Raw genomic sequence first — 144,179 nt, 5'->3', positions numbered from 1 at the left:
CCTTCCCTCCCTTCATGCACCCATTTCACACCCTCCCGTCATCAACAAAACCTTCACAGTTTCTTGATGATGAGATTGACCCTCATCCAGTGAAAGTTTCTGATCATTCGAGGGAATCCCTCCTTGAGCAGATCAAAACTCCCTCCCTCGTGTACACGCTGCCGGTCAGCATATTTGTATCCTTTCATACTGACTGTATATCGGAATAGTTACCTGATGACTGTGAGAGAATAGTGATTTAAAAGATTGTGGTCTGCCATTGCTGGTTTATGCGAAAATGCTGTGTCCACAAGAGACAGGTAAAAGCGGTTATTCAAGGTGTTCTATGATAATAAAGAAATAAAAGACATAATAAAAGATGTGATGAGGAATTCAGGAAGCATGTGGCAGTTATGCTAGCAAACTGACCAAGTTCATTTTATGCCAAGTGAAGAAGAACGCTGTGTGGATGGAGGTAAAATTCTATATTTTATGGAAATGCGTCCATCCTGCCTGCTGCCACAAATCAGCCAGTGTGTGCCAGTACCGTAGCGTTCATCACTTCACACATCCTGGCAAGAACTGCAATTGACTACCTAGGCCTTCCTGTTGCCACGAACTAACCAGTGTGTAACAGAATAGTTTCATTCGCCACCTCATGCATCCTGGCAAAAAGCTGACGATCAGTTAGATGTATTATACGAATATGCAGGATACAGGCAAGCTCCAACACAGTCTGCACAGGTTCTTTCAAATCCAAGCTGTTCTAAGCTGTGTGCTACTGTCCCGTCCAGCTCTTCCCCGTCCCATTCATTTTCCTGACTCCAGCCACCATGATTAATATCATCATAATGATAATTATCAGTATCATAACTATCATAATAATTGTCCGTTCTGTCTACCTAAATTTTCCTAGCTACCTTTTGAACTGCTTTCTCCCTGCGTCTTCGGCTTCTCTCCCTCTGGCCACCTTAGTGACTCGCTCCCTCGCCCTACACCGAGCAACAACTGCACCAGATCTATTGATCCTCCACAGCCTGACTCTCTTTGATCCTTCTTCGGTCAGAATAAAAATCCAACACTTTCATATCACCACAACGGCACCAAGGGTCTGATGCCTTTATAAATGAAGCCTTTGATTTTAGGACAGAGGCGTACAATTCAGTGGAGTACATAACCACTGTAACACTACAGCGAACACACCAAGGACATCACAGCCACTGAATCTGATTCAGCAAGAAAGTGGAATATGATGTTAAACAACTACCACCAGGAACCGTTGTGTATCCCAGCTTTATACGGTAATGAATATACTGTTACTGTGCTGCCAATATTTACCAAAAATACCCTAATTTGTTGTCCATTTCGGATTAATTGTTTACAGGCTTCTTTACTACACACAGTGATTTCACTGATGACTGTGGTTTCCCGTACAAATATATTTTTTTTAACGACGTTATATGAGTTGAACTAGATTACTGTGGATTAGGCTGTCAATTTGTGCTACACTTTGTTAATGAGGCTGGACGGACGAAATCAGTCTGGACTGAAATGGTTAAGTTAGTCTCGGTCAAGTTAGGATTGGGTAGGACAGTGTGTGCTGGATTACATTACAACTGTGGGCTAGTTTAGGTTATAACTGGCTTAGGTTAGGCTATGAGTGTGGGTTTAGTTAGCAAATGACTGGATTAGGTTAGATTATGAGTGTGGGTTTGGTTAGCAAAGGATTGGGGTAGGTTAAGTTGAGAGCGAGGGCTTGGTTACCAAATGACTGGGTTTGATTAGGCTATGCGTGTGGGTCTAGTTATCAAATGACTGGGTTAGTTTAGGTTATGTAGCTTTGGCTAGCCAATGAATGGGTTAAGTTAGGTTATGGGCTTGGTTAGCAATGAACTGGATTAAGTAAGGGTATGACTGTGGGGTTGGTTAGAAAATGACTGGGTAAAGTTAGGGAATGTCTTTGGGTTAATCAGGTTTTTGTGTGGGGTGGGATTGATTAATTTGATATGACTCCTGGATCGAGTCGAGTCGAGTTGAGTCAGAGAGAGAGAGAGAGAGAGAGAGAGAGAGAGAGAACATACAAGTCAGGGTCAGTACTGAAACCACTGGTAAAGCTACTGGCTGGGTTTTCCATAACCAATCAACGCCCTTTTGTGATAAATAATGATTCCTAATTACCACTAGTTAATATGGTCAGCGTTATGAAATGACCAGGCAGGTGTGTAGCACATTACTTCAACTGATAATTGTAACAAAATACTGACTCTACCAGTTTAGAGAGACAATCAAAGGTTATTTCCCAATGGTTAATGCAAGTCGGCAATATTTTCATGTCAAATGTGAATAAATACCCGGTATGTCTTCATGGTATTCGTAAGCCTATAGTGGACCTGGTGCAAAACACTACGGCTACCGACTGAATCTTTAGTATCACCGAAGGACGCACACATCCAACAGAATCATGTGACTATCTATCTATCTATTGCCAGACGCCTCAATCCCGTTTGGGGTGGCCACAAACAAATCGCCTCCAAGTCGCCCTGTCCCCCGCCATTTCACTGCCCTGTTCCCAACTCACACACCCCTCTCTCATATACCTCTCCACCCCATCCCTCCATCTCATCCTCGGCCTCTCCCTCCCTCTTCCCTCCTCCACCTCACTCACATACACTCTCTTCGTCAGTCTTTCACCCTCCATCCTCTCCACATGGCCAAACTACCTCAGTGTGTTCCTCATAACGCTTCCTATCACATCCACATCCACACCACAACGCTCCTTTATATCCTCATTCGTCAGCCTGTCTCTCCAAGTGACTCCACAGGCTCCTCTTAAATAACTCATATCCACTGCTCTCACTCTTGACTTGTGAACTTCCAACAGTGTCCAAGCTTCACTTCCGTACGTTAGAGTTGGTATCACAATACTGTCATGTAGTAACTTTTTCACTTCCATGCTCACTTCCCTGTTTCTTATCGCTGCTTTCAAGGAACCAGCAACCTTTCTTCCCTGCTGTACCCTTTCAAGCACTTCACCCTCCAAACCTCCATCCTTACTCATCACACTACCCAAATACTTAAACGTACTCACATTTTCCAATTCCTCACCATCCAACCTCGCTGTACATTCACTAACTTCACCTCTCTCAAAGACCATCACTTTACTCTTCCCTACATTCACCTTTAGGTTCCGTTTCTTACACACTCTCTCAAACTCATCCACCAAGCCTTGCAGCTCCCCTTCGTCTCCACTCAACAACACAGTATCATCTGCAAACAACAGTACAGGGAGTTTCCAAACACTATCCTCTCTCACCAGGGCCACTCCAACATCCACTACCCTACCTTGTACCTCTTTTATTACCCCATCCATGTACAGACCCCCCCTTTGGCGGGGGGGACACAACCTGGCCGCACTATGGGGTGGTGCTACTACTCTGCGGCCGGGTTGTGTTAGGAAGAATACTGCCACCGTATTCCCTGCGTGTCGTAAAAGGCGACTAAAAGGGGCGGGGTGAGGGGACTAGGGACCCCCTCCTCTGTTTTTTAGTTCCTAAAAAGAGACAGGCCAGAGAAAGGGACGGGGGATGGAGTTATCCCCGTACCCTGAAGATTGGGTCTATGAATGTGCGTGGATGTAGTACAATTGAGGCTAAAAGGGAGGAGATTGGGAGAATATTTGTGAGAAGAAAGTTGGATGTGTTAGCTTTGAGTGAAACGAAGATGAAAGGGAAGGGGGAATCTATGTTTGGAAGTGTGAATGGAAGATTGTCAGGTGTTGATAGAGGAAGGGCAAGAGAAGGTGTGGCCTTGTTAGTGAGTCCGGAAGTACAGCAGTGTGTGATTGAATGGAAGGAGGTGTCATCGAGACTGATGTGGGTGAAAGCGAAATTTGAACGTGAGTTGTGGGTGTTTGTGAGTGCATATGGGCCTGGTAGTGAAAGGGATGAACAAGAGAGGGAGTCTTTCTGGAATGATGTTGATGAGTGTCTGCAGAGTTTTGGAGCGAATGTGAATGTGGTAATGATGGGAGATCTGAATGCTAGAGTGGGAAATGTAGCAGTTGAAGGCGTAGTTGGTATGCATGGTGTGCCTGGAAGAAATGAAAATGGGGAACGAATGATAGCGATGTGTGTTGAGAGAGAGATGGTGATTGGGAATACGCTGTTTGAGAAGAAAGATATTTATAAGTATACATGGGTGAGACAGGAGGGTGGAAGGGTTGTTGATAGAGCCTTGATGGACTATGTGGTTGTGTCTAGGAATGTAATAGGAAGATTGTTGGATGTGAGAGTTCTGAGAGGGGAGGGTGGAGGTATGTCTGACCACTACCTGGTGGAGGGAAAGTTAAGAGTAGGTAAGAGATGGGTGAGAGCTAGGAGGGTTAGGTGTGGCAGGGAGGTTTTGAAAGTGAGTTGGATAAAAGAGAGAAAAAGATAGAGTATCAGGAGAAATTGAAAGATGAGTGGAACGCAGTGAAAGATCGGGAAAATGGCAGCGTGGAGGAGGAATGGCAGTTGTTTAAGAGTGCTGTGGTGGGGCATGCAGAAGAGGTGTGTGGTGTGAGACGTGTGGGTGGTGGTGTAAGAAAAGGAAGTGAATGGTGGTGCGAGGAAGTTAGTATGGCTGTGGCTGAGAAGAGACGTGCATATGAAGTGTGGCTGCAGAGGAAGGATGAGATGTCATATGAAAGGTATAAGGAAAAGAGGAATAGAGCGAGAAGGGCTGTGCGTGATGCTAAAGTGGCAGCAGATGAGAGGTGGGGTAGGCGGCTGACAGAGAATTTTCAACAGAATAAGAAAATGTTTTGGAAGGAGGTGAAAAGGGTGCGAAAGGGAGAGTCTGGGAAGGAAGAACGAGTAAAAGCAGAGGATGGAAGGATGTTAATTGAGATGGATGCAGTAAGGAAGAGATGGGCAGAGTATTTTGAAAGATTGTTAAATGTAGAGGAGGAAAGGGTGGCTGAGATTGTGGCAGATAGAAGGGTGCAAGGAATAAATGTGTTGGGAGAGTTGAATGATTCTTTGATCACGAAGGAGGAAGTGGAGAAGGCAGTAAAGGAGATGAAAACAGGGAAAGCTGCAGGTATGGATGGGTGTGCTGTGGAATGCCTGAAGGGTGGTGGAGTGACTATTGTTGACTGGTTAGTAAGATTATTGAATGTGTGCTTTGAGAAAGGTATGGTGCCAATTGACTGGGCAAGTGCTTGTGTGGTCCCGTTGTATAAAGGCAAGGGTGATAAGTATGAATGTACTAGCTTTAGGGGTATAAGTCTGTTGAGTGTTGTAGGTAAAGTGTATGGTAGAGTGTTAATTATGAGAGTTAGAGAGGGTACAGAGGGAGTGATTAGTGATGAGCAGTGTGGCTTTAGGAGAGGGAGGGGATGCGTTGATCAGGTGTTTGCTGTGAGACAAGTGTGTGAAAAGTATTTAGCGAAAGGCAAGGATGTGTTTTGGGCATTTATGGATTTAGAGAAAGCGTATGATAGAATTGATAGGGAGGCTTTGTGGACTGTTTTAAGATTGTATGGACTTGATGGTAGGTTACTAAAAGGGGTGAAAAGTTTTTATGTAAATAGTAGAGCGTGTGTAAGAGTGGGAAATGCTGTGAGTGATTGGTTTCCTGTGAGAGTGGGGCTGCGACAGGGATGTGTGATGTCGCCTTGGTTGTTTAATATTTACATGGATGGTGTTGTAAGGGAGGTGAATGCAAGAGTTTTAGGTGGTCTGAGTCTGGTAAATGTTGATGGAGGAGAGTGGAATCTGAAGCAGCTGCTGTTTGCAGATGATACTGCACTGGTGACTGATTCAGAGGAGAAATTGAGACAGTTGGTAGAGGAGTTTGGAAGGGTGTGTGAAAGGAGGAAATTGAAAGTAAATGAGAATAAGAGTAAAGTGATGAAGTGTACGAGGTTGATAGATGGTAAGGGGGATGAATATAGTTTTGAATGGTGAGTTGCTTGAGGAGGTAGATTGTTTTAAATATCTAGGGTCACATGTTGCTGTGGATGGAAGAATAGATGCAGAAGTGAAGTTTAGAATAAATGAAGTAGGAAAGGTGCTGGGAGGAATGAAAAAGTGTTTAAATGTCGTTCGCTTAGAATGGATGTAAAGAGAAGGCTGTATGAGGGTGTTGTGGTACCGACTGCGTTATATGGGGCTGAAACATGGAATATGGGTGTAGCAGAGAGGAAAAGTTTGAATGTAATGGAGATGAGATGTCTGAGGAGTATGTGTGGAGTGACGCGTATGGATCGAGTGCGAAATGATGAAGTGCGAAGGAGAACTGGAGTTGTTCGGGAGATGGCTGGTAGAGTTGAGCAGAGGGTGTTGCAATGGTTTCGGCATATGGAGAGAAAGGATAATGAGCGATTGGTGAAAAAGATAACTAGATCTGATGTGAGAGGTGTAAGACTGAGAGGAAGACCACGAATAGGATGGATGGACAGTGTGAAGAGAGCGCTGGATGCGAGAGGGATGTCTGTTGAGCAAGGAAGAGTGGCTGTGCGTGACAGAAATAAATGGAGAGAAATTGTGAATGAATAAGTGATGACGCAGCCCTGAGGGGATATTCTCCCGCATTTGGTCTGATCAGCTAGTCAGGTCAGGTGCGGGTAAGGGGATGGGTCTGTTATGATGTGGCAGGGGTAAACCAGTTCTGCTGTCGGGCCCTGCTGTGGATGTCACTGCTTGCATTGCGCAGTTGACCCTTGTGCGGTGTGATGCGGTGAAGATCTGTCCGTTCTCCCCTTTGGGGCTAAGATGCGAATGAATGTGTTTGAATGGATGAGTAAATGGAGAGTGAGTCGTCCTGTCTCGGCTACCTCCCTTTCCTTGGGGGAAGCAGCCTAGGTATATAGATAGATAGATAGATGTACAGATTGAACAACCATGGAGACATGACACATCCCTGTTTCAAACCAACTTTCAAAGAGAAAAATTCACTTAGTTCACCATCCACACGCACTGCAGCCTTCGCACCATCGTACATACTCTTCACAGCATTCAACAACTTCCCATCTACTCCATATATTCTTAACACTTTCCACAATCCTTGTCTATCCACCCTGTCATATGCTTTCTCCAAATCCATGAAAGCCGCATACAACTTCTTTCCCTTCTCTAGAAACTTTTCCACTAAAGTTCTAAGAATGAATATCTGATCTACACAACCTCTTCCCTTCCTAAAGCCTCCCTGTTCTTCTCCAACTAATTTCTCTGTTCTTTCTCTAACTCTGTCTATAAGTATCCTACCATACACTTTTCCTATTATACTAAGAAGACAAATGCCCCTATGATTACCACACACTTCTTTTTCCCCTTTTCCTTTGTACAAGGGAATAATTATACCTGACTTCCAATCCTCCGGGACTCTACCTTCCTCCCAGGCCAATCTGCACATCTTCCACATCCATTCTACTACTATCTCTCCCCCATGCTTCAGCATTTCACCACACACTCCATCAATTCCTGGGGCTTTCCCCGATTTAACTTTCTTCATTGCTTCCACAACTTCTATCCTACTGATTTCTTCCTGTCTTCTCACCTCCCTCCTTTTCCCAGCCATTCCCCAGCCACTTATACTCGCATTACTTCCATCCTCTACGTTCAACAATTCCTTAAAGTGTTCTCTCCATATGCTCACTTTTTCTCCCTTCTCCACTAGTAATCTACCATTTTTATCTTTCACTCCCCTGCTAACTTCACTTCCACCCTGTCTTACTCTTTTCACTTCTCTCCAGAACATTTTCTTACAGTCCCTCCACTTTACACTCAAATTCCTTCCAAATTCCTCATCCACTCTCTTCTTACTCTCTCTTACTAATCTTTTCATCTCTCTCTTCCTTTCCACATATAACTCTCTCTTCCGCCTCTCAACTTCTTCCACGCCCCTATTTCTCATCCATTCATTGTATGCTTTCTTCTTTTGTGCCACAGCCTGTTTCACCTCTTCAGTCCACCACGCTGTTCCTTGCACCCCCCTCCGTCTTCTCTTCCTTCCACACACCACATCACATGCTGCACATATTTCTTCTGTAAATATCTTACACATACCTTCCACGTCTCCCATCTGCTCCAATTCATATTTGCCCAATCGTTCCTCCACTTCTCTCTTATACTATGCCTTTTTCTCATCCTCTTGTAACCTTTCCACTCTCCTTGCAACTACTCCTTCCTCTCGTCTTTCCCTTCTTCTATTCCTCCATCTTACTTGCATCCTAATTCTGGCCACCACCAAGTAGTGGTCAGAAAGTCCACTCCCCCAACCTCTATACACTCTTGCATCCTTTACACATCTTCGCATCCTTTCATCCACACACACATAATCAATCATTGCCTTCCTTTCATTCAGTTCACCACCCACCCTTCTCATCACTCGCCATGTATACCTGTGGATCATTTTATGCCTGAAGAGGGTATTGGCTATCACCAACCCCCTCCCAGCACAAATGTCCACTAACGCACTCCCATTCTCATCTATCTCAGCAGGCACACCCCACTCACCAACTATTCCATCCACCTTCACATTACCAACTTTACCATTCATATCACCAATCAAAAACACTCTCTCATTCCTTCCAAACTTTTCCATGCACACTTCCACATTTGTCCAGAACTCTTCTCTCACTCTTCTAGCACGATCTTGCGTTGGCGCATACACACACACAATCGCCCACATTTGTATTCCAACTTTCAACTTTACCCACACAATCCTTGACCCAACTGATCCATACTGTCTTATGCTCTTCTTCCATCTTTTACTCACAACTATACACACTCCTTCCTTTGCTCTCTCATTCTCATCTACTCCTGCACATATACCCCATCCATACTCCCATTCTTTCACACTTTCTCCTCTCCATTTTGTTTCAGTTATTCCACATACATCCACTTTCGCATCCTCAAGCACCTGGACAATCTCTCTCTCTTTCACCTCATCATTCGCTCCTCTTACATTCCATGTACTCATTACCAAGTCCTTTGTCCGGTCCTGGGTCGTCATCGTTTGGTCAGTCCTTGTCCGAGGCTTCTTGTTTGTTTTTTTAGTTAGTTGTTTTCCAGGGAGGGGCACTAACCCTCCGCCAACCCTTTTAGTCGCCTTTTACGACAAGCAGGGATACTGGGGGAGTATTCTTGAAAACCCCCCTACCCCCAGGGGCAGCTAAAAAAATCCTAAGTTTCTTTTTTTGAAAGACTGCTAATATATTTTCACATTTATCTGGAACTATACAAGTCCTCGCAAGGAAAAAATGCAGGAAAATAACTCTATGTCAAGTAACCTCGTTCACATGTAACTGTAGTTCCAAATTAAAAATCCTCACTCATCCCAATACCCGACACTTTTTCAAAGTGAAAGAGAATATTGTATTTCCCGTTTCAAACCAGTTACCGTGTAGATTAAAAAAAAAAAAAAAAAAAAAAGGAAACGGGGATGTCTGGGACTGGGTGAGCATATAATTTTACTTTGCCATGTAAGTCCTGAAGATGTTACTGATATACATAAAATTATAACCCTATATTCTGAGGGAAAAAAAAAAAATCCAAAATAAAGTACATAACCTTAAATTACACTCTGCATGATCATAATGTAGAGACCCTTGTACACTTACTGTGTTAACTCCTCACCCTAACACATCACAAACTCGAGAGTAACAGGGTAATTAGGCCTATAATATCCATGACATCATCTGGCGTTAACTAGAATTAAATCCCTTAGGACATCCAAGTAATTTGTATGTTAAACTCCAATACTGTACTCCTTTTCACTCCTTCCACCCATAAAAGGACTATGTTTCATCTCTAAGTTGCCTTTAACGATTGCCTCCTCTTCTATACCGCGTCTCTCTCTCTCTCTCTCTCTCTCTCTCTCTCTCTCTCTCTGCCACTCATCTTGCCACTCAGGATACCCTCCACACAACAGGTACCGTGCTCTCCTCTCCTCTCTTATTCCCTACTCGTGACCCCTCTATTCAGCCCTTCTCATCCTCACACCCATCACACCTCCTCACCCTCACACGCACTACCACCATCCCACCACTCCCTCACCACTCACTCCTTCACAGTCACTGTCACCCTTTTCACCCTTGCTGCTACCTTCCTTCACCTTTCTCACCCTCACTATTAACCCCCTCTTACCAACAGTCACATGAACTCGCACCCCCCCCCACCCTTATACTCGCTGCTGCCTCCCCACCCTCACTGTCCTCCTCACCCTCTCTGAACTTTATACTCACTGGCACCCCCGTCACCCTCACCCTCACTGTAACCCCCTCACCCCATCTTACCTTCACACTCGACCAGTCTCGGCAAGCTTTAAACATCATCACCATCACCCGCACCACCACAATTCCACACCAGGCTTCACCCTCTCTGGGTAGTAACCCCAGGAATCGGATGGAAGTTTCTTCCATAAACATGGTATTCGCGTGAGAAATTTGGGAATTTTAAAATTTGGTGTGATATGATGTAATAATGGAGGAATTCAACAGCAGATCTGAGATGTGATGGATCTCAGACAAGATACTGCATTCCTGGGTATAATAATTCAGAGGCAGCATTACAACCCAAGTGCTGTAGTAACTTAAAAATTATCTGCTGACGACGGAAACTAATGACTACCTCAGTAAAGCATACTACTCGATCATGTTGGTTATTTCATACATGCTGTTTACGTCCATTCCATAGAGAGAGAGAGAGAGAGAGAGAGAGAGAGAGAGAGAGAGAGAGAGAGAGAGAGAGAGAGAGAGAAAACCGGCTTCATAATTTCTTTGGTCGACTTCAAGGGGACTGTGATATCCCATCTACTGAAAACACCGACAACACTTTGACGCTTGACAATCCTGATGTTATACTGTTTGCTTCAATATTTAGTCATTTTGTGCCAGGAGTCAATCTGAACTTCTTAACATTTTTGTAATGATAATCCCAATAGAGTTCCGTCATTATACCAAGTCACCAGAAGTACTAATTTATATTCTTTACTCTGCGAGTCTAAGACCACGCAGAAGCAGCAAACACACAAGAAAGACTGACAACTTCTCCAAACGAATGCAGAAAGGCATCCATGTAAAAATCTTCAGCATTGCAAGAGGCTAATATCCACCTCCCACTTAGTAATAGCTGAATCTACGGATTCGTGTCGCCACATTTCACTAAATGTACAGTAGGACGGAGGACCTGCCTGGATACAAAAAACGTTACTCAACTCCTCTCCACCTCGACACAGGAGGATATCGAGCTGCAGTGTAGGTGTCCTGTGGTCCACTGGGTTCACGTAGAAATATGCCTGGGGTTACAACTATTACCGCTGTTACCAAGTACTGCATTGTACCGTATTGACTTTTGATTCTATGAAACTCCTTATAAGGCCTAAATCCAAAAAATGAAAAGGTGTCTGGGAATATTTGTCCAAGGAACGTTTGTAGCAAGTTTCATGTAAACTGGCGAATAAATGAAGGAATAGCACAACACTGAAAACTGAAACAAAGAAACTGAGGAAATACAGTTTGGTCCCCATGTTAATGTGGACACCATAATAATAATACTAATGGAGTTTGCAGGGCAGCCTTTTATAATGGTGGCTGATTTTACGAAATCCATCGGGAGCTGAGTTACTATCAAGTAATAACACAACACTACACAGTTGCATCAAAACATCCCATCGAGGCAAGTTTGGTTCATTCGTGCTATTTTAGGCTCATTTGGGGCCAGTTACGTCCAGTTAGGTAATGTCCAATTAAATTAAATCCAGTTCATTTAGGACGCTTCAATCCATGCCGGTCAGGCAATGGTGTGGCTTCACATTACCTCCTACGCACTGACATCCACACCGCATATAACACTAAACAAAATGTAGGGTGGTGGAGATGCCTGCCTGTGTGGCTGAACCATCCGACAACATTTGTAAAAACACGGCATAAAATTAGTGTTGTGACAGATCGTGTTGGCGGCTCTTTTGACACACCAGACCAACTTTACGAAAAAGAAACCGACAGACGGGGACGCAAACTTTCAACTGAAGGAGAAAGTCTATTTTTAATCAAACTTTTTGGCTTCTAAGGGAGTAATTTAAAAAAATATCGGTATACAATCAGAATTTCCGAAAATCTGATATCAAACGAGAACTACAGAACCAGCTAAGCATTAAAGGAAGGGAGTGTGTGGGTGAGCGACAAGAGTGAGACTGAGTCTGGGCCTAACAGCTGTACCGACTGCCAAGGTCTGAGGGCTGTTCTGTCATTACCCACAGTTTACCTCTGCAGAAAAAATACACACTACGGGTCAAGAGGAGGAGCAAGCTTACCAATACCTGTGCAAGACAGATGCTGAGAGAGAGAGAGAGAGAGAGAGAGAGAGAGAGAGAGAGAGAGAGAGAGAGAGAGAGAGAGAGAGAGAGACGCAGGTAAAGAACAAATAATAAGTAAAAGCACAAAAGGACAAAAATAAATTCCCGGTGGCGGGTTGTGAGGTGAGGAGGAGGAGGAAAGAAGACGGTAAAATAAAAGGAACATTATCTAGCGTACCCATACCTGTCAGTCGATTAGGGTCTATCTAACTTTCAACACAAAGCGCCATCATTACAGAGAGAAAGTCTACCTATTTGTTTATCTATATATCTACAGTATGACACGAACACTGTAAAGGTTGGCCTCGACAAAGGGAATCCAGGCATATACTTTGGGATACATGCACGATACATTCATCTGAACACCGCAATACAAAAGAAAGCTTCCAGGGAGTAGTATTTAGTGGAGAGAGGTGGGCCTTTTCAGAGATAGTTACAGTAGTATTCCTGCCATACCGTATATTTATAACACTTTCCGATGTCCTTTCTTGTCCCCCTAGTCATGCGTTTTGTTCAAAATAATTAATGGTACCTTAAATGCAATACGGAACACCATCTTCTCTAATATTTTACAGTTATGGTCATTCTCTCTTCTTTCTCTCCATATCCCAGACACACATTTTACATTATCTTTCCTTGCGGTCCAACACAGCTCAGATATACGGAACTACTTACATTTCCACCTTCCTCCTCACAGGACCTCCTTCCCGCCTCGCCACCCTCTCTCTTCTTTCCGCTACCTGCTCCCATCCCTCCTCCTCTCTACTTTCCCACCTCGTCCTCTGCCTGTCTCCGTCAATACACTACACCACACGCACCGCAGCATCTCCGCCAATAAAACGATTATCCCATCAACCTCTTCTAAACCAGTTATGTTCTAAACTAACATAACTCACATCACAACTAAACTGCACCACTTGACGACCTGTACACCAACTCTTCACCACAAAACAACCACTGTACCACAACCACCAGCACCATTACACCACACCTGTAATCGATACAGCTCCATCCTTCTCTCGTGCCCCTTCATTGCATCTTAGCCTAAGCATCAGGTTAACCTATAAGCCTTAACTACTTTACCCTTCCACTGTCATGCTGTGGCAATAACGGTTTAATATTAAAATATTATTAAACCAGAAAGCACTCAGAAAGCACATACCTCCGCCAATGCCACTGCAGGATCCGGATCCGGATCCTCCCCCAAATGAAATTACTTCTTTCTTGGTCCATGGCCCATTCTTCCATAAATTTTCATTGAAATTCATTGAGAGCTTTTGGAGATATCATGTGGACAAACTAACAAACAAACAGACTAACATAAGTGAACACATAATCTCCTCCAACTCGTTGGCCGGGATAATAATATTCTGCTAGTACGAAATTTAGTGAAGGGAAAGGAGAACTAAAAAAAAAAAAAAAAAGTCAAAGTCACAAGGGAAAACAAAAGGAGTAAAATGAAAGCCTTACAACGTGAGTGTTGTTGGTCCCTGTGAGGCCATTTGTTGGAGCAGGTTATCACCATCATTATCTTATCAGAGTAAAGAATAACGACAGTAAATCACGAAGGTGTGCCCGTTAACCAGTACCATGGGGTGAAAAGAGGGAGGTAAGGAGGGCGTAAAAAATGGGAGAGAAGGAAAATAGGCCTGTCTGAAGGATGATGGTGAGTTGATGGAGCGACAGGCAAAGTGAGGCCTGAGAACAGCATATGATGATAAATGTGGGGAAGAGGGCCCAGCGGGGGGTGGATTGGAGGTGGGAAGCAGGGGAAAGGGAAAGGGTGGAAAGGAAGGGGAAGGAGACGGAATGAAGGACCAGGGGAGGGGGAAAGTGTGGAAAGGAAGAGGAGGGAGAGGGACGGAAAGGTCAGAGGAGAGAGACATTAAGAAGAAACACACATATGACGGAGTGAACTTGAGAGTATTCATAATGTGTGTGTGTGTGTGTGTGTGTGTGTGTGTGTGTGTGTGTGTGTGTGTGTGTGTGTGTGTGTGTGTGTGTGTGTGTGTGTGTGTGTGTGTGTGAGAGAGAGAGAGAGAGAGAGAGAGAGAGAGAGAGAGAGAGAGAAAGATGCATTTTTGAGGCTGAGGTTTATTTAATGTTCTTTAAACATCCGGCAGAAGCAAAAGATTTATCAATAAAAAAAAAGGTTCCTCCTGACCTGATGATCTTTTAGCTGAGAAAAAAGCGGATTATTACACCTTCGTTATGATGATCGATACATGCGCGCTCACACACACACACACACACACACACACACACACACACACACACACACACACACACACACACACACACACACTGACACACACACACTGACACACACACACACACACACACACTGACACACACACACACACACACACACACTGACACAAACACATCCTCTCTCTCTTTCTCTCTCTATCCCTATCTATTTATCTATCTCTATATCTATCAATCCACAGAGGACATGATCTGGTAGACGAGGGAGGCCTTATCACCTAGTAAGGCTCTCTCTCTCTCTCTCTCTCTCCACAAAGGATATGGTGTGGTAGGTGTGGGGGCTTATGATATCACCTGGTAAAGTTTGTCTAACTGTGACAACGAATCACTGGTGCCTGTCTCAAAACACTACACACTCCTGTCATAAACCGTCCAGTCATATATTGTAACACTTCCTAATCAGAACACAGGCAGTCCAAGTACTTACCAGCAATCACACACCCAGCCACTATCCCATCACCCATTACAAGGAGTTTTCCCACCGACCACACACGGCCACTCATCCATCATCCACATACACTTTCTCCCACCACCTATACCTACACCCAACCACTACACCATCACTCATACCCAGGTATTATCCCGTACTACACTATCACTTATACCCAGGCACTATCCCACCGCCCACATCCAGCCTCACATATCCTTGCCCATTCCCACCCACCATACACACCCAAACCCAGCCTCTACCCACCACCTATATCAAAACATAGCTCCTCCCCCACCAACAATAAACATAGCCAGCCCCTCACCCACATCTAATCATAGCTCCTCCCCCACCAACTTTCCCTCCTCAACTCTTGCCTTACAGACCTCTCACTCCCAACATTCTTTCCTTACACAACCTCTCACTCTTACCTTATATCTACTTTCACTTCTTCCGCTCTTGTCTTCCACACCCTCTCGCTCCCTCGACTCTTGCCATACAACCCCACTCACTCACTCCATTCTAGCCTTACATCCGCCCCTCATTCCCTCCACTCTTGCCTTACACCCCCTCTCACTCCCTCCACTCTTGCCTTACACCCCCTTTCACTCCCTCCACTCTTGCCTTATACCCCCTCTCACTCCCTCCACTCTTGCCTTAAATCCCCAGTCACTCTCTCCACCCTTGCCTTGCACCCCCTCTCACTCCCTCCACTCATTCTTTACATTCCCTCTCCCTCCCTCCACTCTTGCCTTACTTCCCCTCACATTCCCTACACTCCTGCTTCCCGTCACCCCACCCCTCCAAAGTATCCTCACCTGCACCCCGGACAGTCAGCTGGGGTTGTACACAAAGCTATGACATCCCCACCAACTACGAGAAACAGTAAAAACAAGGGCAAAACCACCATTCCTCCAGTGTGGGTAAATGAGCCTGGCAGATTTAGAGGCGGTGCTATGTTGCCAGCTAGAACCAGTGACGCGGTGAGGCTACCATAGGAGGATTTTTCACCCGGGGGGGGGGGGGATGAAGACTAGTAAGACGCTGGTGAACGGGAAACTGCCTGAGGTATAGTACACCTTATTTTGCTTTTAAACTGTTTCAGGAAAGTGTTTACCCTCACCCTTGTCGTACTATCATGCAGGAGCAGTACAGCAACTTCTCTAAGTTTACAGGTAGGGTATGAAAGACTTTAGATTTCATTCTTGGACAGGTAACTTTGTTCTAATATCATAATACTGTCCCCCGGAAGTAAGTGATATTGTATTTTGCGTGATCTACAAAACACGACATTTTCTGTTGTTATCTGTAAGTGTAGGTGCATGTGATGAGGGAAAAAAAAAATGTGTTTTGCCTTTGGTGTGCTGTCTAAATGTTTGCTATACTTTTTATCGATAAGTTTGCCATAAACTTCTAATGAGACTAGCAGAAAGTTGGATGCCTGGGAGCAGAAAAAAAATAAAGGCGATTATCTGACATGTTTAGTTGCCTCTCAGTGCACAGCAATCAGCGTTTCATCTTACTGAATCGTCTTATAACACAGTATAAAGATACAGCTACTGTACATGTGACTATACAGTTCACACATGGACAACTATCGACTCTGTTCATTTTCTTTTAACCCACTGTAGTGCTCAGCACTGGGTTGTTTTTATATACACTGGTGCTATAATTATTGTTAGAAGTATTCCCACAGTATTGATCGAGATCACACACGAAAACACAAAAGCACCACCAAGTGTCCACTATTCAAGGACGTTACGTTCACACCATCCATCTGTGGGATACAAACACTGACTCTGGCAACGTTGAAGCACAGTCCTGACAAAATCACACTTCATGTAGCGTTCAGTCTCCTCCAGTGCCACCCAGCTTGGTCTCGTCATTTGCTCAGCATGCTCAAGAATTACAGTTCGCGTCGGAGGGATTCCTGCTGCATGACGAACACCCCACCTCCTTTTCTAAGTTCCTGAATCACCTTAGACTGCCTTCCTTACAATTTCTGTATCACCTTTCTCCCCTCATCACACCATTTTCTCTCATATATTAATGTATTTTTCCCTCCTTGTTCGACCATTCCACGTGGTCCCGCCTCCTATATTGAATCCTCTCTAACTGAATAAGAATGGTGTTCCCAGCTGCCGGAAGCTTTGGAGAAAAGGCGAGGGGGAAAGTTGGAGGAGGGGAAGAAGGAAATAAGGGAGAAAGTTTGGGGGTAACTGAGGCAGACATGAAAAATCATACACTAAAAGAACGGGTAAATTACAGGCACAGGCGAGCATAACATATATGTACTACTACTGTCCTGATTAGTGTAAATAAAAGAATTGGGTTACAATGATGACGACAAAGACGTCGATGACGACGTATTAGCGGAGCGTAAAGCTGAAATAATGTAAGTAAAATGTTTGTAATTCTGCTAAATAATACTTAGCAGGACGGGGAAAAGTTCTCCTCACGACATCACTATGGGAAGCTGTGACGTTCACGACTAGGGTGGTTTAGAATAACAAAAAGTTTTAAATTTGTAGGTGATGGTATTTTTTTCCATTCTTTGGTCTAATAGAAAGCCGGTGACATCATTTTTAATATTAAATTTCGTCCTGGGGTTCCTCATCGAGCTAAAAAATTGTGATGCTAATTTTTTTGTGATTTTAGCTTACTGTGTTAATTTTTATTCAGACCCCTTCAACCTGCATCTCATTTTGTTCGTCTTGATGAGAAAATGAGGAGTATAGGAATTTGCGGGCTCTGGCCATTGGTTCCTTCTTTCTTGCATTAAAAAAAATCACATAAATCATAAACGTTTATTTGCACACTCAGCCAAAACAGCTGCAGACTCGTCAATGTCAGAGGTTGACCTGGATCTTAAAGTTGGTTTAGCTGGAGTGCTTTTCTTGAAGTTTTTAAAGTTTTTGCGGTGGTCTTCAACTGCCTGCAGCAGCCACTGTAGATTACCGTCGTTTTTCGCTATTGTCAGCGAAATCCTGTATCATAGCGATACCACGTTCTGCCACGTCATTGGTGACTTTCAGTTCTGCGACAAATGTTCTAAATCGGTTGTACTCACTGCAGTCATCCCGTTCCTTGGCAGGTTTGTCCACCCATGTAGGAGCGATAATTAAAAGTCTGAAGACCAGCCACGAGGTCTTATCAACGATGTCCACCAGCTTTGTGCTTAAGTCAACAAAAGTTGCTGATTGGTCATTGTAATCATCAGGTTCTGGAATGGAGGACAATTTTTGTGCAATTTTTCTTTTTTCCTCTTCACTTGCCCTCTTACTACACAACGGTCTCTGGTTTCATATACGGTAACATGTGTGCTGACGGAGGATAGTTATGGCTGTTTCTGCCACTTCCTGGTCAACAGCTCTGTATCTGAGGAGATGCTGTTAGAGACGTAGGTCATTGACCGGAGCATCTGCAGTGACTGGAGCTCTGAGACAGGACTGCACATACACTAGACTGGTAAATTGTACAATTTACTAGACTGCAATACCAAGGGTCATCCCCAACAGGGGCGCTCACACCACTAGTCCATTGCCTATATTCACAGCGAATGCTTTCCTGCACAATGCCCACATTTCCAGCATATCCCCCACGTTTTATGTTTACCGAACCCATTTCTTTATCCCTCCCATCTGCCGATTTCATTATGAGACACAGGTCACGCGGATGAAGAAAGCGATTGTTGATGGGAAATACCTGTGTCTACTTATGCTACAGCAGAGAGACACTGATGGCAATATTAGGTACAGCAACAGCTCAAACGTAATAAGTAACGAAGAGTTGTTCAAGCATAACAGCACAGGCTAAATAAAAACTTACATTCGATGAAACCACACCACACTGCCTCATCCACACCACTGCCTTTCCTCACAACATGATGAATTACCCGTACTTCCCGTGTCATAGGACGCCCCTTGACATTGGACGCTTCCCCAAATAGACAAGGCAATATCCAGAAAAAAATAGGAGGGAAATAATCAATGAACATCAGTAAAGACGAATCACGAATCCACTACTACGTTTACAACCTTCATACTCTTGCTACTTATTATCTATGAACATATTTAGTCATTCTTCCAATGTACTGAGCTATTGTCCACTTCATTACCTGGTATTGTAATAGCACAGCCACAGCAAACTATAATACAGATAATAAAAAAAAGTATGTTTAAACACACGCTTACCATGTCAGCTTACTTTGTTGTGTGGACTGTGGAGATTCCAAATCATCGGAGTTTTCGTCACCCACTGACCACTGAATTATTCCAAGATGATGGTAAGTCGAGCACACATATTAAAAGAAGTCATCTTTTATTCATATAAGAAAACTTAAAGAGTGTCATATGACTATTCTCGCTTCCCGCTTGACAGTTGTTTGACCGTCGTCTGCTGAGCTGATCCACACAACAACAACAACGAAACCGACTTTAACCAACCCAAAAGTAAACAAACAACCGAGTAACACGACCATACAGAGCTTTTCCGCGGTTTTCTGAATATTTTATGGTATTGTGTGTGTATTGTGATACCAACTCTAACGTACAGAAGTGAAGCTTGGACGTTGTTGGAAGGACACAAGTCAAGAGTGAGAGCAGTGGAAATGAGTTATTTAAGAGGAGCCTGTGGAGTCACATGGAGAGACAGGCTGACGAATGAGGATATAAAGGAGCGTTGTGGTGTTGATGTGGATGTGATAGGAAGCGTTATGAGAAACACACTGAGGTGGTTTGGCCATGTGGAGAGGATGGAGGGTGAAAGACTGACGAAGAGAGTGTATGTGAGTGAGGTGGAGGGGGGAAGAGGGAGGGGGAGGCCGAGGATGAGATGGAGGGATGGGGTGGAGAGGTATATGAGAGAGAGGGGTGTGAGTTGGGAGAAGGGCAGTGAAATGACGGGGGACAGGGCGATTTGGAGGCGATTTGTTTGTGGCCACCCCAAACGGGATTGAAGCGTCTGGCAATAGATAGATAGATAGTGTGTGTGTGTGTGTGTGTGTGTGTGTGTGTGTGTATATATATATATATATATATATATATATATATATATATATATATATATATATATATATATATATAGATAGATAGATAGATAGATAGATAGATAGATATAGATATAGATATATATATACAACGTATGGTAAGTTGTACACTTGTATTTGAACAAATTCTCAAACAATATCCCCACCTAAAGCTCGAATATCTTTGTGTGCTGCTGCAGCCCCGTGTCTTTGGACACTGGGTGATTTTTAAGGTAATTTTTGTGGGGGAAAAAATGCGTCCTATGGCATGGGAAGTACGGTAACCCCTTCTCTACTAAGACGTCACATTAAATTTTATTCTACCCACCGCTGGACCAGTTTACCTCACTGGTAGAGTTCAGTAATCACTTCACTACCACAGGGCTCTCGCAAGCTCAACAAAATCGTCTGGCAGCAACAAGAATAAATATGAACGAGTCTTATGGGTGACCCAATATGGTTCCGGGTAAAAGAGTTTCAGCGTTTTGGAAAGTGAGCGTTGGGATGGAGGGGCAAGAGAGCTACTTTTAAATTGATGTTTCGACATGGAACTCCGCACGACACAGTAATTTAAGAGGTGGTAGTATGATTTTCATTTCAGTACAAACTGTACTTCAGTAATTCATATGTTCACGCCGTTGGAAATCACCCAGTAGGTGATGTAAAACTGCTTCACATAACAATTGGACTGGAGGGAGAGAAAGAAGGACGAGAGAGCAATTTCATAACAATCTTTAGTGGGAATTGGGCATCTCCACATGTCAGGATTTTATGGTGGCTGATCCTAACAACTGTATTCAGGTGAGAGATCCCATCACCCGAAGATGATATGGATGTAGTGGGTTAAAAAAAAAAAAAAAATAGGAAAACAAGAATGACGAGATGCTGGCGCAATCTAACGTTCCCAGATGGCCTGGAAGGTGGGCAGTCAAGAGTGAAAACCTTGGAAGCTGCTTAATAAAATCCTGAACAATAACAAAAATAATATTAAACAATCTGTGGTATGTACACCTGTCTGCATCCCAGCCCTGTATCACACATGCTGCCCACGGATACTGCATAAAAACACTAGTTATAGCAAAGCCATGATCTTTCCCAGACCCACACTTGTCATTAATATAATAATTACTTCCACCTCCACTCTGCCTTCATCAAACAGTTCCCTCTCTATCTTATATTCACTCCAACAAACTTAGTCCCTCACCCTCCCGTGTACCCACTTCCTTCCCTCCTTTCCATCACATATCTCTACCTTCCTCCACTGTACCTACCCTCTCTACCCCTTCCTTTCCTACCTTAACCCCTTCTATGCGAGATCTCCCCTGAGCTGAATAATATTTTATGATGGCACTAAGAATAAAACACACACACACACACACACACACACACACACACACACACACACACACACACACACACATTATCGCGATGACAGGGTTCATGTTGTCTTTAACACCATTTATAGGAGAGTTTTCTCCTAAACTGAAGACGGTCGGTAAGCAATAACAAATATAAAGACCAGGGACACTGTAGTACAGAATGGGGTCATGGAAATGGTCTTCAGTCGCTTCTCTACCAGGAGGCTCCCAAGATGAATAAACTCATCGAGCATAAGTAAGTATAACACACAAGACACCATGTTGTGGATAGATTAACGCCAACAGTGGCCACTACGTTCTATACAGAGAACAGATATACACTTGGCGGAAGCTTAAACGGTGGAGATCAAAGGGCTCCAAAAATTAACGCTGCCAGTTACAACATCAGATTCTACTCTGCTCCCTGGTCCCCTTCAACACACACACCTCTTTAATATTCACCTGTCACGCTATGCTCAGGCAGGGGAAAATTATTGCCCAAGAATTCCTGCCCTCTTGCTGCTCCTCCACCTTTCTTCAAACTCAATGCTCAATCTGGGGAAAGGCAATTCTCCAGGTTTACACTGACTCCTTCTCTACACACACACACACACACACACACACACACACCGCTCGCTGGTGCAGTGGTAACGCTCTCGCTTGCCAACTGGCGGACGGGAGTTCGCGCCTCGCTCAGGTTGCGAAAAGTTTCACTGACGAAGTGGGTGGTTACTGTCCCCCTTGAGCAAGGGGACGGGTGTGTGCGTGTGTGAAGGTCACAGCCTTGCCCTTAGATCGGACTATATGAGCTCTCAGCTCCCTTCCGGGAGAGTAAAAGCTGACGATCACGACCATCAAGTGATCCTGACCGACCCGGTGAATTACACACACAGGAGCGAGAGAGAAATCCTTTCTTAACCCTTATATGCATAACCAAACCTGATCTTGCACATGCTACACCTTGACAATTATCCAGTTTCTTTCCTGTCATCTTTACTTCACATACTGCCTTTACATCATTAATTCCTCTCCTGAAACTATTTAGGTCTGCAAATACTGTTATCTTTCATATATTATTCACACTTTCTTACATTTCACATAGTAACTTTTGCTGGCTAGGTCTTATTGGGTCATGGACTATGGCGAGACCCAACTTACACGCTCACCTGAATTATGTAAGAAAAGAACTGGATCCTGACCCCACTCCACACCTTCTGTTGAGTAGGAGTTACGAGACTACCTGTGCAAAATGTGCTGACCGATGGATTCACCACATCCCTATACTGTAACACATATTCGTATATTCAGTAACATCAGAACAAAAAGCATGAAATTCTAAGAAAGTACAGAAAGTGCAGGGAAGGGAATTGTGAGGTACAACTACCACAGCTGATTCCATGCACAACACAAACAAATCTCGTTCAGTTATCGGTCCAATCTGGCAAAAAGATTTCACTTCAGGAAACAGAAAACCACATAAAAGCAAAACGTCTAATTAGCCTATCTGTTGCCGCAGCCTTCACCCCCAGCTAAGACCTGACCCTCCACTTTCTTTCATGCTTCTTTCCCCAGCGAGAGGAAGCGGCCGGGAAGAGAAAAAGAGTTGGATGTGAAAATAAGGAGGAGCCGGGGTAAAGAAAAAAAAAAGGGGGGGGGAAGGTGGACGACCCATGAAGCTCTGGTCTCCTCGTCTCCGTTTCAGCAGAGATACAACCTTTCGTAGTGAGAGAAGTCAACGATGCCGATGAGGATTATGATGATGGGTTCCAGCAAAGAAAAAGAAACAGGCGAAAAATGGAAAGATACAGAAAGTGAGGAACCAAAGCAAAAAATTTTATGAGAGTACTGAGAAAGGCTGAAGGAGATAAGAATGGTAGGAAAGGTTCTCTGAGGCTTTAACTAATGGCAAAGAGAAAATAAATGAGACAAGAAATACGGTCAAAGAGAATGGAGGTGAGAGAACGAAGAGAACTGTGAGTCTGGATGACCACTGACTGATTAATGATAATACATCTGGTGGTGGAGCAACAAATATCAATGCCAGTGAACTATATGGCATAAATACAAATACACAAGAGATGACTTTGAAGAAAAGCCACCGTAATAGAGGAAGTGTCATCCAATGACAATGACTTTGGAGAAAAGCCACCATAACAGAGGAAGTGTCATCCAATGACAATGATTTTGGAGAAAAGCCACTGTAACAGAGGAAGTGTCATCCAATGACAATGACTTTGAAGAAAAGCCACCATAACAGAGGAAGTGTCATCCAATGACAATGACTTTGCAGAAAAGCCACCGTAACAGAGGAAGTGTCATCCAATGACAATGCCGCCATCTAGCGCATCGAAGAGAGTACGACACGTCTCACTGCCAGATACCTGACGTGACAGCGTTGAAACTCATCTCTACAAAGAAGCCAAAAGCTCCAACAGCTGACGACAAGTATGTGTGGCCCATCAGGAGGTATATACCAGTTTCACAGTTTCCAGGGTAAATAAACAGTTGCTATTTCATTTCCAGCATGATATAATACACACACACACACACACACACACACACACACACATTCTTTTGTACAGAAATTACATCGACGATATTTTCATGAATTAATATACTAAGAAATAAATAACATTCCTAGGTGGAAATGGTGGAATGGGAGAGGGAAGACTAGGAGAAGCGAGAGGCGGGGAATGAATCAATGAATGTGAGAGGAAGAGGGTGGGAGAGAGGGAGGGAAAGAGGGATGAGGGAAACAATTCTATGGAGATCTGCACACACACACACACACACACACACACACACACACACACACACACACACACACACACACCTATACCTGAAAACATTGTGTTATGATTGGGCCGGACATTGTGAGAGTGAAGCAGATACAGCGAAGGTGAGGCAAGGTGGAATGAGGGTGAGGCAACAAGGGTATGGGGGTGAGGGAGGAGTGGTATGAGGGTATGGGGGGAGTGGTATGAGGGTATGAGAGGGGTGGTATGAGGGTGAGATGGGGTGGCATGAGGGTGAGGCAAGGATGGTGTGTGTGTGAGGCAGGGGTGGTATAAGGGTGAGGCAGGAGTGGTATAAGTGTGAAGAAGGGGTGGGGAGAGAGATGGATCCGAGGAAAACTAACATCGATAAAGTACTGGATGAATTTACAATACATCAGCAGCAACTACCATGTACAAAGAGGCACTGTCGGTCAGAAACTCATGAGCTACAACCTGCAAACCTCAAGTCATACAGCAATTTAGTCATCTGCTTCTAAACTGGTGTCAGTACAAGTAGGCAGACAAGTGTCTAGTGTTACCAGTAAGAATGACACAGTACAACTTATGCAGTGGGTCACAAACAATTCATCTCGTCAGTATAATGCTATGATTTTCTGTTATACATTATCTAAGTTCCAACACAGCGCACACTTTTACCAGGTGTTATTTTTTAAGGTAAAACCCGCACTAAATACGTAACCGCCTGGGGTAACAGGATAAAGATTTAGATTACACTGCCATGATGACACCTGCCACGTTAAAGGTTTACTTTTATCATCACACTTGCCGCACTGCCGCAATGCTCATCGACCCTCCTGTGGTCCAACTGATGCTCGTACTGCTGACCCCTCTTTCCCCACTTAACACCCCCACATCATGTATAACTTTCTCTCCCTCCCAAACTCACACAACCCGACCCGCTCACTCACCTACCCAATGAGAGCCCCTGATATCTGTTAAGGCGGTAGCCGTGACTTACAGTGGCATAAAGCTGACCTGCTCAAGACTCTGGCACCAGCAGACACCAACGAAGTCACTTCTTTACCATTCTCACTTCCACTTACCCTAGACCTCATCCACACTAACCTTCTGCCTTCTCACACCGAATATAAGAGTAATGTATTCACGTACTACGAGTATACACATTCCTGCTACCTTGTTTTCCAATCCTATCTCCATCCAACCCTCAGCTAACACTCCCTCTTCGACCTCCATCTCTTTAGTATCCTCCTCCTACCTTGTCTTCCACCTTTACCTCCGTCTGTATGGCACATAATTGATACCCAACTGAAATTTAATATACTATCCCACAAGTGTCAACATTCACCTCCACCAGAGGAATTCCAGGCTACCACACAGACTAACCCAGATAAATCTGCAGTTTCTCAAGTTGTCAAGCCAAAATCACACTTTCCTCCCAGACTAAACAGATGGAGGCCCATCCCACAATAAGTGCCACCCAGCAAGAAAGGTCCTGTTGCCAAGAGGAGTAGACTGTAGCACCAGTCGAGCAGGGCAGTACTCCCGAGGTGGATGGAAAGCTAATGACAGGGAGTGCTGGAGCTCCCGTTTCATCAGCCCTCAGGACTAGTTCCTGACCATCCCCCTTTGCTGAACTTTTTCAGTGTCTCAGTTACACAGAGAGTAGGCCAGCATGCTCTCCAGTACAAATTTCTCTAACTATCTTCACCAAACTTCATGCACAGTACACACTACACTTCCTATTCAAAATTCACCAAAAATGGCGTCAATTCACCCAGCCTCGGAGTCCCCAGGGGGGGGACCATAAATTCCCCCGCCATCTGCCCCTCTCCCGGTGACGACTCGAGGTGCCTGGAACCACTGTCTGACTCTCTTCTTCTTCATTTGTGCAACATTCACGGCCTTTCATCTAACTTTCGCTCTGTTGAGCACCACCTCTCCTCCTCTAAACCTCACCTTCTTTTTCTAACGGAGACTCAGCTGTCTGAGGCAACTGACAGCAAACCCTTTTCTGTATCCTCCTACTTTCTCTATACTCATTTCAAAGCCAAAGGTGGCTGTTGTGTATACATACGCAACGACTTATCTTGCTCTCGTGTTCCTGAACTTGATTCTTCTGAATTCTCCACACTCTGGCTTCGGCTTTCCTGTCATTCTCTGACTAAATATATCTGTGCTGTTTACTTATCCCCTAATTCTACTGACTATCAAAAATTCTTCGACTATCTTACTTCTACGATGGAACACATTCTGTCCATTTCTCCTTTCTCTGAAATCTCCATTCTTGGGGATTTCAATGTTCACCACCACCTTTGGCTCTCCTCTCCTTTCACGGATCCACCTGGTGAACAAGCCTACATCTTTTCTATCCTTAATGACCTAGAGCAGCTTGTACAGCACCCTACCCGTGTCCCTGACCGCCTTGGAGAGAGCTCCAACATACTCGACCTCTTCCTGACAACTAATCCTTCTGCTTACTCTGTTAATCTTTTCTCTCCGTTGGGCTCCTCCGATCACAACCTTATTACCTTAACCTGTCCTATCATTCTGGTACGGCCTGTGGACCCTCCAGGGAAACGTCGTCTGTGGCATTTTGGAGCCGCGGACTGGGAGGCCCTTAGGCAGTACTTCTTTGATTTTCCCTGGAATGATTATTGCTTCCATGGCCGTGAGCCATCTGAGTGTGCCTTGCGCATTACGGAGGTTATTCTCTCGGGCATGGAAGCATACATTCCTTTCTCATATCCTTTAACTAACGCAAGAAAGCCTTGGTTTAATCACGCTTGTTCTAATGCTGTCCGCAACAAGGAGAAGGCCTACAAAAGGTACCGGAGCCAACCCATCCCTGAATCACATAATCTTTACGTTTCTGCCCGGAATCGTGCTAAGTCTGTTCTTCGCTCTACTAAAAATAATTTCATCCATACTAAATGCTCTCAACTCTCCAACTCGAATTCTTCCCGCTCCTTCTGGCACCTTGCCAAAAATCTTTCTAACAACTTTACCTCATCATCCTTCCCTCCTCTTTTCTACTCTGATGGTTCTGTAGCTATTTCTTCTACTGATAAAGCAGATCTCTTCGCACAGACTTTCTCCTCCAATTCCACCTTAAATGATTCCGGTGCTGTTCCTCCATCACTTCCCCCCTCTGACTTCCTCATGGCTGACATTAAAATATCTTCAGTTGATGTATTTTCTGCCATCACTGGCCTCAGTACTAACAAGGCATATGGGCCTGATGGGGTCCCTCCTGTTGTTCTCAAGAACTGTGCTTCTGTGCTTACACCCTGCCTAGGCAAACTATTTCGCCTTTGTCTGTCAACTTGTACCTTTCCTTCTTGCTGGAAGTTTGCTCTCATTCAGCCAGTCCCAAAGAAGGGTGACCACTCCCAACCCTCCAACTATCGTCCAATTGCTTTAACGTCCTGTATTTCAAAAGTTTTCGAGTCAATTCTTAATAGAAAAATTTTAAGGCATCTTTCCTATCACAACCTTCTTTCCGATCGTCAGTATGGGTTCCATCAGGGACGCTCCACTGGCGATCTTCTCACCTACCTTTCAGACTCCTGGTCATCCTCCTTTCGGGACTTTGGCAAAAGCTTTGCCATTGCACTTGACATCTCAAAGGCTTTCGATCGAGTCTGGCATAAATCTTTAATTTCCAAGCTGCCCTCCTACGGTTTCTATCCTTCTATCTGTGCCTTCATCGCTAGCTTCCTTTCTGGTCATTCTATAGCCGCTGTTGTAGACGGCCATCGTTCTTCTCCTAGATCTATCAACAGTGGTGTTCCTCAGGGCTCTATCCTATCACCAACTCTCTTCCTTTTATTCATCAATGATCTTCTAAGCTGTACATCTAACCCTATCCACTCATACGCTGATGACTCCACCCTTCACCTTTCCATTCGGTTCCCGCAACGCCTGTCATAAAGACTTTGTAGTTACTTGTAGAGAAGTATATTTTAGACTTGTGGTCGAGCGGCTTTTATATCTTGTAGTAGCTTCCCCACCAGATGTCATGTAGTGACGGGAGAGGTAAAGAATAGTATGGGACTATTTTTATTTGTCTTGGAAATATTAAACCAGGTCTCTCACATGGAAAGAGTATAAGTCCCGGGTAGCTACCTCCCTGTCTCGCTATCTCTCTCTCTCTCTGTTCTAAGGCTAATCTCCGTCTCGCCCTCTCTCTAGGGTCGCTTGTCTCCTTCTAAACTCTCTTTCCTAAAATCTGGTGTAGCAGGGGTGTGTCACGTATGTTCCTCATGGTTACCAGATCTTTGTTCATGAGAGGACTGCTGACAGCTAACTGCATCATCTCCTTACTGGCCGCTGTCGTCAGCTTTCCTCAGTGTTAAGAGTGTGTAAGCATGTTTAGCACTGCTCGATTCTCGCAGACACAACACCTTCTCATCATTTGACTTCCTGCTTCTATCTGTCTCTCTATCTATCTATTTATCTATCTATCTATTATGTAGTCCTACATTTGCTCGGCCGCGCGAAAATGGCGTACCATCGACATTTAATAGTTATAACATATTAATACATAATACATACACATTATAATGAACTTATAAGCTAATTAAGTGAAATACATAATATTGTAAAGTAACATAATTGTATGAATATTGTATACATATATTATTCATAGTAAATAGTGATTATTCAGTAATATTACATTTTAAATAAGTTGTATACATATTTGAATAAATGCATTAAAGTAAATTATTTAACTGTAATACAGTATGTACTTGGGATATTATAGTGAAATGCATACATGCAAGAATAAAAATAGTTTAAAATTAAGATTATTGTAATAGTTATTAATATTTCATTCAAAGATAATGGTACTGGTCTGTCATATATGGGTCATTCTTCTTTGTACTATTATTATTATTTTATTTTTTTATTTTTTTTTTATATATATAATTAATACTATATACAAAATATATACACTTCATTCAGGGTGGTTAACTGTGATGTTAACTCTCCCCCCACTAAATAATGACTCCAAATTAGCAATTCTTGCATGCATTCTGTGCACTGCGAACAGCATGTAAGGATGTGCGGCACTTTCGCTCAATCGTTGACTCACTTGCGAAAGTGACAGTGTCTCGTCTCTTGGAGACCATGATGAGTTCGGTGTCTGTGTTGATGTTGATGATGACCAAAGTGTTGTTGTTCCTATAGGGGAAGGGGTGTATTTGGTATACTGTGAACAGGTCTTCCGTGATGAATGGTACATGAACTATCACTGATGTTGGTGTTAGTGTTGCTTCTAAGTACGGGTAATATTGCATAAATTCCCTACTGCGGAACAATGGCTTCAATTTATGTTTATGTATGCCTTGACTAACTATCTGACGTAGCTCATGAACTGGGAGTAAATCATTTGTGATCTTGCCATCACCAGCATTCGAAATTCCTTGCATAAGTGCCCTGAAATGATCTCTAGTGTTCTCTAATTGTAGTAGAATCGTGTCAATATGTTCTGTGATGATGGAGAAGTGCTGGAAAAGAGTAACGTTTCCCTCTAATTCATTTATTTTATCTACACTCTCGAGAGCTACGTTTTCTGCTTGTTTCAGATTTTTCACAATTGTCTTCATTGCTGAGTTCTGTCCTGTGATGAATTTATCTTGGTATGTTAGTACCTGAGCTATCTTATTAAATTTGTTGTTTATTTCTTTAAGGTCATCCTCTGTAGCCAATCCAAAGATGTTCCCAAGAACTGCGCCGCCCAGATCGAACAAACCGCGCTTTTGACGAGTACGTGTGATATTGTTCCTGTCGCTCAGTACCTCCGTTCCATAAGATGGGAGATCTTGGATCATGATGAGCATAGTTGACTTCGCCTGTTCTAGTTTCCATTTCGCTAACTTCACCATTTCATCCACTTCCTTGGTGTTATGTGCTTGTGAAACATAATTCCCTATCTTGAAGTCCAGAGTTCGCATCGGCGTCGCAAGTCTTTCTAGATAAGTAGGTAAGTCATACAAATAATCTAGACTTATTTCAGTACTCATGACGTCCTTGACGATTGTAGTCGTGGCCGTTGGAGCTATGAGGCATCCTTGTCGTACTATATGCTTGGGGTCTAGGTGCGCATATACTCTTACTATGTATAGGAGAATCCATAGCATAAGTCCCTTCATCGTAACCTACCGAAAAAAAAAAATCTATTAATTTCCTCTAAAGCTGTGGTTGATGATAGTGATGATGTGCGTTACGGTTGGCTGTTATTTCATTTATAGAAGGAGTTTAAATCGATATTTAATTCTCGTAAATGATGTACTGTAGATTTCATTGGAATAGTTGCACCTATGTTCGATTGTTTGGTATATGACCTTAATTTCTTTTTGTAATCATTGTTGTGTTCTTGCTTGGTTTCTTGAGGTACGTTCACCTGTTCGGTTGTATCCGAGGCTGAATAATTATGTGATAATTCCCTTGAAACTCGTTTTAAATGGTCAATATGAACTTGTTTCTCCTCGCCACTTGAAAGTGACTTAATTAAAACTTTGTTTGCTTTTATGTTAATTACTCTGTATGGGCCCTCAAATTTAGGGGATAATTTATTGTCTCTCGTATGAATGACTCCGTAAACAATGTCTCCTAAGCTGATAGGTGAATCTTTTGCCTTCTTGTTAAATGCCTCCGTCATTTCTTCCTTGGACATCGTTAATTGTTTTTTCACTCTTTTGTGAATGTCCTGGAATTCACGTAAACGGAGTTTAGAGTAATCATCGTAATTGTATATAGGCATGCTGTCACCTTCTAGGAGCTCATATGGTAATTTTTCATCTGTGCCATATATAATGAAATGTGGTGTGTCACCAATGGATTTATTTATAGACCCATTAATGGAGGCCTCTACTCTGGGAATCCAATCATCCCAGCTTGCATAATTTTCACTGAGAATGTGTCGTAGCACATCTAATACCTTTTATTTTGTCTCTCTACCAACCCATTCGATGCTGGGTGATAGGCCAAAACGTTAACCTTTTTGATGTTGTATTGTTTACATATTTCTTGTAAGATCTCAGAATTAAATTCTCCTCCATTATCACTTATTAATACCTATGGGGTAGTAAAGCGACATATTACATTATCTGTTATTGCCTTTGCTACTGTCTCTGCTGTCTTATCTTTAATTGGAGCTAAAATGACATAACGGGAAAAATGATCCGTTGCTACGAATAAGTATAGGTTATTATTGTATGATAATGGCATCTTGAGTAAATCAACAGCGACAACGTCCCATGGTTGATGTGGTACTGGGTAATTACCCATCGGTGCAGGTGCGATTGGGTATCCTTTGTGTTCTGCACAGGATTCGCATCTGTCTATATGATTGTTAATATCTCTTCGTAATGAAGGCCAGTAATATAATAGCTGGGCTTGGTTGAATGTCTTATCCTTTCCAGGGTGTCCTGCATGTGGGCTGTCGTGTATCATTCGTAATACTTGGGGTATCATGTCATTAGGTACTACCAACTGGTTAGTATTTCTTTGGCGTTTTGGTTGTTTAGAGTTAATTTTGTATAATGTATTATTGACCATTGTGAATTGTTCAAGTGGGACATGAAGTTTGGGTAATTGTATGTCATCTCCATTTTCTAACTTGTATATTACTTTTGACCATACTGGGTCAAGTCTTTGTGCCTTTGCGATATCCTCGTGGTTTGGGATATTTCCTTTGAGATCTAACGCCGCGACCTGAATTGTGTTCGGGTTCCTAGATAATGCGTCAGCTACTATATTCATTTTACCTTGTATATAATGAATTTGTACATTGTAGTTTTCAATGGTACCGACTGCATTATATGGGGCTGAAACATGGAATATGGGTGTAGCAGAGAGGAAAAGTTTGAATGTAATGGAGATGAGATGTCTGAGGAGTATGTGTGGAGTGACGCGTATGGATCGAGTGCGAAATGATGAAGTGCGAAGGAGAACTGGAGTTGTTCGGGAGATGGCTGGTAGAGTTGAGCAGAGGGTGTTGCAATGGTTTGGGCATATGGAGAGAATGGATAATAAGCGATTGGTGAAAAAGATAACTAGATCTGATGTGAGAGGTGTAAGACTGAGAGGAAGACCACGAATAGGATGGATGGACAGTGTGAAGAGAGCGCTGGATGCGAGACGGATGTCTGTTGAGCAAGGAAGAGTGGCTGTGCGTGACAGAAATAAATGGAGAGAAATTGTGAATGAATAAGTGATGACGCAGCCCTGAGGGGATATTCTCCCGCATTTGGTCTGATCAGCTAGTCAGGTCAGGTGCGGGTAAGGGGATGGGTCTGTTATGATGTGGCAGGGGTAAACCAGTTCTGCTGTCGGGCCCTGCTGTGGATGTCACTGCTTGCATTGCGCAGTTGACCCTTGTGCGGTGTGATGCGGTGAGGATCTGTCCGTTCTCCCCTTTGGGGCTCAGATGCGAATGAATGTGTTTGAATGGATGAGTAAATGGAGAGTGAGTCGTCCTGTCTCGGCTACCTCCCTTTCCTTGGGGGAAGCAGCCTAGGTATATAGATAGATAGAGATAGATAGATAGTTTTCAACTGTACATTTCCATCTTGCTCTCCTCCCAGAAAGGAGTTTTTCTTTAAACATACCCACCAGTGGTTTATGGTCGGTGAATAAGTGGATTTCGTAACCATATACCAAATCTCGAAACTTTTGTAATGCAAAAATCACTGCAAGTGCCTCTAAGTCTGTAGTGCTATAATTTTTCTCCGCACCTCTTGTTTGTCTGCTGGTAAATGCAATTGGTTGATTCTTTCCTCTTTTATCTTCCTGCATCAGTACAGCCCCTAATCCTTTAACTGATGCGTCTGTACAAATAAGAAATGATTTCGTGTAATTCGGATATGCTAAACAAGGTGCATTTGTTAGTTTAATTTTTAGATTGTTAAATGCCCTTTTTTGTTCTTCTTCCCATTGGAATACAGCATCTTTTTTGAGTAGTTGGAATAGAGGGAAGGCAATATGAGAGAACTGTGGTACGAAGGACCTATAGTACCCAGCCAGACCTAAAAATTGTCTAACTTCGTCAGTCGTAGTGGGTTCAGGAAAATCTCTCACTGCCTGTATTTTGTCATCAGTGGTGTGAATACCATCAGAACTTAATTTGTGGCCTAAGAAATTTATTTCCTTAAAGCAAAATTTGCATTTAGAAAGTTTAATTTTTAATCCAGCATCACTAAGCTTTTGTAAGAGTAAGTCTAATTTCCTGAGATGATCCTTAATAGTCTTCGTTGCGATAATAATATCGTCAAGATAAACAAATATTCCTTGTCCTAAAATTCCGGACAATACGTAATTCATAAGACGCTGGAACGTACCGGGGGCTGTCCTCAGTCCCATTGGCATTCTTGTATATTGATAATGGCCTCTGTTTGTTGAAAAGGCAGTGTATTTACGTGACTCCTGAGATACCGGAATCTGATAGTATCCGTTTAGGAGATCGATGGTCGAGAATATATTATTCTCAGGACCAATATTCTGTAGAACATCACTTAGCAATGGCATGGGAAATCTGTCTGGTATAGTGTGATTATTTAGTTTACGGTAATCTACTACCGCACGCATTTCTCCATTTCTCTTGGGCACAAAGAAAAGGGGAGCGTTCCACGGAGAAACTGAAGGCTCAATAATTCCAAGCTTTAACATTTCATCGACATACTGATTTGCAAGTGTACGTTGGGAGTGTGGTATGCGATAAGCTGGTACGAAAATTGGTGGTGTTTCTGGGTGCACATTAATCATGTGATTAATCAAGTTAGTACACCCTAATTGTTCTCCGGGCAATGCTACCGTGTCCCTGTGTGTTTCCAGCAGGGTTAACAAATCATTTTCTTCGTCAAATTCACCTGAGTGAATTAAATTCTCTTTTATTCTTTCTCTATCCGTAGATTTTATCTCACTTGTTACTCTACCAATATTTATTTCCTTCACAGGGGCGAAACATTTTTCAATATTAACTATGCAAGTTCCCTTCTTCAACTGAACTTCCCCATTCATGTGATTAATAATGAATATCTGAGTTAGCCCTTCGTCGTTCGTATGACATAATGCGTTTTCTACTGACAATCCCTTTACTTTACATAATTCTTCTAAGACAAGAACAGTACTATTCCGTAATTTGCTCTTTATGGTAACCTTCATGTATGAATTAAGTGGTATAACCAAATCATTAGTGAGATGGGCTGGAAAAATTGATAAATCAGTACTGTTATCTGGGTCACTAATTCTGGAGGATGGGGTTGCTGGTGTAAGTAGATTTATACACTCATCTGTTTGTGTATGTTTGTTTAAGCCTTTAATATTACCAATTCTTTTTGGCTCTATTCTACCAATCGGTGAGGGCTCTGAAAGTATTTCCTCTATGAATTCATTATCAAAGTCTATTCCATTCATTTGTGGGAGTATAGTTATGTTCTCAGTTCTCATGGATCTTAAGCCCAGTAACATATGAGCTTTAATTGCTAAGTTTTCAACGATATAGAACAATGCAGAGAATGGTCTTGTAGTTTCTGTGAAACTGAGATTTAATCTTATCATACCTTTCACTGTAATCTCTTGTCCATCTACTGTGTATAATTCTAAATCAGCTTCATCCAGAAAAGTTACTTTCTTTTTATTTTTAAGAATTCTGTTTAGTTCTTCATGTGTTATTAAGTTCACTGGAGAGCCTGTATCTAAAAATAAGGAAACGTTTTGAGCCTCACATACAGCTGGTATCAAGATACACTCATTTCCCAACATGCCTCCTATGTGAAGTTTAACCTTGTTCTTCTTTACGTTTGTTCGTTTTTTGTCATGACTTGGTCTTCCCCCGATTTGAACATAGACACAATTTTCTCTACTGTTTTGCAATCACTAGTCCAGTGCCCTTGGTATCTATGATGCCTACAGTAAGGACCAAATCCTTGTGTCTTTTGATTATCCTCTTTTGCCTTGATAAAGCATTCATACCTTGTTTTTCCTGGTTTTGCACAGTAATGACACAGAATGGACCTATCCCTTGACTGTGACCTACGAGGTGATTTCCCATAAGAAGTGTTGTTTATGGCGCGAGACCTGCTCGGGCTGCGCGAAAACTTATGAAACTGCCTGTAGGAAGGTGTGTGGGAACGAGGTCTAGGCGTCTTTGTTTGTTTGGGCTGCCTCATTTCTGGTCGCGATCGATTTTGTTCTATGTTTGGGGTCGGTGTAGATGTTTTCACAGCTGATACTGTCTCAGGTACCCTGATTCTACCAGAATGTGCATGTGTGTCGACCACACCTGCTTTACTGCACTGCATCTCTACCTCGTTCATTAAGTCTAGTAAGCACATTCCTGGGGTGTACGCGATCGTTTTGGCGATCTTAAGGGTTCTATCAGGTAATTTACACAAGGCAGCTACATAACCAATGATGTCCACAACGAGGTCTGGGGACATCTTTCCATCATCTGTTATCCACTTAGAATTCTCCAGAGTAGCTAATAGGGTTCTCTTGATTGTGGAGACATCAGCAGTTATTTCACTGAGCACATGGTTTGTAGTGTGCTCCCTTACAAGATCTACAATTTTATATAATTCTGGAATTATACCTGGCAAGAAGTTCATATCTCCAGAAAATTTCTTCAGAGATTCAGTTTTAAATTCATCATATGTCCTAGCACGATGTAGCTTATCGGAGCGCAATAAATTGCTTGCTGGACATCTTTCCTGGCTTATGCAAGATGAAAAAATAGCAATTTTCTCTTGTTCATCTAGTATGTGGCGCTTGATGAACATTTGTTCACACTGACTGATTAATGAAATGACATCAATGCGATCTTTGTCTGTGCCAGAGAATTTTGGGGCAGTCTTATCCTCGTGATACACAAAAACGTGAGGTGTGGTTTTTAGATCAGCAGTATTTGTTTTTTGATTCATATTTAATGATTGCCCTGTTAATTCAACTTGTACGAGTTTATCGTTATGTGAGGGAATGGTGGAATATGTATGACCGGACCGGTGAACCCTGTTAAGTATATTGGCATACGTATGCAAGGCAGCTGCAAAGTCGTCACTCTCTATGTCTGAAGGGGTTTCCCACTCATCATCCGAAACTCCCGTATTTGTTTCTTTATCTATAACGTGTGGTGAGGGTTGTACAATGGGTGGTCTGTCTCTTAATTGTGAGTCTGATGTTGTGGCAATTTGTGTGTCATCTGGTATTAACGTGGGTGGTGGCGAAAATATTCCTGTCATTAAGATATGATGTTATGAAATACGCCTCTTGTTTATTTATGTCCTAGCAAACTAGATGAGTAAATAAGTTGAATATAGCTAATTTTAGCACTGAGAAGAAATGAGCAAGTATAATTTTACCCACTTGATACAGATTGTAGAGGTGTGTCGATACAAAAGTCGATCTCGGAAGAAAATACAGGTTTGATTGAAGATCTCTTGATAATTCTAGTGGTGTGTTGATGGACGATATTACTCAGGAAACTCCATGGCCTGGTATTTGTAGTGGTTAACGGCTGTCCCAGGGAAACCTCAGCATAGAACGTCGAATTTCCAACTTAACTGTGAAAATAAGTGAATATGAGTAGGAGCTATGTGAATAATGAGTAATGAGTAGTGGGTGAGAAGTGCCTGGTGTCAGTCACACGTTGCTTGGCATGGCAGACTCGCGTTGTGATGTCATCTCAGCACATGGTGACGTCGGCTTCCCACACTGGTAGCTGTGGTGAGTGAATGAGTAGCGATGAGTAACTTGAGTGAAGACGAGTGAGTAAGATGAGTTGTGAGTCGTGTCTCACTCTTCGTTTGTTTGTTCCGTTTTTCTATGTGGATGTTTTCTCGGTCCTTTTCTCTAGTGATTTACTCGTTATGGGATGAAGACTGCCGCTACTTGTAGGTGCGTGTAGAAGATTATACAGACGACGTAGAGTTGTTAATTGTAGTTGATTGTAGATGGCTGTAGTTGATTGTAGATGGCTGTAGACTTTGTAGACTATTTGCACTGTAGGCTGTATTTTGTAGGATTCAATGTAGAACTTAAGCTAATCTTGTAGTCTCGGTTGCTTTTGTAGAAATTTGCTTTTAATTCGGAGACGATGTCCGCAGATTTGCTGGTTTGTCGTTAAGCTACTTGCAAGGCGTCGAGTGATCTCTTGACCTCCGCATCAGCGTAATGATCTGGGAGACGGAGGGGGCTGGATGGAGAGAATACTGTCAGGAGCTGATGTTGTTGGTTGTTTTCAATCTTGATATTTTGTAGGAATTTAATGTTGATTCGTAGACGAGGTTCGTATACGTTTGCTGCTACCAAATGTCATAAAGACTTTGTAGTTACTTGTAGAGAAGTATATTTTAGACTTGTGGTCGAGCGGCTTTTATATCTTGTAGTAGCTTCCCCACCAGATGTCATGTAGTGACGGGAGAGGTAAAGAATAGTATGGGACTATTTTTATTTGTCTTGGAAATAATAAAACAAGGCCTCTCACATGGAAAGAGTATAAGTCCCGGGTAGCTACCTCCCTGTCTCGCTATCTCTCTCTCTCTGTTCTAAGGCTAATCTCCGTCTCGACCTCTCTCTAGGGTCGCTTGTCTCCTTCTAAACTCTCTTTCCTAAAATCTGGTGTAGCAGGGGTGTGTCACGTATGTTCCTCATGGTTACCAGATCTTTGTTCACGAGAGGACTGCTGACAGCTAACTGCATCATCTCCTTACTGGCCGCTGTCGTCAGCTTTCCTCAGTGTTAAGAGTGTGTAAGCATGTTTAGCACTGCTCGATTCTCGCAGACACAACACCTTCTCATCATTTGACTTCCTGCTTCTATCTGTCTCTCTATCTATCTATTTATCTATCTATCTATTATGTAGTCCTACACGCCCATCTCAACAGTTACTTCAACAAACAAGGGATGAGGCTATGGCACACCTAATGTCTGACTTGGCTCATATCTCTGACTGGGGTAAAAATAATATGGTTGTCTTTAATGCATCTAAGACTCAGTTCTTACACCTATCAACCTGACAAAATCTTCCACAGGTATACCCACTAATGTTTAATAATATTCAGCTTAATCCTGCATCATCCTTGAACATGCTTGGGGTTTCATTTACTTGGGACTTATCTTGGAAAGATCATATTACATCTCTTGTAAAATCTGCTTCCAAGAGATTGGGTGTGCTAAGCCGACTCAGCTCTTCCTTTACTCCTGCACAATTGTTGACTCTATACAGGGGTTTTATCCGCCCCTGTGTGGAGTACAACTCTCATGTGTGGGGAGGCTCCCCACATACAGCTCTTCTCAATAGGGTGGAGTCAAAGGCTTTTCGTCTCATTAACTCTCCTCCTCTTACTGACTCCCTTCAACCTCTGTCTCTTCGCCGCACTGTTGCATCTTTATCTCTTTTCTATCGCTACTTTAATGGTCACTGCTCCTCTGAACTGTCTGGTTGCATTCCTCCACCTCTACGACGGGCGCGTAGCACCCGTCTGGCAGCAAACTCTCATCCCTTTTCTGTCCAACTCTCTAATGCAAGAGTTAACCGTTACTCCCAGTCTTTCATTTATGCAACAGGTCAGCTCTGGAACTGTCTCCCTCTGTCTGTATTTCCTGCTGCCTATGATCTCCAGTCTTTCAAACGTAGTGTGTCCAGGCATCTCAAAATGATCGGATCTTGAATTTGGCTCTCTATTGTATTTTGTTTTTCTCTTGGAGGGAACTGTTACTGCGGGCTCATGGCCTTTGGTTCCTTCTTCCTCGCATAAAAAAAAACAAAAAAATGATACTTTATAACGGAGTTGACCAGTTGTATACAGATAAGACTGGAGGTTGTAGGCAGAAGGAGAGAGTGGCTGCAGGAAGCTGTGGTAAAGGTGATCAGTTGTATGTGGTACTATGCAGTAAGGTATCTGAATGATTAAAAACAGCTGACCCTGGTATGGAGGAGAGATGTTGTGCAGTGGATTGAAAAAAAATGTGTTGCCGTATCTGTCGTGATACAAATGGTTATTTCGAGTACATGTTCACCGAAAACTGATGAATGGACGCCAAAGAAAGTCTTGAAAGAAGAGAAAGAAGAGGAAAAGGAATAATGAAAAGGGTAGGAGCTACTTGTATTAATGCAGCAAAAGGACGCCTCTGTCACAACCTTTCCTTGTTGGGGAAAGGGAAGGGACAGCGGGGGATTTGAACCAACCCCATACTCATGGGTCGACTTGGTGATTCGGTCACTTTAATGCTGGCCCCAGATTTGGAGAACGTTCTCATGGAGGATTCAAGCAACAGCGACTGGCAGTGAGTTTGTGAGGTGGACACTCACAAGCCAACACCAGTCCGCAACAATCAGATAAACAACCCTACACCTCTCAAGTGTTGTAATGGTTTTCCGTGATGAGCTACCTTGACAGGCAGCTGTCAGTCACAACACCAGAGCGACACAGCTAGGAGCAAGACAGACCTGAGCGAACAGGTCTCACTGCATCAGATATATCTAATATACTATAGCAGTAGCCGTGTGTGTGTGTGTGTGTGTGTGTGTGTGTGTGTGTGTGTGTGTGTGTGTGTGTATTCTGGGCAGCCAGAACTACACATTCAAATCGCACCAAAATTGGCACAAAAATCGCAAAAAAATCGCTGACACGATTGAAAAACTTTTACTATATTTAATGAGCGATCAAAGTTTGACCAAAAAACTCCGCTCTCAGTGTAAGTGCGTGAAATTAGGGTTGCGATCACAGTAGAGTTTTTGATAGCTTTATATAAACATGACTCGGATTACCTGAAATGATCGCAACGCGTGCGCGAAGCGTGTGGAAACGAGTAAGAAGCACGAGGAAATGAATGCAAAGCATGAGAAAGAGAGCGCGCAGTGCGACAGCCCTCCGCAGGAGCAAGTGTGAGGGGCCTGAAGGGCCCACGAGCACTTATACTGTACTATGAAACGTAGAAATATACTGAGAGTCATGTTTAAACCGCAACGGATATCCTTTTCATTCAGAACATGCGAACCAGACAAAAAGAGGACAATCATAATTACTTGGTAGGCTAGCCATCTGTACTAGTAGGATGTGAGGAGCAAAGTTCACTGCCTATCTGTTGCTGTCATCCTACAGTCACAGTCACCCTACTCTCACAGTCACACTACTGTCTCACTCTCACCCTACAATCACGCTCATTCCATGGTAAAACTGTCACCCCACTATCATAGTCATCCTACTGTCAAAATGTCACCCTGCTATCACTGACCCTCTTATCACCCCATTAACCTGTCATAATGTTACCCTAGTGCCACACTGTCACCCTTTCAATGAGTCACACTAACTGATAAAACTGTCACCCCACTATCACAGTCATCCTACTGTCACACTGTGACGCTACTATCACTGATCCTCTTATCACTCCATTATCCTGTCATACTGTTACCCTAGTGCCACACTGTCACCCTATCAATGAGTCACACCAACTTTATCGTCATACTCACCCTAAAGTAACTCTGCCACCCGCCAATCACAATGTCCCCTTAGTCATGTCGTCACCGTACTGTCACACTGTTACCCTACCGTCACCTCGCTGTCTCACTCATCCTGCTGTCACACCGTCATCCTACTGTCACTGTCATCCTACTGTTTCATCGTCACCCAGCAGACAAAATGTCACCGTATAAACTTGCTCCATTGCACTTCCCTCCCATCCCGTGTTCCTAAATCAAGCCAGATATTCCCCTACTGGTCAAACCGGCTGGGGACTACAGGTCTTCGCGGTTCCGTCAGTCCGTCAGTACGTCCGTCAGTCCATCTGCAATTTTGTGCCCGCCCTGTAACTTCCACATACATGGACAGATTTTCATATAACTTCACACAACTGTTCCTTATACCATGACGGTTTGTAGCGTGCAACAACCAGCCACCTACTCCCAAAATCAAGGTCATACTTGGGGCTTAAACAAGGTCGGGCGCTGTCATATGTATTGCTATCATACCCACATTGTTTACACAGTACATATGTATGGTTATCATCCGGTACGGGACTTTGTATTGCATGGCAATACCGGGCGCTGTCATACGTATTGCTATCATACCCACATTGTTGACACAGTAAATATGTATGGTTATTGTCCGGTAGGGAACTTTGTATTGCATGGCAATACTTCATTACCTTGTTTATTCTTCCTCTCATTCTGTCTCCTTCCCTCACTGCCTTTTCTGTCACATTTCTTCCGCCTCTTCCCTTCTATACTTCACCACCACCATTCCTTGTTCCTCAAAGTCCATCATTCCACGGTAGTGTCACCTCCTACAATCTAACACTGTCAGAATGAGAATGATCATGCTAACTGCTGGAGGATTTAAGGGTCGCTGCGGAAAGGTGGGAGGGGAGGAAACATGGAGAGGGAAGGAGGGAGAGAAGGAGGGGGAAGAAAACATGGAGAGGGACGAAGTAGGAAAGAAGGGAGAGAAAAAGAGGAACGCACGAGAGAAGGAGGGAAGGACAGAGGAGGAGGAAAGAAGTGTGACAAGGAGACAGGAGGAGGAGGACTAAGGAAGGGAGACGAGGAGAGGAAAGGACGAGGAAGGGGAGGGGAACAAGGAAAGGGAAGGAGAAGAAGAGATGGAGACAAGGAAGAGGAAGGAGAGTAGAAATGAGACAAGGAGAGCGAAGGGGGATAGAAAAAAATAAAAAAAAAACATGGAGAGGAAAGGAGTAGAGAGAAGTGAGACAACCAGAAGAATGGAGGAGAGAAAGGAAAAAAAAAGAGAGAAAAGGAGGAAAGGATAAAGAAGGGAAGGAAAGAAAAGGAGTAGAATAAAAGGGAAAGAAGGAGAGGAAAGGAGGGGAGATGATGGGAGACAAGGAGCGGGAGCAAGGAAAGGAGGGAGACAAGGAGTTGGAGAGAAGGAAGGAGGGAGACAAGGAGAGGGAGGGAAAGAAGGAGAGAGGCAGGGAAAGAGGGAGACAAGGAGAGGGAGGGAAGGAAGGAGGGAAAAAAGGAGAAAGGGGGAGAGAAGGAAGGAGAGAGACAAGGAGAGGGAGGGAAGGAAGCAGGGAAACAAGGAGAGGGAGGGAAGGAAGGAGGAAGACAAGGAGAGGGAGGGGAGGAAGGAGAGAGGGAGGGAAGGAAGGAGGGAGGCAGTAAGTGGGCAGGAGGAGGAAGGCTGGGGAATTACTGGACAAAGATAACCAAGAAACGTTCAACGGGGTTAGGGGAAGATTACAAGTACAAACACTGGCCCTACCAGTTACAATATTTCTGTGACTGTGGTTGTGGTGAGAAACCCAATGGAAGCAGAGATGACACGTGGGACACGACAACCCCTGATGGTGTTGTTCATCCTCATACAATAACCTCTCACACGACCACCACCAGAAGGACCGTCACAATATGCAATAACTAGAGGTCAAGAAATCATAGGTTCCTTCATTCAGTGCTAACAGTATTAAACAGGCAATATCAACGTAGGATACTGTGGATTTTGACCAGGATATAAGGAAGATCAATAAACATCTAGAATAACCAGACTTACAACAGATAAGTGGACACTTCAACAAATACTTGCAGTTATAAGTGTTCTTTACGGACGAAAGTAAGTCAAATATAGAGGAAATTTATATGGGTAGATGTGAAGTTCCAGGAGAAGCAGCAGCCTGATTGAGTGTGGGTGGTGACAAATGTACACCGCGCTATTGACGGGGGGTGTACAACGCAAGAGATTTTATTGCATTCTACAGGGAGACAAATGGAAGAGGGAGGGCGGCAAGGATATTGTGGGGGGACTGGAAGAAAGAGGGGCCATCTTCGTAGAAAAGAGAGAAAAGAGGTAGACATAAGAGAAGATAGGAACAAGGAGAAGGCAGAGAGGCAGAGATCAAAGGAGCAGTGGAAGAGTAGGGGATGATGTGTGACTGACAGGGAAGGAGGCACGGAGTGACAGAGCCAGCAAGACCAGAGATGTAGTAAAAGAAATAGGAAGATCAATGAAAACTAAAATGGGGTGGCAGACCAAAACAGCAGCGAGAAGGAGGCTATGTCAGTGTAGTAGCTAGTGACCAGTGTGGAAAGTAAGGCAAAATGTGTGTGGAGACTATCTCTGACAACGTAGAAGTCTTATGCTGTGCTAAATCGTCTGTGTTGAACCTATATATATTTCTGTACATCTGTAGCAATGATAGGGTTAAATTTACGAAGGATTTTTCTTTTTCTCTAATTGTTTGGTACAGCGCCTTGTACTAAGAACAATATGGAATAGGGGGACATTAACCCGCCGCGTGCCAGTGGAGTTTTAAAATGGTCTAACATAATTCTGCGGCCAATGCCAGTGCTATTTTAAAACGGTTTAAAATAAAAAACATCATTGTGACTGCACTTCGCAAAATTCGCTGGTAAAAACTGGCAGGCATGTAAGGAAACTGTTCCTCTACCATCCCCCAGGCTGTCAAGGCCATTCACTCACTCACTCCCCCCCTCACGCTCGCTCTGCCTCACTCTGCATGTGTGCCTCACCTGGTGCTGTACATAGTGAAGGCATTTTGTAATTATTTTCATGTAAGTGTAAGTTGTAAATATTTTCTTGTAAGTGAAAGGACTATATAGTGAAGTCATGTTGTAAATACCTTCTTGTAAGTGCCAGGACTGTACATAATGAAGTCAGGTTGTACCTATCTGCAAGTAAGTGTAAGATAATGCATTTACGGTGAGAAAGACACGCAAATTCTGATAGATGCTGAAGTAATAAGTAATCAGAAAAGTGTACTGAACATTTTATACCTTCCCAGCATACCATGCATAGAAAACGGCCTTCTCTCACGTACGTGGTGAGCGTGAGAGAGCGACTATACCTGTACACGAATATGCAGGACTCAATAAAACTCATTTCCGAGCCTCGGTGAGCATTTTAATGGCGAAATTCCTTGTTTCCACATCAAAATCTATAATTTTAGCCAAAAAAAAAAAAAAAAAAAAAGGTCGAAAAATGGCCGGCACTGGGGTGACCCATAGGACTAAAAATAGCCGGTACGCGGCGGGTTAAGGAAAGAAGTTTAAATTACCATTGTTCAGAGATGTAACACCAGTATTTAAGGGGGGGGGGGAAACTACCTGGACACAATTAATTTACTGTAAGTCCCAAGCAAGGCAATGAATGATAACAGGCAGTTTGCAATCTAGGTAAAACATTCCAAGTATAGGTCAACAAGCTCTAACAGTTTACATTTTACTGTAGGTAAAACACTGAAAATGTAACAGATACGACAGTCTCTGGCAGTTTGCATTTTAGGTAAACAATGTAATGGTATTCGTGTCCACAAGCCCTCCTGTTACAAGCTGTGTGGCATCTACAGCTACACAGACTCCGTTATCACAGCACAGCCAGCCACCAGATTAGCATTCCGTGCGGAGAACAACAGTGAAAAACTACAATTGCCTTTTTTCAAACGCAAATTCGCTTAGGAATTATACAGCATGGTTTCTTCTATGCCTGGATATAGAAAACTGTGTGTGTGAGTCAGTGTGGCTGTGTAAGTGTGGCTATGCAAGTGGGTTTTCTGTGTTGTAGCGGTGATAGTACTGAGTGCACCAGCAAGGAAAGCTCACTACACACCAGTAATTTCTTAGAGTGAATGGGGGTCCAATCCCTACTACACTGCTAGGAATCACCCTTACCATAATGAAAGTGGAAGTATCTTGGGGAATGGAGAGTTACTGTTACTTCTTTGTGTGTGTGTGTGTGTGTGTGTGTGTGTGTGTGTGTGTGTGTGTGTGTGTCTTTTGCATACTGGTAGACATTCACCCAGGCCAAGTGCCAGTCAAGGTGGGGCCTCTGAGGGCCACCCAGAACTAAAGGAGGCGGCCCCCATAGAAGACAACACCATTTTTTCGTTTTTTACCTAAGAATATGAAAATTTATACAGCAGTAAACCTTCTGCCAGGCCACCGATTGGCCAGGATGGAACCCACGGGGTTCGTCACTCCCCTGTAACCTACTTCATCCCCTTTATGATACTGCATGGATGGGTGTGGCTGTTTTTCAGTTCCGCATAGTCTGTTATTTGGGCACAAAAAACAAATAATTAAGTTTCATTGATCTGAAATATTTGAAATCCAAATCGATTTAGCTAGGTTAAAAATTATCAATACTCATCAACCTTGGTACGATGGCGCTCTCTCTGTTTTATTTCTGCTGCCGTCTGACGCCTTTATTCATAAGCTGCCTCTCGTGTTGGAGTTGATCATGATTAAATTTAACGCTTTTAGCTCCGTAAGTCTGTTGAATAAAGTCGTCCGGAGATCGCAAGAACAAAATATATACCACAGCACAACAAAACTATCCTAATCTCCACATGTGCCATCTACACAGTGGAATAGATGTCATCCATTTTGAAACTCTTACTATGCGGTATTTCAGAATGACTGATAACCATTGGTAGTTTTTATACACCTGCCATATACTCAGCATTAAAGTACTGTCACTTAACAAATAATACGATGCAACCTGAAGAGGACCGAAGTGAGAAATAACTAAAATGTTTCGTACGTTTGGCAAAGAAGTACTGTACAACACGCCAGAAAATTCTAGAAGCAGAGACGTCATTGCCAATACCAGTTCTTTATTTAAATGTCTTTAAAGCACGAACACCAAGCAATCTACTATGAACACAAGAAAATCAATTAAGTCTTCATATGTACTGGGCAGTGACATCCAAATGAATGATTTGTGAAATGAAAATCGAAAAACATAGGTCACACATTTTAACGAAAATAAATCATGTGGTGATAATTACAAACGGAAAATAGTGACATGATACTGACTGAATTAAATTTCCGCAACACTGACCTCAAGATAGAAGATGGCTGGGTCCTGTAAACACCTGCTCAGGTAATTTCGTTGTAATTTCTTTATTTCTCTCATCTCGTACATCCTCCTCACACCTGTAGTTCTCTGGGCCATCATGATAACAAACCAATTACAGCGTCCTGACTCCAGGTGGGTGAAGGTCGGGGAGAGATAAACGAATATTTTATGAAAAACACTGTCACTACCACAACCTCAACTCGACTGACACTCGCGAGAAGGGAGGGAGGAAAGCAGAGCACCATGGATAATCATGTGACAGCTGAGGGTGCACTTATACTTTGCCAAAGAAACGAAAACAAACACTGCCGAACGAGTATTCACGAACGTTCATGAGAGTATTCATTCATGTTCTGGGACCTCCGTAGCTGATGAAGGCTTCAATCCCCCCCCCCCCCCAATCATTCTCGTACCAGAATTTTTGTCTAGGTAGTTACAAGTGATGGATTTCTCATCCCTGGGCTCTAGACGGACTTGTATCAAAGCTCTGATGCAAGTCCGTCCAGGTTTGAATCTGCTCTACAGATCTACTTTAAACATTACTAATTCTACTAAGGCTGTGCACACTTTATAACACTAGCAATAGAACAGTAATATAATAATAATAATAATAATAATAATAATATTATTATTATTATTATTATTATCAACGAACGAATCTTTACCTTTGTTGTTGTCACCAATAAAACACTGTTTTCTCTCTGGTGCCTCACGAAGTGGCGCACGTCTTCCTTTCCAGCTCATTCAGTTGAATGAAGCAGCTTCGTTGTTGGTTCTACATGGAGTTGTTGGGGCAGTTTGGTACGGGTGACACATCACCGCCAAGACAGTGCACAACAGGCTATCTTTTTACCAATTTATGTGCACAATGAACACATACATTTAACCATACATACGCTATATATATATATATATATATATATATATATATATATATATATATATATATATATATATATATATATACACACACACACTCGCCTGTCCGCATTCTCTCCGCATGCTCTCTCTCTCTCTCTCTCTCTCTCTCTCTCTCTCTCTCTCTCTCTCTCGTGGGACAGCGAGGGTACAGAACAGGAAAATGGATCACTCATAATTGACGGTGTTTCATTTTAACCGCGGTAGATTAATGACAACAATTTTTTATCATCAACATATGTTTTTGGTCGGTAAAACTAGCATAATGGATCATCTGACCATGGATCGTAGTGATTATTTTCCATCATTAATGACAGCGTTTATAACCCCTACAATCCAGTGCAGTTTTCTGATTTTCATTACTGTTTTCTTCAAACGATTTTATTTAGCTTAGGAGAGAGAAAGAGCAGACCACAGGATTGGATTACCGGAACCCCTTTACCAGAAACAGCCAACGATAACTGTACCTAACGGAACCGCACCGAACTGTATCTCCAGAAAACTATGAACTGGAACTCACTGGATTTCCCTTTTTAGATTCCATATTCAGTGAATGTGATGATATAGTTGGTGTGACCGACGTTGTGAGGCACGTAAGAACTGAAGGAAGTGTGGGACGAATAACAGTGGGTACGAGGGAGAACTGAGGTACAGTGGAATGGAATGGAGGTATAAAGAGGTGAAAAATAAAAAGGAACTAAGACGAAGACAGGAGAAGAAAATGGGAGGCAGCCATCGAGGCGCCATTCGAGTTGTAGAAAAGGAGGGAAGGGATGAGAAGGCAGCAGACCCCAGTGAAAAGGAGGAAGCATGGGTGAACACACACTGAGAGGGACATGAGGAAGAAGTGAGGCTGGCAAAGCGCACGAGACAAAAGGCAGAAGACAAAAGGCAGAGGAAACAAAAGAATGTTTGTTGAAAATGTTGAACTTAGTCGTATAATGAATCATTATTACTTTCACTGAGAACACCCACAACACAGCTCCACCAATATACACCACCACATTTGTGTTGGGGACGCAGTATTAAAAATCTTCTGAAGCATTAAAAAATATCTCTTACTGGAATAATCAGACGCTCTTGTCCAACGCTGTACTGTACCAACGGGCTAGTTACTGGACCAGAGGAAGTTAATTGTTACGTAAACAATAAAAATCATACTCACACATGTCCAGTGCAAATCCATTACTGGTATCTACTTAGATCTTACCTGTAACAGAGGAAAACACATACGTTAGTTTATACACGTTTATAATGACAGGTTAAAATTATGAAAAAAAGGAAAAGGAAAGGACACGTGGAAGATATTTCTAGGCGAGGCCGAAAAATCAACAGAATATGGAAAAAATAATATGTTGCGGAGCAAAATGTTAACACCGACGAAAATATTACATACCTTACAGTAACACAGAGATAAGCGATGCAGACACGAGCATGAAGGACGACAAATACTTGAAAGCTAAATGTTGACAACTCCCTGTACAACTCCCTGTACTGTTGTTTGCAGATGATACTGTGTTGTTGAGTGAAGACGAAGGGGAGCTGCAAGGCTTGGTGGATGAGTTTGAGAGAGTGTGTAAGAAACGGAATCTAAAGGTGAATGTAGGGAAGAGTAAAGTGATGGTCTTTGAGAGAGGTGAAGTTAGTGAATGTATAGCGAGGTTGGATGGTGAGGAATTTGAAAATGTGAGTACGTTTCAGTACTTGGGTTGTGTGATGAGTAAGGATGGAGGTTTGGAGGGTGAAGTGCTTGAAAGGGTACAGCAGGGAAGAAAGGTTGCTGGTTCTTTGAAAGCAGTGATAAGAAACAGGGAAGTGAGCATGGAAGTGAAAAAGTTACTACATGACAGTATTGTGATACCAACTCTAACGTACGGAAGTGAAGCTTGGACATTGTTGGAAAGACACAAGTCAAGAGTGAGAGCAGTGGAAATGAGTTATTTAAGAGGAGCCTGTGGATTCACGTGGAGAGACAGGCTGACGAATAAGGATATAAAGGAGCGTTGTGGTGTTGATGTGGATGTGATAGGAAGCATTATGAGGAACACACTGAGGTGGTTTGGCCATGTGGAGAGGATGGAGGGTGAAAGACTGACGAAGAGAGTGTATGTGAGTGAGGTGGAGGGGGGGAAGAGGGAGGGGGAGGCCGAGGATGAGATGGAGGGATGGGGTGGAGAGGTATATGAGAGAGGGGGGTGTGAGTTGGGAGCAGGGCAGTGAAATGGCGGGGGACAGGACGATGTGAAGGCGATTTGTTTGTGGCCACCCCAAACGGGATTGAGGCGTCTGGCAATAGATAGATAGATAGATAAATGTTGACAATGACTGATGGCATAACAAACATGACAATAACAAGGAGAACAGCGATGGAGGCACCTATGGAAGGAAAGAAGGGCAAAGAAGCACTTGAAAGGCTGATGGCTAATAATAAAGCCACCTTTGTTAAGCTCATAGAATACTAAATTGGAGGATAAGAGTATGAGTGAACTAAGGCGACAGCAGGATGTGCAGAGAAGCTGTAACGAGTCGTGTGTGCCACAATGAATACTGTGGGAACTCACTGAGGAGACCAAAGATGACACTTGAGACAGAACACTGGGATAACACTTGAGACAGAACACTGGGATAACACTTGAGATAGAACACTGGGATAACGCTTGAGATGGAGCACAGGGATAAAACTTGAGGTGTGGCACAGACAGAACACTTGACATGAGCACAGGGATAACACTTGAGATGAGCACAGGGATAACACTTAAGATGGTGCACAGGGATAACACTTGAGGTGTGGCACAGAGATAACACTTGAGATGAGCACAGGGATAACACTTGCAATGCAGCACAGGGATAACACTTGAGATGGAGTACAGGGATAACACTTGCGATGCAGCACAGGGATAACACTTGAGATGGAGTACAGGGATAACACTTGAGAAGGAACCCAAGGATGACACTGACAAAGAAAGAAAGAGAAAAGCTGACTGATACGAAAACTCTCAAACCTCGTTCAACCCCCCTCTCAGTACGACATATATCCCTTGATCTCTTCATCTGACAAATGATTTGGTGGTTACGAAAATATAATACTACACGTCATCATACATAACATGGTTAAATTATTCCGTGCTGTATTGTGGCATCACGTTTTGACAATATTAACTACTGCTTTACGGCTATTGGAGAAGATTAATTTACAATAACAGTGAGTAAACATGAATCAACATGCCCTTGCCTTTTGGTACTAGGTGGGTGTCTGCATCAGTCTGTGTCTGAACTAGTTTGTATGTGGGCCACTTCAGGACCCGACTTTCTCGGTGGAAAAGTGATAACCAGAATTATTAACCCTTTCCCATTCTGGCCACGTTCGAATCGGTTGGGAGTGTCAATAGTAAAAGCAGTACATGTAAAAGTCTTGTGCTGGGTTACTTCTGAGTCAGCCTGGGTGTCATCGGTGTGAAGCAACAAGCAGTTAAGCAGTTTTGTCAGTTCAAAGTGGTAAATGACGTGGTCGAGAGAGACATTAAAATGATGAATGATTTTGCTAATGTTATCATCACAGATCCATCACAACGTGCCAACCTTCTCCAGGCTGTGGAAATGCACCGAAAACACTTTGAAATTTATAAATGGAAACCCTTAATAAACAATTTTACATGCCACCTACCTATTGTTACATTATGGAGAGAAAATGTCAGATTTACACATATTCCAGTAATTATTTGATAATAATAGTTATAATATTAATATTTATGTTTGAATATATTTGAATCTTTACATTATCCAGAAGAAAATTCTGTGGACTTTACATTGGTATCCTTTGTAATGTCTTTGGCTGAATATTAAGGGAAATATGGCCAAAACTGCTAGTCCATCTAGTATGAAAAATGCGATTTTCATGATTTTCGGGTACCAAAACTTCACAGCCTTTGAGGCAGGCTTTACCTTCAGCTGAGAAGAAAATGGTTGCGATATGGCTTCTTCAGGTCAAAAACACTGGCAATTGGTGCAGTAGGCTATAACGTTTACAAAAAAAATATTTTCTGAACAGGTCTAAACACACACACACACACACACACACACACACACACACACACACACACATTTTTTTTTTTATGTGTCCGACTCTGGGCAAAGGCTTCAGGGCCTATATCTCGGGGGCAGTAGCCTATCCCAAGGCCCAGTAGTCCTCCTACACCTCCACATGTCACCACTTCGGCACTAACACCCACCGTCCATATTGAATACATGCTAGGGCTGTCTCATACAAGACTGGTGTATTGGTATTAGCGGGGATATTTTTACGACATGGCGGGTCTTCTGGTAGATCAGTAAAGTCTGATATTTATGAAATTCAAATCCTTAAACTGTTCCCTGCCCCAGCAGGAATTGAACCCGGGTCCTTTAGGATTGCAGACCAACTCTCTACCGAGTGTGGGGGGAGGGAGGAGTGGAAGGGACTGAAGACAGGAGGTAATAGCACCAGAGGAGAAAAATCACTACAGAGGATGACGAACCGACTGACGGCCCGAGGGGCGAAAGCTAAAAATTGAACATTAATTGTGTATGAGAGAATGCATAAAAGGAAGTAGATGCTATTCCTCGATGGTGATGGTGGGTCTTCGTATGTAGGCTTAGGATGACAGTCATAGATAAAGAAGCAAAAAATGAGATGAGTGAGCGAGTAGAAGTGGGTAATATTTTGCATAATAGCTACTGGAATCCCGTCATAAGAGTGTCAGGTAAAACTGTCCAGTGTTCAGCACAACCTGATAACCATGATTTACCAGCAAAGTGTCATGGGGCAGGGTGTCGAGTGGGAGGGTGGGAATTTGTGCACCAACTATGAGAAGCTGTGCATAAAGAGAGACAATTAGGATACCTAAGTAAAGCAAAACAATTAGAGTCAGATGATGACTGACTGATGCCAATACCCAAGCGTGTTTGGTTGTGTTTGCAACCTGTAAGTCAGTACTGCAATATAATGTAGCTACGGTTAGACGAAGGAAGAACAGGCTCAACAGACGACCGCAGTGTTGGTATGATGTTCAACATTTTGTAAACAAATATATAAAAAATAAACACATGTTATGGACAGTCAGCATTATATTTACTACAGTTAGGTCTTCTCCAATTTATTCTTGCTGCCGCCAAACACTTATTCAGCTGAGGGGATACATCTTGCAGTAAACTGCATCTAACCCCTGGAATTAACAAAGTCTCCCCGACGCAAAACAAAACTGCCTGATGGTATCACGAATTTGATATAAAAGACGTCATCATCTTCAGGAAATAAAAGATGAGCGAGAAAAAAATTGAGAAATAATGTAGAAATGGACGACTGTGATATTAATAACACTTTGCCTTTAAGGTAAAATATAATCATATGCAGAAAAGAGTTCGGCGATGAAAGCAAGTCAAATATGCAACGAAGGATAATTTTTAAAAATCACCCGAAGAAAGATGTAGGGCAACTTTCTGCCAGACGGCCTCCCACAAAAACTTGAGGATGGAAGCATTTGAAAGGGGATGACAAGAGCTATTAGAAAGAACTGTTGAAAGTTGTGGATGAAAGAAGATGCTCCAGGAGTTGTAACAAAAAGTAAGAAAGTAAATGGAGGAACTTGAAATGTCACCTGGGAAGCCACACATACAGTTTATACTTTGGACACAATAATGAAGATATCAATGAGACGAAAGGAATGTTGAAACTAACGTGGTTATGTAGATACCATACCACTGGCGATGGAAAGACAAATAGATATATCTCTAAAATTTATTATGAATCTCTCGGCAAATGAGGAAATTTTTGCCTGTAAGTACACAGGATGAGGAGCAAGACTGATTGCTTTGAAGACATGACTCGACGAAAACTTCCGTAGATTCTGTCTATCTATCTATTGCCAGACGCCTCAATCCCATTTGGGGTGGCCACAAACAAATCGCCTCCAAGTCGCCCTGTCCCCCGCCATTTCACTGCCCTGCTCCCAACTCACACACCCCTCTCTCATATACCTCTCCACCCCATCCCTCCATCTCATCCTCGGCCTCCCCCTCCCTCTTCCCCCCTCCACCTCACTCACATACACTCTCTTCGTCAGTCTTTCACCCTCCATCCTCTCCATATGGCCAAACCACCTCAGTGTGTTCCTCATAACGCTTCCTATCACATCCACATCGCTCCTTTATATCCTCATTCGTCAGCCTGTCTCTCCATGTGACTCCACAGGCTCCTCTTAAATAACTCATTTCCACTGCTCTCACTCTTGACTTGTGTCCTTCCAACAACGTCCAAGCTTCACTTCCATACATTAGAGCTGGTATCACAATACTGTCATGTAGTAACTTTTTCACTTCCATGCTCACTTCCCTGTTTTTTATCACTGCTTTCAAAGAACCAGCAACCTTTCTTCCCTGCTGTACCCTTTCAAGCACTTCACCCTCCAAACCTCCATCCTTACTCATCACACTACCCAAGTACTTAAACGTACTCACATTTTCCAATTCCTCACCATCCAACCTCGTTGTACATTCACTGACTTCAACTCTCTCAAAGACCATCACTTTACTCTTCCCTACATTCACATTTAGATTCCGTTTCTTACACACTCTCCCAAACTCATCCACCAAGCCTTGCAGCTCCCCTTCGTCTTCACTCAACAACACAGTATCATCTGCAAACAACAGTACAGGGAGTTTCCAAACACTATTCTCTCTCACCAGGGCCACTCCAACATCCACTACCCTACCTTGTACCTCTTTTATTACCCCATCCATGTACAGATTGAACAACCATGGAGACATGACACATCCATGTTTCAACCCAACTTTCAAAGAGAAAAATTCACTTAGTTCACCATACACACGCACTGCAGCCTTCGCACCATCGTACATACTCTTCACAGCATTCAACAACTTCCCATCTACTCCATATATCCTTAACACTTTCCACAATCTTTGTCTATCCACCCTGTCATATGCTTTCTCCAAATCCATGAAAGCCACATACAACTTCTTTCCCTTCTCTAGAAACTTTTCCACTAAAGATCTAAGAATGAACATCTGATCTACACAACCTCTTCCCTTCCTAAAGCCTCCCTGTTCTTCTCCAACTAATTTCTCTGTTCTTTCTCTAACTCTGTCAATAAGTATCCTACCATACACTTTTCCTATTATACTAAGAAGACAAATGCCGCTATGATTACCACACACTTCTTTTTCCCCTTTTCCTTTGTACAAGGAAATAATTATACCTGACTTCCAATCCTCCGGGACTCTACCTTCCTCCCAGGCCAATCTGCACATCTTCCACATCCATTCTACTACTATCTCTCCCCCATGCTTCAGCATTTCACCACACACTCCATCAATTCCTGGGGCTTTCCCCGATTTAACTTTCTTCATTGCTTCCATAACTTCTATCCTACTGATTTCTTCCTGTCTTCTCACCTCCCTCCTTCTCCCAGCCATTCCCCAGCCACTTATACTCACATTACTTCCATCCTCTATGTTCAACAGTTCCTTAAAGTGTTCTCTCCATCTGCTCACTTTTTCTCCCTTCTCCACTAGTAATCTACCATTTTTATCTTTCACTCCCCTGCTAACTTCACTTCCACCCTGTCTTACTCTTTTCACCTCTTTCCAGAACATTTTCTTACAGTCCCTCCACTTTACACTCAAATTCCTTCCAAATTCCTCATCCACTGTCTTCTTACTCTCTCTTACTAATCTTTTCACCTCTCTCTTTCTTTCTACATATAACTCTCTCTTCCGCCTCTCAACTTCTTCCACGCCCCTATTTCTCATTCATTCATTGTATGCTTTCTTCTTTTGTGCCACAGCCTGTCTCACCTCTTCAGTCCACCACGCTGTTCCTTGCACCCCCCTCCGTCTTCTCTTCCTTCCACACACCACATCACATGCTGCACATTTTTCTTCTGTAAATATCCTACACACACCTTCCACGTCTCCCATCTGCTCCAATTCATATTTGCCCAATCGTTCCTCCACTTCTCTCTTATACTCTGCCTTTTTCTCATCCTCTTCTAACCTTTCCACTCTCCTTGCAATTACTCTTTCCTCTCGTCTTTCCTTTCTTCTATTCCTCCATCTTACCTGAATCCTAATTCTGGCCACCACCAAGTAGTGGTCAGAAAGTCCACTCCCCCAACCTCTATAAGCTCTTGCATCCATTATACATCTTCGCATCCTATCATCCACACACACATAATCAGTCATTGCCTTCCCTTCATTCAGTTCACCACACACCCTTCTCATCACTCGCCATGTATACCTGTGGATCATTTTATGCCTGAAGAGGGTATTGGCTATCACCAACCCCCTCCCAGCACAAATGTCCACTAACACACTCCCATTCTCATCTACCTCAGCAGGCACACCCCACTCACCAACTATTCCATCCACCTTCACATTCCCAACTTTACCATTCATATCACCTATCAAAAACACTCTCTCATTCCTTCCAAACTTTTCCATGCACACTTCTACATTTGTCCAGAACTCTTCTCTCACTCTTCTAACACGATCTTGCTTTGGCGCATACACACAAGAGCATTATTTCTTTTGTTTCCGAAAATGCACTTTTGGAGGGATGGTGAATCACTACAACCTGTCAGTACCTATAGCCGAGGTAAAACAACCCAGACCAGCAGGCTTTGTTAGTAATGACAATGATGATGACGTCGACACCAGGCCGAAGCCAAGTTTTAAAATCGTGTAAAATGAATAATAAGCAAAGTAACGAATCAAAGTGAAGTTGCGGTAGGTGGAATAACGATTTGAATTCCACCACACAACAGGAAGCTTGTAAAATGGGTAAGAAATTTAACAGGTAATGAGAGGTAGAAGGGATAAGGGAAGATGAGGGAAGTGAATAAGGTGAGAGTGTGAGGAGAAAAAAGTAGGCTACATGGAAATGGTGAAACTGTAAAGCAGGAAAAAAAAAAAAAGATGAAATGTAGGTATGGATTTTACTCTTAGGAAGGATTATTGAGAACAGAATCTTGAGTGGAGAAAATGATGATAAGCGGTCGAAAATGAAGCTCTGTGGAGGTAATGGTTGGGGGGTAAAGGGACAGGGGAGGGAATGGGTGTAGGTAGTGAGGAGGGAGAGAAAGGGAATTACACATCTCCACCACCACCCAGACCGCCACAATCCAATACCAATCATCTCCATCTCAGGGCTTGAATATAGAACTCTGACGGATATTTCTTAAATAAATATAGCATACTGCTTAAGAATTCAGGGGAAATTCAAATCCTGCAGCCAGGAGACAAATTACGACAATAACTGAGAAAAAAAAAAATGCAACGAAGGGCAGCGTGATCCAAGGAGAAGTGGTTGATGCTGTGAAGGCCTTTATACAGAATAAAGGAGTGAGTACACGGGCTGTAAAACGATTGCATAAAGATGTGTGTGAGGCTTTAAAATGGCATGGTATAAAAATATGAAGAAAGAAAGCATTATTAATCGGTCTGTCAAGAAATCCATGATGGTTGTGTAAGATGGAGAGGATGCGAAATAAGAATAAAAAATGGCTCGTGGATGAGTGTAAAGGCAGGAAGACAAGAGGGGTGACGGTGAAGGGGCGAGGGTGGAGGGGTGGGCAGACAGAAAGGGAAGAAGGAGCAATTTAATGAAAACGTGAAGCTGCAAATGGGCGACGAATGCGGACTGAGCCCTGGAGTTTAAAGGGTTAATGCTGGCTGACAACTAAAAAAGTAACTTCAAGTGAAGGAGACCCAAACAGCCATAGAGCAGGAAAAATTGGGGAGATGAACACCAGAAGGTTGGAATTTGGAGGAAGGCAAGGGAGAAGAGAGACACTGGTTTTAAGATCTGGAAAAATGCATTCTGGGTGGATAGCCTTTACAGTAAAAGTGAGGGAGACGAGAGAGCTAGAGGCAGATGTGTAATCATTGGTCAAAAGATACTGGACTACCAAGAGAATTATGCGTGCAAACTGTGGTGATTGTTGAAGAAAGTGAGAGAATATGGCATTTTGGGAAATGGAATGGTTTCTGAATTATGGAGCTGCTGAGAGGGTATATAATGGATGGACAGGAATTTCACATAAGTCTGGGTGATACTGCTACAGTGAAGGGATAATGAAAGCTTTATACGACCCCTCCAATTCATCTATCTATCTATCTATCTATCTATAGCCCGACGCCCTAATCCCGCAAAGGGTGGCCGCAGACAAAACGCCTCCAAGTCACTCTGTCACCCACCATTTGACTACCCTCCCCCCAACTCACCCCCCCCTCCCTCATATACCTCTCAACTCCATCCCTCCACCTCATCCTCGGTCTACCCCTACCTCTCCCTCCCTCCACCTCACCTACATACACCCTCTCAGTCAGTCTTTCATTCATAAGCCTTTAATAAGCTCCCAAAATTGCGAGAATGCTGCAAAAATAGGGAACAGTTATAAGAAGTTCTCGTGTTGATGGGGTTTACACCACCTGGATGATAATGCTTTCTTCCAACTCAGTGCTCCACGATCACTTCACTCACCATATACACTCTCACCAACACATCAACTTCACTGATGCCCTCATCTTTTTCTCCATATCCTCTGGGGGACACCTGTTGTCCAGGAGGGAAAACATACTGGTATATGTAATAAAACCTGGTCACTGTGTGAACGCCTCCTGTTGGACTTTGACTCTATGGCTGTAGGGGTGACAATAACGGTATGAAAACCGAACACTTGAGAGACAGTATGAGAGGGGGTATGAATCTCTCACAGGTGACGAGGTTTGTTGATCTTGTAATGGTACCAGGGACGTAGGTCGATTTCCTTCCCTTAGATGTTCTGAACTATCCTCGGGTCTCTGTGCCATACAGGAGGTATTATGGGATTTGATTACATTAAAAAGATGAAATGTCACATTCCTCAATTCCCTTTATTAGAGCATATAATCTTTTCTTCTCTGTGTCAGTATAAAAGGAAAATGCCTCCTGTTGCAGTTTTCCTTCCTTTTCCTTCCTGCTACATTCCTCCCCACTCTATCCCCCCAGCGCCCCTTCTTCTTTCCCTTCCCCCGTGCTGGACGTGGCAAATCAAAAAGGATATATTTCAACTTCCCTCGGTCCCTCTCGACCATATAAAGGAATTCTGGTCACGAAATTCCAAATGTTTTTTTTTTCGCACTAGTTGGGAAATATGTTCAACTACAAATTACTTCAGAGCAAAACAAACAGCAACAACCACAACCACTAGTTTCATGCCCTGACCAGTAAACTTGTCCTCTGTAAGAAAATCTCCCAAGTTATTGAATGTCTTGACCAAAAATCCCGTCCATTACCATTACCTGATAGCAATGGCGAAAGAAAAGCAGTGGAAGGGGTGTAATGTCCTAGAGTATGTCATTTGTACAGAGATGAATGCTTAGAAAATATCTGAAAGAAAAGGAAGGCATTGGATATTGATTAGGTAGGCTAAATGAAGAAATGATAAGATCTGGTGAAGAGACTGCAATAAACCACTAAAGCATTACAGTCGAACGACGTCTTTCTATATTTAATACTTTCTACCTCAACGTTCTTCAACCACGGAACAACCCTCGTTATTATAAACTAAAAGTTGGAGAGGGACAATGGTGGAGGGAGATGAGACAGGGATAACAGTAGGGGATGCAGTGGTGAGGGCAGGTTGAAGATAATGGAGAAAAAAAAAAAAAAAAAAGAGGGAAAGAAGCAGCGTGGAAAGAGCAGCTAAAAAATGAGAAGGAATGTTTAGAGGCAGTGGTGTAGGTTAGTGGGGGAAGTAACAACTACTTATAACAGCGAGATATAAATTTATGACCTGTGTGATGACACAGTGTTCTGGAATATAGAAATGTCAGTATGAATGTGGATAGTAACATGACCCTGTGCGACTGAACAAGTCCAGAACTGTACAAGGATGCTGTTCTAACATCAGATACTACTCTTTTACTGTACCAAGCCTGTACAATCAACTAATTTCTATTACACAAATACATATTGTCTGTGAATTTGAGAAGCAGTTGGCATCATTCCTCTTGGCAAAGGTGAGGTAGCTGAGAAAGGTAGAAGTAGGGCGGAAGTTACAACCTTTAAGTGACAGGTGATGAAATCCAAATGCCAGCGTGGTCTGAACTGAAAGTGTAAACAAGTACATGGCAGTGAATTGCGAGAGGAAGAATGAGTACGGAAAGATGAAGATCGAGGAGATGGAAGTGCAGGATATAAGGTGATGGGGAGGGGGGGGGGAGGAAGACTGCTGGCAGTCGTCAAGGAACCTTCGGGAAAATGCAGAGAGGATGAGAAAGCTGTATCCTGAAGTGAGAGGCAAGATAATTAGGGCAAGAAACTATTACGATGGACCTGTGAGGAAATGAGTGACTAAATGAAAGGCTGAAGAGAAAGAGATACGGTATTACGGAGTGGAGTGAAACGATGTGAGCAAATGTCAAAGAGTGAAGCGATGAAAATGTGTTGTTGGGGAGGGAGGGGCTGAGGCAAGGAGGTACAGGAGTGATAGGACGTGGAAGGTGATGCTTGATTAAGTTACCTGTTGGGGAAAAACCGTGAGATGGTTATATAGCAGGAGACGGTAATATAGGAGACCGGACACCAATCGTAGTGATGGAGAGCAGTGAGGATAATGTGAATTATGTGAGGAAGATGCGAGGACAAGGAGGACTATGAAGAGGAAGTGGAAGATGATCAAGTGTTTGCATATGGAATTAGGAAAGACGGAGAGGCATAGGGGAGAGGTATAGGCAAGGGACAGAAAGGGGAGGAAATAAAAGGCAAGAAAAGGGGGAAAAGGTGAGAGGCGGGGAAAAAAATGAAAGAAAATGGATGAAGGATATGTTGAAGGCAAGAGAAGAAAAGAGGATGTCAGACAGTCTGGTGGGCAGGAGTGCGAGAGGGACGGAAAAAGGCAGAAAATTGAAGAAGCAGAAGAAGTGAGAGAGCCAAAAAGGGGTACTGGGTATAGAAATAATAATTATGGGGAAGAAAGGGGTAGAATCCAGGCAAGGGATGCAAGAGGAAAGAGAAATGGGTGAAAAAGAAAGAACAAGAAGTGGGAGAGGGAAGTGCCCCTAAGGCTCCTTGACAAATTGGTCACTTTATATCGTCTGCAGTCTCACACCACAGCCTCTGACCAACACTCACACCACAGCTTCTTAACAGACTCACACCAATGCTCTTAACACACTCACACCACAGCCTCTTAACTCACTCACACCACAGTCTCTTAACTCACTCAACCACAGCCTCTTAACTCACTCACACCACAGCCTCTTAACAGACTCCCACCACAGCCTCTCAACACACTCACACCACAGCCTCTTAACACACTCACACCACAGCCTCTTAACACACTCACACCACAGCCTCTTAACACACTCACACCACAGCCTCTTAACACACTCACACCACAGCCTCTTAACTCACTCACACCACAGCCTCTTAACAGACTCACACCACAGCCTCTTAACACACTCACACCACAGCCTCTTAACACACTCACACCACAGCCTCTTAACTCACTCACACCACAGCCTGTTAACAGGCTCACATCACAGCCTGTTAACAGACTCACACCACAGCCTCTAACAAACTCACACCACAGCCTCTAACAAACTCACACCACAGCCTCTAACAAACTCACACCACAGCCTCTTACCAGACTCAGAGAAGACTTGTAGTGGTATCACACAGGTCACTCGAGGTCAAAGGTGCTCAACAAAATACTGTAATAAAAGAAGGCAGTTGAAGGTTGGCTGGACATAATATGAAGATGCAGTAGAGAAGCGTAGCATTAGTGGTTTAACACTAAAAATATGCAAAGATCAGTACACCACTAGAGTATTTTAATTAGGAAGATAACAACCGTCGTTTTGACAAGAAAAATAAAAAATCTTAATTACAATGTACCGAAAATATTACTACCGCACCAATATGGGTAACAGCCCACACTCCTCCACAAGAACATCAGGGAAAAAGCTGCATTAGCGTCAAAGATCAAAATTGTATGATCTGGAAAAGTATCTTCGGTTATTAAAAAGTTGAGTCGGGGGAAAAAAAAAAATCCAGAAGTTTCTTCATTAATGGTAGCACTGGTGGTGCTCACGTGGAAACACTTAAATGAAACTTGGAACGGGATACGGATTATCAAAGGGCTCACAATAATTACTAAAAGTTACATGTAGAACTTAAGCTTGTGTTTTTCATCACGCTGATCGGTCGAATGGACTGCGTACAACTTCTACTCCCTCAGGTCCCGGTCACAGAGGCGCCACGGTGACAGTACCAAGTGTGATGTTGTCGTGAATCAACCACATCTATATTTGTGTGGCTACCATGGCAACGCACCCTTTATCCTGCCAGTAATGGTGGAATTATTCATGTGAAATTTTTGATGTGTAAAAGGATCAAGGAGAACATGGCGTGGGTGGCTTGACGAGTGTAGTTAGTGAAGTGACTGAGGGCGGTGGGTGATGCTGGGCTACAACATGGCGTGGGTGGCTTGACCAGTGTAGTTAGTGAGGTGACTGAGGGCGGTGGGTGATGCTGGGCTACAACATGGTGTGGGTGGCTTGACCAGTGTAGTTAGTGAGGTGACTGAGGGCGGTGGGTGATGCTGGGCTACAACATGGCGTGGGTGGCTTGACCAGTGTAGTTAGTGAGGTGACTGAGGGCGGTGGGTGATGCTGGGCTACAACATGGCGTGGGTGGCTTGACCAGTGTAGTTAGTGAGATGACTGAGGGCGGTGGGTGATGCTGGGCTACAACATGGCGTGGGTGGCTTGACCAGTGTAGTTAGTGAGGTGACTGAGGGCGGGGGGGTGATGTTGGGGTACAACATGGCGTAGTATAATGCAGACGATGGATGCTTAGGTCTACTGACGTGTGAGTGTCCAGTACTCTTTCTTCACGTGCCCCGCTGGTAGCTCGTACCACCTTCACTACCAGAGGTCTAACCTAACCTGAAGAAAATCGCCTGACTTTAGCCAGAATGGAGACTAAAGGTGATAGGGAATGGACTGAGAATGGACAAAAATCAGTATGAACAAGAATGTAGGAAAACAGAAGGTGTATTAGATATGAGAAAATAGCGGTGGCAACAGTGCAAGAATTAATGAGAGATATGAAGAAAATACAGACGGAGAGCGGTATCGGGGCAACAAAATGAAGGAAGTTTGGGAAGAAGGCTCAGTGGGGCACTGATGAAAGAGAAGAGGCAGGTGAATTAAGAGACGGAGGACAAGGACATAAGAAGCAGGAGAGGGAAGGAAATTGTGGGGCAAAGGTGGAAAAAAGATATGGAAAGTGATATGAGAGGGAGCTAAGGGGCGAGAAAGGGAGGGGCGCGCATGGACTTGGGTCGAGTCCACATAAATGTTTGTTGGTATCATTGTAACCACTCAAACCTGCCCACGTCCTGTGGGGCCACTTGTACAGGTTACGGTGATGCAAAACTCTCGCCCACACCCTTCCGCAAAACAAACAATTGGTGTAGACATAGCATTAGAAGGAGGACTGAATGCAGGGATGGGAAAGGTGTAGGTGTGTTTAAATATGAGTGTGGATGCAAATAAGTTTGCATGTGGGAAATGGATGTGGAACGTATTTCATTATTGTGATTAACAAGTTATCAACCATCATGTCAACATGGCCGGTACTTATAGGTCAGTGAATAAAGTCCTCATGAACCATTAACGATATCAACGTTACGTTGGATATGGTTCAAGTATGTTCCAGGCAACCTTACCCCTCCAGTATTCTCTCTCTCTCTCTCTCTCTCTCTCTCTCTCTCTCTCTCTCTTTCTCTCTCTCTCTCTCAGGGAATATCTTTATTATCGGCCGCCTTTAGAAGGCGGAGCGATAATGTTTTTGCCTACGTGTGTGTGTGTGTGTGTGTGTGTGTGTGTGTGTGTGTGTGTGTGTGTGTGTGTGTGTGTGTGTGTGTGTGTGTGTGTGTGTGTGTGTGTGTGTGTGTGTGTGTGTGTTTCCATTATATCACATGAACGGCTTAAGCTATCAACACGAAACCATCAAGGTATCAAGATATTGCTAAAATCTTGGCCAAGTTCGAAAATGGGCACTCGGGGTAAAGGTCCAGGTCACCAAAATGACTGCCAAAGGTCAGCTAGTTATCACTCGCCTTTAACACCATTATATCTCATGAATGGCTAGAGTAGAGCTATCAACATGAAACCTTCAGGATAAAAAGATATGGCCAAAATCTTGGACTTGGCCAACAGCATATTCTGGCAGGCGATTAGCACTGGGCTTCCGAATGCTCATCTTTCATTCTTCCTGTGATCATTGCTCTATTCTGCCCTCATCCATCCCTGGGAATAAACTGAAAGGGAGAGAAGAGGGTCAGAGAGGGAAATGAATAAGGAATGCATGAGCCTAGAGTGGTTATGAGGGGGTAATGATGGAGAAAAAACTGTAAAATGTATGAGGTAGTGATGTGGTCGTTGCGGGCCATTAGGTGAGGAAGCAAATGGGTGGAAATAAGAAATGTCGGTTGAGTGGAGAATAATGAACACGAAGGGGAAGGTGGAGGGCACGTCTGGAGGGAAAAAAACAGAGGTGGAAATAACTGACCAATGAAAAGTTACCTGTTTGTGCCACAGGAAAGGTCACTGCTGTAGACTACCAATAATTATATTACTAACTAAACCGAAACACTTTTGTACCTTCCGCGGTACTCTGAAGGCACTCGAGAAAAAACAACAACACCACGTTGAAACAATGGATACTGAAACAGTATCCTTATTTTTTCAGTTTTGTGCTCTTACACAGTGGATGAATTACTGAAGTATTCTACACTAACTTCGTATTTAAGTGTATAATTGCTGTTTCCACCGTATCCAGCATTCACAAACATCTGCCAAATCAGACACAACGCTCAATGTGGAGCATTGATTATTTGGTAAGGATACTCTTACCTGACACTACACAGGTAGGTGCCGCTTCCTACAACATTAAAGGGGAGACAGTAGGACCCGTCTTCCGTCCGATGTCTTCAGAAAGTGACAAACTCAGTCTATACGTTTAGCATCGTCAAGGGAACCAGACAATCATAACAACAGGGAGGAGTCCTGCCCTCCATCAGACTGCAGGCCACAGAGTCACAGGTGAACCAAGATCCATCCCCAGTGACGTTTTTTTTTTTTTTTTTCAAGCAAAACAGTATCACAGGAGAGTTCACCATTCTATAATTAGGGAATACGGTCCCATACCTAACACCAGCACTGGATTTTGAACCATGTGTAAAAAAATGACATATCAAGCATGCTGGACATTGTAATTATAAAGAAATGAGGGAAAGTACCACATATGATATAACAGCTTTGGAGATTGAGATATATATATCACAAAAATGAAATTCTGATAATATTCATGACGGGATCATAGGAATTTCTTACCACAAATAACTGTAGTTCCCGAAAGACAGATGCCAGTCCAGAGCTCACTTATCCTATAGCCTGGTGAGGAAGCCGTGGGTGAAGATCATAAAAACAGTGGGAAAATAACAACTGAAGAGAAATGGACGGAATAAGAGAAAGCGGGGAGGATGCTGGGAGGGTGAGACAGACAAGAACGGACAAGGGGAACAAACAAAATAAGGAAATACTGAAACTAAGATAATAATGGCCGGGAAAAAAAATTAAGAGAGATGACGGGAACTGAGACGAGAGAGAAGGAAATTATAAATGGTCGGGGGGACAATGTAGGGGGAGAGGACAAGCATGATAGGGAGCGGGACTCGAGAGGGGCAGGTTGGGAGACTTAAGGAGTAGGAGAGAGAGAAAGCTGGTGTGGGATACATAGGGTACAGGAGAGGGAGAGAAAAGAGCATTATACATCATCATCATCATCCGCACCTCACCAACTTCTGGCAAAAAAGACTGAAAAATTCTGAGGTATTTCTGGTACTGCTGCTGTGAATCCAATCACGATGATACTGTGGGGAAAAATGAGAAAGGTACAGAACTCTGGGGTGAAATGGAGATGAGACAGAACCATGAACAAGACGAAGGAAAACCATTCAAAGAATCCAGTGCTGCTATTCATTTCTTCACCACCCACTGAGAATTTATATCTGATTCATCCTTTGATTTTCTCTCCCAACGAGTTGGAGAGAAAGAAAGTGGAAGGCCGAGTCAGCCAATGGAGTAAAGTGACTGGTGCTGTGAACGACTTCAAATGGAATACAAGACTGAGAACAGAGGCTGGAAATCGACTTCAGGAATGTGTATTTGTGTTCATATTAACAAGTAGAACTCAGATTTTGGAATGTGTGGCGTGAGTGGGAAGGCAGAGAAAGTGGTGGTGTGGGAGGGAGCGCAGACAAGAGTGGTGGTGTGGGAGGGAGCGCAGACAAGAGTGGTGGTGTGGGAGGGAGGGCAAACAAGAGTGGTGGTGTGGGAGGGGGCGCAGACAAGAGTGGTGGTGTGGGAGGGAGGGCAAACAAGAGTGGTGGTGTGGGAGGGAGCGCAGACAAGAGTGGTGGTGTGGGAGGGAGGACAGACAAGAGTGGTTGTGTGGGACGGAGGGCAAACAAGAGTGGTGGTGTGGGAGGGAGGGCAGACAAGAGTGGTGGTGTGGGAAGGAGGGCAGACAAGAGTGGTGGTGTGGGAGGGAGGGCAGACAAGAGTGGTGGTGTGGGAGGGAGGGCAGACAAGAGTGGTGGTGTGGGAGGGAGGGCAGACAAGAGTGTAGGTGTGGGAGAGGCGGCAGGAAGCAGGTGGAGGTAACTGTAAGCTTCAACGGCAACCCTTCAGTGCTGTTAGTTGTTGTGACAAAATGGAACTACTCAGACTGGGAGGAGAGGGAGAGACGGGGTGTGTGACTGTGAAAGAAGATGAAGGAGTGGTAGGCAAAAGGAAATACTGAAAATCTGAGGGAGAGTAGCTGGTCACGTAGTAAATTTCAATGAAAGAGAAGTCAGAAAACGACTAGGAGGGAAATGATGTGAAAAATGTCGATGATGGTGCAGTATGGTATGGTAAGGGGAGGCTGGGGGGGCGAGGCAGCTGGTCACAGCATTACCATAATGTACAGAGTTTCTCCTCAGGGGCATACAGACAACAGCAATAATCTTTCATAACAATGACATACTTTCTCGTCCTCTTATTCAGAGAACCCGTATGCAGTACATACAAGTGGTGCAGCAGTACGTGTTTATCCTACAGTAGTTCTGTAACATTTACACCCAGTCCACGCTCCCCTCGATAATACTCATATACAGACGTGTACACTCAGTCTCTCCAGCGGTACGAGTTTCATCCAAAACATGCACCATGGCTTGTGCACTCCCGTAACTTTCCCACTTATGTTCATGTTTCCGGCCAAGAGGCAATCCTTTACAGTATGATATTAGTTGTTCTTCAGGTCTTGCACAAGAAGGATTTATTGTGCAATATGCTACGTGTTCACCAAGACTTCCGCTGCTTTTGATGTACACTATAAAAAACTTTGCCAGATACACAAACTGGATCTGAAGTGACCTTGTATGAATAAATTATCTCATGTATTTACAACCCATTCAGCAACAAATACCATGTACAAAAAGGCTTTGTCTGTCAAAGGCTCATAAACAAAAACCCACAACCCTTAAGTCAAACAGCAAATTTAGCCATTTCTGCTTTTGGTGTCTGTACAAGTAAGAAAGCAAGTGTTTAGTGTTACCTTTCAGAATGACACGGTACACTGTATGGCAAAAGCTTATTCGTTTGGTCAGTATCGTTAATAAACTTGCATTACACATCATCTCTGTTCTAATAAAGCACACACATCACAATACGGCTTAACTTGTAATGTAAAACCAACGCCAAATATACCATCACTTCGAGTCACCGGGTGGAACTTTGGATTGCACTGTCTTGATGGGACCTTCCACCTTTAACTTTCAGTGCTTACTATAATCACCAAACATCTGGCTAAATGTTCATCGATTCTGTTGTAGCCCAAATGATAATGCGGACCCTCTCTTCTCCACTTCACTCGCCCGTCTACATGTTCCACTTTCCCCCTCCCACTACATCACTAGCAGTCCCACTCATACACTAACCCTCTCCTTCCTCTCCCACAGACCCAGCACCCTCCCAACAAACATACAATACAAATATTCTTGGCTTCCACTTCACTCGCCTGCCTACATGTACAACTTTCTTCCTTCCACTACCTATCCCTTTATCACACCAACCCTCCTCTTTCCCTCTCACACGCCCAGCACCTGCCCTCCCCAACAAACACACAGCACAAGTACTCCTGGCCAAAGGTAATATAATGATAAGTTCACAGTTACAATTAAACACTCACACTGTTGTTCCCATATATAGGCTACACGTGTCTGAGTCAACAAGTCCTTCCATTACTGTGAATCAAGTATAGAGACACAAGGCCACAAAATCCCGGAGTTGAGAGGCGTCCTAACATGTCTTCACCTGCAATTTATCATGCCTTTTAAACCTCAATATTCTCGTATGCATTATTTACTTTTTAATGGTTTCAATGCATATCAATAACGGGAATATCAACATGCCGCATACATAAATAAACAGCATCCAGGGTGTAAGAAACTCTACTATTCTGATTAGCATATGGTCCACCGTCCATCACCACACCACCTTCTGTCATTATCAAACAATGCGAACGCTGAATATAATTACACTTGGCTTATTACAAATGCAAATCCGCTTAGGAATTTTACGACAAGGCTTCTCATTTTTTTCCAGAAAGTGTGTGTGTGTGTGTGTGTGTGTGTGTGTGTGTGTGTGTGTGTGTGTGTGTGTGTGTGTGTGTGTGTGTGTGTGTGTGTGTGTGTGTGTGTGTGTGTGAAAGATGACAGGAAGGGAAAAACATTGCTGGTTGTGTTGGTGGTGTTATGAGTAAAAGGACAAAAGGTGGTGGTTGGGTTGCGAACTTTAGCGATTGTGAGTGGTAGTGGTAACAGAAGAGAGTAGTGGTGGTGAGTGGTAGTGGTAACAGAAGAGGTTAGTGGTGGTGAGTGGTAGTGGTAACAGAAGAGGGTAGTGGTGGTGAGTGGTAGTGGTAACAGAGAAAGGTAGTGGTGGTTAGTGGTTGTGGTAACAGAGAAAGGTAGTGGCGGTGAGTGGTAGTGGTAACCGAAGAGGGTAGTGGTGGTGAGTGGCAATAGTAACAGAGGAGGGTAGTGGTGGTGGTGGTGGTGGCAACAGAAGACGGCAGTAATGTAAGTGGCAGTGGTAACAGAAGAGGGTAGTGGTTGTGAGTGGTAGTGGTAACAGAAGAGGGTAGTGGTTGTGAGTGGTAGTGGCAACAGAAGAGGGTATTGGTTGATAAAGGTAGTGGTAACAGAAGTTGGTGGAGGTGGTGGAGTTACTGGTGAGGAAGTCGCCAACATCGTTAGCATCATCTTGCAACCAAAATGGCGAATTAAACTGAAACAAAAGTTTGGTGTGTAAAAACATGCTACTCAGCTGCACACGAACAATATAACTATTATAACTGTGGAAGAGTGCCAGACATACAAAAAACGGCATGAGGCTTGTTTATGGATCCTACGTACCCTTCCCCCACACTAACATATTATTACAATTTTAACACAGCTTTCAGTCTAACTCATCCTAAGTTCCTTCATAACTTCAACAGGAATCTCCTCTTTTCCCCAACAATACACACTCCTAATATATCTACAGCTTCACTCCTTCATCATGAGGAATGCGTGTGCCAATGTCTTTCTTAATTTCAGTGGCTCTGTATTGTTCATATTAACCATCTGAACATTGTGACGTATTCATCACGTTCACTACCACGAACGTTATTCATCTTTTCACGGACATATGTTAGTGACGTTGTTAATATCCCTGAATTCTAGGTGTGGCCATTACTGACACTACACTTATGTATTGCCAACACAGCAGTAACAGTCGAATGGCTAACATGGTATGAATTAACTCAGACGAGATGAAAGAAAGAACAAGAGAAGGCAATGTAAGGGTACACATATGATAGGAAAAGGACAGTAGAAAATCAACGGCATATATAGAGAAGACTAATACTAATATACAGTATCTATCTACTTATAAAAGCGACACGCAGGTCGTGGGTCAGTATTAACTATCGCAGCTATCTACTTAAAAATGCATAAAATTTAAAGGCAGGTCAACAGACAAAACAGTTACTTATCGAGAGTATTTACTTAGTGTCTGATGCCGCAACCTGTGAGGTTCGGCAGGCAGATAAAGTGATAGGATAAGACAATAGGATATGGATAATGAAGGATAACGGGGCAAGGTTGAGGGAACGACAACGAAGTCCCAGTTAACACAGTTTTGCCACTCTTTTGTACCATAGCACCACTGTCACGGTAAAGCTGGGTGAGTGGTGGTGCGGTGTGGTGGGAGGGGTGCTGAGTGGTGAGATGACGTGGAGTGGTGTGGTGATGTAGAGTGGTGAGGCAATGTGGTGTGGTGTAGTGATGAGGGGTGTGTGAATTACAGTGCAGGATGTAGGTCCATATGGTGGAGTGTGGGTGCATCCACAGGCAGGGAATATTCTGTTTTCTAAGGCCCAGTGTTTCTCCTACACACAACAGATGGCCTCCCACACCTTCACACATCACTGGTTGGATGGCAATATCATATAACCCACAATCAAACGTCCTAGGCTAATCCAACTATGACACGTGGATGGATCATTTAGCAGATCAGTCAAAATTATTAACGAAACACAAATCCTCAAACTTTTCACTGCCTCATTTGTTCACTTCCTTATCACATAACACAGACAAATTATAAACAGTTGTATGGCGTGGGAGATTATCAACAGGTATTCAAACACGTGGAGTAACCAGCCCTAGCCGGTTAGTCCACGTGAATATACCAGACATTACATCACACACATACATCCTCCACAGGTTGTATAATGTCGGAGAGATTCCCTTCAGATCAGAAGAAAGGGTTGGAGAGTAGGCACATTAATACGAGGGTGAGGTACAGTGAGAAGGGGTTAGAGAGAGAAAGGGGAGAGAAGGGCTAGTGAGAAGGTCCGACGTTAGGCTCACGCTCTACTAAACTGTAGCTCACTTTATTATAACTTTGTGCAGTAAACTTTGTAACTCAAGAGTGCTGTAACTCACCTCGTTGACAACGTCTCACTACTTTATTCTGGCTGAGCTTAACGATTCTTTAATCGATTGCCCTATCTTCCCCACAAGTACCTAAAACTAAGCTATCGAGACTGGTGGCCAGATAACCTTCTCTGTATAATTACACCCCTCGGCTACTTCTACTTACACACACACACCACCCCACACACCCATTACACCACACCCTAAGCACCACACTCCACACATCCAACACCCCACACCCTATTCTCGCACACCACTCACCACACACCCAACACACCACACGCTACACCCTGTCTATCACTCGCTACACACACAACACACCACGCCTTATAAACCACACACCACACCCTATGCAACCTATACATTACACCCTATACACCACTCACCACACACCCAACATATCACACCTCACACAAAACATAATATATACATCGCACACACCCAGTACCCCACATCCCACACACCCAATACACCAACATCCCACACACCCAATACACCACATCCCACACACCCAATACACCAAACTCCACACACCCAATACACAACATCCTATACACCCACTACACCAAACTCCACACACCCAACACACCACATTCCACACACCCAATACACCACATCCTAAACACCCAATACACCACATCCCACACACCCAACACACCACATCCCATACACCCAATACACTACATCCCATACACCCGATACACCACATCCCATACACCCAATACACCCCACCCCACACACCCAATACACCACACCCCACACACCCAATACACCACACCCCACACACCCAGTACACCACACCACACACCCAATACACAACATCCCAATACACCACACCACACACACCCAAGACATCACACCTGACACACCCAGTACTTCACACCCTGTACACCAATGCACCCAATACTCTAAACCCCACACATCACCCACACCCAACACAATAATTCATACAACCAATACAAAATACTCCACCCTCCCAATACCACACACCCATACATCGAATACACCCTCTCAAGGCACCTGTTACAGATGTGGGTTATTCTTATTAGCTAACAAAACAATGAAGATCGTAATATCATATATCAGTGCAGTCTTCATCAGCGTGGTGTCGTCCAATCCACTTAACATGTTCTCACTGGGGTAAATTGTAATCTAGAGGCGTCCTTTATGTGTACTCCAGACCCGAGTCACTTATTCATGGATCTTGAACACGGTTTGTGATGAATGTGCTCTTGCTCTTTTGTCACTACTTTCATCGTGAAGTCAGGTTTGGCATTCTGATCAAGTTGGTGCACTTGGTGGTGTGTTGCGTGACAGGTGTCCCTTTGGCAGTAATGATTAAAATATGGTTTTCCAGGAAGTGAAGGTTGTCCCAATTCAGGTGTGACGATCAATGTTAGTTCATATGGTGGTGGTGGTGGTGTTGTTTTGAACGACGATGGTAGCCCAAAATCAACAAGTCTGGATTGGAAAGGTCACTCCCGCTGCATATCCACCTCGAGCAGATATCCTAATTACTGACAACTTCCTGACACCAATATATGCGAATAACCTGAATCAAAGCAGGCTCATCATTACCACCAAGCCCGCCTATTGTAAGTTATTGCCTGGAAACGGGGTTGTCCCTTAACTCGTTCAATTCAATTACAATAAATCATCCAAACGCAACTGATCATATTTACTTATGTCTGTCAGCCCCACCTTCCTCATAGATATCCTCGAAGTATGGGGAGCTTTTGTAATATTATTATTTTTTAGATATAACATCATTAAAGTTGATGTCTGACAAAACGAAAATTGTTCTGACAACAGATAAAGTAAAAGTTCACTGCAGTAACAGCAGCCTACACGGACGACATGCCTGGTGGTTGAGGCAAGGCGTGGGGTACCATATAGCAACATTAATTAGACGGAAGGAGAGTGAACCACAGTGAGGATGGGCGAGGAATGGTTGAAATAACTGCTCAGAGGGGAGATGGGAAGGGCAGCAAAAGGGATAAGGGAAACATACGGCAGCAATAACTGAGGATAATTGTATCAATAAATCCACCAGATGTTGATGTCTGTCTTTCGGATCCTCTGTCTATTAGATCCTCACTTACTTCAGCCTAAATTATGTTAACATTTCTCTGTTCTAATTACAAAAACATTAAATACTATGCTATGCATATTATCTCACACGTTTACTGAGATGTATTAGATTAGACAATTTTACCTTTGTCTGTGTTCCATATTGCTGTTAGCCAGGCTTCAATTATGTTATATACCTATATGATATGCATTATTGTTCCCATTCAATTGCCTTGTTGGAGTGCATCCTAGGAAATAGCTTATGCATTACTGTTATAAACAAGACAAAAGAAAAAAAGATAAACACATGAAGAACGAGGATAATAATAGCGTGTCCCACATAAGCATCTGGCTTGGATTACCAGACATTACCAGACAAGACATTACCAGACACAAAGTAAAAAACATGGACGTGGATGTGTAATTTACGGTTGCGTGTCATGCCACGGGGAGATCTATGATGGGTTATTTTCTTGTCTGTCATGCTACTAACCACAAGCACAGGAAAAAGATCCAAGTAGAATGACAGTGATGACCTATACTTTTTTTCTTTTACTCTAACTTGGCATAAAATTACCATCTCTCCATCTTAAATGTTGAGTTTTAACAATAGAGTAACACTAGAATGTGATGGCAGTCACGATGAAGTGTTAGAAAGAAGTTATAGGGTCGTGGTAATGCCGTCTTTTGGCAATGAGCTTCCTGAAGAAGCTGTAGAAGTAGGAAAAGATGGGTCAAGTTAAGATGAAAAGAGTATAGTATCGGCAGTCATAACGTTATTCATAAACAGACAGCGATGAACAGATGATCAGTAACAGTGTGACTGGCGATGGGAGGCGAGACTGGGATAATTCAAGGAAGAACACTGCAACTAGGGCAAAATGCAAGGTAAATGTGGTGAGGATAATGACATGGGTACGGGAAGCAGGTAATTACTTCGCTAATGAGACAGGTAATCTGATTAGGAGGGAATACAAGACGAAAGACCTAGAAGATGAGAAGGGAGAAAAAAGATGGTTGGAACAGAATAACGATAACACACTGGAACAGACAGGAAAAGCAAAAAGAATGGAAAGAGGAGGAAAGAAAGAGGGAGAAATTGATAATAACTGTGGAGGAGACTGAAAGATAGACGGGAGAGGAAAATAAATGAGGTGAGGGTTAAAGCAGCAGGAGCTGTAACAAAGACGCGGGTATTTAGGTCAAAATTTTTTTGTTGCGTGCGAATTACAAAAATGAATGACGGACTGAAAGAAGAGAGAACAAAGGCAATCGTATGGGGATAGTGTGTAAGTAAAAGGTGTAAGTGAAGGAGGAGGTGTTTATGGGTGAAAGAGGGGAATTAAAATGAGGTAGAGCGCCAGTAAGAGACGAGTAAGTAGCAATAAAGTGCCCCATAAGGAGCTTGTTAGGCGGTGAAGCAGTGGGAGGTAGAAAGGGTCTAAAGGGAAGTAGGAAGGGTCAGGGTGATAGAGACAAGAGGCAGGGTGAAGAACAGAGGAAGGGTGACGGTGAAGGAGAAACTGTGGGAGACGGAAGGCGAAGGAGATAACCAACAACATTACCGTTGGAATCTGGATTCGACGTTATAACACCTTTTACTCAGTGATTTATTGTGAATATTACACTTTAGCACTTCAGACCAACTTCAGTAATCTATTCCAGCTCACACTAGACGATTAATTCGCTAAAATTGTTAAAAGGAGTTAGACATAAAAACTCTCATAATCAGAACAACACTAAACCCTACTTGATTGATCTGGGCACCTGAGATGTATGGGGCGAGTAGGGTGTGTTTGATTCGAAGCTGCTGATCGGCCGACGATGATGTCACTGAGGTAAATGCAGGCATGTATTATAATGCAACGTGCAGACGTAGGTGTACAACGCAGATGGATGTTATGCAATATGCTGACGTAGGTGTACAACGCGGATGAATGTTATGCAACATGCTGATGTAGTTGTACATCGTGGGTGGATGGTTTACTTCAAACGTCACTCATCGTTTTATAAAACTTAATAATCAACTTTAGTTTTCTTTGATAATCGCAAACTTTTAAAGCTAATTTCAACTTCTTTAGCTTCGGAAATTATTCCATATACAGTATAAACTGGCTGCTTACATTGCAAGCAGTTTACAAATATAATATATATATATATATATATATATATATATATCTATATATATATCTATCTATATGTATAGATATAGATATTGATATATAGATATAGATGTAGATATATATATAGATAGATAGATAGATAGATAGACAGATAAATAGATATAGATACTTATATAGATAGACAGATAGATAGATAGATAGATAGATAGATAGATAGATATATATATATATATATATATATATATATATATATACAGTACATATCTATCTATCTATCTATATAAATATATATATGTGTGTGTGTGTGTGTGTGTGTGTGTGTGTGTGTTAAATAAGAAGAGCTGTAGATTTACATCATCGGCGGCCAATCAGCAGCCGCGAATCAAACACACCCTACTCGCCCTATACATCACAGATGCACAGGTCAATTAAAAAAGGTTCAGTAGTCAATTCTATCTGATATCTAACAGTTTTGTACCTTTTATGTCACTGATGTAAACTACTTTGATATCTATCTGTCTATCTGTCTATCAATTGCCAGACGCCTCAATCCCATAAGGGGTGGCCACAAACAAACAGCCTACATGTCGCCCTGTCCCGAGCCATTTCACTGCTCTCCCTTCGAGCTCATCCCCCCCTCTCATATACTTCTCCACTCCATCCCATCCTCGGCCAGCCCCTCCCTCTCCACCCCTCCAACTCACTCACATACACTCTCCTCGTTAGTTTCTCTCTCTCTCCATCCTCTCCACATGGTCAATACACATCAATGTATTTCCTCTAACTCTTACTATCACATCCATATCCACACCACAATGCTCCTTCACTTTCACATTTGGCAGTCTGTCTCTCCATGTACTGTAACTCCACATGATCCTCTAAAATACCTCACTTCCATTGCTCTCACTCTTGCCGTATGTTCTTCTGACAAGGTCCAAGCTTCACTTCCATACTTTAGAGCTGGTATCACGATACCATCATGCAGCGACATTTTAACATCCATGCTGACTTCCTTATTTCGTATCAATGCTTGCAAAGAAACAGCAACTTTTTTCCTTGTTGCACCCTTTCTAGCACTTCATCTTCTGAACCTCCATCCTTATTCATCACACTACCCAAGTACTCACATTTTCCATTTCCTCATTATCCAACCTCTTCCATTTCCTCATCATCCAACCTCACTACATTCAGTGACTTCATTACTCTCGAAGACTACAATTTTACTCTTCCCTACATTCTCCTTTAGATTCCGTTTCTTACACACTCTCCCAGACTCATCCACCAAGCCTTGCAGCTCCCTTTTGCCTTCACTTAACAACACAGTATCATCTGCAAACAACAGTAGAGGAAGTTTCCAAACGCTGCTCTCTCTCAATAGAGCTGCTCCAACATCTACTGCCCAATCTTTTACCTCTTCTTTAACCCCACCCATATACTGATCATAAACCAGAGAATATCTAAGGTGTTACTGTATTTGTAAATTATATATCTAAGGAATAAGTGCTAAAAAAAAAAAAAAAAGTCGTATGGTATGATGAAAGAGGAACTGTATGAGGATGGGAGAGGGGGCGGCAGGGAGGCTGTGGGGCTAAAGGAAATGAAGAAAATACAACACAGAAAAGTGAGAAGACAGCCATTAAGGAACAGCAGCAGAGGAGAATGGGGAGGGAAATAATGAGAGAGAGAGAGAGAGAGAGAGAGAGAGAGAGAGGGGGGGGGGGAATTGAGAACCGAGACAGTGAGAAGAAAAGAAAAAAGGAAGGAATGGGCAACAGACAACGGCTGATCTTGAGCAGAAAGGATCAGGAGGGAAAAGCGTGTAACAGAGAAGGAAGGACTAGCATAATAAAAGTAATCTGTCTTTACTGGTGTCATTATCAATATTCACAGCACTATCAAACTACGTTACTTTCAGAACAAGTATTCCCCCACTAGACACAACAGTCTGTTTTCCTGTTGTGGTGCACCAAGACGAGAGGCGAGGCTGAGGTGGAAAGGTGAGGGTTAGGCAGGGGAGGAGAGAGGGACATATAGTGAAGGAAGTGAAAGAAGACGAGGAAGTACCTCAGGAGTAATGGTGGAGAAAAGGATGTGGTGCAACGGTAGTGGAAACGTTCATTAGGTGAGGAAGTAGGACAGGAGGGCGAAACATAAGACTGAATTGAGAGGAGGTTCTAGGGAGGGCGAAGGAGTACAAAGGAAAATGGACAGCAACAGGCCTATTGGTCCTTTTAAGGCTGTTCGTTACAGACGAGACTTGGTATTTGCGGTAAGAGGTGATAATATGGATAGAAAAGCATCCCCCCCCCCTGTCCTACCAATCCTCCAGCAAAAGCTTGCAATAAAAAGTGAGGAAGAACACCATGCGGCAAAAAAAAAAAAAAAAATTATATTACGAAAATTTCAGAGCAACCTAACTATACAGCTTTCTTGATACTACGAAGAGAGCTGGAGTTCATCTGGGAAAGCAGGGGTGCGACGGGGAGGAGGAGACGGGTCAGGTAAGTAAGCGGGAGAGGGTAAACGAACTGGGAGGGATGGGGAAACATTCCAACGATAACTGTGAGAAAAAAAAAAATGAATAATTTATAACTTGGAGCCATGGTATTAATAGAGAGGACGTTTAGGAGAGGAAGTAAGGAGAAAGAGTGGGAGGAAGGGAAAAGTGAAGGAGGCAGAGACAGTGGGGAGAAGGGGAAACACAGAAGTCGAACTGTGTGAGATAAAGGGGAAACGTACGTGATAACAGGTGGTGTGGAGATGGTAAAAACATGGAAGTGGAGGTGAAATGAGGTCAGTGGAGAGAGAGGGGAGTGAGGTAGGAGTGGAGAAAGTTGGTGAGGAGCAATTAGGCTACTCTGGAAAAGCGAGGAGGAAACTTAGACAAATAGGGATCTCCATTAACAGCGAAGTAATAAGTCAGTGTGGGAAGTAAAATGTGAGTGTGGGTAACAGTGGTGCGGATGAAAGTGGTGTGGGTGAAGGTGAGGGTGTGGGGTGACAGTGGTGTAGTTGAAGATCTGGATGAAGGTGTGGGTGTGGGTGACTGGTGTGAGTGTAGGTGTGGGTGTGGGCGACTGGTGTGGGTGAAGGTGTGGGTGTGGGTTACATGGGTTACAGTAGCCTAGTAAGGGTGAAGGTGAGGTTGTGGGTGACAGTGGTGTGGGTGAATGTGAGGATGTGAGTGACTAGAGTAAGTGAAGGTGTGGGTGTGGGTGACAGTGGTGTGGGTGAAGGTGATAGTGTGGGTGACTGGTGTGATTGAAGGTGAGGGTGTGAGTGATAGTGGTGAGGGTGGAGGTGGGGGTGTGGGTGGGAGTGGGGGTGAAGGTGAGGGTGTGGGTGACTGGTGTGGGTGAAGGTGAGGGTGTGGGTGACTGGAGTGGGTGAAGGTGAAGGTGTGGGTGACTGGTGTAGATGAAGGTGAGGGTGTGGGTGACTGGAGTGGGTGAAGGTGAAGGTGTGGGTGAAGGTGAAGGTGTGGGTGACTGGTGTGGATAAAAGGCAAGGTGTGGGTGAAGATGAAGGTAAGGCTGTGGCAATTCGTGAGGCTATTTGATCTCTTCAGAACCATTACTTTCATATATATTCTTTTTACCTGAAGGCCATTGTATTCAGTTTGGGAAAGGCCTCTCATACTAAAGAGGGTAAACAAACCCCATTAAATTTCAGATCATTGTTGTCTTTTTATTTCGTTCTTGATTCAGACGATAATATTCAGCTTTTTGAGATCAGCCAATTATGAAAGGGTCCAAAGACTGTGTGCGCTGGTGTGAGTAGCTGAGGCAATTTATTTCCACACGATTCAAATTACTTCCAGCAATTCTCTCTCTCTCTCTCTCTCTCTCTCTCTCTCTCTCTCTCTCTCTCCCTCCCTCCCTCCCTCCCTCCCTCCCCCCCTCTCTCTCTCTCTCTCTCTCTCTCTCTCTGGGGAAAGAAGGGAGGTAAGAGGTGAGAGTAGGCGGTGGTCTAACGGTCTGTGTTTCATCTACAATGTTTTACACCTCTATTGTTTTCACCATGACAATATATTTTTATCAGTATGGTAACATTTCATTTGGCCGCAAATAGTCCTATTCATGTCACTTTATTCTGTCTATAATATAGTGTATGTAATGAAAACTGCCGCTACGACTCCACACCACCAGCTTTAACGAAAGTTCACGGGATCATAGTAACTATACTGCTTTTACTCTAATTTAGCCTATACTTGCAATTTCTTCAACTTGACTGCCGTGTTATAATAATGAATCAACATTACAATATGGTGAAAGTCAAGAAGATATTTTTGTAACGCCGTAGTGTTGCCTTTTTCTGCCACGGGACTACGTGAAAAAAATGCAAAAGACGAAAATCTGGGCCAAGTTAAGATAAGAGGAGTATGGACACTGTTCTCATTTTTGTCCAGGCTAAATAAATTGATATCCCGGCACTTAAACCTTCACCAATAAAACTGATCAACACTGGATATACCTTTACAGTAGGTTTTTTTTTTCCTACTAGATTTCGTTTTGTTTCCGGTTGTCTTTTTTTCTTTCATTTTGTACGCTTTGGGAAGGCACTGTATACTTGGCATTTAACATAATTTAGTGAGCTAAAAATTTCCCTCTTTTTTAGAATTATTTGTTATTGATGTTTGCTGCATGATGAAGGTTGTCCCGTACAGTAAGGCAAAGGTGAGATTAATAATATGTGAACGTTCAGGCAGGAAAAGGTTCCTATGAGTAGCCTGTTACTGGTGGAAATAACACTAGTAATTTAATTCGTTTTACTGCATGTGTATGTGAAGTCAGTGCAGTGCATTGTGTAACGTTCACTTGGTCTGCTGAATCTGCATATTATTTTAGTCAATGGGCCCCAATTATTTGATCAAGAGCTCTGTGATTTATTTGTTTGTTGGGATTGACACTTAGAAAAGCGTTCTACGACATCTGCAAATAAAATTATATTTTACAAGTAGATCCGTATAAATGTTGACATTCACTGTATAGATACCGGTACTGGCACTTTGCATTACAAAATGTAGCGATCCTTGCTTTAGTGCTACCTTCTCTCTCGCTGTCTTTGATACTTCTTACCACTTTTTCCCACTTCCGCGCCTTTCTTCCCTCCTTTGTCATCTTTCATTTCATGCTCCATCCTACTCCCTTATCCTCTCTCCTTCCTCCTGCCTCCCTCACGCGCTTTCTTTTCATCCTTCCCACACCCTGCTGCCTCCACCCTCTCTTCTTTCCTCCTTCCAAGACACTTCCTCCCCCTCCCTCTTTTCTTCCTTCCCTCCCACACCCTGCTTTCCCCACCCTCTCTCCATTCCTCCTTCCAACTCGCTTCCTCCCTCGCCCTCTCTCTTTTTTTTTTTCCTTCCCTCCCACACCGAGTTTCTCCAACCCTTTCTCATTTCCTCCCTTGCCCTTGCATCAGTAAAGGGTTGGCAGTAGAGCCTTGGCTTAATAATACGTATTGGTAAAGGCAGGAGTGGGTGAAAGAAGGGTAAGAGGATCAGCAGGGAGGAGCAGTGACTGAATATGACGAATTATGAAGGGTCTTACAGGGAGCTGGCAAACGTTACAGAGAGGGACACAGAGTGAGGGGGAGGACAGAGGGACAGGGAGTGAGAGCTCTTTCACACTATCCGGTTTCTCGCCGTGACCGTGGCTAACTACAGCGCCGAAGGTGTCATGGACAGACCCAGTGGGGCGCCATACATACATCCGGCGCCGTGGCGGCAGATTCGCCTAGAGGTCCTAGACCGTGCCGTGTGAATGCCTGTATGAATCTTCAGTTGGATGCTGTTAACGGGGCCGTGCCATGAACGGCCTGGGCGGGAAACCAAATAGTGTGAAACCGGCCAGAGGGGAAGGATAGAGGAACAGGAAGCGAGGGGAAAAGGAGAGTGGGACAGTGAGTGAGGGGGAGGAGAGAGGAACAGGAAGTGAGGGGTAAAGGAGAGTGGGACAGTGAGTGAGGGGGAGGAGAGAGGAACATGAAGTGAGGGGAAAAGGAGAGTGGGACAGTGAGTGAGGGGGAGGAGAGAGGAACAGGAAGTGAGGGGAAAAGGAGAGTGGGACAGTGAGTGAGGGGGAGGAGAGAGGAACAGGAAGTGAGGGGAAAAGGAGAGTGGGACAGTGAGTGAGGGGGAGGAGAGAGGAACAGGAAGTGAGGGGAAAAGGAGAGTGGGACAGTGAGTGAGGGGGAGGAGAGAGGAACAGGAAGTGAGGGGGAGATAGAGGACAGGGACTGAGGAGGAGGAGAGAGAGACAGAGAGTAATCGGAAAGAGAGAGGGACGGTGAGTGAGGGGAAGGAGAGGGACACAGGGAGTGAGGGGGAGAGAAGAACAGGAAGTGAGGGGGAGGAGAGACGGACTGGGAGTAATGGGAGGAGTTATAAAACTGGGGAAAACTATGAGAGGGCGTGCTCTTAGTAATGAAAAGTTATAATAAAGGAAAAAAAAAACAGATGAGAAGGTGGGCTTTTGTAAAGAGGATGGCAACACGGTCGAGCGGCAGGTGAAAGGAATACGAGCAGAAGCGGGGCCAGGAAGAAGCATATGGGGACAGCGTGTTGGTCAGTCATTGTTATTAAGGTCTCTCAAACAGCACAACACACAACTTCATTTCATCCGAAGACCAAATCTACACTAATTGCCTGTTCATCCTTACTCACTAAGTACTACATTTTCCAGGTTGGAATATTCACACACTCTTGTGCCATGTTGTATCATTGTGCTCGCTACTGGATACGAGTGATTCCACTGCAATATTACAGGAGCAACACAAATCATACTTACATATACTGAAGAGTGAATCCTTCACTGGTATCAATTCAGTTCTTACCTGGAACAAAGAAAAACATATCGGTTAGCTTAAACACGATTATAATAGAAGATGTTAAAATTATCAAGAAAAATGAAAAGAAAAACAAATAAAACGTGGAAAACATTCCTTGGCTGTCCCGAGTAATCTACAATTATTGAAAAAAGCAATCTGATGAGGTGTGGAATGTTCACAACGACCGAGAACATAACATACATAACAATTACAGTGAGATGAGCGACGGAAACACTTGAGCAGGAAGAACACCAGCCACTTGAAAGGCTGCACGACGGAAACAACGTCACTCATATTAAACGAAAAGAATATTGGAAATATTTGGTGTGAGAGAGACATAGATAAGAACTTGTATTCTTTATTTTCTCACATCTCTCACTTTTTGTTCAAGCTCTCTGAAGACGGGTTCTGTGCAGCTCGAAACGTTAGAGAAAGTGAACAATTCAAGCTGTAACCTGTGTCTCTCTCCCACCCAACCCTTCCACTTGTACACAGTGGATCATCTACACTGTAGAATATTAAATGAAGGAAACTGACTAACCCAAAGCGGCACCAGAACATGCACAGAGACTGTACAGTTGTGTGTGCCATAGTAAATGCCAAGGAAACTGATTGAGGGGAAGACATAACACTTGAGATGGAGTACAGTGATAACATAGACTCAGACCATAGTGTGTGGCCAACAGGATGATAAAAGTTTACTGATAAGAAAATACTACACTTGCAAGCATGGAGGAGGATAGGAAGGGATGCAGACATTATAATATGGCTTCCTTAGGTTTCTTTGAGGATTTCTAAGGCTAGAATGATACATTAACTCTTAAAGCACTTATTTAAGCCTAATAAAACCTTCTTTCGTCAGCCATAACAAAAGATAAATACGTTCCTAGACTGAAGAGGATGTTGAAATTGTTTCTGATGGATGGATGACCCATTTTGCTGGCCAATGTGCCAACATACCTAATGTTTTTGTGTTTTTCCTTTCCTATTTCTGGTCTTGTCCATTCCATTTACATATGGGAAACTGGTTACTATGATGACGATGTAATTTAAGCAAGATTAAGAACAGTGCTCACAGATGAAGTCGAAGTGATTAAAAAAAAGCAGGTAAAGTCGACAAACAAACGTAGGAGGGCAAAAAAAGGCGTTCAGAAAAAAGGGAAGGAGACTGCAGGAACAAAGAATGAGTAAACACACACAAATGAGAGCGCTGGCGAGGGGCAAGAAAAGAATTAGCAGATAAGTGGATTGTAAATATTAAGTCTTAGAACAGAGCAACAGAATCCAATAACAGCTTGGTAGACGAGAAGGCTGACCGAAACTAGTAAATGAAATACAAATGAATCTATTAATGAAAAATCTTATAATGATTTGTAATTTTATCTACTGTCCGGCGCTACCCTATATGTTGCGGGATACTACCTCAACAAAAGGTCGTAGACGCACCAGTGTATCTGCTCAATGGCCCTTCACTGGCAAGAAACCATAGTATGCAGAGGCCAAAGAGAAGACTAGAGGGAGTAAAGGAAGATATGCTGTCAGCCAAGGTTATTGACAGAACGGGTAAAAATGCCATCAGATTTAAAAAGACCCAATAGGTAACATAAATTCCCGGATCCAAGTAACCTAACTATACAGGTATTCAGCCACCCACACTGCACAAAATATTACTTTTAAAATATTGAAACAGTAAACTGCAAAGGGGAGACTCTGTGTTCAAGAATATAAATCATGAAACCTAGAGAAACTGCTTGATTATGCAAGAATATTTGTTAACCTTAGGTCCCTTCCCCCCCTACACACCACACATTAAAACTCATTTGCTTCTTTGCCTGTGATCTGTGGGATGGTGTTTGTTGACATCACTTTTAACTTGTCCAGCACTCACAGCTTCATCATTTTATTATGCCACGTCACTTTCAACAGTTTCTTGATTTTGGTACAGAATTTTCCGATTTTCAGCTTTCTTGGCACTACGAAGGAGAGGTGAAGTCAGGTGGTAAGGTACAGGTAGGACGGGGAGGAGAGGGGGCATACAATTAGGCTGGGAAAGAGAGGAGGCATACAAGCGGGGTAGGGAGGAGAGGGGGCATGCAAGTAGGCTGGGGAGGAGAAAAGGGCAAGGAGGGAAGTTGAGGCATTTGAAAGTAAATGGTGAAGAATACGTGAAGCAAAATGAAAGAGGTGTGATAGAGGTAATGGAGAGGGCCACTAGAAGTGGAAACAAGGAGGGAGGGAAGGAGAAAAGGAGAAGTAAAGGAAATTCAAAAACTGGGGAGAGGAGGAAACACATAAGAGAAGAATTTTGTGAGAAAATGTGTATATAATATGTAATGTACAAAATAATACCGTAGAAAGGATGGGAGATCTAGCAGACCATGGCAATGGGAGTGAAATGAGATCTGAGAAGAGAGATGAGTTATGTAGGACGCTTGGGAACTGATGAGGGGCTATTAGGCTACTCTGGAAATGGGAAGAAAAAATTTACAGACAAATGAGGAGCATAACAAGGGAATAAGAATTCATTGTGGGAAGGAATATGGTGCAGGTGACAGTGGTATAGGTAAAAGTGTGGATGGAGGTGAAATTGTTGAGGGTGAAGGTGGCGATGTGGGTGACTGGTGTCCGTAAAGGTGAGAGTGTGGGTGAATGTTAAGGTGTTGGTGATTTGTGTGGGCGAAGGTGAGAGTGTGGCCGACAGTGGTATGGGTGAATGTTAAGGAGTCACTGACTGGTGTGGGCAAAGGTGAGGGTGTGGGTGACAGTGGTGTGGAAGAAGACAAGGGTGTGGGTGACACTTTTGTGGGTGAAGGAGAGAAAAGGGGAAAACACAATGAGATCAGTGGATGGAACGAGTGAGGGACCACTACAAATCCACTTTCACTGTCCCAGTACCAGCCAAGCTCTACCACAACACTACCAACAGCCCGACGTGACACTACCACCAGCCTGCCATCACTCTATCACCACCCAGCTATCACACTGCCACCATTATGCCATCACACTGCAACCAACCCGCCATCACATTGCCACCAGCTTGCCATCACACTGCCACCACCCAGCCGTCACACTGCTACCAACCTGCCATCACTCTACAACCAGCCCGCTATGACACTGCCACCAGCCCGCTATCACACTGCCACCAGCCCGCTATCACACTGCCACCAGTCCGCTATGACATTGCCACCAGCCCGCTGTCACACTGCCACCAGCCTGCCATCACACTGCAACCAGCCCTCCATCCTATTGCACCCAGCCCGCCATCACACTGCAACCAGCCCACTATCACACTGCCACCAGCCTGCCATCACATTGCCACCAGCCCGCCATCACACTGCAACCAGTCCACCATTACTCTGCCACCAGCCTGCCATCACACTGCCGCCAGCCGGCCATCACACTGCCGCCAACCGGCCATCACAATGCAACCAGCCCATAATCCTGTTAATGTTTCAGACACCTGGCCACCCCACCCTGGCTGAAACAAGCAGGGTGGCAGGGGAGGTGAGGCAAGATGGGTAGCAGGGGAGGTGAGGCAAGATGGGTAGCTGGGGAGGTGAGGCAAGATGGGTGGCAGGGGAGGTGAGGCAAGATGGGTGGCAGGGGAGGTGAGGCAGGAAAGGTGGCGGGGGGGGGGGTTATGATACGGACATGAAAATGAGAGGAAGGATAGGAAAGCACCAAGGTACAGTAATTGCTTACAAGGTTAATATAAACTCTCCCTCTCTCTCTCTCTCTCTCTCTCTCTCTCTCCCGAGCAGGATGGATACCGGTATGTCAAACAGTTCCACCAGTCGACGCAGATTACTTAAGAATGGAATGTCTGTCACTTATTTTACAAAACGGGGAATAATAAGGCTATTTAAAAGTTACTATTTTAATCATCAGAGAAATTACCAATATGCCGGGAACCGAACCCGGGACTCTCAGGTGAGTGCCAGGCAGCATACCACTACACCACGACCAGGTAAAAGTTAACTCACGTTGTCAAAATCTTGTAACCAACGTCTCTCCGCCCCCCACTGTGGGCCTGAAGAGGATGAGTTAACCCTCTGACACTCGGGCAAGTAGATGCTTTTAATCTATCCCAAGCACTTACGGCAAGTTAGAATGAAGAGAGAACCTGTATTTTTACACAGGATTACAAGATTATGACAACCCTGGTCGTGGTGTAGTGGTATGCTGCCTGACTCTCATCTGAGAGTCCCTGGTTCGATTCCTGGCATATTGGTAATTTCTCTGATGATTTTTCCTGTGTAAAAATACAGGTTCTCTCTTCATTCTTCTTACTATTTTAAATTTAATAGCGACCATAGCCAACACCAATAATGCATATGCAAGGTGTGATAAGTTTTGGGTTTTGTTAACTCGACTCGGTGGAAACGGTGTTTATCCAAAATTTATAATAACAACAATGCCTGCTATAAGTCCACCAATATCAGGATACATTAGAGAAATATCGGGATGGCAAAAGACACGTGAAGGAAGTGTGTGTGTGTGTGTGTGTGTGTGTGTGTGTGTGTGTGTGTGTGTGTGTGTGTGTGTGTGTGTGTGTGTGTGTGTGTGTGTGTGTGTGTGTGTGTGTGTGTGTGTGTGTGTGTGTGTGTGTGTGTGTGTGTGTGTGTGTGTGTGTGTGTTAGTTTCAATGCTTCCTAATGGAAAGACAAGGGCTCAAATTTACTAAAGCCCTCCAAAAGACACACAGACGTCGTTCAATAACGTTATACTACACAGCTGTGTGAATAGGAGGGGATTGCTCTGAAGTATTACACAATAAACACTGATTATATACAGGGTATCTCACGAGACATTATCAACGTTTTGTTAAAAGATCATATTGCTTGACCAGTGTAGTTAGTGAGGTGATTGAGGGCGGTGGGTGATGCTGGGCTATAACATGGCGTGGGTGGCTTGACCAGTGTAGTTAGTGAGGTGACTGAGGGCGGTGAGTGATGCTGGGCTACAACATGGCGTGGGTGGCTTGACCAGTGTAGTTATTGAGGTGACTGAGGGCGGTGGGTGATGCTGGGGTACAACATGGCGTGGGTGGCTTGACCAGTGTAGTTAGTGAGGTGACTGAGGGCGGTGGGTGATGCTGGGGTACAACATGGCGTGGGTGGCTTGACCAGTGTAGTTAGTGAGGTGACTGAGGGCGGTGGGTGATGCCGGGGTACAACATGGCGTGGGTGGCTTGACCAGTGTAGTTAGTGAGGTGACTGAGGGCGGTGGGTGACAATGGGGTGGGTGGCGATGGGTGATGCTGAGAAGGGTGGCTTTTTTTTTTTTTTATGCAAAGAAGAAGGAACCAAAAGCCAGAAGCCCGCAAACTGTTCCATCCAAGAAAAAAACAAAAACAATACGAAAGAAAGCCAAATCAAGATCCAATCATTTCAAGATGAGGGGACACACTGTGTTTGAAAGACTGGAGATCACAGGAAGTAGGAATACAGACAGAGGGACACAGTTCCAGAGCTGATCTGTTCCATAAATGAAGGACTGGGAGTAACGGTTAACTCTTGCATTAGAGAGATGGACAGAAAAGGGATGAGAGTTTGTTGCTAGACGGGTGCTACGCGCCCGTCGTAGAGGTGGAAGGATGCAAGCAGACAGTTCAGAGGAGAAGTGACCACTGAAGCAGCGATAGAAAAGAGATAAAGATGCAACAGTGCGGCGAAGAGACAGATGTTGAAGGGAGTCAGTAAGAGGAGAGTTAATGAGATGAAAAGCCTTGGACACCACCGTATTGAGAAGAGCTGTATGTGGGGAGCCTCCCCACACATAAGTGTTGTACACTACATGGGGGCAAATAAAACGCGTTTATAAAGTCAACAACTGTGCAGAGGTAAAGAAGGCATAGAGTCAGCTTAGCACAAAATCTCTCGGAAGCAGATTTTGCAAGAGATGTAATATGATCTATCCAATTTATGTCCCGAGAGAATGAAACCCCATGTTTGTTTAAGGATAATGCAGGATTAAGCTGGATATTATTAAATCCTAGTGGGTACTCCTGTGGAAGATTTTGATGGGTTGACAAGTGTAAGAACTAACTTTTTGATGCATTAAATACAACAAAAGTATTTCTACCCCAGTCAGAGATACGAGCCAAGTCAGACATTAGGTGTGCCCTAGCCTCATCCCTTGTTTGCTGAAGTAACTGCTGGGATGGACATTGAGAGTACCGAATGGAAAGATGAAGGGTGGAATCATCAGCATATGAGAGGATGGGGTAAGATGTACAGCTTCGAAGGTCATTGATGAATAAAAGGAAGAGAGTTGGTGGTAGGACAGAGCCCTGAGGAACACCACTATTGATAGATCTAGGGGAACAATAATGGCCATCTACAACAGAAGCTATACAACGACTAGAAAGGAAGCTACAGATGAAGGCACAGTATAGAAGGATAGAAACCATAAGAGGGCAGTTTGGAAATTAAAGATTTGTGCCAGACTTGATCAAAAGCCTTTGAGACGTCAAGTGGAATGGCAAAGCTTTCGCCAAAGTCCCGATAGGAGTATGACCAGGAGTCTGAAAGTACACCCACCACAAATTGACTTAGGACCTACACACAAAATTGCTATGGGAGAGTTGTCTGTCTTTGCTTTGTGTTTTCACCTCTACCAAGATAATTTTTTAAGCAAGAAGTAACTGGCAACTTCTCTGGTGTCGGTGGGAGGTGGTGAAACACTCAGCACGTCACTGCTTGCCCTGAAGTGAGAGTGGGAGTATATGTTCCCGTCATTCCGAGCTTGCCCCTCCCTCTTTTTTCGTATGCATTACTGTTTGCCCTGTTAATTTCCTAGAGTCGACTTGTCATGCCTGGAAAGTACAGTTCAAGGGATTAGAGGGTCCGTATCGTTGCAGGGAGCAGGGTAATGTCCCTATCAATACGATTTGTGAACGTACTGGACACGCACATTCGACCATCATGAAGATTCTTGCTGCAGCGCGGCCTGCCACCTGATGTCATACCAGAGCACAAGCATGGCAGTGGAAAGAAGAGGACGACTTCCAGAGGTACAGACACGCTTCTGAAGAGGGAAGCAATCAAGAATCCTCGACTGACAGCAGCAGAATTGAAGAGAATGCATTCCCAGCTGTTACAAGACGTCTCATTTCGAACTATCCAACACCACTTGCAGAAGGAGCTGGGTTTGCCAAGCCACACCGCAACCAAGAAACTGATTCTCACTGACCGCATGAAGAAGCAGCACATTCAGTTTGCCAAGAAGTATGCACACTGGACATCGGATGAGTGGAGAAATGTTATGTTTTCCGATGAGAGCACATTTCAAGTGGTCCAGGTGCGTTCTGTCAAGGTTCGTCGCCCTGCCTCCCGTAGTCGATATGACCCTGCTTACACGGTTCCAACTGTTAGGCACCCACATTCAGTAATGGTATAGGGGTGTTTCTCATATGAAATGGGAAGGGGAGGCCTCTACTTTCTTCCTAAGAACTTGATGATGAATGGTGGCCGGTACATTTAAGTTCTGAAAGATAATTTCTTAAACTTTTTGGTATTCATAGGTGTGACTCTTTCATGCACAATTCAGCTCCATGTCACAAGTCAAGAAAAGTGATAAAATGACTTCAGGATAATTTGACTGAGGTCCTCGACTGGCCTGGTAACAGTCTGGATCTAAATCCGACAGAAAACTGCTGGGCAAAGATCAAGAAAATCATGGCAGAGAAGAAGACACCCAAGCCGGACAACCTCAAGACTGAAACTGACAAATGTTTGGTGCAAAGAAATGTCCTTAGATTACATTTGAGATCTTGATGACTCCAAAGAAATGTCCTTAGATTACGTTAGAGATCTCGGTGATTCCATATCAATATGCAACCAACAGGTCCTGAAAAACAAGGGAAACATGATTTCATATTAATGAATGCCATTTCATGAACATTGTGATATACTATGATTTCTGTGTTTTTTAATATCTTGTGGGGGTAGGTTAAAAGTCAATTTGCGGTAGCTGTAGGTGAGAAGATCGCCAATGGAGCGTCCCTGACGGAACCCATACTGACGATCGGAAAGAAGGTTGTGATAGGAAAGATCCTTTTAAATTTTTCTGTTAAGAATAGACTCGAAAACTTTTGAGACACAGGATGTTAAAGCAATTGGACGATAGATAGAGGGTTGGGAATGGTCACCCTTCTTTGGGATTGGCTGAATGAAAGCAAACTTCCAGCAAGAAGGAAAGGTACAAGTTGATAGACAAAGGCGAAAGAGTTTAACTAGGCAGGGTGTAAGCACAGAAGCACAGTTCTTCAGGACAACAGGAGGGACTCCATCAGGCCCATATGCCTTGTTAGTATTGAGGCCATTGATAGCAGAAAATACATCAGCTGAAGTAATTTTAATGACAGCCATGAGGAACTCAGGGAGGGAGAAGTGATGGAGGAACAGCATCGGAATCATCTTAGGTGGAACTGGAGGAGAAAGTCCAAGTGAAGAGATTTGATTTGTCAGTAGAAGAAATAGCCACAGAGCCATCAGAGTAGAAAAGACGAGAGAAGGATGATGAGGCAAAGTTGTTACAAAGGTTGTGGCAAGGTGCCAGAAGGAGCAGGAAGAATTCGAGTTGGAGAGTTGAGAGGATTTAATACAGATGAAATTATTTTTAGCATAGCGAAGAACAGACTTAGCACGATTCCGGGCCGAAACATAAAAACGATGTGATTCAGGGATGAGTTGGCTCTTGTACCTTTTATAGGCTCTCTCCTTGTTGTGGACAGCATTACAACAAGCATGATTAAACCAAGGCTTTCTTGCATTAGTTAAAGGATATGAGAATGGAATGTATGCTTCCATGCCTGAGAGAATAACCTCCGTAATGTGCAAAGCACACTCAGATGGCTCCCGGTATGGAAGCAATAATCATTCCAGGGAAAATCAAAGAAGTGCTGCCAGATGGCCTCCCAATCCGCAGCTCGAAAGTGCCACAGTCGACGTTTCTTTGGCGGGTCCACAGGCTGTACCAGAGCGATAGGACAGATTAAGGTAATAAGGTTGTGATCGGAGGAGCCCAAGGGAGAGGGAAGACTAACATCGTAAGCTGACTGATTAGTTGTAAGGAAGAGGTCAAGTATGTTGGAGCTCTCTCCAAGGCAGCCAAGGCTACGGGTACGGTGTGTACAAGCTGCACTAGGTCAATAAGGATAGAAATGATGTAGGCTTGTTCACCAGATGGATCAGTGAAAGGAGAGGAGAGCCAAAGATGGTGGTGAACACTGAAATCTTCTAGAATGGAGATTTCAGAGAAAGGAGAAATGGAGAGGATGTGTTCCATTGTAGAAGTAAGATAGCCGAAGAATTTTTCATAGTAGAATTATGGGATAAGTAAACAGCACAGATATAGGCTTAGTCAGAGAATGACAGGAAAGCTGAAGCCAGAGAGTAGAGAATACAGAAGAATCAAGTTCAGGAACACGAGAACAAGACAAGTCGTTGAGTACATACGCACAACAGCCATCTCTGGCTTTGATATGAGTATAGAGAAAGTTGGAGGATACAGAAAAGTGTTTGCTATCAATTGCCTAAGACAACTGAGTCTCAATTAAGAGGAGAAGGTGAGGTTTAGAGAGGAGAGGTGGTGCTCAACAGAGAGTTAGTGGAAAGGCAGCGAATGTTGCATAAATGAAGTGAGTCAGACAGTGGTTCCAGGCAACTCACTGAGTTGTCACCAGGAGAGGGGGAATGGTGGGGGCATTTATGGTCCCCCCCCCCCAGGGACTCCGAGGCTTGGTTATTAGATGCCAATTTTTTTTTTTTTTTTTAAGGAGGTGTACTGTGTAATGTGCATGTAGTTTCGTGTTGACAGAGAATCCAGTATCGGAGAGCATGCTGGCCTTCTCTCTGTGTTACTGAAACACTGAAAAAGTTCAGCAAATGGAGATGGTGAGGAATTAGTCCCGAGGGCTGAAGAAGCGGGAGTTCCAGCTCTCCCTGTCATCAGCTTTTTCCGTGCGAGTATTGGCCTCCTCGACTGGTACTACAGTCTACTACCGTGATGATGACGTGGGTGGCAGTGGGTGATGCTGACGTGGGTGGCGGTGGGTGATGCTGACGTGGGTGGCAGTGAGTGATGCTGGGAAGGGTGGCGGTGGGTGATGCTGACGTGGGTGGCGGTGGGTGATGCTGGGAAGGGTGGCGGTGGGTGATGCTGGGTTACAGCATGGCGTCAGTAGCTCTGACCAACACGATCTCCTGTACCTCACCCTTTTACTATTATTACGAAATCTCCCTAACGTGAATATAATGGTCGCACAGAAGCAAAAATATAATTAACAACACGTCACCATACTAAAGGGATTAACATGTACTGATCGTTTGATGAATGACGTCCTTACCAACTGATGTGACTCGCGTAAAGGTCCTGAGTCAGGCAACCATATGTACAGTACCTTAGCCCGGTGGGCGGGTGCGGAAATCTGAAATGGTGTTGTACGGATCTGAGCAATGAGGAGGTTTCAGGGGTGAGTGATGGTGCGCTGGTGAGTGTTTTGGTGGAGTGAGTGGTTGTGGTGTTGCAATGAGTGGTAGTATGGTTGTGAGGGAAGATGAGTGGCGGTATCATGATTTCGGGAATGAATGGTGTTGTGGTGGTGAAAGGGTGAGCAGTTATGTGGTGGCGGGGGAGGGTGGGTATGTATGTGGCGGAAGGGGATCGGTGTCTTAATATCTTCAATGTACGGCAATGAACTCAGAGCATAAACTAAATAGTTGGTGCCCCGGGACTACTAGTTCTAAACACAACAGATAGCATTGCACGCCTTTACATGTTTCCACTTAGGCGCCAATACCGCACTGTCTGTACTGATATGTACTTGGCCTGTCTCAGCTTGAACTAGTGCTATGACAGGTGTTTTTGTGACCAGTGAGCATCACGGAAGGTTAGCTGTGTGTTCTTTGAATGTATTTCAGATCCTCAGACTGTTCCCTGTCTCAATCGTGGAGCAAACTAGGATGCTACTATCAACAGTTTACGTCTGTACCATTTGATATGGTAATATAGTGAAGACTCGTATGGACTGTGAGAATATCAACATGTCGTGGGTGTGAAAGGCAGCAGTACTGACTGACAGATAGGGTAACAGTCAGGAATATGAGGATGTATAAAACGGAGGATGTGGGAAGCAGAAAGGGAAGGAGATGGGAAAATAAAGGGTGAGATATGATGGTGAGGCATGGAGAGTAATCATGCACGTGGAGAAAATTGATGGTAATCAGGGGTTTGGAAAATACGCTTGATAAAGGAATCTCAAAAGAAGGGTTTGGAGAATGCTGGAAGTAAGATAGTCCAAAGAGAAATAGGGGATCAAGGAGGACAGAGAAAAAATGTAAAAAAAAAAAAAAAAGAGGGAGAACCTGAGTAGGTCGACGAAAAGTTCAATGGAAATTATGCGAAATATTCCCTCTCAGTTCATTTTAAAACACAGCTTACATCACAGTGCAAGAGGCAGAGCAGATGAAGGAAGCTTTATTCTACTGAGGTTAGCCTACGTGGATGTTCAGTTACCCTGTCTCATGTGTCTTTATCTGCATTACAGCAAGGGTAGCACTTAGCAATTTCACTGCCAGAGGTTTCCCCTGAATTGAATGAAATCGCCTTAGCAAAATCGCCTTAGCAAAAATAACAAAGACGTAATAAGTTCATGAGACGTGAACCCCGCAGACTGCAAGCTAAAGCAATCCTAATACTCGTACAGTCCACCATCCTCCATTTGAGGGACTGGGAGAGAGGTGGGAGATGTTTGTATAACCAGGCAGAGATGCCACCCAGTTATATGGGTGCCACCATGTGAAGGCATATCTCTCCAGCATCACGTCGTGGGTATAATAGCCAAGTAACACAACCCACCAATATCCGAACACATTATAAACAAGCAGTCCTGAGACATCTACAATGGCAAGCGTGCGATCAACTGAAAAATATAACAACACTTTTTTGAGGGAAACATCACTGTAATTAGGCTACGAAGAAACCTTAACTGCAAGAGAAGATAATATTGGGCAATCAACAAACGTAAGGACGACCACCTCCCCACCCACACACACACTTGGTTCTCTTGTTAGAGTTTGTTAACCACTACATGACAAGGAATATCTCCAAAGCTGAATAAGCTAGTTTTATGGTAGTGTGTGTGTGTGTGTGTGTGTGTGTGTGTGTGTGCTGAGAGAGTAAATGGAGACTCTCTCTATTTGGTGTCATGATGCCGATGTCACCATTCATTTATTAAACACTCAGAATTTCCTTACTTAGTCAAGCCAATTTCCCTCCAATAACAAGGTGCTCTCTGCCTTAGTCACTGATTATTCTTAAGCATTTCACTGCAGGAATATCAATTGTATACCAATATTATTCTTGCCAAAATCAAATGATTCTGTTCTGATGAAGAAACCACCACTAGTGGAGAAAGGGACACAAACATCCTTACTTCACCCCGAGACTAATATGGCGGATTTTTCCATTTTATCTACTGCCACCAGATGACTACTCATTTTAGAACAAACCCTCACTGCGATAGGAATATTGGATTGTTGTAGTTCGCAAGAAACGACATGATTGGTCAGGGTGGGAAGAAAAGAAAGAGAGTCGACAGAGAACGAAAAGGTTCGAGAGGCAGGGAGGAAAAGAACGAGGCAGTTAGTTTAGAAAAGACCCCTCATCGTGATGGGATTATATGTAATTGTGTTTCGACCGAGAATGAAAGAGTTAGGAAGGCAAGGAGGAAACGAATGACAGGCAGTGACTGAGAAAAGATAAAGTGCATAAAGAAAGACTAGCAGAGGGTGAGAAAGGGGTAAAGTGCACAAAGAATTACTGTCACTTGCTGGGGAAAGATAAAGTAGAGTGGCTGAGGGTGGCTGAGGAAAGACGTAAATCTGAGTTAGGTTAGCCGTTTCAGTGGCAGTGAGTGATTAACCATACATCTGCTAAATACCCCGTCTCTACCTTCTCCCCAACTTCAACACTTCCCTTCCTCCAATCCTCACTACTTCCCTATTACCTTCTATCTCATCTTTTCACACTTCCCGTCTCACCGTTTTTTCCTTCTCCTTGTCTTTTCTCATCCTTCCTTACGACCCATTCCCACACCTCCCATCTCTTCACTGTGAGGACAAATTAATTTTCCCTTAAAACATAGAACATGAAACTGAAGAAAAATGGCATGGAAGAAGCATAGACTGACACACACACACACACACACACACACACACACACACAGATACAATCCCACCCATTGTTGCAGTCTCTCTTTGAAACTCAACAGGGCAGAAACTCCCTGGGATTATTTCCTTTGTTAACCGATGGGTGGAGAAAGGGATGGAACAGAATCAACTAGAAAGGCGAAGAATTGCATGAAAACTATTTATTTAAATACTTGGTATATATCACTTGTTTCACTTAAGGAAAAGTGCACTAAAACAACATGTATATTACCATTCTTTCAATGGTTATGTGTTTGTATAGTATGTAGAAACACACACACACACACACACACACACACACACACACACACACACAAACACACACACACACACAATACAGGGGTTGCATCAACAGTCATTGCACAAAGACACCATGACCATATTTTAACCTAGCTGAAGCCAACACCATCATCATCTCCAATCACACGGTATGATCAAGCGACCGCTAAGCTAATTACACATACATCACTGAAATATGAAGGTTTATAGTATAATTATTATTAAAAGTCTTACAGTCTGTTAAAGAGAAGCCAAATTATAGGAAGAAAAAGACTGAGAGAAGAAAAGTAAAGCAGGACCTGAGGGCGAGGACAGTAATCCGGTTACCGAGGCTTTCATGTCTTGACCTTTACAAAATTCAGCCTTTTGTCAGCCGTTCAAAATATATGAAATGCCTATACTAAACTCTTACCACCTTAATTTGGTCTAGAGTTTCGTGCTTTCCTAGCTCAGTGACAGAGAAAAAATTAATGTATGGTTCTACACAGTTTCCATAGCACCTCTTCGTGACTACCATCATACTATAGCGTTATTTGATTGCTGCAATTCAGCATAAAATGTGTCAATTTTAGTCCAAGTATGAGTAAAACGGTTATAGTATTAAGCAGCATTATATCCTCGTGATAACCTGTGGTCTGCTCACCAACAAGTGAGGGTGAAGAGTAACCTGAGGAGAATGCTGAGTGTGGTGTGGTGTGGTGTGGTGTGGTGTGGTGTGTGATGACGGGTTGGTGAGGTAATGAAGGTATGGAGGTGGTGGTGATGGAGAATGAAAGTGTGTTGGAGTGGAGGTGGAGGTACAGGTGTATGAGTGGAGGGGTGTGAGGTTCGCAGAGGGATACAGGGCAGAGGGGGCAAGGGAGGTTGCAGAGGAAGACACAGGCAAAGGCAAACATTTTACGTAAAAGTAGAGAACAGGCGAGGATGGACAGCGAGTGTAATACTGGAAAACGAAAGAGAACAGAGACAAAATGTAAGCTGTAAAAGGAGGAAAGAGAGCTGAGGGAGGGACAATGGAGAATGAAAATCAACAGACACTCCACTTTCCTCCCTCCACATCCATTATTCTCTCCTTCCTATTTCTTGCTAGCTAGCTTGTCTTTTCACATTATTATAACGTTTTCCTGCACCAAGTCTTATCTACTCCTGTCTACAGTACCCCCTCTCTCGCTGTCTCTTCCTACCAGCCTGCTCCTCCGTTTCTTTTTCACTCCTTCTCCTCCCGTCTCTTTTCTCCCGCTCCCACTTTCTCCTCCCAATCTCCTGCACCCCCACCTCCCGCTCTCACCTCCTCCTCCTCCCAATCCCCTGCACCCCCATCTCCCTCTCTCACCCCCCATTCCCTTCTTTATTCTCTCCATTCCAGTCAGTGTGATGGCAACTTTCATTACCTGGTAAACTTAAAATCTGAAGCTGACGCCAAGCCATGTGGGAAAAAAAAAAAAAATAATTGGGAGATAAAGAATATTATGTCCATTTCATTGGGCAGTCTGCTGGTAAATCCCCTGCTTTGGTGATCCCTAATCCTATTTCTGGATCCTCCCATCACATTCTTTAGTAGGCAATAGAGGAAGAATGAAAAAAATAATTCATGCGAGTCTGAGGCAAGTGGCGCCGATGCGGTAAAGTCAAGAGAAGAGCAAACATGCGAGGAAAAAAACCGTTCAAGAATGAAGTAGCGAGCATGAACAAGCAGAGAGTGAACACAGGGTAAAAGAGTGTTGGTTCCGAAGCGGCAAGAATGAAAAACAGGAGCGTGGGTCACGAACAATAAGGAATCGACACAGAAGAATTACTAAGAACAGTTTGTGAGGAGACGATGTGAAGGGACATGGGGAACCAGAAGGGACAAACCATGATAAATAATGTGTGATGGCATGAGACAGACAGAGCAATACGTAGCATGAAATACAATCGTAAGGGAAAGAATAAAACATTTGAAAGGCAATGAACTTGCATGTGAAGTACAAATCTGTTTGACCAATCAGTGACACTGTGAGAGAGTGAGCCCAAAGTACTATGAGAGTGGAGGTGGAGGTAATGACCTGTACGCCGGGTGCGGAACAAGGACAGAAGGCAATATCCAGGTAGTATGTTGACTCATGGGTGATCAAAGCTGGGGTGAGGTGACGTGAGATGACAACGAGATGGGATGGAGATGAAGTACGGTAGGCTGACCCTGAGGTGCGGTTGTCAGGGTGCGAGATGGAAATGGGAGAAGTAACGGGAAGGAGGGAGACAAAGGATGGATGATGGGAAGATATAAAATTAGGGAGGCATCATTTGTGTAACCCTAAAACAGTACACCTAGGTCTGAGAGACCCGGCCACTTTTTGCTACTTACAGGTTTAGCAACTACTATATGCCAGGGACCCCTGTCCTTCTCAATAGCTTCCTAGGTTTGGATGCCCATGCTAAAGGTGGCTGTGTGGTTTTCCAGGTCTCCTTCTGTTTTGGTGTATAATACACTAAAGTATAACACTGGGTCTGTGAGACCCAGGTGTACTGGATAAGGGGAGCTGAAATTTACTGTTGTGTGATGCAAATTTTTTCACCCTGTGAATTGCCATCTCCACACCAGGAAGACCCTTCATGCCACTAGCTTAGACAGCAGTGCGAGCATCATTGTGTCATTCGTTTCTTATGGGGTCCATGTAAACAGAAACTGTAAAGATTTTTTTCAAAAATTTGCCTAAAATGCTTTAAATATGTTAATTTTAATTGTATATTCGTACTGCATAGTAAACTGAACCAAAAAGGTTGTAGATTTGTCAAGGATTCAGTAAATAAAACACAAGTATTTTTTTTTTTCTATTTTGTGGGTCTGTGAGACCAAGGTGTACTAATGGTGTATAGGCGCAAATAGGTGTACTGTTTTAGGGGTAAGATAACAGAAGGAAGGAGTATTGAAAGGTCAACGAAAGATTCACTATAGTAAATATAGTAGTAGGAGGAAGGAAGGCAGGACAAATGTTGGGCGAAATAGCATAAACCGAAGTACATAAAATTAAACTCCACGAAGTCTACCTAAATGATGCTAAAATTTCCAAGGGAATGAAGTGCAGATTAAAACTGCACTTCAATGGTGAGAGAGGAAGCTATGATGGGAATGATGAGGATGGAGAAGGCCGGAGGGAGCTGAGGAGGCAAAGGGTCGTTGAGGGAGAGGGAGGCATGTGGTGGTGGAGGTTTGTAGTGACTGATGATCAATAAGATATACGAGGAGTGTGTGACAACCTAGGGTACAGAAGGCTCAAGGGTGGGAGGGAGGGACAGAGGCGTGGGAGAAAAGCATGACCAGATAAGGAGAAAAGCAGATGAGAGGACAGGAGAGGAAGCAAAGAGGGGAGAAAAAAGAAAAGGCAATGGTAAGTTAAGTAGAACAAACAATAACTAAAGCAAAGAAGAAGGCAGGATAAGACAGAAAGGAGGGTGGAGTGGCAAAAATAAAAAGATGAGGCAGAAAAATGAAAAAAAACTGGGAGCTGCAGAGAGAGAGAGAGAGAGAGAGAGAGAGAGAGAGAGAGAGAGAGAGAGAGAGAGAGAGAGAGAGAGAGGTAAGGGGAGTAATAATAAAATGGGGAGAAAGGTTTAATCGGCCTCTTAGAAACATCCACTGCCCCGGACATGTTATTCTCCTGGCACACTCACTGCACACTGCACTACACTACGCTACACTACACAGCACCACAACACACCACTACAACCCCGCATACCACACTAAACCACACTACACCACAGCCCCGTCACACTCACACCATACTACAGCACAGCACAGCACAGCACAGCACACTCACACCATACAACACCACACCACACCACACCACACAACATGCCTCTCGTTCACACCATACTACAGCACAGGAGGGAGGAGTAGACTGTAGCACCAGTCGAGCAGGGCAGTACTCCCGAGGTGGATGGAAAGCTGATGACAGGGAGTGCTGGAGCTCCCGTTTCATCAGCCCTCAGGACTAGTTCCTGACCATCTCCCTTTGCTGAACTTTTTCAGTGTCTCAGTTACACAGAGAGTAGGCCAGCATGCTCTCCAGTACAAATTTCTCTATCTATCTTCACCAAACTACATGCACAGTACACACTACACTTCCTATTCAAAATTTACCAAAATGGCGTCAATTCACCCAGCCTCGGAGTCCCCAGGGGGGGGGACCATAAATGCCCCCGCCATCTGCCCCTCTCCCGGTGACGACTCGAGGTGCCTGGAACCACTGCCTGACTCTCTTCTTCTTCATTTCTGCAACATTCGCGGCCTTTCATCTAACTTTCGCTCTGTTGAGCACCACCTCTCCTCCTCTAAACCTCACCTTCTTTTTCTAACGGAGACTCAGCTGTCTGAGGCAACTGACAGCAAACCCTTTTCTGTATCCTCCTACTTTCTCTATACTCATTTCAAAGCCAAAGGTGGCTGTTGTGTATACATACGCAACGACTTATCTTGCTCTCGTGTTCCTGAACTTGATTCTTCTGAATTCTCCACTCTCTGGCTTCGGCTTTCCTGTCATTCTCTGACTAAATATATCTGTGCTGTTTACTTATCCCCTAATTCTACTGACTATCAAAAATTCTTTGACTATCTTACTTCTACGATGGAACACATTCTGTCCATTTCTCCTTTCTCTGAAATCTCCATTCTTGGAGATTTCAATGTTCACCACCACCTTTGGCTCTCCTCTCCTTTCACGGATCCACCTGGTGAACAAGCCTACATCTTTTCTATCCTTAATGACCTAGAGCAGCTTGTACAGCACCCTACCCGTAACCCTGACCGCCTTGGAGAGAGCTCCAACATACTTGACCTCTTCCTCACAACTAATCCTTCTGCTTACTCTGTTAATCTTTTCTCTCCGTTGGGCTCCTCCGATCACAACCTTATTACCTTTAACCTGTCCTATCGCTCCAGTAATGGCCTCAAGTGGACCCTCCAGGGAAACGTCGTCTCTGGCATTTTGGAGCTGCGGACTGGGAGGCCCTCAGGCAGTACTTCTTTGATTTTCCCTGGAATGATTATTGCTTCCATGGCCGTGAGCCATCTGAGTGTGCCTTGCGCATTACGGAGGTTATTCTCTCGGGCATGGAAGCATGCCACATTCCTTTCTCATATCCTTTGACTAACGCAAGAAAGCCTTGGTTTAATCACGCTTGTTCTAATGCTGTCCGCAACAAGGAGAAGGCCTACAAAAGGTACCGGAGCCAACCCACCCCTGAATCACATAATCTTTACGTTTCTGCCCGGAATCGTGCTAAGTCTGTTCTTCGCTCTACTAAAAATAATTTCATCCATACTAAATGCTCTCAACTCTCCAACTCGAATTCTTCCCTCTCCTTCTGGCACCTTGCCAAAAATCTTTCTAACAACTTTACCTCATCATCCTTCCCTCCTCTTTTCTACTCTGATGGTTCTGTAGCTATTTCTTCTACTGATAAAGCAGATCTCTTCGCACAGAACTTTCTCCTCCAATTCCACCTTAGACGATTCCGGTGCTGTTCCTCCATCACTTTCCCCCTCTGACTTCCTCATGGCTGACATTAAAATTTCTTCAGTTGATGTATTTTCTGCCATTACTGGCCTCAGTACTAACAAGGCATATGGGCCTGATGGGGTCCCTCCTGTTGTTCTCAAAAACTGTGCTTCTGTGCTTACACCCTGCCTAGGCAAACTATTTCGCCTTTGTCTGTCAACTTGTACCTTTCCTTCTTGCTGGAAGTTTGCTCTCATTCAGCCAGTCCCAAAGAAGGGTGACCACTCCCAACCCTCCAACTATCGTCCAATTGCTTTAACGTCCTGTATTTCAAAAGTTTTCGAGTCAATTCTTAATAAAAAAATTTTAAGGCATCTTTCCTATCACAACCTTCTTTCCGATCGTCAGTATGGGTTCCGTCAGGGACGCTCCACTGGCGATCTTCTCACCTACCTTTCAGACTCCTGGTCATCCTCCTTTTGGGTCTTTGGCGGAAGCTTTGCCATTGCACTTGACATCTCAAAGGCTTTCGATCGAGTCTGGCACAAGTCTTTAATTTCCAAACTGCCCTCCTACGGTTTCTATCCTTCTATCTGTACCTTCATTGCTAGCTTCCTTTCTGGTCGTTCTATAGCTGCTGTCGTAGACGGCCATCGTTCTTCTCCTAGATCTATCAACAGTGGTGTTCCTCAGGGCTCTGTCCTATCACCAACTCTCTTCCTTTTATTCATCAATGATCTTCTAAGCTGTACATCTAACCCTATCCATTCATACGCTGATGACTCCACCCTTCACCTTTCCATTCGGTTCCCGCAACGCCCATCTCAACAGTTACTTCAAGAAACAAGGGATGAGGCTATGGCACACCTAATGTCTGACTTGGCTCATATCTCTGACTGGGGTAAAAATAATATGGTTGTCTTTAATGCATCTAAAACTCAGTTCTTACACCTATCAACCCGACAAAATCTTCCACAGGTATACCCACTAATGTTTAATAATATTCAGATTAATCCTGCATCATCCTTGAACATGCTTGGGGTTTCATTTACTCGGGACTTATCTTGGAAAGATCATATTACATCTCTTGTAAAATCTGCTTCCAAGAGATTGGGTGTGCTAAGCCGACTCCGCTCTTTCTTTACCCCTGCACAATTGTTGACTCTATACAGGGGTTTTATCCGCCCCTGTGTGGAGTACAACTCTCATGTGTGGGGAGGCTCCCCACATACAGCTCTCCTCAATAGGGTGGAGTCAAAGGCTTTTCGTCTCATTAACTCTCCTCCTCTTACTGACTCCCTTCAACCTCTGTCTCTTCGCCGCACTGTTGCATCTTTATCTCTTTTCTATCGCTACTTTAATGGTCACTGCTCCTCTGAACTGTCTGCTTGCATTCCTCCACCTCTACGACGGGCGCGTAGCACCCGTCTGGCAGCAAACTCTCATCCCTTTTCTGTCCAACTCTCTAATGCAAGAGTTAACCGTTACTCCCAGTCTTTCATTCATGCAACAGGTCAGCTCTGGAACTGTCTCCCTCTGTCTGTATTTCCTCCTGCCTATGATCTCCAGTCTTTCAAACGCAGTGTGTCCAGGCATCTCAAAATGATCGGATCTTTTATTTGGCTCTCTATTGTATTTTGTTTTTCTCTTGGAGGGAACTGTTACTGCGGGCTCATGGCCTTTGGTTCCTTCTTCCTCGCATAAAAAAAAAAAAAAAAAAAAAAACAGCGAGGCACAGCACAGCACAACACATCACACCACACCACACCACACCACATGCCCGTCATACTCACACCATACTACATCACAGCACAAAACAGCACAGCACAGCAAACCACAACACTTTCACTCACCACCTCTCGCGTGCTGTTTCATTCAGTTCAGTTATTAGAAGACTGTTCTCTCTCTCTCTCTCTCTCTCTCTCACACACACACACACACACACACACACACACACACACACACACACAGCGCTTCATTCATTTCACTCTACATACGACTCGCATTAGCACAGCATAAATCCATTAATTAACCACAACAGAAGCCTGACATCATCACGTGTTGATCAAAAACGAAAAAAGGCTCATACTGTTCCTTTAAACATCAATGTCTAAGATGAACTGATATTTACCTAGGCCGTATTAGCTTACAAATCTGCTCCGACCATGTATTGGGTACACCATTACTCTGAATTATGCTGTCAAACCTGCACCGTGGTGCAGGAAACTGAGGACCTCAACGACAATCAAGTGCTACAAATTTCTTACAAGTTCTATATATACCAGAAATGGGTTTAATATTGTAAATTACCTCCTTCCTTAATATGATTTATATCAGACAAGATAAAGAGACTTCAGAACTGAGGAAGATTCCACAATGGATTCGGGGAACTTATGAGATCTGTCAATATGTCATGCTAAGAAGGCAAAGGGAAAACTAAATAAGACAGGATTTTCCAAAGCCAAAGTAGGCCCCCCCCCCACCAAAAAAAAAAGCCAAAGGACTGAGAATCAAAACAGTCGGAGCTGAGTACAAAGAGAAGACGGAAGCTAACTAATGCACTGAGAACAAAAGGACCTTGGTTATATAAGGTATGTATATAAAATTAATATTAATAAATAATACTACAGATCTGAGTTGCTTACTGCAGAGAATTGGAAAAAACTAATTAAAAGGAAGAGGATTATCAAGAGGATTGGATATCAAATACACACAGTAAAAAAAAAAATAAGTTTTAACATACGAACTTCCTGTGATTGTGCTATAGATTTTGTCTTTCGAAAAATTAACATGTGACTGGCGTTCCATTCCAATGTATTTGTTCAAGCGCTGTACATGCGAGAAAAAACATGCTTTAGAACGTAGGGGAGACGCTGAATTAGTGGAGAAGAAAGAGGTTAACACAACAGAAAGAACACAAGGACTAGATCAAGAGGAAAACCAACGACGATAAAGAAAGGATAGTGTTAATATGGTACAGATAGTTATGCAGTAGGAAACAACAGTGGAAATTAACACTGGAGGAAAGAGAAAGATGTGATACAACTACAGGGAAAATACGAAGCCAATGACGAGGGAGAACCACAGAGAGAATAAAGTGAAAGAGAGACTGTCACGAGGAGAAGAGAGTGAGGTATGACAGAGTAAAGAAGGGACAAAACGTAAAGTAGGCGGGAGATAAATCAGTCCTGATATAAAGATACGACAATCACACAAATCTGCGAGGGAGAAAATTCTCACTGAAATATATATCAATTAAGGGGATAAATTGAGTGAAATATAGCAGAGGGAAAGAAGAGACAAAGAATGAGCGAACTAGGAGGAGTATGACAAGGAGGGAGCAGATGACTGGGAGAGACTAAGGTGACTGAATCACAAGGTGGAAGGAGGAGAGAAGAAGAATAAGAGAGAGAGAGAAAAGCAGAGAACGGAAATATTAACCACACAGAGGAGGCTAAAGTCACAAAAGACAGAGGGTATGGTCACGAAGATCTATAGGCTATTAATATTATAAAAAGAAAATCTTTGTCAACAACCAAACCAAAGAAAAAAAAAAAAATTCTAGAGAGTGATATGAGAAGCCGAAAGCAATGCGGGGAGGCAAGGGTGAGACTGAGACAGGGAAGAGGGGCTATGCAATGAGGCATTCTGAGGATAATGCTACCTTCCTCACTCTCACCACCACGCCATTACAACTGCCTCATACTCACCACCATTCCCGTCTCACTCACAACCACAACACCCCTCCTGCCTCACTCACCACCAAACCACCATTCCTGTCTCACTTCAATCACCACACCACCAAACCTGCCCTACTCACCGCCACACCATCACTCCTGCCTGACTCACCACCACACCACCACTCATGCCTCACTAACCATCACATCACCACTCCTGCCTCACTCATGCTACCACTCCCGCCTCACTCTCACCACCACATCTCCATTCCTCTCACCTTCACTCTTTTGCCTTTCCTCCCTCGCCCTCACTCTGCCTTCCTCACCTCTCCTTTCTTCTCCATTCACCCTCCCACTGTTACACTCCCTTCTTTCCTCCTTCCCTTCCCCTCCCACTCTCCCTCTACCTCCCCCACTCAGCTGGCTTTATCGAATCTAGAGTCATGCCTGTTTGAAAATTGTGGTGGTCCTGGAGGCTTCATGCGCCGGTGGAGGAAAAGAAAAAAATAAACATGGAGGGAAAAAGACAGCACTGGGAAGACTGAATAGATGGAGAGTGGAAGAAAGGAGGAAACAGTTATTACGAAGGGCTATGAGGCCAATAAATAAATAACTAAAATGGAGAAAGGGATTTATAGAGAGGACTGAAGTGAAGGAGTGAGGAAAAAAGAGGAAGGGAAGAAACAGAGAGACAAGGATATATCTTAAGTGGAGAAATATCGAGAAAAAATTTATTGTGTGTGGGGGGGGGGGATGGGGGTGTGAGAGCTTTGGCTGTGTCAGTGTTTGCATAAACACATGACTGTGAAAATAGGCGTGGACTAGATTGAGAGTGAAATTAAAACTATGGGTGTGGATAAGAGCTGGTCTGAGTGTAGGTCTGTTAAGGATAAATGAAAATGAAGTAGTAGGTGGATAAATGATGAAAATAAAGCAGCAACTGGATTGGTTCATTAGAACGAAAGGCTGAATTAACCTACAGGACTGAACTGGAATGAGAATATACCAGAATATTCCTGTGACGTCATCATTTTTTCATACCTGCCATCCTCTCCCGTTCCAAGAGCATTAGATATTGCCAGAATGACCTTACCAAAATGAATTACCGGAACAGCTTACTGGAAACAGCCAACTAACTAAACAGGACCGGACAGGATCTCCAGACAACCATGAACTGAAAGTCGTCGAGTTTTCCTTTCAGTATTCCAGCTCAAGTGAATGTGAGGATATAGTTGGTGTGACTGAGGGAAGTGTGGGTCGAATAACAGTCAATGCGAGGGAGAACTGAACAGCACAGAATGGAGTCATAAATGTGAAACAGACAAGAGGAAGTAAAGTAAGAAGAAAGGAGGAAAGTGAGTGATGGCAGCCATCGAGGCGCCATTCGAATTTTAAAAAAGAAGGGATGAGAAGGCGGCGATCCCCAGTGAAAAGGAGGGAAACATGGGTGAACGAACACCTAAGGGTTATGAGGAAGAAGCGAAGACAGCAAGACGCACGAGACAAAAAGCAAAGAGAAATCAAAAGACAAGATATGTTTATTGAAAATGTTGAACTTCACCAGATAGAGATTCGCTGTTAATCACCCAGAACCCTCACACAACACAAATCCACCTATATACACCACCACATCTGTACTGAGGACACAATATTAATAATCTTCTTGTGCATTAAAAACTTCCCTTATTGGAATAACCACACAATCTTGTCCTATGTTGTATCAACCTGCGATTTATTGAACGAGAGATTCCACAGTTACAAAGACAATAAAAATCATACTCACATATATCAAATGTACTATAAATCCTTCAATGGTATCTGCTCAACGCTTACCTGCAACAGAGAAAAATACATCGGTTAGTTTATATACATTTATTATAGCCGATGTTTAAAAAAAAACAAAAAAAAAAACACACTAAACGTGGAAGATATTTCTTGGCATAGTCAAAAAACCAACAGATCTAGGGGAAAAAATATGATGCGGTGCAAAATGTTGAAAATGACTAAAACACAACATACATTACATGGAAACGCCGAGAATTCGGGCCCCGAGTTGTCGGTGTAAAGTGTCGCAGGGTATGCCTCCATTAAGCTTTGTGCACGGACTCGCCGTACAACCTCCATGATCTTGCTGGCGTAATCAGATCATCGTCCCTTCATACTGCATCACTGACAAAAGTTTGGTCAAAATCCGTCATGGGGTTCAGCGGATATCGCACCTACAAAGATAAACTAAATTGACTCCATATGATCTTGACTTTCTGCCCCTGACCTTGCTGACCTAATCAATTCATCGCCTCTTCATACTGTATCACAAACATACAGTTGGTCAAAATCTGTTAAGAGGTTCAGGATATATCGTGCCCACAAGGATAAATTATGTCGACCCCATTTGACCTTGACCTTTGGCCCCTTGACCTAGCTGACTCAACCAGTTCATCACCTCCTCATACTGCATCACTCATCCACATTCTGCGCTGATAAAAGTTTAGTCGAAATTCACCGAGCGGTTCTGTAGATATCATGCCCACAATAATGTTATGGATGCACGAGAACAAGGATAAACTAAGTATACCCTCTATGATCTAGACATTTGACCGCTTCCCTTCATACTGTATCATTAACAAAAGTTTGGCCAGAATCCGTTCACGGATTTAGGAGATACCACGCCCACAACAACCTAAGGGGACCCCACATGACCCTTGACTTACTGTAGTTGACCTAATCAGTTCACCACCTTCTTATACTGTATCACTGGCAAATGTTTGCTGGAAATCCATCTATGGGTTCAGGAGACATCACGTCCCCAGTAGTGTTACAGACGCAAGCACCCAAGCATGCACTCATGGACGGACGGAACACTTAATGTCTCCTCCACCATAGGTGAGCGGAGGCATAATGCCAGAGAGATGGGCGTACAGACACTTGAGCAGGAAGGACGACAAACACATTAGAGCTGAATGTCGACAGTGACTGAGAACATAACATACATTACAATAACAGACAGAGGAGCAGTGGAGACACAAGCATGAAGAACGACAAACACTAAAAACTGAATGTTGACAATGACTGAGGGCATTGTACACATAACAATAATAGGAGGACGAGAGATGAAGGCACCTAAGGAAGACACGAAGGAGAATAAGTACTTGAAAGGCTGTTGGATGCAAATAGGACCACCTCTGTTAAATTGACAAAATATTAAAAGGGAGAAGAGAAGCATGAATGAAATAAGGCGGTAGCAGGATGAAAAGGGAAACTCAAGTCCTGCGTGCCGGAATGAATACCAAGAGAACTCACTGGGGCGACTAGAGATAACACTTGAGATGGAGCACAGGGATAATACTTGAGATGAAGCACAGAGATATCACTTGAGATGAAGCACAGGGATAACACTTGAGATGAAGCGCAGAGATAACACTTGAGATGAAGCACAGGGATTGCACTTGAGATGAGGCACAGGGATAACACTTGAGATGAAGCACACGGATAACACTTGAGGTGAAGCACAGGGATAAAACTTGAGATGAAGCACAGGGATAACACTTGAAGCACAGGGATAACACTTGAGAAGAAGCACATGGATAAAACTTGAGATGAAGCACATGGATAACACTTGAGATGAAACACAGGGATAACACTTGAGATGAAGCACAGGGATAACACTTGAGATGAAGCACAGGGATAACATTTGAGGTGAAGCACAGGGATAACATTTGAGATGAAGCACAGGGATAACATTTGAGGTGAAGCACAGGGATAACATTTGAGAAGAAGCACAGGGACAACAGTTCATAACACTTAAGATGAAACACAGGGACAGTATTTGAGGCGATCCATAGGGATAATACTGACATGTGCCGAGGCTTATGACCAAGAGAAAGGAGAACTTTTGTTGATTTTGAAACTCTTCTCACGTTTGCAAGCATGGGAGAGGGAAGAAGACAGGAGAGGGAGGACGGTTAGCGATCAGTTCACTATGTCTGGTCCAAACACCATCATCAAGCTAAACTTAATGACAGGTCCCGAAGTATTGTCGTTCATTTACTTATAAAGAGACAGGATCACATACAATCAATTTATGGGATGTCGAAGAGGAGTAGGAAGGAAGAGGAAGAGAAGGAAGTGACGAACCTAAAAAAATAATACGTCTGAATGAAAATTGGCTTGACAAGAGGTAGAAAAACTCTTGACCTTCGATTTCCAATTCAGCTGACACTGAGAGGAGTTGGTTTTGGAGAGAGAGAGAGAGAGAGAGAGAGAGAGAGAGAGAGAGAGAGAGAGAGAGAGAGAGAGAGAGAATCATGGGAGGGAAAAAGACATAACAAAGAAATGGTGAGACAAAAGAGGAAAAAGCAACGAATGAGAAGAGGAAGATACTAAACATATGTAAACTATGTAAGACTGAGTTTACTAATGTCAGTGTGTCCGGAAATGTGTAGAACTACTGTATAACCTGCATGAGTGTACATGTGGTACAATACAGTTTATCTCAGTGCCACAGGCTTGACCTTCCTCAAAACCGTCGGTTCTCTGATACGTTAACAGTCAGAGGAACCTCACAATGAAAATATTATGTTGCACGAATGTTTTATAACTGCAAATACGTTGTGCATATAAGACTAAAACAGTAAAGGCGGGAAAATTATCAGAGAAATAAAACATCCCAAAATTTTTTGGATAACTACGGAAAGCGGCAACTACACATAAAATTTGTTTGTCAGACTTGAATACAGCATTTCGTGGCTGATTTAAATCTTTACACACAGTGTGTACAAGAAAAAAAGGGAGAGGTTGGAGGGATAGGTTAAACCCACGGCCCGGAAAATTTCATCTCCAAAATGATATAAACACTGTTTTAGCTGAGAACGAGTTCAGTGGAACATTTGAGGCGCACTGTTCCTCGGCGGTAATATCTCATTATATGTACAACACTGACACAGTAACTGCAGGAGACAGCAGGAACATTCACGTGTAAATACCTATTAATTTATGGTTAATGATAGTGGTTTTCATCAAGCGTGCAGCTTATGACTTGCAGACAAAAGGACACCATGCAAAATGAAATATAGAACTGAAAGATGTGAAAGACTGAAGAAGTAGCTACTGGGAGGTTTAGGTTATGAAAACGGGTTAAGTAGTAGCATTTAGAAGAGCACATACCTCCGTCACACTAAGCAAACTGTACATCTATATTCTGACATACGGTTGCATCCTTGTATTTTGACATCCCAGTATTTTCAGCAATATATACAACTTTATCGTCATTTTTTTTTTTACGTGTCCGACTCTGGGCAAAGGCTTCAGAGCCTATTCCCATGTCCCAGTAGTTCACCTTGGGGCCCAATAGTCATCCTACATCTCCACATGTCACCACTGCGGCGCTAACCCCCACCATCCATATTCAATACATGCTAGGGCTGTCTCATACAGAACTCGTGTACTGGTATTAGCGGGGGTACCTTTATGACATGTCGGCGTCATCTGGTATATCAGAAAAGTCTGTTTTTTATGAAATTCAAATTTTAAACTGTTCCCTGCCCCAGCCGGGATTCGAACCTGGGCCCATTAGGACTGCAGGCCGTCTCTCTACCTATTCTGCCACCGCCTCCCCCAAGTGGAACAACACCACAAAAATCATGATGATTCTCCAAACAACAGTCCTTTAATCCAGTGAAGAGACAGGCTGATGGATAAACAAACTGACGGATATTGAAAAAGGTATAAAGACAGACGGACAGATGGACATGGGTAAAAATTATTATATTCTGCACATTTGTGTGACTGCTATCATAGGATTCTTCTCTTTAGTGTTGAGACTGAGCATTTCGAAAACTACCTCGAATGATTAATATATATGTTCATAGTTAAGAGGTGGATATATATTTTTGTGTACAACTTCTACATACCTTAAAATTTTTGATTTTTCTGCAATAGTATTCCATATCCTACTTTACTCAGATAATGAGGGAGGGCATTTCCGGGGAGTTTCGTGTCTGCGCGCGCAAACACACACACACTCACACACACACACACACACACACACACACACACACACACACACACACACACACTGCCCTTATCTTTCCATCCGTGCTCCTTCACACACACACACACACACACACACACACTGCCCTTATCTTTCCATCCGTGCTCCTTCCCTTCTCTGTGTCTTTTAACTACAGAACAGGTGAATGCTGTAACATGTAGTGTACCGTGATTGTAAAAAAAAAAAAAAGTGTCTCCCCTACTGATTGTCCATCCGTTTATTACTCTTCATCCTTTATGTATCATAGCTGCGTACAGAATAGCTGAATATCCCATTAACACAAAAATAATGAACAATGTCAGCTCTAACTTCTACGAGGAGGCCTGGAGCAATCACGTCACTACCAACTTATGGGGCTGGATGTACTTGCACGGGGTAGGTGAGCTAGTTGACATCTACGGTCGTCTAACGGCAGATAAGTACATATAAATACTTGAAGAAATAATGCTCCCTTCGGTGCAGATCTACGCACTACCCTGCCTAGAAAGGATCATCTTTACGCAGGACAACTCTCCCATACACACTCCTCGACTGGCCAAGCAAAGCATGCGATCTCAGTCCAACTGAACACACTTGGGCAAATATTGTTAATGTGTGGGAGTCAGCACAGGAACGAACATCACATGAATTAATGCTGTACGCCCATAGAAAATGGGAAATCCTGAGGAGGAAGCCTGAACTTGTGTTCAAGCACGTGGCTTCTGTTCCCAAATGGCTGCGGGATGTAATTTAGAGGGGCGGAGGTTGGACTGGCCACTGAGTACAGGAAGGATATGTGAGCTTGAGAGCATGGCATGGTTTGCGTGCATGTTTAAGTGTTTGTATGTATGTGTGATTAGTTATGACTGAAATGTAAGAAACCATGTTATCATATTTTTAATTGGAACCTTTTTGTCATATTCGGACCAGCACAGATTTACAGGTGAATAAACTTCCCCTTTACCATATTGATGAATCCAAATGAAGGCCAACAAGTGAACTGTAGCTACATGATGGATTAAAGCAGGTCATAAGACTATAATCCGAGATATATAGCATCACAACAAATCGGAAACCAATGTTGTAATAATTAAGGTAGAGCATGATTTCAAAGTTCGTGTAGAGGGCTGATGGCTCGGCACCATAACTGTGTGGAGTATTTAAAAATCTGTTGTTTCGTGTTATCCGCATCAATCCCTGCAAACTACTGCTCGACGTTTATCACAATATCAATCTAACTGGTGTAGCAAGGCAATAATTCCTAATAATTACTCGTGCGGATCCTTTTTATGCTTCTACTGCGCCTGTTCTGTCCTCGGATACAAGGTGAATGCACACCCGTCCAGTCTCTTGACTTGCTAGCTTCATATTACCTCAATCTATTATGGTATGAAAAGAATGTGACCTATCATGAGTGAAGCACAATAAATGTTGTACGACCCATAGACGTCATTTTCATGAACATAATTAAAAGAATCACACATAAGGCAATGCGATGATGTTGATTATTACTTCGATTAAAATCAATAGTTACAAGAATATAAGCTAAACACAGAAGTCAAGTGTAACACTGTAGCTCATTACTGCATCACTGGAAATACTCGTTTGTTGGTAACCTTATCCTTATCACCTTTATTCTTTGCACAGTCCTTACTGAAGGCGGATTGTTCCAAGGCATCAGCAAAATCGTCTACCGTTAAGCATATCAGTGTATTAAACCTTTTGCTAGTTCAGTTGTAAGCTTATGAATACATTATGGAGAAGATACTTCGAATGTAAAGGTTTTTGTATGCTATATTATACTTGTGAAAAAGAATATATTGTAATCATTGTGTTTCACTTGTACTCAACTTAATGCATCACAAATTTACTTTTTTTCATTTGGAAAGACATTTTGTGTGCTAAATGGAATTACTGTAAAATCAGTAACATGCTCAAGCTTACGTCACCTTTCATTTAGTGCTTAGGGCTTTACTGCACGTGACTAGTAATTACCAGCGAGATAGCAAACCTGGCATTGTTTTCAATTTGTCTGTCTGTGTGTGTATCTGTTAGCATGATAACTTCGCAACCGCTCAAAATACCATCACAAAATTATACAGGTGTGTAATAGTGATGGAAATCTACTACGAGTTCGAATTTAGAGAAATTAAGTCAAGGTCTGTGGGTCTGTTAGCACGATAACTTCGCAACCCCTCAGGATATCATAAAAAAAAAAATACAGGTGTGTAATAAGGATGATAATCTCCTACGAGTTCGAAGTAGGTCAAGGTCAAGGTCATATTCCGAGCCGGGCTAGATATGTATCGGCTCGCGGATGGTGTGATTCCCCCTCACGGGGAGCCACTTGTCTACCACCAAACACATCACAGGAAGAAAACTCGCAGCGAAAGAGTTAACCATTAATATGCAAGGATGCCCTATAAATGAACTAGAATCGTGTAGCGTTAGTTAGTATAAAACGCTAACATATTCATCAGGTCTTTTTAGTGAATTATACTGTGTGTAGAAATGGTATCACGGGATAACATGTAACCTATGAGTGTGGACATCTTCACTAACTTGAAAAAGCACTCACCATAAAATGAATTCATTAGAATCTCCTTGATTTAAATTGGGGATAATAGTTCACTACTTAACGTGCAAATTCTGTGACAGAACTGGACGTTAGGAATCATCTTGACATGTTGCTAATGTGAAAGGTTGGGCTAGGTGAGGGAAGAGAATGCTGGAGGAAAGTGTTCGTGTGAGGCTAGCTTGGAGGGGATGCTCATGTGAGGCTAGTTCGGTAGAGAGGTTGTAGGGCGAAACAATCGCGACAGAAGTGCCGTTGAAAAGGCCATACTTCAGCCTACCAACTCACCAACTCAACTCGAGAGGGAAAACGTGTGACGGACATCACCTAAAAGGAATGTTTTCAGTATCAGAGATATCTGTCTTATCAGGGAGCAGTATCTTGTTATCATGGATGAAGCAAACATTTGTTTAGCAATTGCATAGTAGTTTTTTCATTAGCAGTTGAATGAAGAAACTAATAAATCGTGCGTGTGTTCACGGATCCTCCCACCCCCAGCACGGTAAGGGATGGTGCTCAATGGCACACACGTTCATGGGAGGAACGTTTCTACTGACTCAGAACGTAGCAAAGTCATAAAGATTATCAGCACCAACGTTGTATTTCAATGACATATTAGTTAACAAAGCATACAAACGAACACGCCAATAAATTATGTATTGCGCTTGATAATAATTATGATTTATTCAAGGATCTGAGGCTTCGGTCTCATATTGAACCTACTCTGAAGACAGATGCTTTTGACTCCACAAATACTTTCAGCTGCTCAGTGCCTTAAATATGAGTGACATTAATCAATACAGCTAATCAACTGTCAAATTAAGATATTATATGTCCTATGACACAGGGCGAATATCTATTATATCTACCACATAGCGTATTCATACTCAAAACCCTCTCCAATATTTGACAAAATGGCAATGACAGACGGCGGTGCGCCGATCAGTCCCACACTTCGATACAAACGTTACCCCTCCATTCATGCATTTCCATTACCACCTACGTGTTTACTATAGGAGTTGTTGCCAGGGGCCGCCAATTGTGTCCAGCTTCATTCTTCCCCAACTGTACTTTTACTTTACTGTTGCTACCACCAGACTATATAATTCTAGTAAACAAGAACGTTTAGTTGCCTAATGAAAGGGATATGTTAGGCTGTATCTACCTTATCCAGTTCAAGTAAGCACAAAAATGCCATGCAGAGGAGGGAGATTTCGGGTCAGTATAGGGTTTCCGTTAAAATCGAAAAAGTCTACGGCAGCGGGGCTCCTCGTTAAAGAAAGAACAATTATAGTAAGCGACAGACGGAGACAGTCGCTCAGAGATAGTCCCATGTCTAATATTCTAACCTACGCTCAGTAGAATCACATGGAGATGGTAAGCTTTGTAGAATTATTAGGGGATGACAAGAATTAAAAATATAATACATCAAAGCCGAGCTGATTAAGACATTTGTGAGTCAGAAAGACGAAAGCTATGTGGGGTAACATGAAGGCTAGTGGAGTTATGGGTATCGGTATATCTTTGAGGCAGCAACACAGGAGACGCTACTCACACGCCGGCACAGGTGCAGACGAGCAGGTAGTTAACCCCTTCATTCTGAATTAAATTCATTCCTCTTTCAGCAGTCCATCAAAATATGCTTCTTTGTTTTTAAAGTTCACGTGCTGAATTATTTTGTTAAAAAAAAAAAATGGATACTCGTATCTTTCCCGTCAGTGATAATTTGTAAAGACTAAAGCAGTGGTTGTCCTAAGTGCAATGGTGTAGGGAAATAATTCCACACACACACACACACGAATTAATATTAATATCCACATAATATCTACAGAGATTTACTTCAGTACTTGCCATTATGGAAGGGAGTGGTAACAGCGAGTGAAATGGTGCATACAATGAGAAGATATGAATTACACTTTACCGTGAGGGATTCTGCCGTGCTGTCTTCGCTCTAGCACCATTCACTACAACTTATCCCTGGACAAAGTGACTGAGAAAAGAGTGATGCATTGGTGAAGGAAGAAGGATAGAGTAACGTCACTGTGGAGGAGGAAGAAAAGAGTGAATTGTATTAGCGTAGAGGCACGGAAATATCATAATACACTACATAACAGTTAGAGACATTAATATGCTGTTAATATGTAATATAGAGGTTTGAGGAAAGTCGTGCCTAAATCAGAGAGAGCTGGAGGAAAAAATAGTGGATATTCTGGCTAGGGAATGTCGCACACAGAACATGAAAGTCACACAACACACCTGATGGAAGATCCTCACGCTCATACACGTGCCCACACACATGACCCAACCAGTCATATTCGGAAGAAAATGGAGAGACTGGTAAGAAGGGGTTGGTACGCGACAGGAGAGAGAAGAGGCACGGTGGAAAAGGCAGGAGCGGAGGGCACGGCGGCAGCCAGTATAAACCACCCTCACCTTTGTAGGCTACTGATCTTGTCAAGATAACTCCCTTTTGAGAATAAAACTGCAATCAAACACCAGATTCATCTTTGTCTTTCCCTTGCCATCCACGACAAGACCAACTTGAAAATTCCTTCCTCTTACAACCCTATAATCCAACATTTTTGGAAACAATTCGGCTACGGCTACTAGATACTAGAAGGAAAAAGGTCCGGTGTGGCGAGCGAGTGAAGGAAAAAAAAAAGACAAGACTGACGCAGAGGAGTAAAGAAGAGAGGAAAGTGCGATGTGACGAAATGAAGTAGAAGAGGTTGAAGGAAGGGTTAGGGAGATGAGTCGGTTGATGGAATAGTTAAGGATTATTCATTCCAAGGGAGGTCAGTTAACTCTGCCTCCCTTATCTTGTTATTCTTACCTTTCTTTTCCTCCTTCACTCACCTCCTCATCACTTTCTCCTCCCCTCATCCCTTACCTTCGTCTCATGCCTAATCCTTCTCTTTATCCCTTATCCTTCTCTTCATCCCTCACCTTCCCTTCATTCCACACTTTTCTCCATTTCTCATCCTTCTTTTATTCCTCACTAATTCCTTCATCCGTGACCCTTTGCTTCAGGCCTCACTTTGCCTCCCGTTCCTCCTCTCTGCTTCCCTTTTCCGTCGTTCATCCTCCCAGAAAAACGAATGATGAGATGATGAGGGTGATTAAGTGGAGCATGAAGAAGTATGGAGTGCAAGAATGGACTGAAGCCGAGACGGAGGAGGGAGGGAGGAAGGAAAGAAGGAAGGAAGGAAGGAAGGAAAACTAAAAAAAAGAATCAGAACACTATCATGGAGAGTGTCTGCCTCGTTATGCCTGTCCTGCCCTGTCCTGCCTCCTGCCAGTCACCATTATCTTCCCTTGCATCTCTCACTGGCCATCCCGCAAACCTGCATCACTAAGTCGGCTTTCTCATGTCGGCTGTGGTGGTGGTGGTGGAGGCTTACAAGTAAAGGACAATGAAACGATGTTAAGACATAGAGGACAAACTCACTTCCTGAGGAATTCAAAAGTAAATAAGGAGGAAATTATGAGAAAGACGGACGGGGAAGGAGGAAAATAATTATGAAAAAGGCATGGAGTTGAAATAAACTAGAGAGAGGAGGTGGACGGAGAGGGGAGGGACGGGGAGGAAGAAGCGAGAAACAGAGAGGCGGGAGGTGGAGATAGGAGAGGTAGAAAGGTGAGATGTGACATGGAGAGAAGAGAGATGTGAGAGGAAGTGAGGGAAGGTGAAGAGGTGAGACGAAGGGGAGCGGGTGGAAAAAGGAAGGTGAAATGAGGTAAGGGGGTGAGCGGTGGCAACGAGGGGTGCTAATCACGTCCTCGGACAGAATCGCAACAGAGACTGAATGGGGACAAAGTGCAGTTAATAAAGCAGGAATACAAAATTTGGCAGTCTGGGATGGAATATATTTGTACCAGTTAAATCAGAATGATGAAGTAAGCGAGGGATTTCCTTCCTACAGTGACCTGACTCAGGACAATGATGACCAGGTCTTCTGTTGGTTTAGGAAAACAAGAGGAATTTCATAAACTCATCTTGCGGTAGCGAGAATAAAATGAAACTCCAAGAACTCGGGCCCCGAGCTCTCGACGCAAACATCGCTCGGAATGCCTTCGCCAAGCCTTGCACACGGTTTAATTGTGGTTTGAAACGAGACTAAAGATAAACTAAGTCGACCCCCAGTCCTTGGTGACATAATCAGTTCATTATCCCTTCATAAAATATCACTGACAAAAGTTTGGTTGAAATCCGTCAAGGAGGTTCTGGAGATACCGTTGCCACACAAATATGACCTTGTCTTTTGACCCACTGACCTTGCTGACCAAATTAGTTTAACGTCCCTTCATACTGCATCCATGACAAAAGTTTGTTCGAAATCCGTCGAGGGGTTCAGGATATCGCGCCCACACCCATATGACCTTGACATTTGATCCCTTGACCTTGCTGACCTAATCAGTTCATCATCCCATCATACTGTATCACAGACAAAAATATGGTCGAAATTCGTCACGGGGTTCAGGAGATATCACGCCCACAATTAGACTCCTTGCCTTCTTTACCCTGCACAGTTCATAACCTTATACACGGGTTTTATTCACCCCTGTGTAGAGTACACCTCTCGTGTGTGGGGAGGCTCCCCACATACGGCTCATCTCATCAAGGTGGAGTCAAAGGCTTTTCGTCTCATTAACTCTCCTCTTACTGGCTCCCTTCAACCTCTGTCTCCTCGCCGCACTGTTGCGACTCTCTCTTCTATCGCTGTTTCAAAGGTCACTACTCCTCTGAACTATTTGCTTGGATCCCTCAACCACTACTGCGGGCGCGTAGCACCCGTCTAGCAACAAACTCTCATCTCTTTTCTGTTCGACTCTTATGGAAGAGTTAACCGTTACCCTCAGCCCTTCATTTATGCAACAGGTCAACTCTGGAACTGTCTCCCTCTGTCTGTATTTCCTACTCTCTATGACCTCTAGTCTTTCAAACGCAGTGTGTCCAGGCATCGGGAAATTAACAGATCTTGAATTTGGCTCCCTGTTATCCTGCTTTTTGTTTATTCTTGGAGGGAACAATTTTACTGGCTTCCAGCCTTTGGTTCCTTCTTCCTTGCATTAAAAACACTAAGTCAACCCATTATGATGACCTTTGACCCCTTGGCCTAGCTAACATTTTCTATCCAGTATGCATCTTTATCGATCTCCTTCTCCCATTCCCTTCTGTATTATAAACAAAACTACCACAGCCTTTCACGCAAAACCATCAGCATTCCTTACAAGTTCATTCCTCCTTTCCATCCTTCTTGAAAACTTTTCCTTCCATCTTTCCCTTCGTTCTTGCCTCTTGTCGTGCCCACCCTTGCGCGAGCCTCATCACCCAGAGATCAGATGGGACTGGAAGTCTGAGTCAGATATTCTCACCAGCTGGCCAGACAAACTCGAGAAAAAACAACAACAACGCCGAAAGGGAAGCAATCAGGCCTTCGGATATTTTTTTTTTGTTCATCCTGGTAGGTCTAGAGGCGGGACTGGTGTGGCAGTGGTAAGCCTCGGCACGGCCAGTTTGTGGCACTGCTACCAACATGGGGGGACTAGTGAGGTGAACAGGAGGGGAGAAAAAGGAAAGCGGTAGCATATACGGGAGATGAAAGTTGCTGGGTTATGAGTTACTTGTTTTGCTATAATTTTATTTTGTTTTGTTTTACAATTAACGTATATGAGTGTATTCATGTCTTTGTTATAGCTTTCTAACATATTGTATCTTCTGTACACTGGAGTCGAATTCTACCGTATCATTTTTAGACTACTTCTAATCTGATGATATTTTTCAAGGTTTATTTTTGCTGTTTCCAGATGCTGTTATTCACCTTGGGGAAGGCTTTTGCAGGGGTAGTGCAGCCTTCATGTGTCACTTCGACAAAGTACTAGATATCATCCTGAAGTTAAATTAAATCGTCTTGTGGTAGTTTTTTTTTTTTTTTTTTAAATGAAAACGTGTCAAAGGGGTTAAGCAGTAGGTGGGTGGGTGCCATCGACCCTACGAGGTATCATCGTAAGTGATCTTTGCCAACGACAAGGCGCAACTCCACGTAAGGGAGGGACGGAGGCTGTTCACACATCACACAGATGGCCACATTACGGGGATGGTAGTGGTGCTGAGGGAGGAATGATGTAAGACTGCAGACAGATGAAGCTGAGGTGGCAGAGAAATGTGCCTCCCTGGTGACGCACAAGGGAGAAAGTACAGAGGCAAGGAAAAAGGGGGGAGATGAGGGTTGTGGGACAAAATTAAAGCAGTGAGACAGAAGCAGCAAACGTGAGAAAGGATGAGGCAAGAGGGTAGAGGCTGGAGGGAGGAAATGTGGAAGGAGAAGAACTAAAAGGAGGGAAGGTTGAGGGGGAAGAACAGGAAGACAAAGGAATTTGCAGCGGTTGCCATTATCCCTAAAATACAGTGATGCATCTTCTACAACATACTTACAATAGACCTTCTTTTAAATTTTGTTTTTGGAAGATCTAGTGTAGTTATACAGTGGTTTAAAAAAAAAAAAAAAAAGGTACACTCTTCAACATGCGGTACAGCAGAGGCAAGGCGAAGGACGTAAACTCCAAGTGAGCTTTGTACCAACACTATGTTGCTCTATATCTCAATTTTATTATTATAACTTTTTATCACTCGTTGCACTTTACGACTCGCCCCTCTACAGTTTCTTGTTCCTCATTCCTTCCCTCTTCGTCCCTCTACGCCTACACTGTCTCCCCCTTCCTCTCTCCCTGCCTCCTAAAACTCAGCCAGCTTGAGAATGGAAATGGCGGTAGCTAGAGTATTATGGGTCAGTGATGGAGAGAGGGAAAAGGATGGAAAAGTGGGAATGGGGGAAGCAGGGGGACTACTGGAAAGAACAATCACACACACACACACACACACACACACACACACACACACACACACAGTGAACCATAAAAATTTTTGGAGTTTTCGTAAACAGGCTACATGTTAATGAATTCCAGAGGAGAGCACAGAAGTGGCAGTAAAGATGAAAGACATGCACTCAAATCCACAAAGAGAACCACGAGAAGATGTAAGGTACGTCAAAATACAAGATTGGAGACAGTTATAATTCTGCTGCCAGAGGTAACAACACGTGCGAGAGAGAGAGAGAGAGAGAGAGAAAATAAACTAAGAAGGAAAACCGTGTGTGCAGGAGTTGCTAGAAGACGAGGAATAGAAGGCGTGCCAGAAGCTGGGGTCAGAGGTGCATAAACAGGAGAACGAAATGGGAACACTTTATACAATGAAATTTTGGAGCGCACCAAGGTGTATGTGTTATCTACAGCATAAGGTTCCCGGTGGTATAGTGGTTGACCTGTGAACTGAGGCAGCGTGGTTGCAAAACACGCTCTGTGGTGCGGCAATGTGGCTAATTTAGTGATCATTGAAAAATTACTTCAGATATCATCGTCATACGAAGAGTATTGCGAAATGAAATGTTTTTGCTGAACTCACCATAGTTACGATGTTATTAAGGTTGGAAATTTCCCAGTTGGTTGGAAACCAGCAACTACACGAACAATACTTACTCCTGTCAAAGCATGGGTTAGTTGCCAGTTATAAGATGAGCGTGACGTGCCACTGCAACGATTTATTTCAAATTTCTCTCTCTTTCCTTACCCACTATTGGTCTTACACTGGAATTTAGTATCAGACTTTCTTGACAGGTCTGAGTCATCCACTGGGTGTTAACGCCACGGTAAATGGATCAAGACTTGCATGAATTCCATCCAATAGTGGCTACTTTTCCTTTGTTTCGGGGCTTAAACTTGGAGGTGAGGTTCAGAGACGATAGATAGCCTAATGCCTATGAAAATAGTGTAACGCTGCTCCTGAGGGATATTTGGTGGTGAATTGTTAAAAGTCCCGCTGATCTGAGCTAAGTCACCCCCCAGAGCTGATTCATGCGAGGGAAGCCCCACGCCACGGCTAAGCTACGCTAGTCGGAGTAATAGCCCTGACATGTGAGAGTTTGAACCCTCAAGAGGTTTTCTGATTATGTGATGCCACCAACGGGAGTAGATTAATTACAGACCCTCATATACACTAGACCACAGAAGACTAGTCTCAGGACCCTAGACCCCTAAAGTGGTAACTGAAGCTTGGCTGTTGATTTCATTGCCGTATTTGAACAAATATAAAGAACACATGCAAATTGAGCTTAAGACTGCAAACACCTTCATTGTAAATATTCTGACACGTCGAGAAATCCAAAAGGAGCGACAGAGGGCATAATGGATGATACTGGTGGGTTTGATTGTTGGCGGCAGAGAGCTGGCAAAAATATATATATATTTTTTAGTCACCTTTCTTGAGATATTTTAAAGGTTTTTATGGGGTCAAAGGTCAAACGATATTTACACAATTAGCGATATACTAGAACTCGAATCCATAAAATATGCCATTATTTGCAAGGAACGTTGGGGATAATCGCCTTTTTGAGCAATGAAGTGTTTTTTGTCACCATTTACCTATCCCTGGGTAGGTTGGCTGCCACCATCAGTATCACTGTCAACACCTCTCAAAAATACCACCTTGCCGCCAGCCCATCCTGACCCAAAGATCACCCAGTCACTACACCCCCACCACTCGAGAACCATTCCTAACATCAGCAACCTCTGACACTCCCCATGTCTGGGTGTAAATAAACATTATAAACTTGAAGTGTTCTAAATGGCCGATGGATAATTAGCTTCCCGCTAGTGTCTGTGATACACACCAGGGTTGAGGCGGTGCAAGAATTTGAAGACCATGACAACGAGAAATAAAATGTGAAAAAGAAGAGGGGAGTGGAAAAGGAAGGCAGCAGACTATAACGTGAACAATGAGGGTATGTGTGGGTGGGACAGAGATTTGATGGGTGAGAAGAGGAGAGAGCGTAGACTGGGCCTAAAAGTGGAAATGAAAATTATATTCGCAATACAAATATATCTGGCGCTGGGTTATCATATGCACCTGACATACGTGGCATACTGTGATAAGAGAAAAGGTGGAGGTTGACAGATGTGTGGAGTAACGGTGGAGGCAGAGATACTAGAAGGATGAGCATGGAGAGAGAGACTGACTAGAAGGATGAGGGTGGAGGCAGAGACACTACAAGGATGAGGGTGGAAGCATTCAGACAAGGGGTGAGGAGATATCTGGTCCGGTCCTATTGACTTATTTGGGTAGATTTTCTGAAGATAAATACATTATGTCTTGCCACGTCGCTGATTATTAATTCACAGTCTTCTGGTCCTGACAACCGCATTCAGGTGAGATCCCATCACCAAAAGAGGATGTGGATGTAGGGCTTAAAAAAAAAAAATAAAAAAAAAATAAAAAAAAGGAAAACAAGGATGGCGAGATGCTGGCACTACCTAACGTTCCCAGATGGACAGGAAGGTGGGTATTCACGAGTGATAACCTTGGAAGCTGCTTAATAAAATGATGAACGATAACACACCTAATATTAAACAATATGTGATCTACAAACATCCGTCTGCATCCCAGTCCTATATCACACATATCGCCCAGGGACGCTGCATAACAAAAATACTGTAATCATGGCTGAGCCTTGATCTTTTCCAGACCTTATCTTGCCATTAATATAGCAGTTACTTCCGCCTCCACTGATGCATCGGTACTCTGTCTTCATCAACCAGTTCCTTCTCTCACTATCTCATATTCCCTCCATGAAACCTAGTCCCTCCCTCAAACTTCCATGTACCCACTTCCTTCCCTCCCTTCCATCACATATCGCTGCCTTCCTCTTCCTACCCTCTGTACCCCCTCCCTTCCTACCCTTACCCCTTCTACGCGAGACTTCCCCTAAACTGATTATTATTTTATGATGGCATTAAGAAAACACACACACACATACACAGACAGACAGATAGACAGACAGACAGACACACACACACACACACACACACACACACACACACACACACACACACACACACACTATCGCGATGAAAGGGTTCACGGTGTCTCTAACTGAATTTATAAGAGAGTCTTCTGCTAAACTGAAGACGGTCGGTATACAGAAACAAACATAAAGCATACAGAGCAGGGATGCTGTAGTACAAAAAAGGGTCAGGAAAATGGTCTCCAGTCCTCCTCTACCAGGAGGCTCCCGAGATGAATAAACTCATCCAGCGACAGCAAGCATAACACACAAGATGCCCTGCTGTGGATGGATTAACGCCGCCAGGGGCCACTGTGTTCAGTACAGAGAACATAATAAACCTGGCTGAAGTTAGACGGTGGTGATCACAACGCTACAAAAATTAACACTGCCAGTTACATCACAACATTCTAACCTGCTGCCTCGCCCCCTTCAACACACACACCTCTTTAATATTCCCCTGTCCCGCTATGCTCAGTCAGGGGAAAATTATTGCCCAAGAATTCCTCCCCTCTTGCTGCTCCTCCATCTTTCTTCACACACTGCTCAGTCAGGGGAAAGGTAAAGCTTCAGGTTTCTGCTGACTCTGTTTCTATACACACACACACACACACACACACACACACACACACACACAGAAAGAGAGAGAGAGAGAGAGAGAGACTAATCCCTCCTTAACCGTTCTATCTTACACGTGCTAAACCTTGACAAATATCTGGTTTGTTCCCTGTCATATTTGCGTCACACACTGCCATTACATCATATATTCCTCTCCTGAAAGATCTAGGTCTGCCAGCATTATTATCTTTCGTCTGTTATTCAAGTTGTTTTACATCCATACAGCAACTTTTGTCAGCTTCTGCTTACTGCGTCATGGACAAGAGCCAGACCCAACATACACACTCTCTGTAATAATGTAAGAAGAGACTGGGATATCAACGCGACTCCACAACTTCCGTAGGGTAGGAGTTAGGAAGCTATCTGCACTACAAGTGCTGGCCGATGGATTCAGCACGCCCCTACGCTATAACACATATTCGTATATTCAGTCACGTCAGCACAAGGAGATTGAAGTTTTTTGGGAAAGCACTAAAGTGCAGGAGAAGACAATTATGAGACACATCTACCACAGCTGATTACAAACATAAGTCTCCTTCTATTATCGGTCTATTCTGGCAAATGAATTTCACTTCGACAAGCAGAAAAACATCAGGTACATGCAAGACGCTCAATTTTCTGTTGCCGCCGCACTCACCCCTACCATAATCTAGGCAGCGGGTGGAAAAATCCAAAGTGAAAAAGATAGGTGGTATTTAGCGCTGCGGCAGGCAGAGGGAGACAGACGCCATAACATGATTTTAATTAAATGAAACGAATAAAAGGTGGGAGGCTGCAGGGCCACATGAGGGGAGGCGCGAATTGGGGCAGAGGGGAGAGGTAGGGCTGTGGGGGAGGTGGAAAAGTAGTGGGAAAGGTAGGGCAGAGAGGGGAGGTAAAACAGTGGGGGGAGTGGTGGGACAATGGGGGTTGAGGTGGGGCAGCGGGAGGACAGATGCAACAGTGAAGGGAGAGGCAGGGCAGTAAGGAATTAGGTGGGACAGTCGGGGGACAGGTGGGTCAGTGGGAGGAGAGGTGGAGCAGTGGGAGGAGAGGTGAAGCATTGGGGGGAGAGGTTGAGCAGTGGAGGGAGAGGTGGAGCAGTGGGGGCAGAGGTGGGTCAGTGAGAGGAGAGATGTGGCAGTGGGGGGGAGAGGTGGGGCAGTGGGGGGAAAGGTGGGGCAGTGGGGGGAAAGGCGGGGCAAGGAGAGGAGAGCTGAAGCAATGGGGGAGAGGCAAAGAAGTGAGAGGGGAGGGGGACATTAGTAACAAACCAACATAAACGCCAGCTGTTCCCAGTCACCAAAGCACACACAAAATCCTAAAGAACAACAGAACAAATGACAATACACGAATCATGCTTGAATTGTGAAAACTGTTTAGTAATCAGAGTAAAAGCTGTACATTGTTCTCCAGCGGCAAGGATGAAACCAGCCCCATGAAGGAGATGGCAGAGAAACTTACACCAGCTATTAGTCAATTTACACATGCATTTCTCATCCTAAACTCCGAATGCCTACCTTGCGTGTAACCATTTTATCATGCCTTTTCTGCCTCACTGAACTCTACCTTACCTCAATTTGGAGTGGATAGGAGGTCTGGATGATGCTAACAAATAATGATGATTCCGCCATTTTACAAGAGGAATATATTTTGGTCTCACATAGTCAATTAATTCTACCGTCATAATCTGCCCTTTTACACAATCATAGTGGGCGCATGCCTCCGCCAACGCCAATAAGATCTATGGTTTATTCCTGCATCCAGATTCGGATGCAACTCAAAATCTAATCAACTCCTCCTTGACCGACTGCCAGCCTACCTAAACAGATTTCATGAAGTCCGATATCAATTTTTTAGATATCTTGTAAAAAAAACAAACACACACGGGTGAATATATAACTTTCGCCTAAGCTCGTTGATGGAGATAAAAAACAACAGAGAAGAACGTGGCATAAAAAAAATCGTCCGAAGACTACGAAAAAACATAAATAAGGTAAAGGGAAGAATAACTGTCCCAGTAGCGCCTACATCGACTGGTAACTTTTTCCCTTCTGCAAAAACAGACCGCAAACTTGGACCACACACTCAGACCACAAACTCAGACCGAAAACTCAGACCTCAGACTCAGACCACATGCTCAGGTTACAGCCTCTTAACAGATTCACACCATAGCCTCTTAACAGACTCACACCACAACCTCTTAACAGACTAACCCCAGAGAAATGGACAGTAGGAGCGAGGACTGTGCTGGGAAAGGCTAAGTGAGGAGGCTATAAATGAGACGTGATGTGTTTGTGTGGGCTGGGGAGAGAAGCAGCGTTGAGATAGTCAGTGTTTTTAGACTACAGCATGGATATTAGTCAGTGGAAGAAGTGAGTTAAAGTGGGAGTAAGAGTAAACCCTAAGTAATGAAACAATGTTCATATGACTGTGGGTCAGTGTGATGCTGAGAATTAAGCAGAGGGCGAAACTAAAGATAATAGTTTGACCAAGGGAATATGACAGGGGAGAAATGAAAGAAATGAGGGACGAATGGTATTTAGGAAAAGGAAAAATAAAGTAGAATGGGAGCAGGCAGAGGAAGGATAAGAAAGGAAGGAAAATGAGGAAGAGGGCAGACGGAGGGCAGCCATCAAGCAGGCTTTCGAAAATTATAATGGGTAGAAGGGACGAGGATGCGGGGTCCCCAGTCCTGCGGGGAACACGGCTGACGGATTATTGCTGGGCATACGAGGATTACGTGAAGACATCAAGAGGCTCACGGCAAAAGGTAGGCAAAGGATAAAAGAAAAATGTTAGTTGAAAACGTTAACTACGTCGTGTAGGCTGTCATTCCTACCTGTCACTCAGGATTCTCACATAACACAACACTAATACACACCACTACATTTGTACAGAGAACACCCAAAATCAATGTTTCCATTAAACACACACACACACACACACACACACACACACACACACACACACTTGCCTTCTGGCAGGCGGGAGTTCGCGCCCCGCTCAGGATGCGAAAAGTTTCACTGACCAAGTGGGTGGTTACTGTCCCCCTTGAGCAAGGGGATAGATGTGTGCGTGTGTGAAGGTCACAGCCTTGCCCTTAGATTGGACTATATGAGCTCTCAGCTCCCTTCCGGGAGGGTAAAAGCTGACGATCACGACCATCAAGTGATCCTGACCGACCCGGTGAATTACACACAAACACACACACACACACACACACACACACACACACACACACACAAAATGCTTATCTGAAATTGCCACTCACTCGTCTCAGGTTGTAACAACATGCTTGTAACTGGGCCGTAGTGCTTTCACAATAATGTTACGAAAAGTATTATACTCACACATAGCTAGATTGAGTAGTTCACTGGCATCCATTCAGTTCATCTTACCTGAGAGAGAAAAATACATTAGTTAGTATGTACAAGTTTATCAATAATGGTGCTAAAATTATTCAAAAGAGCAAAGAAAAGCAACCACACGATGGAAGGCAAGTAGCCAAGAAGTCACCATTATGCACCATTGCTTAGATTGATCGGAAGAGTTCAAATTTATGAAAAATAGTAATGACTGAGAATATGACTGAGAACGTAACATGCACTGCAATAACACGGAGACGAGTGATGAAAGAACCTATGCAGGAAGTACATTAAGTACATGAAATACTGATGGACGCTAACAAGGCCACCTGTGTTAAACATACAAAATACATTATGTGAGAATGAGTGAATGACTGACCCAAGGCGGCAGCAGGATGTCGAGGGAAATTTTGGAAACGAGTGTGCTTCCCCCCCTCCCCCCAGAAAAGTCAAAGGATCTCACTGGAACGAACAGAGATAAAACTTGAGACGGAGCACAGGGATAACATTAGGCACAGAGCATGGTGATAATGCTAAAATAGACCGAGGCTTGTGGCCAACAGAAAGAAAAAAAAATTACCGATAAGAAAACACCACACATGCAAACATAGGAATGGTAAGAAAGAGGGAAACAGCCAGGAGAGGGAAGAGAGGAAGTGATCAGTTCAATACACCATTAGTATCCTAACACTGCCAAAACATTAAGCTTTAATGAGATGATCCCTTAATGACACCACCACTTGTTCATTCTTGAACAGTCGAGGATAATCGTAGTTCGTACACAGCCAACGAAGCTGCCTGGTCACAGATGGTGTGCTGTTTCCCTTGTACGGAATAACAAAGGTTGACATATATTTTCCTGGGATGAGCATCGTATAAAACTACAGATCTTGGGGTATGGGCTACTGTAAATATGCTCCGTTGTCAGGGCCGATGCACTCAAAGCATAGTTATGACCAGAAATGTTGCTAAGTTAAATATCCTCACTTTATTGTTCTTGTCAGTGATAAACATAAACACAGGAAGATAAACACGTGCATAACAAACACAGGAAAGTAAACACGTGCATAACAAACACAGGAAAGTAAACACGTGCATAACAGATGACACTGATACCTTGCTCGTTACCCCACGAGAAATATGCAAGAAAATATATACTGTAAACTCATAATACAAGTATTCCCAATGGTTTTCACACGACGTTATGGTGTTCCAACAGGAGTAAACTATAACCATCTCAAAAAAATAAAAAGGAGGGGAGAGAGTAAGTTATTAATATTTTTGGTGCCCATCGACCTCTTACAGTTACATTATATATATTATGTAACTACAACAGTAAAGTGTTTCTATTAAGTCCATCTCCCGGCACTACAGTATCTCAGCCACTATCAATCATTCTCTCTCTCTCTCTCTCTCTCTCTCTCTCTCTCTCTGAACCGACTACCCGCTTCCTGCTTCTGATGTAACACCTTACTTGCGATGCACAATTTGTACGTGTTGGCAGAGACACTTGGATGGTGATGCTCATAATAAACTAAAAGAAATCTTTCAGAGAGTGGTTGTACCGAAGGTTCTCCCCTCCATGCCTCGGCGACTGGAGGTGGCTCTTGCCAGGCTTCGTACTGGGCACTCTCGGTCCTCATGAGTGGTGGGAATTAACCGTACTGTGGTGACTGCCTTGTTCCCCTTACTGTCAGTCACTTGCTGGTCGAGTGTCCGAGTTTGGGGACCTACGTCAGAGATTCATCCACACGTATAAGGGAGCAGATGGTGCCTACTGTCTGTCCTCGATGCCTGGGGTAGCCTCTAGCTACTTCCTGATGTTTTTAGTTTTCTTCAGGAGGCGGGCCTCCTTCCGCTTCTATAAGTAATTAGTATTTTATACACTACTCTTTTGTTTTCCGTGTTTTATATCTAATAATGGAGATTAACTTTATTTTGAATATGCACATTTTATTTGCGACGTCATTTACCTTGTTGTCCGGCGTCATATGACCCTGGAAGCTGCGCCGCCAGAATTTAATTATTTTCAATCTCTCTCTCTCTCTCTCTCTCTCTCTCTCTCTCTCTCTCTCTCTCACACACACACACACACACACACACACACACACAGCTGAACGGATACATCAAACTGTTCAACCTGTCCACCAAAACATTTTGCATGGAATGTGTCTATCTATGATTTTACAAAGCAGGGGTCCATATGCTCATGCAAAAGCTATCACTGTAAAATTAATAGCGACCAGACGCCACACCAAAATTACATATGTAATGGATAAACGAGATATGAAACCATGCAGGTAAATTTAGGGATTTGTTATTTCAGCTCAACATGTAATTTTATGATAACAACAAAACACTACTTGTGTCACACCCGTTATTGGGATATATAATGGTAATATATGGATGGCACATGACACGTGAAGTTTCTCTGTCTGTGTATCTCTGTGCGTGAGCTTTCACTATGATTTCCATAAGTATCACCCAATAATTTTTCATTCCCTCATATTATTCTTTGTATTCCATCGCACTCAAGACATTCCTGGGTTTTCTTCTTGAATGCTGTTAAAAACGAGATACTAAATGCTTCATCATAAAACGCAATTATCAGTGGATTAATCATTTCTGGGTTATGGTACTTATGGTGCGCCAATCTCCAGTGGACCTGCAGGCCCTGAACCTATTGTTAATATACATCACGGTGGTGCAGTGAACACACGAGACCTAAGTTTCAGTCGATCCTGACAGCCTTATCTTTCCCACCCCATTTCCCTTCTATTGCCTGCCACAACATCCCATCTCTGTCACCCTATACCCCGTCTTCACCCCAATATGCTTCCTCTCCGAGTATCAACACGTTTATTTTTATCACTCTAGTGCCCCTCACTATCCCCACCCTACTAACTACTCCTTGTCATACCAGCATTACTCCCTTCCCAACCTCAGTATCATCCTCTCTCCCCATTCTCATTCTCATCATTTTTCCTAAACCGAATTGGATAAGAACTACCTATACTTTCATATGACTGGTGAGAAACTACATGAGCATACATGGAGACAGGCAAACTTGAGAGGTGAGGGTGGAGACAGGCAGACTAGAGAGGTGTGGATGAAGGCAAGCAGAATAAAGTTGTGAGGATGGAGACAGGCAGACTAGAGTGGTGAAGGTGGAGGCAGGCATACTAGAGTGGTGAAGGTGAAGGCAGGCACACTAGAGAGGTGAAGGTGGAGGCAGGCTGACTAGAGAGGTAAAGGTGGAGGCAGGCATACTAGAGTGGTGAAGGTGGAGGCAGGCACACTACAGAGGTGAAGGTGGAGGCAGGCTGACTAGAGAGGTAAAGGTGGAGGCAGGCATACTAGAGTGGTGAAGGTGGAGGCAGGCCGACTAGAGGGGTGAAGGTGAAGGCAGGGATACTAGAGAGGTGAAAGTGAAGGCAGACATAGGCTACTAGAGTGGTGAAGGTGGAGGCAGGCCGACTAGAGGGGTAAAGGTGAAGGCAGACATACTAGAGTGGTGAAGGTAGAGGCAGGCCGACTAGAGGGGTAAAGGTGAAGGCAGACATACTAGAGTGGTGAAGGTAGAGGCAGGCCGACTAGAGAGGTGAAGGTGAAGGCAGACATACTAGAGTGGTGAAGGTAGAGGCAGGCCGACTAGAGGGGTAAAGGTGAAGGCAGGTATACTAGAGTGGTGAAGGTGGAGGCAGGCATACTAGAGAGGTGAAGGTGAAGGCAGGCATACTAGAGGGGTGAAAGTGGAGGCAGGCATACTAAAGGGGTGAAGGTGGAGGCAGGCAGACTAGAGGGGTGAGGGTGGAGACAGGCAGACTAGAGGGATGAGGGTGGAGACAGGCAGGCCAGAGGGGTGAGGGGGGAGACAGGCAGGCCAGAGGGGTGAGGGTGGAGGTATGCCGGCAATACGGTTGAAGGAGGATAGGTTAGGAATGCAAGGATGCAAAACAAAAGAATTAAACATAAAGCACAAGTCAGAAGCTATCGACGAAAACATATTAATCCTTCGAGAGCTATTTCCTCACTTAGAGTATGTTCCGGCTGCCACCAGTGAACTCACAATCCCATTCCCTTCTGACCTGATCACTAACCTACAGTCACACCGAAGCATGATGTCATCAGGCTTTCGGCTATAAGAATGAATCGCAAAAATATCAAGAGCACCACGGATTTAGATAATAAATTAAAGAAGTTAATTTTCCAGGCTAACAAACAATTTCTTATGCCCATAAACAGAACGCTGGTAAGGCAGAGAGAACCTAATATATGATACACAAATATTTGCTGATACAACATAATCGTGGATCTCCCATCCAGGACATTATGGAATTATTTGATCAAGTACCTTCTCCTCCCCATTCTTCTTAGCCATCTCTCTCTCTCCTTTTCCCTCACCTCCCACTCTTCCTTCCTAGGTCGCTCCTCTTCCCTTTCTCCCTCTGTCTCTTACTCTTTTTTGTATGCATATGTTGATGTCCGATGTTTTATCTACCTTTAGTATTGTTTTAATCTGCCCGCGTAATATCAATGTATATATCATAAATATCTGTTTAACATTTGTAACAATAATGCCTCGATGTTACGTAATATCTTAACAGCTTATAGGCCATGTTTATTCTAAACCCCTGGTGTGTTCCACTTTACTTTTTCTAAACCATTATCAAAATGTATATATATATTTTTTTTTATGCGCTGTTTTGCTCGGTCAGTATCTTTTCTTTTACGGTTTGACAGATATCACTACCTTCAGTGCCCAACAAACCAATCACATTATTCGTGTATTCTAATAACGTACCTGCTGCAATTTCGTAAGTTTTATTCTTTATCAGGCTAAAGAAAATTTTGACACTATGCAGGATCAAAACCCTGTGCATAGTATTGTTTAATGGTGTGATCAATATTCTATCCGTCCATCTATCTATCGTGTGTGTGTGTGTGTGTGTGTGTGTGTGTGTGTGTGTGTGTGTGTGTGTGTGTGTGTGTGTGTGTGTGTGTGTGTGTGTGTGTGTGTGTGTAAGAAGAGAATCAAGAAAATATGGGTCATGAGGAGGAAGGCTTCAGACACAGGTAAAAAGGTGGGTGTGTGGAAGAAGAGAGGAGTGCAGGAAGATGGGTGTGTGGGATGAGGGTGGAGTGGAGGAAGATGGGTGTGTGGGATGAGGGAGGAGAGGAGGAAGATGGGTTTGTGGGATGAGGAAGGATTGCAGAAATGTCGATGGGTGGGAGGAGTGGAGGATGATGAGTGTATGGGAGGAGGGAGGAGTGAAGGAAGATGGATGTGCGAGAGGAAGAATGGAGGAGATGGCTGCGTGGGAGAAGGAAGGAGTGGAAGATGGGTATGTGGGAGGAGGAAGTGGAGAAAGATGGATGTGTGCGACGGAAGAATGAAGGAGACTGATAACAGCATCAAAGGATTCAACATTGGTGTCATTGGGAAAGATCACCAGCTCCCTGATCGGTGGAGCAGTGACAGTTGCAGGTAACACATGATATGAGTGCGATGGTGACATACCAGGATCTACTGACATAGCCTACGGTACAGTAGCCAGTACAAACACACACTCCCACAGTACATTCATTATGCATCTTTTGCCGGTTTTCTGCCAACTTTGTCAGTATATTCTGACGGCCGCCACATAATCAGTGAGTGCATCGTCAAATGACCGCCAGCCCACTTGCCCTTGACAGGAGTGTCTGGCAAGGGTGGAATGATACGCCGAAGTGTTTTGGCATGCTGTCTATGAAAGTCGCTTTTGTTATACTGAACTCCATAAACTTAACAGGATAACCTCCCATACAGCAAAGTTCTGTCATAATGGATGGCTTTATCAGAAACTGGAAAAACGAATATCATTCCACAATTTAACTTCTCTCATTCCCTGTCAAAATGCGTAAATTTTTTAGTCAAAATATTCACGGCAGGTAAAAGTATTCTAAAAAATCTTCAGTTTTACTCTGACCTATTCAAGAAAAATGCTGTGACTTTATAACTTATAACGTACTCTCAGTGTTACACATTTCCCCTCAATTTCCGAGCTCCCATCTTTAAGTTTTCTTGATGTTACTTATGCCATGTCTTCTGCTTTTTTTTCTTTAACTTGTTCCCAAATTATCGCCAAAACTACAACATTTCACTGTAAACCAACAACATTCCTCACATTTTTCTCCCTCCTTTCCTTCCCTTTTGAAAGTTTACCTCTGTTCTCTCTCCCTTCGTTCTTGTTTCCCGATGTTTCCACCCTTCTGGAGGCCTCGTCACCCATGGACCGGCTGAGAATGCAATTGTGAGTCAAGACATTCTCACCCACTGGCTGGACCAACTCGAGAAGGAAATAATAAACAGCCGAAGGGACAGCAATCATTGCCAACTTGCCGGACCAACTCGAGAAAGGAACAGAAAACAGCCAAAAGGAAAGTAATCAGTTCTTCCGTGCTGTGAGTAGTGCTGTTCGCAATGCACAGAATGCATGCAAGAATTGCAAACTTGGAGTCAGTATTTACTGGGTGTTACATAGCCTATGATTTCATCATCCTTTGTGTAATTTTTAACGCACAGTATGCTGCATGTTTGATCACGAGCGTGTTCTGCCTCAGTCCCCCCCTTCTACCGTTATAGTAGAGTAAGTCGTTCTCTCTGCTGTTCAGTGCGGGATTGTCAGCTCTTTGTCCCCTAGGCTTCATTTGCGCGTCCTTCTTACAAGTTGTATCAAGCTCTGCTGGCCCCTATATAATGAGCTCAGTCTCTGCATCATTGCCACTTAGATCTGCTCCTCATTTTGTTCACATCTCTGTCCTCCCCTGTACAGATATTATTATTGTGAGTGCTCAAGAAGTCTCCAAACATCTAGCAGCTGTGTGTAATTTGAGTATAACTGTTGTATTTTTTCTTGTACTGTGTAGCATAAGGTTAATTCTTAGGCCTAGTGAGGTTTTTGATTAATGTTGGGTTTTATGTCAGTCATTTTTGATACTAGTTTGGATCTGTAATAATTTATCTTGCATTAACTGAGCATTACCCGGTGTATTTTCATTTATCAGGGCTGACTTAGATAAATTTACTCTTGCTAATTTCGTGTTAATAGAGGCTATTGCAGTTAACCATATATTTAACCTGTTTATTTGCCATTACATTATCCTTATGAGTCCTGAATGTTTTGTTGTTAGTTTGAGCATTAAACTTTAACTTGTAATTTTACCTAACTCTTCTGTTTTGAACCTGGAACTTTACGGGACAGTAGTGATTTTTTAGTATTCTCACTTAAAGTGTACATTATCTTTCTCTGTTCCGTAACATAAATTTGGCGACCTCTTATCAGGATATTCAGGATATTATCATAAGGATATTGCTCGATATTTTGTGACTTGTTACTTATTCATGATGTCTACTATTACTACACTTGATGAAGCCAAAGATTTTTTGTCAAATGTGCAAACAGTGTGTGATATAGAAAACAGAACAAAGAATGAACTTAAGCTTGTTGCTCAACAATTGGGAATTGCTGTTCGCTCTCATCATTCTAAAGATCAAATTGTTGACATGATTAATGAAAGCTTGTTTAATGTAACTCCTCCAAATGAGCAAAACGCAGATTGAATTAGCTAAGTTACAGCTAGCCCTGCAGGAGGCAAAAGCTAAGGAGGCTGAATTTCAGGCAAATGCTCGTATTCAGGAGGCACAGATACAGGCACAAATTGAACTTGCCAGGATTCAGGCAGACCATGAGTATCGCATGAAACAAGGTGGAACTGGATCATCTAGCTCTGATGATTTTGATGTGGCTAAAAATGTTAAACTTGTCCCTCCTTTTAATGAATCTGATTTAACAAAGTATTTTCAGTTGTTTGAGAGGGTAGCTACAGGTTTTAATTGGCCCAAGGAGTATTGGCCAGTACTCCTTCAACCTGTTCTCACCGGTAAAGCTCAAGTAACTTATGCATCTTTGCCTTAGGATCAATGTGATAATTATGATGTAGTTAAGAGCTTGATTCTTAAGGCCTATGAGCTTGTTCCTGAAGCCTATAGAGTAAAATTTAGGACAACTTACAAGCAAGATAAGCAATCCCATGTTGAGTATGCAAAAATCAAAGAAGATCTGTTAGAGCAGTGGTTAAATTCTAAGAATGTGGATTCTGATTTTGACAAATTTAAGCAGATGATTTTGCTGGAGGACTTCAAAAGGTGTATTTATAAAGATGTAAGCCTATATCTTGATGAGAAAAGAATAGATAATTTGTCTGATGCTGCAGTTTTAGCTGATGAATATGTTCTCACTCACAAGAGATATTCTAGAGAAAAAGGGAAAGCTGAGAGTAAGTACGTTGCCTCTACTCAGAGTACAGGTAACAGGAAAGAGAATAAAGATGATGTTTCTCAGGAAGTAAATACCAGCTTCACCTCTAGATTTCAGAAAAGTAAATGTACTTATTGTAGTAAGCTTGGTCATACTACGGAGAGATGTTTCAGGAGACAGCGTGATGTGAACAAAAAGGAGTCTTTAAATATTCAGTCAATTGGTCTAGTGTCCACTCTTAAGAGTTCCCAGAATTCTTTAACTGAGTTAACTGAACCTGCTTTGAGGGGTAACTTAAATTCTCATGATGGAGCTCCTCTTTTGAGCAGTAACGTGGGTGACACTCTCAAGAGTTCATGTGCTAATTTCCTGTCTGATGGTTTTGTCAGTCCTCTGGACAGTAATGACAGGAAATCAGTTCAAATATATCGTGATACAGGTGCTTGCCAATCCCTTATGCTGACCAGTGTTCTAGGCTCTAATGTTAATTCCTCTGATGAAACTGTAATCTTACAAGGTGTAGGGAATAATTACTTCTCTGTCCCTCTGTGCAGAGTGAATTTAGAGTCTGGTTTTGTTAATGGTTCCTTTATGGTTGGGTTGGTTGAGACACTCCCAATGTCAGGTGTAACTTTCTTACTTGGAAATGATATTGGTGGAAGTCAAGTGTGTCCAGCTCCTCAGTTGTCTAGTCAGCCAGTGGCTGGTGCCCAGGATTGTGATGTCCCTGATGTGTTCCCTGCATGTGCTGTCACTAGGGCTAAGTCTAAAGTTACTGGTGATTTAGAGGTTAATGATGATGATGATGTTATCCTAGCTGACACTTTTCTTTCTAATTTGGACCACTCACCAGATGAGGCAGTACCCCGTAGTGTTGATAATTTGTCTCGTCAAGAGTTGGTTGAGTTGCAGGTTGCTGACCCTGAGTTGAAAGGTCTAGCTAACTCTGCTTACAGTGAAGAAGAGTCAGCCGGTGCTTCTACTTGTTATTATGTAAAGTCAGGAGTACTTATGAGGAAGTGGAGACCCCCAACAGCATCAGCCGACTGTGAATGGGAGGTTGTACATCAAGTTGTCATCCCTCGTGTTTGTAGGCAGGATATCATTAGAGTGGCTCATGATTCCAGTTTGGCAGGACACCTAGGAGTGAGGAAGACTGTGGCACGCATTTTGAAACACTTCTACTGGCCAGGTATCTTCAGGGATGTTTCCTGGTATTGTAAGTCTTGTCACACCTGTCAAGTTGTGGGGAAGTGTAATCAGACCGAAAAGGTTGCACCTCTAGTTCCCATTCCTCCTTTTGAGGCGCCTTTCACCCGTGTGTTGGTGGATATTGTGGGCCCTCTTCCTAAGACTTCTTCAGGATTTTCTTATGTGTTGACCCTGATTGATATGGCTACTCGTTATCCTGAAGCCATGCCACTTAGAAATATCTCAGCAAAGAACGTGGTTAAGGAAATGCTAGGGTTCTTCACAAAGTTTGGTCTGCCCAAGGAGGTACAGTCAGACCGGGGAAGTAATTTCATGTCAAACGTTTTCAAGCAGTCTCTGAAAGAGTTGGGCATCACCCAGATCACGTCTTCAGCTTACCATCCCCAGACCCAAGGAGCGCTGGAGAGATATCATCAAACACTCAAATCGATGCTCAAGAAATACTGTTTGGAACATCAGAAAAACTGGGATAAAGGTCTTCCATTCATTGTGTTTGCCGCAAGAGAATCTCCAAATGAATCACTGGGCTTCTCACCTTTTGAACTACTGTTTGGCCATGAAGTAAGAGGACCCCTTAAGCTACTCAAGGAATGCTGGCTGTCGGAGGAAGATGACGTCAACCTGCTGGAGTATGTGATGAAGTTCAAAGAACGGCTGTCCACTGCTTTACAGCTGGCAAGAGAGAATTTAGGAGCTGCTCAGGAGAAGATGAAGACTTGGTATGATAAGAAGTCCAGGTTACGCCACTTTCAGCCAGGAGATCAGGTTTTGATTCTGCTACCAGTTCATGGGCAACCTCTTCAAGCCAAGTTTAGTGGCCCTTATTTCGTGGAGAAGAAACTCAGTGATGTCAGCTATGTCATCGCCACACCAGATCGTAGAAAGAGCAAGCAACTATGTCACATCAACATGCTAAAGTTATATCACAGGCGGGACGAAAATAATCCAGTCTGCACTGTAGCTGTTCCACCCGAGTCTGCAAGTGAAGCTCTCCCATGCAGTATGAGCCTGAGTGATAGTTTGGGGAAGAATCCTGATATCATGAATGATCTCCAGACTAAGCTTTCTCATCTACCTCCCAAGGAAAGGCAGGAGTTTTCAGCATTACTGCAGGAGTACCCGCAAGTGTTCCGTGCTACTCCAGGAAGAACCACCTTGTTGATGCATGATGTCGATGTTGGAGACGCAAAGCCAATTAAACTGCCTCCTTACCGTGTGAACCCAGTGAAAGTTCCTCTCATCCAGAAGGAGCTTGGCTACCTGTTGGACCACAAGATGATTGGGCCCTGTTAGAGCAAGTGGAGTTCTCCTGTCACTCTAGTCCCTAAGCCAGGTGGGTCACAGCGGCTTTGCATCGACTACAGACGTATTAATCAGATAACCAAAACAGACACTTACCCTCTTCCTCGCGTGGAAGATTGCATAGAGAAGATCGGAAAGGCTAGGTACATAAGTAAGTTTGATTTGTTAAAGGGATACTGGCAAGTACCTATGACTGAACGTGCTAGGGAGATCTCATGTTTTGTAACACTAGGAAAGACTTTTGCATGTTCTGTAATGCCAGATACAGATTGTTTTAGAGTAATAAGAAATTTCCTTTGTAAATTTCTTTTTCTTTGTGGGGAGGTGTTACATAGCCTATGATTTCATCATCCTTTGTGTAATTTTTAACGCACAGTATGCTGCATGTTTGATCACGAGCGTGTTCTGCCTCAGTCCCCCCCTTCTACCGTTATAGTAGAGTAAGTCGTTCTCTCTGCTGTTCAGTGCGGGATTGTCAGCTCTTTGTCCCCTAGGCTTCATTTGCGCGTCCTTCTTACAAGTTGTATCAAGCTCTGCTGGCCCCTATATAATGAGCTCAGTCTCTGCATCATTGCCACTTAGATCTGCTCCTCATTTTGTTCACATCTCTGTCCTCCCCTGTACAGATATTATTATTGTGAGTGCTCAAGAAGTCTCCAAACATCTAGCAGCTGTGTGTAATTTGAGTATAACTGTTGTATTTTTTCTTGTACTGTGTAGCATAAGGTTAATTCTTAGGCCTAGTGAGGTTTTTGATTAATGTTGGGTTTTATGTCAGTCATTTTTGATGCTAGTTTGGATCTGTAATAATTTATCTTGCATTAACTGAGCATTACCCGGTGTATTTTCATTTATCAGGGCTGACTTAGATAAATTTACTCTTGCTAATTTCGTGTTAATAGAGGCTATTGCAGTTAACCATATATTTAACCTGTTTATTTGCCATTACATTATCCTTATGAGTCCTGAATGTTTTGTTGTTAGTTTGAGCATTAAACTTTAACTTGTAATTTTACCTAACTCTTTTGTTTTGAACCTGGAACTTTACGGGACAGTAGTGATTTTTTAGTATTCTCACTTAAAGTGTACATTATCTTTCTCTGTTCCGTAACATGGGGGAAGAGTGAACTTTTAAGTGAGACCTCCTGAATAAAGTGTAAATATTTTGTAAATAGTGATAATTTTATATTTAAAAAAAACGGTAACTTAGGGGGCGACACATGAATTAGTATTAAATGATATTCAAGTATCCAGTTCTTATACCAGTATCATTATAACTATATAAAATACAAGTTTATTAATAACTCTTACTATAATCTTGGCTTTGGACTAGTTTTGCATATACAGTATATATATGTGTCTGTTATACATACACATTTTACAATATGTTATACAATTCTTTATAATCATTTTAACTATAGTGCATTTGCTCCATTATATATACAATATGTTTACAATATGTTATATTTCTAGAATATTATTAGATCAGTACAATATTATGAAGAATATTATGTCGATAGAATATTATAATCAATATTATGCATAGATTATACCTTGTCACTAATACAGGCTGTCGTAGGTTCTCTAGCTGGCGTGACCGAGCGATGTTTAGGAATCTACATTATCATAATATAACTCATAATATATAGCAATATAAATGTGTAATCTAAAAGTAATAACTGTAACATGATAGTTAAGCTAGATGTGGGAACAGGAAATGCGCTTGCAAGATTGCAGTGAAGGAATGCCAGAGGTGCAATGGAAGCACTACATGCACAGACACACAGGCTTCTAGAAACTTCACACATGGCCAGTACACGTGACACAAGCTCGCCTACACTAGAAAGCAGGAATTAGAGAGGCAGAAGGAGGCTAGCTACAGAGGTGAGAGGTTGTAAAGAGAGAAGAGAAGAGGGGTCTAGTGAGAACTTAGCTAGCATATATACGCTCCTGTGTAATACACACAGTGTTCAACTTAAACTTTCTCTTTGAAGATAATAAACTACAATCAAGACCCAGTATCGATCTTTAATTTCTCCTGTCACCAACTACAAGTGACCTGAAGTTACTCCCTCACATAATTACTCGGCTATGACTACTATATAATCAATCTCAAGACTCACAAAATCTACGGCAGTTAAGTCCAACTGTTACAGATATTCTATGAATGGAAGACACCTGTAATCTAGTGTATGGATTATTATTTAAAATTCAATTGTTATCCCTTCTTCAGTTCTGTTATTAAAAATAAAATGGTAGGTGACAGATGGGTGGTTGCAAATGACCTGGGAATTAGGATCATAGGTCCGCTTTAACAGAGGCTGGAAGCAGCGTCAGGGAGGGTGGCTGCTAACACATCACACGGATGGCATATTACGGTAACGGTTGTGGTAGTGGGGGAGGAATAATGAGACTGCAGACAGGTGGAGAAACTGAGGTGGTAGAGAGACGTGTCTCCCTAGTGACACGTAAAGGAGGAAGCACTGGAGAAGTAGGGTAAAAGTATGGAGGTGAGGCAGGAGGGGGGAGTGCGACGCAGTGAGGCACCAAGGGAGAGGTGGGGGGGGGGAGTAAAAGGCATAGAGAGGTAGACTAGGTGGAAGGAAGACAGCAGGACTAGAGGGATGGTAAAAGCAGGGAGGGAAGGCAGGGAGAGGAAGACTGGATGGAGGGCAAAGAGAGGACTGAAAGGGAGGAAAGTAAAGGGAGGAAGGTAAAGGGAGGGAGGGAAGGTAGGAGGAGGCAGGGAAGGCAGAAGGAGGATGATAAGAGGAAGGGACGGAATGCAGAGGAAAAGGGACTAAAAGGAGGGATGTAGGGCAGAGAGAGGCTTGAAGTGAGCAAGGGAAGGCAAAGAGAGGAGAACCTGAAGAACGGAGGGAAGTCAGAGCGAGAGAGGGAAACGATCACCAATTCAAAGAGCCTTTGATACCGGAAGTAAGTGATGGAAAATTGATTAAGGTTAGTGAATGAGGAGCAGGAGATGAGTGAAACGAGGCAGATGGGGAGATGGATGATGAAACGGATGGATACAGGGTGATGACTGATACGGATGAATGGTTCGGAGAAAGGTGTCCATTCCTTCCCCCTGGTTCGGAGAAAGGTGTCCATTCCTTCCCCCTCCCCTGTTACTTACTCCAACCCCCTGCCTCTGTCCTCTTACGTTAGCAGATGAGTATCAAAACATAGTAATAAAATGTATGATTTAGCTAACCTTCTGATGACACTTCCATGTATAATGAAGTGCCTACCTTACTTATGTCAGAGGTGGTTCATGAACAATATTGACATACGGCACAAAATAATGAAATGACTTTCGCTGCCTTGCATCAATCTTCAAGTAACAATCGGGCCATATAAAGTATATGCATAATTTATCAGTCACTGTTGCTTCCTAGGAAATTTTAAATTAATAATAAAGGTATTATCCAGTGTGTCATACCCTTATCGCCAATAATTTGATACGTTTTTAAATGCGTGTTTTTTCCACATCAGCTTCAGCTTGGTTAGTTAACCCCTTAGAAACACTCCTTGTTAAAGTTAACTGTGTACAGGAAGTTGTCCTCAAGCTGCTTCTAAAGGCCAGACTGGCAGTGATTGGGAATCTATACAATTAACGAACTTCGTATTCAGTATCAAAGTTACACTACTGGCTGCTAAAGCTGCCGTCACACAAACCCACATCGCCCAGCACTGTCACTGGCAGTGAAACTGCTCGGCCAGCAGTGATGTAATCACAAAGGCAACTTTGAGTCCTTTTATGCATCAGTCAGTGATCGATCTCCTTGCATCGGCAGCAAAAATCAGAGTGGAATGCAAGGCATTTGACTGTTTTACTTAGTGAAATATACACTCTCTGCATATGTTGAACAAAATCGCTTAAATGTTAGGGACATATTTCCCACACTTCATACCATCCACTGCCTCACCCTCATCACACAGCCTCAATTATACAACACTGCCTCACGCACACCACACTACCTCCCGCACACCACACTGCCTCACTCACATAGCACTGCCTCATGCATACCACATTGCCCCCCGCACACCACACTGCCTGACTCACACAACACTGCCTCACACACACACCACATTGCCTCACACACACACACCACATTGCCTCACACACACCACACTGCCTCACCTACACCACACTGCCTCACCTACACCACAATGCCTCACCTACACCACACTGCCTCACCTACACCACACTGACTCACCCACACCACATTGCCTCATCCACACCACATTGCCTCATCCACACCACACTGCCTCACTTACTTCACACTACCTTACCCACAACACACTGCAACAAAAATCCTAGTGTGCATCAATTTCGAGTTTCCAAGCATAATACAGAACTGTGACATACCCTAACAGTCCCAGTCTCATCTACAATGCATGCACAGATATCAAACGACGAGAATAACAGAGGGGGTCCAATGACGAACTTCATTGTCTTCGCAGCCAACATTCTCCTCCCCTCCCAGGCCAACACATCATATCAGCCCTTCCTGTCCACTACCACCAGTCTATAGGCTACCCAGTATCCTAGCAATATACACACACAACTCTCCCCCACACATCCAGTAACGATCCTTCCCTTCCCCACCACACGCACTTCCCTCCTCGCTATCCACAGCTCATCTTTCCAGTTATGTTCACACTTCTCTACTCACACTCATTCCCTCCCCTCCCTCGTCCACAACACATGCAGATCTCTCTCCTCCCCCACCCATCAACACATTACCCGCTGTCCAAAGCACTGTGGTAACGATACACAACCAAGACGTGTTTGGGTCAACATGTTTTCACTTAGGCTACTGGGAATGAACTACTAAGACACAAGGCGGTATTTTGCTGGACTTAGGAGGCTTTCTAACATCTTATTAATTATTATTACACATCCCTGTGCTCCTTTTTGCATATTTAATTTACTAATAATCTGCACGCATACTGACGAAAACATCACAATTGTGAACTCCAAACTTTTGGCGGTCATTTATGGAATGCCTGAGATTATTGCGTACGGAGAGAGAGAGAGAGAGAGAGAGAGAGAGAGAGAGAGAGAGAGAGAGAGAGAGAGAGAGAGAGAGAGAGAGAGAGAGAGAGAGAGAGAGAGAGAGAGAGAGAGAAGGGGGGTAACAGTATAAGAGGACGAAGAAAAGTGGAATAAGAGATTAGAGAATGGCAGCTGAAAAGGACGGTGGAGAGACAGAGAGAAGGAAGAGTACAGTAGAATACAGCGAAGACTGAAGAACACAACAATTGGGAAGGAATATGCGCGGAACTCAGACTCGCTGGGAAGATATTTGGCTACGAGGTCTTTATATTCAGGTGGATCAACGCTTACATGACCACACTTACTCAACCATCAATGACCAAACACTGAACTTCTCCTAAAATTGGCATCTCTCCATCATGAGTACTGAACTGTAACAAAAGACTAACATTAGAATATGTTGCTAGTCACAAAGAAGTGTTATGGAAAGACTAGATCCGCAGTACTGCCATTTTCTGTCACTGAGGTACGAGGAGAATATCGCAAACGAAGAAAATCAAGCCAGGTTATGGTGGACAAGTTACAGCTTACAGGAGGATGTAAAAGTTTTCACACCAGATCCCCACCCAGCCAATCACAGGCTTGTGGATCCACGCACACTAACACAACACAACACAACACTAACACTTGAAATTTTTCTCATTTAGAGGAAGATTTGCGGCAGGACTCTCGAGGGCTTAAGAGAATCCCAAACTTCGACTTTAGCAAGAGAGGAAGCAAGGAAGGGTAGAGGGAAGACAAGGCCTGAGTAAGAGGGAAGGAGAAGGGGGTACAGGGAGGACGCAGCGCGGGGGGGGGGGGGAAGAAAGAGGTAAAGGAGGAGTATAATATAATGACTTAGAAGACAGGAAGAACGAGGATTGAGTGGAAAGTGAAAAGTGAATAATGAATAGAGAGGGGTAATAAGAGGAAAGAGTAGAAGAGGAAAAGCAAAGGAGGATGAAATGTGGAGGAAAGGCAGGAGAGAAACATGACACAAAAATGAATGAATGAATGAAGGAAGGAAGGAAAAAGGCATAAGAGGTACAAGCGACGAGAAGCCCGGAAGGAAAAAAAGAAAAGAAAAAAAGAGTTAGAGCGAAAATTGGGTGTGATTGAAAGAGACAGGAAGAGAAGGGTTAAGAGCAGTAGAAACAAGTGAGTCTCAAACTGGACGAGGAGATAAAGAAGAGAAATTGTGGGGGGTGAGGGCAGTATAAATGTAAGGGTGAAAGCAGAGTAAGTGTGAGGATGATGGCAGAGTAAGTGTGAGGGTGAGGACAAAGTAAGTGTGAGAGAAAGGAGTGAGGAAGTGTGTGAAGGTGGCGGCAGAAAACAGTGAGGAAGGAGTGCGTGTAAGAGGAAGGGGAGAAGTGTGAAGGTGAAAGCAGAGTAAGGATGAGGGTAGGGGAAAATACGAAGGTAGAGGACAGTGCTAATGCTATTATATGAGACGAGGCGTGTGTGTGTGTGTGTGTGTGTGTGTGTGCGTGCGTGTGTGTGTGTGTGTGTGTGTGTGTGTGTGTGTGTGTGTGTGTGTGTGTGTGTGTGTGTGTGTGTGTGTGTGTGTAAGGTGGCTCTGTATAAGAGGTCGATAGTATGAAAAATAACCAATTTCTCCCTCGTCACTGGATAATATTCCTGCCACTGTCTGTGATACACCCCAAGACAGAGGCAATGGAGGGAAACAGGGAAGAAAGAATGAAAGAACATGAAATAGAGGAAGAAGCAAATAGATTTAGCTAAATGAAGGAAAGTGAAAGAATACTGAGTGATCAGTGATTGTGTGAGAGAATGGATGGGGATAACTGGGTAGGAGACGTAGAGGACGAAGTATTAAAGGAGAAAGAGAGAGAGAGAGAGAGAGAGAGAGAGAGAGAGAGAGAGAGAGAGAGAGAGAGAGAGAGAGAGAGAGAATGTAAGAGGAAGGTACCAGTGTGCAGTGTCTGCAGTGAGGGTGACTGATGGAGCGACGGGGACAGACGAGTAAGCATGGCGAGGAGGCAGAAAGGACAGAAAGAAACAGGAGAGAAGACAGGGGAAGGATCAATGATAATTAGCTAAAAGAGGACGGGATCACAATATTGGGGGGACAGTGAACATGAGGAAGAGTGGACTGGGACAGATGAGTAAAGAGGGAAGGAGTCAAA

This window comes from Coenobita brevimanus, chromosome 73 (genome assembly GCF_032717465.1).
Source record: "Coenobita brevimanus isolate Jiangsu-jjx chromosome 73, ASM3271746v2, whole genome shotgun sequence".
Classification (NCBI taxonomy): Eukaryota; Metazoa; Arthropoda; class Malacostraca; order Decapoda; family Coenobitidae; genus Coenobita; species Coenobita brevimanus.
This window is presented reverse-complemented; position numbering follows the sequence as displayed.